A 142592-nucleotide genomic window follows, 5' to 3' on the forward strand; every position below is an offset into this window, starting at 1 on the left:
AAATAAGTTGCAAGAGTAATGCTGACACATGCAAACTCAAAGGAAATATCAATTTTGCTGCACTCAAATGAGGAAGTTTAGCCACAGTTTAAGCAAAGTATTAATTATGCAATCTAACTGAAAAAAATTGGCTCAATGCCAGAAGCAACTGAATGACTTTTAACAACTGAGGTGGGGGAATATCAACTGTGTTGAGGTGTTTGCACAGTGCTTCCCAGATCAAACTAGTCCTGCAAACTGACAGCATCCAACTACCAAGGGAGGCCTTGCCTGTTGAATGCTCGACTCACACTGCCCGGGACATGCAGCCCTGCAGTGTGTACTCTGGGGCCTCCCACCTGAGGGGGCAGATGTCTACATTCTCTGCTGGTGCATGGGCAGCCAGTTCAGATGGGGTGCGGGAACATTACAAAGGGTTGTCCCCGACTAAGTGTTGCAGACCAGCACATTCCAAGGCCCAGGTCTATGTGCTGAGGGATGCACTAAAGCTTGGAGCAGCCGCCAAAATGGGGGAAGGTCACTGTCTAAGACCTTTCAGCTACAGTGCACTGAGGAGCTGGGAATTGTATAGACACCTCGGGCTCTATGACTCAGATTGAATGTATGCAGTGACTACCGCATGTATCACAATTGTATGGAAGCAACTCAGAGTGCAACATCATCCATGTAGACAACTTGAACACCATTGCACTGTCTGTAACAGCCATTTTGAAATGTCCATCTCATCCCTTTAATTACATTGAAGCACCTCGGAGTGCAACGTGATCTATGTGGAAAGCCTGAATACGATTGTGCTCCCTGGGATGGCGATTTAGAAATTTTTTGGAATGCTCTTTCAGAGGTTCCCATGAATAAAGTACGTTTCTGCAGCAAAAAAATCAGGAACCTTGCTGTAAATGATTGTTGCAATAGCTGTGATAAGCAATCGGCTCTCAGCAGGAACTAATGCCGCAGGGCTGTATAGAGGGAGAGAGAAAATAAAAATTGCGCATGTATCATTTGTGACACATTTTGCTTCCTCTCTGATAAGTGCAACAGGGTGAGTTGCATTTGTCGAGTTGCTCGGCCAGCAACCCTTGGCTGTCAGCTGTCACTGGCTCCTGTAGAATTAGGAAAGGAAGACGGCTTTTCTCGCTTTAATATGACTTCGCTGGCATGGATTTCTATTGCGTGCATTGCTCTTCTCCTGTCTGGTAAGGTTCACATTTGCTATATGAATGTTGCATTTGATGCATTTTTCAAGGAACGTTCCCGCTTCCCTCTTGCTCCAAAGAGGGTAAAATGCAAAGCAAAAACAGAAACAGAAATACCTGGAAAAACTCAGCAGGTCTGGCAGCATCAGCGGAAAAGAGCAAAGTTGACGTTTCGAGTCCTCATGACCCTTCAACAGAACTAAGTAAAAATAGGAGAGGGGTGAAATATAAGCTTGTTTAAGAGGGGGGGGGGGAATTGTTGGGACAAGCAGACAGTGATAGATGGAGATAACCAAAAGCAGTCACAGACAAAAGAACAAAGAGGTGTTGAAGGTGGTGATATTATCTAAAGGAATGTGCTAATTCAGAGTAGAAGACAGGACAGATAAGGTACAGGTAGTTCTAGTGGGGGTGGGGGAATACTAAAAGGTAGAAATAAACAATAGGTGAAAATACATTTAAAAATAATGGAATTAGGTGGGAAAAGAAAAATCTATATAAATTATTGGAAAAAACAAAAAGGAGGGGGAAGAAACAGGAAGAGGGTGGGGATGGAGGAGACAGCTCATGATCTAAAATTGTTGAACTCAGTATTCAGTCCGGAAGGCTGTAAAGTACCTAGTCGGAAGATGAGGTGCTGTTCCTCCAGTTTGCGTTGAGCTTCACTGGAACAATGCAGCAGGCCAAGGACAGACATATGGGCAAGAGAGCAGGGTGGAGTGTTGAAATGGCAAGTGACAGGGAGGTCTGGGTCATGCTTGCGGACAGAACGAAGGTATTCTGCAAAGCGGTCACCCAGTATGCATTTGGTCTCTCCAATGTAGAGGAAACCGCATTGGGAGCAACTAATGCAGTAGACTAAGTTGAGGGAAGTGCAAGTGAAATGCTGCTTCACTTGAAAGGAGTGATTGGGCCCTTGGACCGTGAGGAGAGGGTAAGTGAAGGGGCAGGTGTTGCATCTTCTGCGTTTGCAATGGGAGGTGCCGTGGGAGGGGGTTGAGGAGTAGGGGGTGATGGAGGCGTGGACCAGGGTGTCCGGAGGGAATGATCCCTACGGAATGCTGCAGGGGGGGCGGTGAAGGGAAGATGTGTTTGGTGGTGGCATCATACTGGAGTTGGCGGAAGTGGTGGAGGATGATCCTTTGAATGCGGAGGCTGGTGGGGTGATAAGTGAGGACAAGGGGGACCCTATCATGTTTCTGGGAGGGAGGAGAAGGCGTGAGGGCGGATGTGCAGGAGATGGGCCGGACACGGTTGAGGGCCCTGTCAACTACCGTGGGTGGAAAACCTCGGTTAAGGAAGAAGGAGAACATGTCAGAGGAACTGTTTTTGAAGGTAGCATCATCAGAACAGATGCGACGGAGGCGAAGGAACTGAGAGAATGGGATGGAGTCCTTACAGGAAGAGGGGTGTGAGGAGCTGTAGTCGAGGTAGCTGTGGGAGTCGGTAGGCTTGTAATGGATATTGGTGGACAGTCTATCACCAGATATTGAGACAGAGAGGTCAAGGAATGGAAGGGAAGTGTCAGAGATGGACCATGTGAAAATGATGGAGGGGTGGAGATTGGAAGCAAAATTAATAAATTTTTCCAGGCCCAGACGAGAGCATGAAGCAACACCCCGAAGTAATCATCGATGTACCGGAGAAAGAGTCGTGGGAGGGGGCCGGAGTAGGACTGGAACAAGGAATGTTCCACATACCCCATAAAGAGACAGGCATAGCTGGGTCCCATGTGGGTACCCATAGCCACACCTTTTATTTGGAGGAAGTGAGAGGAGTTAAAGGAGAAATTGTTCAGTGTGAGAACAAGTTCAGATGGAGGAGAGTAGTGGTGGATGGGGATTGTTCGGGCCTCTGTTCCAGGAAGAAGCTAAGGGCCCTCAGACCATCCTGGTGGGGGATGGAGGTGTAGAGGGATTGGACATCCATTGTGAAGAGGAGACAGTTGGGGCCAGGGAACTGGAAATTGTTGATGTGACATGAGGTGTCAGAGGAATCACGAATGTAGGTGGGAAGGGACTGGACAAGGGGAGAGAGAAGGGAGTCAAGATAATGAGAAATGAGTTCCGTGGGGCAGAAACAGGCTGACATGATTGGTCTACCGGGACAGTTCTGTTTGTGGATTTTGGGTAGGAGGTAGAAGCGGGCCATCCGATGTTGGGCAACTGTCAGGTTGGAAACTGTGGGAGGAAGATCTCCAGAGGAGATGAGGTCAGAGACAGTCCTGGAAACAATGGCTTGATGTTCAGTGGTGGGGTCATGGTGCAGGGAGAGGTAGGAGGAAGTGTCTGCGAGTTGATGCTCAGCCTCCGCGAGGTAGAGGTCAGTGCGCCAGACAACACCACCCTTGTCAGCAGGTTTTATGACAATGTTAGGGTTGGACCTGAGAGAACAGAGTGCAGTAAGTTTAGGGAGGGACAAGTTAGAATGGGTGAGAGAAGCAGAGAAATTGAGATGACTACTGTCACGCCGACAGTTCTCAATGATAAGATCAATAGAAGATAAGAATCCAGAGGGAGGGGTCCAGGTGGAGGGAGAATATTGGAGCTGGGTAAAAGGATCCATTGAACGGGGAGAGGACTCCTGCCCAAAGAAGTGAGCCCGGAGACGAAGACGGCGGAAGAAGAGTTCAGCATCGTGCTGAGCCCGAAATTCATTGAGATGAGGGCATAAGGGTATGAAACTAAATCCTTTGCTGAGCACTGAATGTTCAGCGTCGGAGAGGGGAACATCAGGGGGTATGGTGAATACACAGCCGGGGCTGGGATTGAAAGATGGGGTGGGGACGGAGGGACAGGCAGGGGTGGAGGGTTTATTCCAATAATTTATATGGATTTTTCTTTTCCCACCTATTTCCATTATTTTTAAATGTATTTCCACCTGTTGTTTATTTCTACCTTTCAGTATTCCCCCACCCCCACTAGAGCTATCTGTACCTTATCTGTCCTGTCTTCTACTCTTAATTAGCATATTCCTTTAGATAATATCACCACCTTCAACACCTCTTTGTTCTTTTGTCTGTGACAGCTTTTGGTTAACTCCACCTATCACTGGCTGCTTGTCCCTACAAAACCCACCCCCCCTCCCTTAAACCAGCTTATATTTCACCCCTTTCCTATTTTTACTTAGTTCTGTTGAAGGGTCATGAGGACTCAAAATGTCAACTTTGCTCTCCTCCGCCGATGCAGCCAGACCTGCTGAGTTTTTCCAGGTATTTCTGTTTCTGTTTTTGTTTTGGATTTCCAGCATCTGCAGTTTTTTGTTTTTATCTCAGTGTAAAATGCAAGCGGACCTCTGCTGGGTGAGAAAATACAGACGCCGGCTCCTGCGAACTGGATGTATTGAATAGGTAGCGATCGTACAGAGGAACATACAAAATAGGAGCAGGGAAAGGCCATTCGGCCCTTTGAGTCTGCTCCACTATCCAACAAAATGCGGTGGTAATGGCGTGTGGTATTGTTGCTGGACTAGTCATCCAGAGACCCAGAGTAATGCTCTGGGGGCTTGGGATTTGAATCCTAGTATAGGAGATGGTGGAATTTGAATTCAATAGGGATCTGGAATTAAAATCCTAATGATGGCCATGACACCATTTGTTAAAAAAACAAAATTCCATTTAGGGAAGGAACATGCTTACCTGGTCTGGCCTTCATGTGATTCCAAACCCACAGCAATGTGGTTGACTCTTAAATGCCCCCCCTCAACTCAGGATGGCCAATAAATGCTGGCTTGGCCAACAATGCCTGCATTCCATGAACAAATAAAAAAAAGTCATGGCTGATCTGTTTGTGTTTTGAGTTCCACATTCCCACCTACCCCCAATAACCTTTGATGCCCTTGCCTAACAAGAAGCTATTTACCTCTGCCTTAAAAATATTCAGTGATGCTGCTTTCTGACGCACAATCCTCTGAGAGAAAAAAATTCTCCTCATCTCTGTCCTAAAAGGGCGCCCCCTAATTTTAAAATGGTGCCCCCTAGTTCTGGACTCACCCACAAGGGGAAACATCCTTTCTAAGTCCACCTTCTCAAGGCCCTTCAGGATCTTGTATACTTCAATCAAATCATCTCTCACTCTTCTAAACTCCAGTGGAAACATCATTCAACAACGTTTTGCACTGTCGAGGTCTACTTGTGACTCAGCAAATGTGGCCAATATCTTAGTGACTGGTAGCAACAATGTCCAGATCCCAAATAGAGAAATGTGATCACCAGGCAGTTAACCATCACCAACCATCTGGATGGAGGTGGTTGCAGAGGACACGTAGTGCAGAATGAGGCCATTCAGCCCATCATACCCGCACTGGTTCCTTTAAGAGTCTTCAGTTAGCCGTTCCTGGGATGAGGGTCTTGTTTCTCATTCATGGGATGTGGACATCACTGGCTAGGCCAGACTTTGTTGCCCATCCCTAATTGCCACTTGAGAAGGTGGTGGTGAGCTGCCTTTTTGAACCGCTGCAGCCCCTATGGTGTAGGTACACCCACAGTGCTGTTAGGGAGGGAGGTCCAGGATTTTGACCCAGCGACAGTGAAGGAATGATGATATATTTCCAAGTCAGGATGGTGAGTGGCTTGGAGGGGAACTTCCAGGTGGTGGAGCTCCCATGTGCCTGCTGCCCTTGTCCTTCTAGATGATAGTCGTCATGGGTTTGGAAGGTGCTGTCGAAAGAGGCTTGGTAAGTTCCTTAGCCTATGAAGAAATGTTGAGCAGGTTGGGCCTATATCCAATAGCGTTTAGGAGAATGAGAGGTGATCTTACTGAAACAGATAAAATCCTGATGGGGACTTTATAAGGTCGATACCAGGAGGATGTTTCATCTTGTGGAGATATTGTGTGGAATTTATCAGATAAATCATAGACGTGCTTGGCAGGCAATGCCCATAGATATTCTCTCCCCATATTGTTCGTGACCCCCTTCAACACCAATCAACCAGCTCAGTCAGGCCTAACCCACACCCACTCTCATTGAACTGTGTAACCTTGTTCAGCTGCTCCCCCACTCGGTCCCTAATAACAGATCCCAATCGCTTCCCGACAACCGAAATTCAACTGACAGATCCCTCGTTCCCTCGTGTGTTGCTCGCTGCTGCCTCTCCATTGCAATTACGATTGTAAGTATTCAATGGCTGGGAGGCCGGATTCCCAAAGCTTTGAAAAATTGTGAGAGAAGTCACCTTCAATTTCCCCCTAGGAACATGTCAGACCCTTGAGATTTTCCCACCTTATTGCCTGTGATTTGCCGCTGCCATTCCTTAAATGCAAATTGAATCCACTAATTCAAGTATTTTTGGTGGTGGCATAGTGGTATTTCACTGGACTAGTAACCCCAATACCCATAAAATCTGGGCTCAAATCCCACCACACAGCAACATTTATGTTCAATGAAAAGGAAAAATCTGGAATTAAAAGTCTATTGATTGTTAATCAGGTTCACTAATGGCCTGGCCTGATGAGTCTAATATAGTTACCCAATGAAATGACCTAACAAGCCACTCAGTTCTCAAGGGCAATAAATGATGCCCCAGCCAGTGATGCCATGAATAAATAAAAAAGACTTCATCTTTCCCCCACTGTGAAAACTTATTTAGCAAGTCTATTTAGTCTACTGTGTAGATGTTTAAAATGGGCCCAGATTCCCCCACTAGTCACTTAATATCCAACCTAGCTGTTCTTAGGCCCTTCCTGCACCTCTTATTAGGCTTTGTTATTTTAGTTATAATTGTCCCTATTTGTTGGATTTACATCTTTTTTAGTATTTGAGCACCTTTTATCAGTTGTACCACAATAGGAATTGGATACAATAAAGTGCAACTTAAGCTCTCTGTTCCTCACCAATAAAAGTCAATGAGAAAGAGTCTTAGTAATATAACCACTTCATAGAAATAAAACTGTAACCTAGAACTATACAGATACCAGATAAAAGTGCTGGAAAATGCCATTGGGGTAAGCTGAGAAAAATTACCTGATTTATGAAGAACTGTAAAATTAATCAGAACAATGACAGAGAAACATTTTGAAATAGGACCAAATGCTTTTTTTTAATTCATTCACAGGATGTGGGCTTCGCTGGCTGGGCCCAGCATTTTTTACTCGTCCCTAGTTGCCCTTAAGAAGTTGGTGGTGAGTTACCTCCTTGAACCGCTGCAGTCCATGTGGTGTAGGTACACCCACTGTGCTGTTAGGAGGGGAGCTCCAGGATTTTGACCCAGTGACAGTGAAGGAATGGCTGATATATTTCCAAGTCAGGATGGTGTGTGGCTGGGAAGGGAATTTCCAGGTGGTGGTCTTCCCATCTATCTGTTCTTCTAGGTGGTAGTGGTTGTGGGTTTAGAAGGTGCTGTCTAAGAAGACTTGATGCATTCCTGCGGTGCATCTTGTAGATGGTACACACTGCTGTTACTGTGCGTCGGTGGTGGAGGGAGTGAATGTTTGTGGATGGGGTGCCAATCAAGTGGGCTGCTTTGTCCTGGACAATGTCAAGCTTCTTGAGTGTTGTGGGAGCTGCACTCATCCAGGAAAGTGGGGAGTATTCCATCACACTCCTGACATGTGCCTTGTAGATGGTGGACAGGCTTTGGGGAGTCATGAAGTGAGTTAATCATCGCATGATTCTTAGCCTCTGGATTGCTCTTGTAGCCACAGTATTTTTATGTCCAGCTAGTCCAGTACAGTTTCTGGTCAATGGTAACCCCAAGGATGTTGACAGTGGGGGATTCAGTGATGGTAATGCCATTGAACATCAAGGGGAGATGGCTGGATTCTCTCTTGTTGGAGATGGTCATTGTCTGGCACTTGTGTGGCGTGAATGGTACTTGTCACTTCTCAGCCCAAGCCTGGATATTGTCCAGGTCTTGCTGCATTTGGACATGGGCGGCTTCAGTATCTGAAGAGTCTTATGCTAAAGCCAAAAATATTAATGAAAGCGAAATCGCCCAAGGAAAAATGAGTTCTTTATTTAGCATATGAAAAGCAACATCGGAACGGGGGAGGCCATTCAGCCCCTCGATCGTGCGCCGCCATTCAGTTGCTCTGCTTGACATTCAGTACTGCTGGTGCCAGTGCGGCTGAATATCGGGCCGAGCGGAGAATGGGCGAGTCACGGTATATCGCACGTTTAATGCGACCGCCAGGGACCAGATTTCCCCCGGGCGGAGCCTTGTGGGCAGGCTGTCGGACAGGTGTAGCTGCACTTTCTTACTCCTCACATATGCCTGTTGAGGATTTAATGTTCCTTGGGGGCCTCTGATTCGGATTGAGGAGAAATCAGTTACCAATGTGTTTCCTAACCCCGCCAATTATTGTTGTTCCTGCAGCTACAACCAGTAACCACGTTACAGCTGTGACCCTTACCGCTCTTGTTGGGACTGAGGTACTGCTTCCATGCCAGATAACACAAAGCAACTCAAATTTGACACAGATCCAATGGAAAAAGGTCACTGAGAATAAATCCTTCGCAGTGTATAATCCTAAATTCGGGATATCAGTCCCAGATGAAAGGTACTCCAGTCGGGTCGTTTTCAGAAACCATTCACCGCTGGACGGATCAATTCTATTGAAGGCTCTGGAGATGGAGGATCAGGGAATGTATATTTGCGTGATCAATCTATTCCCTCAGGGAATAGATAAGAAAGTAATGAATCTAACGATTTTAGGTGTGTATTCTACATGGAGCATTGTTCACGTGAAGATTCATCTGTGGGGAAATGTGATGTTCATGCAGAGAGGGGGAGGGCCAAAGACACCCACTTGCTCCCCCCCGCCCCCCGCCTAAAGATGGGGGCAGTGCCCAGAGCCAAGCCAGTTTCTCACACGTTGCTGCATTTCCACCCAACTACCCAACCCTCTCAAAACCCAGTACTCCGACCATTTCCTTTGGTCCTTCCGCACCCAGCAGCCCCCACAACACCCATCGCCAGTCCCAGACCCATCTAAGACCCATCCCTTTGGCACCATATGTAGGGCATAAGCACAAGTTGGATCTGACTGAGAGCAATAACGTGGCTGAACTGAGACCAATCGCTTTACTTCTTATATTCCTGCTCATTCCTTCCATTCCCCCATTGCCTTTGTCCCTCTCTCCTCACTTTCTTACCTCAGTCCCCTCTTTACCCGTAACATCATCCATGATGCATTTGGGACATTTGATGGAGACATGTAAATATTGACAGGATCTGGTTTCTGTATCTTTTTGCTCCGGATTAATTGTAAGCTCCTGACATGTTTGAAACAGACGTTGAGTTAATTTCTTGTTTATCTCCCCAAGCAATTCCCAATAACAGGGCGATCCCGGTTCCTGCACGGACTGCTGATTCAGAAGTGCCAGTGGCAAATTGTACTTCAGCCTACGGGAACCCAGCAGCCGAGATCACGTGGATTTCCGGTTCCCATGGAAACTATACAACAACCCTGATTGAAAACAACAATGGGACAGCAACTGTTATCAGCCTATACAAGATGGCACCCAATGACTATGATGATGGTCAAACAGTAACGTGTATTATCTCCCACCCAGCATCAAACAGCACAGATAATTACACGATAAAATTATCGATCCTCTGTAAGTTCCGTATACAAAGAAAATTAATTCCAATAGTCGCTTGGGAGGACAGAACTTGAGTATTGCAGAAAAAAAGAGGCACGTTGAAGCTTTTCACCTTTCACTCATCAGGACACCTAGCAATAATACCGATATAAGGTGAAAACAACAATTTATACTGCATGTGAAGAGAGTGCTGGTTGTTTGGCAAGCGGACTCTGATTGGGCTCTGTGTATTAATATATGTAGCTTCCTGTACACACAAGCACACACACGTTGTTTTCCCTTTATTTTGGTATTCTTGCAAAGACAAAAATCTTCCACATGTCTCTTTTTTCCAGCAATACACAAATAATGTAATCCAATTCAAAGTGCGCTGCCGTTGAGGAACAAGACAGCAAGCTCCTCCCCTAACTAGAGAAGTATTAAACTTCCCTCACTGGCTGAATTGACATTTTCTGGATATCCTCGATTCCAGGATTGCTGGGCCGGTTCAATGTGACCGGTTGTGGTTGATTCGCCAGCCGCCCATTTGTAAACCCCAGCCGCACATATTAAATAATTCAGGAGCGATCATTTTCTTCGGGAGGTTAGAGTTAAGGGAGCTTGCATCATTTTCTGGGCGTAAAGACTTGTTTGCAGCAATTTGGGGTCACTTCAACTTTGGACGGTTAGGCTGAGTGGGGTGTTTTCCAACGTGGAAGTTGCTCTATCAATGCAGCCGGATGTTGCAGTTCAGAATGAACCTCATGGCCTGAATCATGGGTAATCGGAGCAAGCAGCGACTTTCAAGCGACATGTTAAACTGCGGTGGTTTTCCTTTGAGGTTATCATTGCTGCACACAAGACATGTGATTCACTCAACATGAATGGCAAAGACTGTTTTAAATATGTGGACGGGCCAGAGCTACTGACCTGCCATTTCCTGCCACTCTGGCCTGTTGTACAAAAGCACCAATGTGAATTCTCTACTGTGTTGGATGTACTGACCACATGAACACAATAATTTCCTCTCTAGATCCACCAGAAGTGACCATAACAGGTTATGATGGCAACTGGAGTGAAAACACAAGGGATGTTACCCTCAATTGCGAGGCCAAAGCCAATCCCCCAGCAACAAATTACACTTGGTCACGGTAAATATGCGCTTCATTTATTAAGAATTGCATTGTGTATATTTTCAAAACTGTGTAGATCATGGATCGCTCAGATCCTTTCATACGGTTTGTGATGTGGTTATTGAACTGGAAATAGGCCTCTCCGCACGGGTTTTGTTTACATGTCTCTGCTTTAAGGGAAACATTTGTGAAAAAGCTGTGGTCATGCGAGGGAGTTTAACATGAGCCTTCACTGACTGACTCTGTACCTCAGTGGCCTTCAGAAAGGCCAAACTGAGGATCTGTGACCCGTGGGCAGGTAGATACAGATTGTTGGAGCAGCAAGAGGCCATTTGCTGAACTAGTGTGGTAATAAGTTTTGCATACTTGAGATGCAGAAAGGCCAACTGAATCGCAAAGGAACACCAACACACTTCCAATTTTATGCCTCGCTATTTGGGTTCCTGAAAAAAATAAATTGCGTTAAAAAACCTGGAGATCCATTTAAAATGTGTTTCCTACAAAATACAAGTGGACCGAAATAACCACTTGTATCTTGGGGGTAAATTTTTCCTTGGGTCAGTTAAGGACATGGTGGATAGAGTGAACATCGCGAGTGACCAGACACAGCATTAAGAATGAATCTGCCTCTGCTTGCCAAGGTAGCACAGATGGAGAAGGATAAAATGTAGTGTGTGTAAGATCATCATGTAGGCAATATTTATGAATGAGATGATGGGGGTAGTGGGGGGCGGTGGGATTGAATGGCTTTAATATGGGGGTAAATATTGACCACAATACAGGAGTGTGTGTAGAACGGGCCAAGCAGCCCAGGTGGAAAAGAGCTGATAAACCCAGCCCTGGGGAGAGGCCCCAAATGCAGGAGGACTTCAACAAACAGCGATGAGCGGTACTGTTGTATGATGTTCTGTACCAGAAAAATTTCAGATTATTTACATTATGGGCGACTTTGGGAAACAGCAAAATATAGGATTGGTCACCCATGATAAGTTGTTTGTTATCACCATCGCCTGAATGGGGTATTTGACATTGTCTAGTTTCTTCACTGGTTTTCTTCAATCCTCCACCATCCACATCTCAGTGCTATCCACCCATTCAGTTCTTCATCTTCCTCTTCACTTTTTACCTTCAATCCTCCTTCAGTTGAGGACAGGTCTTCGTTTCTGATCTCTGTACTTGCTCATCATTCTGTCTCTGCCTGTACTTGGCAACCCTTTTGATTCCTGAACTTCTGCTCTTGACCAAAGCCACTCTTTGACCTTCCTGTCCATCCAGCTGATTCTGAGCATCCTCCGCCAAACCCACATTTCAAAATCCCTAATCCCCCTCTCATCCTGTTTCCACAGAGTCCAAATCTCACATGCAATGGATGCAAAACTCTACTCTGTTGACCGTACCAGATATTTTCTTTTCCAGCTATACGCTGATGCTTTTGGATTTACAGGGGCTAGTTAAATCACTGTTCATGCCTCATGCTAATCTACCTGGATTGCATTCTTGGGTATAACTTTGGTGTTTATCATCAAGTCAATGTACTTGAAATTGTCCCTCTATCTCAGTACTTCCAATCTTGACTTTCCCATTGCTATTTAGAGCCAGAACATTGGTCTTTAACTCATTTATCTCATATATGTCATTCATGCCCTACTATACACCATGACCAACATCCCATACCATCCAGCGATACAATCTGGTGGAGCGTATATGCTTTTTGGAGGCCAGAGCTAATATTCATCACCTAGGCATTAATTACATGTGCATCGTTGGCTCTCCCAAGGTTACCAGAAGGAGTGGAGGCTAGAAATGCAAGTGTATTCATAAAGGAAGTGAGCAATTTGATGAATGGGACCTGGACCTGTGAAGCTACCAACTCATTTGGGACAGGGAAAGGCAAACTGGAAATAATATTAAAAGACACCACTAAAGGTAGGTACATGTAAATAAAGTGATAGAAAGGGCCAAATTCCCTTTCATTTTGTTAACGTAAGCGTAAGTGCTGGAATTTAATAAATGGCCACTCATGAAATTAGGTCATTGGGATGATGAGTTCACTTTGAGATCTGTGGAAATCATGGAGGGTGCTATAAAAATGCAACTTCTTTATTTCAACGAGCGATAGATCCTCAGACCCCAAATGCCAGCCATGTTTTCAGCACCCACCATTTGTCCATCTTTACCCTGAATCTTGTCGAGGTCCTGTTGCTTTATAAACCCTGATAACCAGTGGCCTTAGCCAACCTGAAGATTTTTTAAAAATTCTTTCATGATTTGTAGGTATCGCTGGCTGAGCCAGCATTTATTTCCCGCCTCTCATCACCCTTGAGAAGGTGGTGGTGAGCTGCCTTCTTGAACAGCTGCAGTCCCTGTGGTGTAGATACACCCACAGTGCTGTTAGGGAGGGAGTTCCAATATTTTGACCCAGAGACAGTGAAGGAACGGCCGACATATTTCCAAGTCAGGATGGTGAGTGACTCAGAGCGGAACTTGCAGGCGGTGGTGTCCCCACGTGGCTGCAATCCTTGTCCTTCTAGATGGTAGAGATGGTGAGTTTGGAAGGTGCTGTCTGAGGATCCTTGGCGAGTTGCTGCAGTGCATCTTGTAGATGGTACACACTGCTGTAACTGTGCGTCGGTGGTGGAGGGAGTGAATGTTTGTGGATGGGGTGCCAATCAAGCGGGGCTGCTTTGTCCTGGATGGTGTCGAGCTTCTTGAGTGTTGTGGGAGCTGCACTCATCCAGGCAAGTGGGGACTATCCATCACACTCCTGCATTGTGCCTTGTAGATGAAGTATATTAATTATATATGAAGGTACTTTTCAAATAGTCTCTTTCATTTCCATACGGCTAGAAAGGCAGATTTTTCTGCTCATTTGCCTGCAATTACAGGATTGCTTGGGCTCCTCGAGTACAGGGAATTTGGTTCATTTTGAGGACACATCTGAAGGATTTTATTGTATTCCCTCACACGAGACAATGGAATACCATGAGCTATTTCCTGTTGATCATCCTGGCCTAATTCTAAGGGCCATTGAAAAAATAATTAATCAGCACATGAATCGGGATGTAATTGCATTTCCCTTGTGTTTTCCCTTTAACTATATCCTCATTGAAGCTTCTTTCTTATTCTTCCACGGGATATGGGCATCGCTGGCTAGGCCAGCATTGATTTCCCAGTCCTAATTGCCCTTGAGAAGGTGATGCAAACAACATCCCCCACCAAACCTGGTAATCAAAGAGGCGCGAGGGAGAGCTGCAATAATTACTGTCCACAATCAGTGTACATGACTTACCACCGAGCCTATCCCGTCAGCTCCAATTCCCATTTTCAATGACATTGTCCTTATTTCTTTCAAATCCAATTCCATAGGCAAACCTGAATTTTTATACATGATCAAAATAGCGGCTCCTGTGGTGGGTGTTGTTCTCATTGTGTTGACCGTGGCATTAATTTGGAGGAAGCGACAAACTCAAGGTAAAGGGAATTTTTTTTTAAGCTTGCTTTAGTGCATTGATCACTTAGATATCTGTTGCAACCAGTGGAGTTGCATACCATGTGAGGAGTGCAATGCACGCACTATGCAATACCGCCCATTTTACATGCCCCTTTGTGATGAATCTCCGCAGTCCATCCATTGTTGATTTTGACAAGGAATGAATGGTATTCATTAGCATATGCAATAATTATTTTTTCTTTAATTTATTACTGGGATATGGGCGTCACTGCCTAGGCCAAAATTTATTGCCTATCCCGATTGCTCTTGCTCAGAGGGCATTTCAGAGTCAACCACATTGCTGTGGGTCTGGAGTCACATGTAGACCAGGCCAGGAAAGGACAGCAGATTTCCTTTCCTAAAGGGCGTTAGTGACCCAGATGGGGTTTTTTTACAACAATTGTAAAGTTATCATCAGACTTTTAATTCGGGTTTCCATTGAATTCAAATTTCTCCCACCTGCCGTGGGAGGATTCAAACCCGGGTGTCTCCAGAGCATTAGCCTGGGACTCTGGATTGCTAGCCCAGTGACAAATAACATGAAGTCATCGCGTCCCCCAACCGGAAATGCCGGAAATACCGAGCAGGTCATGCAGTGTCACTAGAGAGGGAAACAGAGTTGCCGTTTTGGGCCTCTGACCGTTCATCAGAACAAGGAAAAGTGCTCAGTTCCAATCAGGAAGACCGGAGCGAGCAAATGGCAACTGGTTTGCTGATGGACAGTTGTCATGGAAAGAGGAGGGGAGATTGGGAGAGGGAGGGTTCTTAAGTGAACTTCATTTAGCAAAAGAGGAAATAGGTAAAAGAGAGAGCCCACAGAAAGTACAACCATATGAAATGTGAACATTTTGACTATATATTTTGGTAAAGTTTAGATTAATCAGTGTAAATTATACTTTTCTTCCAATTGCATAGAAAGACGTGTCAACACCTCTCAAACTCAGGTATGTATTTGAATTAATTCGTTTATGTTAAATGCAGTGTTTGCATTAATTCGTGTATGTTAAATTCAGTGTTTCCTCTAACTCGGGTATGTTAAATGCAGTGTTTGCTCTAAATTGGGTATGTTAAATGCAGGGTTTGCACTAACTCGGGCATGTTAAATGCAGTGTTTGCACTAACTCGGGCACGTTAAATGCAGTGTTTGCACTAACTCGGGCATGTTAAATGCAGTGTTTGCACTAACTCGGGCATGTTAAATGCAGTGTTTGCACTGACTCGGGCATGTTAAATGCAGTGTTTGCACTGACTCGGGCATGTTAAATGCAGTGTTTGCACTGACTCGGGCATGTTAAATGCAGTGTTTGCACTGACTCGGGCATGTTAAATGCAGTGTTTGCACTGACTCGGGCATGTTAAATGCAGTGTTTGCACAGACTCGGGCATGTTAAATGCAGTGTTTGCAGTAACTCGGGCATGTTAAATGCAGTGTTTGCACTAACTCGGGTATGTTAAATGCAGAGTTTGCACTAACTCAGATATGTTAAATGCAGAGCTTGCACTAACTCGGGCATGTTAAATGCAGAGCTTGCACTAACTCGGGCATGTTAAATGCAGTGTTTGCACTAACTCGGGCATGTTAAATGCAGTGTTTGCATTAACTCGGGCATGTTAAATGCAGTGTTTGCATTAACTCAGGCATGTTAAATGCAGTGTTTGCATTAACTCGGGCATGTTAAATGCAGTGTTTGCATTAACTCGGGCATGTTAAATGCAGTGTTTGCATTAACTCGGGCATGTTAAATGCAGTGTTTGCATTAACTCGGGCATGTTAAATGCAGTGTTTGCATTAACTTGGGCATGTTAAATGCAGTGTTTGCACTAACTCGGGCACGTTAAATGCAGTGTTTGAACTAAGTCGGCCACGTTAAATGCAGTGTTTGCACTAAGTCGGCCATGTTAAATGCAGTGTTAGCACTGACTCGGGCATGTTAAATGCAGTGTTTGCACTGACTCGGGCATGTTAAATGCAGTGTTTGCACTGACTCGGGCATGTTAAATGCAGTGTTTGCACTGACTCGGGCATGTTAAATGCAGTGTTTGCACTGACTCGGGCATGTTAAATGCAGTGTTAGCACTGACTCGGGCATGTTAAATGCAGTGTTAGCACTGACTCGGGCATGTTAAATGCAGTGTTAGCACTGACTCGGGCATGGTAAAAGCAGTGTTTGCAATGACTCGGGCATGGTAAAAGCAGTGTTTGCAATGACTCGGGCATGTTAAATGCAGTGTTTGCTCTGACTCGGGCATGTTAAAAGCAGTGTTTGCAGTAGCTCGGGTATGTTAAATGCAGTAACTCAGGTATGTTAAATGCAGTGTTTGCACTAACTCTGGTATGTTAAATGCAGTGTTTGCATTAATTCGTGCATGTTAAATGCAGTGTTTGCATTAACACGGGTATGTTAAATGCAGTGCTTGCAGTAGCTCGGGTATGTTAAATGCAGTGTTTGCTCTGACTCGGGCATGTTAAAAGCAGTGTTTGCAGTAGCTCGGGTATGTTAAATGCAGTAACGCAGGTATGTTAAATGCAGTGTTTGCACTAACTCGGGCATGTTAAATGCAGTGTTTGCATTAATTCGTGCATGTTAAATGCAGTGTTTGCATTAACACGGGTATGTTAAATGCAGAGCTTGCAGTAGCTCGGGTATGTTAAATGCAGTGACTCGGGTATGTTAAATGCAGTGTTTGCTCTAACTCGGGTATGTTAAATGCAGTGCTTGCAAAAACTCAGATATGTTTAATGCAGTGTTTGCAGTAACTCGGGTATGTTAAATGCAGTATTTGCACTAACTTGGGTATGTTAAATGCAGTGTTTGCACTAACTCGGGCATGTTAAATGCAGTGTTTGCACTAACTCGGGTATGTTAAATGAAATGTTTGCACTAACTCGGGTGTATTAAATGCAGTGTTTGCACTAACTCGGGTGTGTTAAATGCAGTGTTTGCACTAACTCGAGCGTGTTAAATGCAGTGTTTGCACTAACTCGGGCGTGTTAAATGCAGTGTTTGCACTAACTCGGGCGTGTTGAATGCAGTGTTTGCATTAACTCGGGCATGTTGAATGCAGTGTTTGCATTAACTCGGGCATGTTGAATGCAGTGTTTGCATTAACTCGGGCATGTTGAATGCAGTGTTTGCATTAACTCGGGCATGTTGAATGCAGTGTTTGCATTAACTCGGGCATGTTGAATGCAGTGTTTGCATTAACTCAGGCATGTTGAATGCAGTGTTTGCATTAACTCGGGCATGTTGAATGCAGTGTTTGCATTAACTCGGGCATGTTGAATGCAGTGTTTGCATTAACTCGGGCATGTTGAATGCAGTGTTTGCATTAACTCGGGCATGTTGAATGCAGTGTTTGCATTAACTCGGGCATGTTGAATGCAGTGTTTGCATTAACTCAGGCATGTTGAATGCAGTGTTTGCATTAACTCGGGCAGTTTAAATGCAGTGTTTGCACTGACTTGGGCATGTTAAATGCAGTGTTTGCACTAACTCGGGCATGTTAAATGCAGTGTTTGCATTAGCTCAGGCATGTTAAATGCAGTAACTCGGGTATGTTAAATGCAGTGATTGCACTAACTTGGGTATGTTAAATGCAGTGTTTGCAATAGCTCGGTTATGTTAAATGCAGTTACTCCAGTATGTTAAATGCAGTGTTTGCACTAACTCGGGCATGTTAAATCCAGTGTTTGCACTAACTCGGGTATGTTAACTGCAGTGTTGCAGTAGCTCCGGTATGTTAAATGCAGTGTTTGCTCTAACTTGGGCATGTTAAATGCAGTGTTTGCACTAACTCGGGCATGTTAAATGCAGCGTTTGCATTAACTTGGTCATGCTAAATGCAACGTTTGCATTAACTTGGGCATGTTAAATGCAGCATTTGCATTAACTCGGCCATGTTAAATGCAGCGTTTGCATTAACTCGGCCATGTTAAATGCAGCGTTTGCACTAACTCGGGCATGTTAAATGCAGCGTTTGCACTAACTCGGGCATGTTAAATGCAGCGTTTGCACTAACTCGGGCATGTTAAATGCAGCGTTTGCACTAACTCGGGCATGTTAAATGCAGCGTTTGCATTTACACGGGTATGTTAAATGCAGTGCTTGCAGTAGCTCGGGTATGTTAAATGCAGTGTTTGCACTGACTCGGGCATGTTAAAAGCAGTGTTTGCAGTAGCTCGGGTATGTTAAATGCAGTAGCTCGGGTATGTTAAATGCAGTAACTCGGGCATGTTAAATGCAGTGTTTGCATTAATTCGTGCATGTTAAATGCAGTGTTTGCATTAACACGGGTATGTTAAATGCAGTGCTTGCAGTAGCTCGGGTATGTTAAATGCAGTGACTCGGGTATGTTAAATGCAGTGTTTGCTCTAACTCGGGTATGTTAAATGCAGTGTTTGCACTAACTCAGATATGTTTAATGCAGTGTTTGCAGTAACTCGGGTATGTTAAATGCAGTATTTGCACTGACTTGGGAATGTTAAATGCAGTGTTTGCACTAACTCGGGTATGTTAAATGAAGTGTTTGCACTAACTCGGGTGTGTTAAATGCAGTGTTTGCACTAACTCGGGTGTGTTAAATGCAGTGTTTGCACTAACTCGAGCGTGTTAAATGCAGTGTTTGCACGAACTCGGGCATGTGAAATGCAGTGTTTGCACTAACTCGGGCATGTTGAATGCAGTGTTTGCACTAACTCAGGCATGTTGAATGCAGTGTTTGCACTAACTCGGGCATGTTGAATGCAGTGTTTGCATTAACTCGGGCATGTTGAATGCAGTGTTTGCATTAACTCGGGCATGTTGAATGCAGTGTTTGCATTAACTCGGGCATGTTGAATGCAGTGTTTGCATTAACTCGGGCATGTTGAATGCAGTGTTTGCATTAACTCGGGCATGTTGAATGCAGTGTTTGCATTAACTCGGGCATGTTGAATGCAGTGTTTGCATTAACTCGGGCATGTTGAATGCAGTGTTTGCATTAACTCGGGCATGTTGAATGCAGTGTTTGCATTAACTCGGGCATGTTGAATGCAGTGTTTGCATTAACTCGGGCATGTTGAATGCAGTGTTTGCATTAACTCGGGCATGTTGAATGCAGTGTTTGCATTAACTCGGGCATGTTGAATGCAGTGTTTGCATTAACTCGGGCATGTTGAATGCAGTGTTTGCATTAACTCGGGCATGTTGAATGCAGTGTTTGCATTAACTCGGGCAGTTTAAATGCAGTGTTTGCACTGACTTGGGCATGTTAAATGCAGTGTTTGCACTAACTCGGGCATGTTAAATGCAGTGTTTGCATTAACTCGGGCATGTTAAATGCAGTAACTCGGGTATGTTAAATGCAGTGTTTGCACTAACTTGGGTATGTTAAATGCAGTGTTTGCAATAGCTGCGTTATGTTAAATGCAGTTACTCCAGTATGTTAAATGCAGTATTTGCACTAACTCGGGCATGTTAAATCCAGTGTTTGCACTAACTCGGGCATGTTAAATCCAGTGTTTGCACTAACTCGGGCATGTTAAATCCAGTGTTTGCACTAACTCGGGTATGTTAATTGCAGTGTTTGCAGTAGCTCCGGTATGTTAAATGCAGTGTTTGCTCTAACTTGGGCATGTTAAATGCAGTGTTTGCACTAACTCGGGCATGTTAAATGCAGCGTTTGCATTAACTTGGTCATGCTAAATGCAACGTTTGCATTAACTTGGGCATGTTAAATGCAGCATTTGCATTAACTCGGCCATGTTAAATGCAGCGTTTGCACTAACTCGGGCATGTTAAATGCAACGTTTGCACTAACTCAGGCATGTTAAATGCAGCATTTGCACTAACTCGGGCATGTTAAATGCAGCGTTTGCACTAACTCGGGCATGTTAAATGCAGCGTTTGCATTTACATGGGCATGTTAAATGCAGCGTTTGCATTTACATGGGTATGTTAAATGCAGTGTTTGCATTAACACGGGTATGTTAAATGCAGTGCTTGCAGTAGCTCGGGTATGTTAAATGCAGTGACTCGGGTATGTTAAATGCAGTGTTTGCTCTAACTCGGGTATGTTAAATGCAGTGCTTGCACTAACTCAGATATGTTTAATGCAGTGTTTGCAGTAACTCGGGTATGTTAAATGCAGTGTTTGCACTAACTCGGGTATGTTAAATGCAGTGTTTGCACTAACTCGGGCATGTTAAATGCAGTGTTTGCACTAACTCGGGTATGTTAAATGAAGTGTTTGCACTAACTCGGGTGTGTTCAATGCAGTGTTTGCACTAACTCGGGTGTGTTAAATGCAGTGTTTGCACTAACTCGAGCGTGTTAAATGCAGTGTTTGCACTAACTCGGGCGTGTTAAATGCAGTGTTTGCACTAACTCGGGCATGTTGAATGCAGTGTTTGCACTAACTCGGGCATGTTGAATGCAGTGTTTGCATTAACTCGGGCATGTTGAATGCAGTGTTTGCATTAACTCGGGCATGTTGAATGCAGTGTTTGCATTAACTCGGGCATGTTGAATGCAGTGTTTGCATTAACTCGGGCATGTTGAATGCAGTGTTTGCATTAACTCGGGCATGTTGAATGCAGTGTTTGCATTAACTCGGGCATGTTGAATGCAGTGTTTGCATTAACTCGGGCATGTTGAATGCAGTGTTTGCATTAACTCGGGCATGTTGAATGCAGTGTTTGCATTAACTCGGGCATGTTGAATGCAGTGTTTGCATTACCTCGGGCATGTTGAATGCAGTGTTTGCATTAACTCGGGCAGTTTAAATGCAGTGTTTGCACTGACTTGGGCATGTTAAATACAGTGTTTGCACTAACTCGGGCATGTTAAATGCAGTGTTTGCATTAGCTCGGACATGTTAAATGCAGTAACTCGGGTATGTTAAATGCAGTGTTTGCACTAACTTGGGTATGTTAAATGCAGTGTTTGCAATAGCTCGGTTATGTTAAATGCAGTTACTCCAGTATGTTAAATGCAGTGTTTGCACTAACTCGGGCATGTTAAATCCAGTGTTTGCACTAACTCGGGCATGTTAAATCCAGTGTTTGCACTAACTCGGGTATGTTAACTGCAGTGTTTGCAGTAGCTCCGGTATGTTAAATGCAGTGTTTGCTCTAACTTGGGCATGTTAAATGCAGTGTTTGCACTAACTCGGGCATGTTAAATGCAGCGTTTGCATTAACTTGGTCATGCTAAATGCAACGTTTGCATTAACTTGGGCATGTTAAATGCAGCATTTGCATTAACTGGGCCATGTTAAATGCAGCGTTTGCACTAACTCGGGCATGTTAAATGCAGCATTTGCACTAACTCGGGCATGTTAAATGCAGCATTTGCACTAACTCGGGCATGTTAAATGCAGCGTTTGCACTAACTCGGGCATGTTAAATGCAGCGTTTGCACTAACTCGGGCATGTTAAATGCAGCATTTGCACTAACTCGGGCATGTTAAATGCAGCGTTTGCATTTACACGGGTATGTTAAATGCAGTGCTTGCAGTAGCTCGGGTATGTTAAATGCAGTGTTTGCACTGACTCGGGCATGTTAAATGCAGTGTTTGCTCTGACTCGGGCATGTTAAAAGCAGTGTTTGCAGTAGCTCGGGTATGTTAAATGCAGTAACTCAGGTATGTTAAATGCAGTGTTTGCATTAATTCGTGCATGTTAAATGCAGTGTTTGCATTAATTCGTGCATGTTAAATGCAGTGTTTGCATTAAGACGGGTATGTTAAATGCAGTGCTTGCAGTAGCTCGGGTATGTTAAATGCAGTGACTCGGGTATGTTAAATGCAGTGTTTGCTCTAACTCGGTTATGTTAAATGCAGTGCTTGCACTAACTCAGATATGTTTAATGCAGTGTTTGCAGTAACTCGGGTATGTTAAATGCAATATTTGCACTAACTCGGGTATGTTAAATGCAGTGTTTGCACTAACTCGGGCATGTTAAATGCAGTGTTTGCACTAACTCGGGTATGTTAAATGCAGTGTTTGCACTAACTCGGGCATGTTAAATCCAGTGTTTGCACTAACTCGGGTATGTTAACTGCAGTGTTTGCAGTAGCTCCGGTATGTTAAATGCAGTGTTTGCACTAACTCGGGCATGTTAAATGCAGTGTTTGCACTAACTCGGGCATGTTGAATGCAGTGTTTGCATTAACTCGGGCATGTTGAATGCAGTGTTTGCATTAACTCGGGCATGTTGAATGCAGTGTTTGCATTAACTCGGGCATGTTGAATGCAGTGTTTGCATTAACTCGGGAATGTTGAATGCAGTGTTTGCATTAACTCGGGCATGTTGAATGCAGTGTTTGCATTAACTCGGGCATGTTGAATGCAGTGTTTGCATTAACTCGGGCATGTTGAATGCAGTGTTTGCATTAACTCGGGCATGTTGAATGCAGTGTTTGCATTAACTCGGGTATGTTGAATGCAGTGTTTGCATTAACTCGGGTATGTTGAATGCAGTGTTTGCATTAACTCGGGCAGTTTAAATGCAGTGTTTGCACTGACTTGGGCATGTTAAATGCAGTGTTTGCACTAACTCGGGCCTGTTAAATGCAGTCTTTGCATTAACTCGGGCCTGTTAAATGCAGTAACTCGGGTATGTTAAATGCAGTGTTTGCACTAACTTGGGTATGTTAAATGCAGTGTTTGCAATAGCTCGGTTATGTTAAATGCAGTTACTCCGGTATGTTAAATGCAGTGTTTGCACTAACTCGGGCATGTTAAATCCAGTGTTTGCACTAACTCGGGTATGTTAACTGCAGTGTTTGCAGTAGCTCCGGTATGTTAAATGCAGTGTTTGCTCTAACTTGGGCATGTTAAATGCAGTGTTTGCACTAACCCGGGCATGTTAAATGCAGCTTTTGCATTAACTTGGTCATGCTAAATGCAACGTTTGCATTAACTTGGGCATGTTAAATGCAGCATTTGCATTAACTCGGCCATGTTAAATGCAGCGTTTGCACTAACTCGGGCATGTTAAATGCAGCGTTTGCACTAACTCGGGCATGTTAAATGCAGCGTTTGCACTAACTAGGGCATGTTAAATGCAGCGTTTGCACTAACTCGGGCATGTTAAATGCAGTGTTTGCATTAACTCGGGCATGTTAAATGCAGTGTTTGCATTAACTCGGGCATGTTAAATGCAGTGTTTGCATTAATTCGTGCATGTTAAATGCAGTGTTTGCATTAACACGGGTATGTTAAATGCAGTGCTTGCAGTAGCTAGGGCATGTTAAATGCAGTGACTCGGGTATGTTAAATGCAGTGTTTGCTCTAACTCGGGTATGTTAAATGCAGTGCTTGCACTAACTCAGATATGTTTAATGCAGTGTTTGCAGTAACTCGGGTATGTTAAATGCAGTATTTGCACTAACTCGGGCATGTTAAATGCAGTGTTTGCACTAACTCGGGTGTGTTAAATGCAGTGTTTGCACTAACTCGGGTGTGTTAAATGCAGTGTTTGCACTAACTCGAGCGTGTTAAATGCAGTGTTTGCTCTAACTCGGGCGTGTTAAATGCAGTGTTTGCACTAACTCGGGCATGTTAAATGCAGTGTTTGCACTAACTCGGGCATGTTGAATGCAGTGTTTGCATTAACTCGGGCATGTTGAATGCAGTGTTTGCATTAACTCGGGCATGTTGAATGCAGTGTTTGCATTAACTCGGGCATGTTGAATGCAGTGTTTGCATTAACTCGGGCATGTTGAATGCAGTGTTTGCATTAACTCGGGCATGTTGAATGCAGTGTTTGCATTAACACGGGCATGTTGAATGCAGTGTTTGCATTAACTCGGGCAGTTTAAATGCAGTGTTTGCACTGACTTGGGCATGTTAAATGCAGTGTTTGCACTAACTCGGGCATGTTAAATGCAGTGTTTGCATTAGCTCGGGCATGTTAAATGCAGTAACTCGGGTATGTTAAATGCAGTGTTTGCACTAACTTGGGTATGTTAAATGCAGTGTTTGCAATAGCTCGGTTATGTTAAATGCAGTTACTCCAGTATGTTAAATGCAGTGTTTGCACTAACTCGGGCATGTTAAATCCAGTGTTTGCACTAACTCGGGTATGTTAACTGCAGTGTTTGCAGTAGCTCCGGTATGTTCAATGCAGTGTTTGCTCTAACTTGGGCATGTTAAATGCAGCGTTTGCACTAACCCGGGCATGTTAAATGCAGCTTTTGCATTAACTTGGTCATGCTACATGCAACGTTTGCATTAACTTGGGCATGTTAAATGCAGCATTTGCATTAACTCGGCCATGTTAAATGCAGCGTTTGCACTAACTCGGGCATGTTAAATGCAGCGTTTGCACTAACTCGGGCATGTTAAATGCAGCGTTTGCACTAACTAGGGCATGTTAAATGCAGCGTTTGCACTAACTCGGGCATGTTAAATGCAGTGTTTGCATTAACTCGGGCATGTTAAATGCAGTGTTTGCATTAACTCGGGCATGTTAAATGCAGTGTTTGCATTAATTCGTGCATGTTAAATGCAGTGTTTGCATTAACACGGGTATGTTAAATGCAGTGCTTGCAGTAGCTAGGGCATGTTAAATGCAGTGACTCGGGTATGTTAAATGCAGTGTTTGCTCTAACTCGGGTATGTTAAATGCAGTGCTTGCACTAACTCAGATATGTTTAATGCAGTGTTTGCAGTAACTCGGGTATGTTAAATGCAGTATTTGCACTAACTCGGGCATGTTAAATGCAGTGTTTGCACTAACTCGGGTGTGTTAAATGCAGTGTTTGCACTAACTCGAGCGTGTTAAATGCAGTGTTTGCTCTAACTCGGGCGTGTTAAATGCAGTGTTTGCACTAACTCGGGCATGTTAAATGCAGTGTTTGCACTAACTCGGGCATGTTGAATGCAGTGTTTGCATTAACTCGGGCATGTTGAATGCAGTGTTTGCATTAACTCGGGCATGTTGAATGCAGTGTTTGCATTAACTCGGGCATGTTGAATGCAGTGTTTGCATTAACTCGGGCATGTTGAATGCAGTGTTTGCATTAACACGGGCATGTTGAATGCAGTGTTTGCATTAACTCGGGCAGTTTAAATGCAGTGTTTGCACTGACTTGGGCATGTTAAATGCAGTGTTTGCACTAACTCGGGCATGTTAAATGCAGTGTTTGCATTAGCTCGGGCATGTTAAATGCAGTAACTCGGGTATGTTAAATGCAGTGTTTGCACTAACTTGGGTATGTTAAATGCAGTGTTTGCAATAGCTCGGTTATGTTAAATGCAGTTACTCCAGTATGTTAAATGCAGTGTTTGCACTAACTCGGGCATGTTAAATCCAGTGTTTGCACTAACTCGGGTATGTTAACTGCAGTGTTTGCAGTAGCTCCGGTATGTTCAATGCAGTGTTTGCTCTAACTTGGGCATGTTAAATGCAGCGTTTGCACTAACTCGGGCATGTTAAATGCAGCATTTGCACTAACTCGGGCATGTTAAATGCAGCGTTTGCACTAACTCGGGCATGTTAAATGCAGCGTTTGCACTAACTCGGGCATGTTAAATGCAGCATTTGCACTAACTCGGGCATGTTAAATGCAGCGTTTGCATTTACACGGGTATGTTAAATGCAGTGCTTGCAGTAGCTCGGGTATGTTAAATGCAGTGTTTGCACTGACTCGGGCATGTTAAATGCAGTGTTTGCTCTGACTCGGGCATGTTAAAAGCAGTGTTTGCAGTAGCTCGGGTATGTTAAATGCAGTAACTCAGGTATGTTAAATGCAGTGTTTGCACTAACTCGGGCATGTTAAATGCAGTGTTTGCATTAACACGGGTATGTTAAATGCAGTGCTTGCAGTAGCTCGGGTATGTTAATTGCAGTGACTCGGGTATGTTAAATGCAGTGTTTGCTCTAACTCGGGTATGTTAAATGCAGTGCTTGCACTAACTCAGATATGTTTAATGCAGTGTTTGCAGTAACTCGGGTATGTTAAATGCAGTATTTGCACTAACTCGGGCATGTTAAATCCAGTGTTTGCACTAACTCGGGTATGTTAACTGCAGTGTTTGCAGTAGCTCCGGTATGTTAAATGCAGTGTTTGCACTAACTCGGGCATGTTAAATGCAGTGTTTGCACTAACTCGGGCATGTTGAATGCAGTGTTTGCATTAACTCGGGCATGTTGAATGCAGTGTTTGCATTAACTCGGGCATGTTGAATGCAGTGTTTGCATTAACTCGGGCATGTTGAATGCAGTGTTTGCATTAACTCGGGAATGTTGAATGCAGTGTTTGCATTAACTCGGGCATGTTGAATGCAGTGTTTGCATTAACTCGGGCATGTTGAATGCAGTGTTTGCATTAACTCGGGCATGTTGAATGCAGTGTTTGCATTAACTCGGGCATGTTGAATGCAGTGTTTGCATTAACTCGGGCATGTTGAATGCAGTGTTTGCATTAACTCGGGCATGTTGAATGCAGTGTTTGCATTAACTCGGGCATGTTGAATGCAGTGTTTGCATTAACTCGGGTATGTTGAATGCAGTGTTTGCATTAACTCGGGCAGTTTAAATGCAGTGTTTGCACTGACTCGGGCATGTTAAATGCAGTGTTTGCACTAACTCGGGCCTGTTAAATGCAGTCTTTGCATTAACTCGGGCATGTTAAATGCAGTAACTCGGGTATGTTAAATGCAGTGTTTGCACTAACTTGGGTATGTTAAATGCAGTGTTTGCAATAGCTCGGTTATGTTAAATGCAGTTACTCCGGTATGTTAAATGCAGTGTTTGCACTAACTCGGGCATGTTAAATCCAGTGTTTGCACTAACTCGGGTCTGTTAACTGCAGTGTTTGCAGTAGCTCCGGTATGTTAAATGCAGTGTTTGCTCCAACTTGGGCATGTTAAATGCAGTGTTTGCACTAACCCGGGCATGTTAAATGCAGCTTTTGCATTAACTTGGTCATGCTAAATGCAACGTTTGCATTAACTTGGGCATGTTAAATGCAGCATTTGCATTAACTCGGCCATGTTAAATGCAGCGTTTGCACTAACTCGGGCATGTTAAATGCAGCGTTTGCACTAACTCGGGCATGTTAAATGCAGCGTTTGCACTAACTAGGGCATGTTAAATGCAGCGTTTGCACTAACTCGGGCATGTTAAATGCAGTGTTTGCATTAACTCGGGCATGTTAAATGCAGTGTTTGCATTAACTCGGGCATGTTAAATGCAGTGTTTGCATTAAATCGGGCATGTTAAATGCAGTGTTTGCATTAATTCGTGCATGTTAAATGCAGTGTTTGCATTAACACGGGTATGTTAAATGCAGTGCTTGCAGTAGCTCGGGCATGTTAAATGCGGTGACTCGGGTATGTTAAATGCAGTATTTGCTCTAACTCGGGTATGTTAAATGCAGTGCTTGCACTAACTCAGATATGTTTAATGCAGTGTTTGCAGTAACTCGGGTATGTTAAATGCAGTATTTGCACTAACTCGGGCGTGTTAAATGCAGTGTTTGCACTAACTCGGGCATGTTAAATGCAGTGTTTGCACTAACTCGGGCATGTTGAATGCAGTGTTTGCATTAACTCGGGCATGTTGAATGCAGTGTTTGCATTAACTCGGGCATGTTGAATGCAGTGTTTGCATTAACTCGGGCATGTTGAATGCAGTGTTTGCATTAACTCGGGCATGTTGAATGCAGTGTTTGCATTAACTCGGGCATGTTGAATGCAGTGTTTGCATTAACTCGGGCATGTTGAATGCAGTGTTTGCATTAACTCGGGCATGTTGAATGCAGTGTTTGCATTAACTCGGGCATGTTGAATGCAGTGTTTGCATTAACTCGGGCATGTTGAATGCAGTGTTTGCACTAACTCGGGCATGTTGAATGCAGTGTTTGCATTAACTCGGGCATGTTGAATGCAGTGTTTGCATTAACTCGGGCATGTTGAATGCAGTGTTTGCATTAACTCGGGCATGTTGAATGCAGTGTTTGCATTAACTCGGGCATGTTGAATGCAGTGTTTGCATTAACTCGGGTATGTTGAATGCAGTGTTTGCATTAACTCGGGCAGTTTAAATGCAGTGTTTGCACTGACTTGGGCATGTTAAATGCAGTGTTTGCACTAACTCGGGCATGTTAAATGCAGTGTTTGCATTAACTCAGGCATGTTAAATGCAGTAACTCGGGTATGTTAAATGCAGTGTTTGCACTAACTCGGGCATGTTAAATCCAGTTTTTGCACTAACTCGGGTATGTTAACTGCAGTGTTTGCAGTAGCTCCGGTATGTTAAATGCAGTGTTTGCTCTAACTTGGGCATGTTAAATGCAGTGTTTGCACTAACCCGGGCATGTTAAATGCAGCGTTTGCATTAACTTGGTCATGCTAAATGCAACTTTTGCATTAACTTGGGAATGTTAAATGCAGCATTTGCATTAACTCGGGCATGTTAAATGCAGCGTTTGCACTAACTCGGGCATGTTAAATGCAGCGTTTGCATTTACACGGGTATGTTAAATGCAGTGCTTGCAGTAGCTCGGGTATGTTAAATGCAGTGTTTGCACTGACTCGGGCATGTTAAATGCAGTGTTTGCTCTGACTCGGGCATGTTAAAAGCAGTGTTTGCAGTAGCTCGGGTATGTTAAATGCAGTAACTCAGGTATGTTAAATGCAGTGTTTGCACTAACTCGGGCATGTTAAATGCAGTGTTTGCATTAATTCGTGCATGTTAAATGCAATGTTTGCATTAACACGGGTATGTTAAATGCAGTGCTTGCAGTAGCTCGGGTATGTTAAATGCAGTGACTCGGGTATGTTAAATGCAGTGTTTGCTCTAACTCGGGTATGTTAAATGCAGTGCTTGCACTAACTCAGATATGTTTAATGCAGTGTTTGCAGTAACTCGGGTATGTTAAATGCAGTATTTGCACTAACTCGGGCATGTTAAATGCAGTGTTTGCACTAACTCGGGCATGTTAAATGCAGTGTTTGCACTAACTCGGGCATGTTAAATGCAGTGTTTGCACTAACTCGGGTATGTTAAATGCAGTGTTTGCACTAACTCGGGCATGTTAAATCCAGTGTTTGCACTAACTCGGGTATGTTAACTGCAGTGTTTGCAGTAGCTCCGGTATGTTAAATGCAGTGTTTGCACTAACTCGGGCATGTTAAATGCAGTGTTTGCACTAACTCGGGCATGTTGAATGCAGTGTTTGCATTAACTCGGGCATGTTGAATGCAGTGTTTGCATTAACTCGGGCATGTTGAATGCAGTGTTTGCATTAACTCGGGCATGTTGAATGCAGTGTTTGCATTAACTCGGGCATGTTGAATGCAGTGTTTGCATTAACTCGGGAATGTTGAATGCAGTGTTTGCATTAACTCGGGCATGTTGAATGCAGTGTTTGCATTAACTCGGGCATGTTGAATGCAGTGTTTGCATTAACTCGGGCATGTTGAATGCAGTGTTTGCATTAACTCGGGCATGTTGAATGCAGTGTTTGCATTAACTCGGGTATGTTGAATGCAGTGTTTGCATTAACTCGGGCAGTTTAAATGCAGTGTTTGCACTGACTTGGGCATGTTAAATGCAGTAACTCGGGTATGTTAAATGCAGTGTTTGCACTAACTTGGGTATGTTAAATGCAGTGTTTGCAATAGCTCGGTTATGTTAAATGCAGTTACTCCGGTATGTTAAATGCAGTGTTTGCACTAACTCGGGCATGTTAAATCCAGTGTTTGCACTAACTCGGGTATGTTAACTGCAGTGTTTGCAGTAGCTCCGGTATGTTAAATGCAGTGTTTGCTCTAACTCGGGCATGTTGAATGCAGTGTTTGCATTAACTCGGGTATGTTGAATGCAGTGTTTGCATTAACTCGGGCAGTTTAAATGCAGTCTTTGCATTAACTCGGGCATGTTAAATGCAGTAACTCGGGTATGTTTAATGCAGTGTTTGCACTAACTTGGGTATGTTAAATGCAGTGTTTGCAATAGCTCGGTTATGTTAAATGCAGTTATTCCGGTATGTTAAATGCAGTGTTTGCACTAACTCGGGCATGTTAAATCCAGTGTTTGCACTAACTCGGGTATGTTAACTGCAGTGTTTGCAGTAGCTCCGGTATGTTAAATGCAGTGTTTGCTCTAACTTGGGCATGTTAAATGCAGTGTTTGCACTAACCCGGGCATGTTAAATGCAGCGTTTGCATTAACTTGGTCATGCTAAATTCAACGTTTGCATTAACTTGGGCATGTTAAATGCAGCATTTGCATTAACTCGGCCATGTTAAATCCAGCGTTTGCACTAACTCGGGCATGTTAAATGCAGCGTTTGCACTAACTCGGGCATGTTAAATGCAGCGTTTGCACTAACTAGGGCATGTTAAATGCAGCGTTTGCACTAACTCGGGCATGTTAAATGCAGTGTTTGCATTAACTCGGGCATGTTAAATGCAGTGTTTGCATTAATTCGTGCATGTTAAATGCAGTGTTTGCATTAACACGGGTATGTTAAATGCAGTGCTTGCAGTAGCTCGGGCATGTTAAATGCAGTGACTCGGGTATGTTAAATGCAGCGTTTGCTCTAACTCGGGTATGTTAAATGCAGTATTTGCACTAACTCAGGTATGTTAAATGCAGTGTTTGCAGTAACTCGGGCATGTTAAATGCAGTGTTTGCACTAACTCGGGTGTGTTAAATGCAGTGTTTGCACTAACTCGGGTGTGTTAAATGCAGTGTTTGCACTAACTCGAGCGTGTTAAATGCAGTGTTTGCACTAACTCGGGCGTGTTAAATGCAGTGTTTGCACTAACTCGGGCATGTTAAATGCAGTGTTTGCACTAACTCGGGCATGTTGAATGCAGTGTTTGCATTAATTCGGGCATGTTGAATGCAGTGTTTGCATTAACTCGGGCATGTTGAATGCAGTGTTTGCATTAACTCGGGCATGTTGAATGCAGTGTTTGCATTAACTCGGGCATGTTGAATGCAGTGTTTGCATTAACTCGGGCATGTTGAATGCAGTGTTTGCATTAACTCGGGCATGTTGAATGCAGTGTTTGCATTAACTCGGGCATGTTGAATGCAGTGTTTGCATTAACTCGGGCATGTTGAATGCAGTGTTTGCATTAACTCGGGCATGTTGAATGCAGTGTTTGCATTAACTCGGGCATGTTGAATGCAGTGTTTGCATTAACTCGGGCATGTTGAATGCAGTGTTTGCATTAACTCGGGCATGTTGAATGCAGTGTTTGCATTAACTCGGGCATGTTGAATGCAGTGTTTGCATTAACTCGGGCATGTTGAATGCAGTGTTTGCATTAACTCGGGCATGTTGAATGCAGTGTTTGCATTAACTCGGGCATGTTGAATGCAGTGTTTGCATTAACTCGGGCATGTTGAATGCAGTGTTTGCATTAACTCGGGTATGTTGAATGCAGTGTTTGCATTAACTTGGGCAGTTTAAATGCAGTGTTTGCACTGACTCGGGCATGTTAAATGCAGTGTTTGCACTAACTCGGGCATGTTAAATGCAGTGTTTGCATTAACTCAGGCATGTTAAATGCAGTAACTCGGGTATGTTAAATGCAGTGTTTGCACTAACTTGGGTATGTTAAATGCAGTGTTTGCAATAGCTCGGTTATGTTAAATGCAGTTACTCCGGTATGTTAAATGCAGTGTTTGCACTAACTCGGGCATGTTAAATCCAGTGTTTGCACTAACTCGGGTATGTTAACTGCAGTGTTTGCAGTAGCTCCGGTATGTTAAATGCAGTGTTTGCTCTAACTTGGGCATGTTAAATGCAGTGTTTGCTCTAACTTGGGCATGTTAAATGCAGTGTTTGCACTAACCCGGGCATGTTAAATGCAGCATTTGCATTAACTCGGGCATGTTAAATGCAGCGTTTGCACTAACTCAGGCATGTTAAATGCAGCGTTTGCACTAACTCGGGCATGTTAAATGCAGCGTTTGCACTAACTTGGGCATGTTAAATGCAGTGTTTGCATTAACTCGGGCATGTTAAATGCAGTGTTTGCATTAACTCGGGCACGTTAAATGCAGTGTTTGCACTAACTCGGGCATGTTAAGTGCAGTGTTTGCACTAACTCTGGTATGTTAAATGCAGTGTTTGCACTAACTCGCGCATGTTAAATGCAGTGTTTGCATTAACTCGGGCATGTTAAATGCAGTAACTCGGGTATGTTAAATGCAGTGTTTGCACTAACTTGGGTATGTTAAATGCAGTGTTTGCAATAGCTCGGTTACGTTAAATGCAGTTACTCGGGTATGTTAAATGCAGTGTTTGCACTAACTCGGGCATGTTAAATGCAGTGTTTGCACTAACTCGGGTATGTTAAATGCAGTGTTTGCAGTTGCTCGGGTATGTTAAATGCAGTGTTTGCACTAACTTGGGCATGTTAAATGCAGTGTTTGCACTAATTCGGGTATGTTAAATGCAGTGTTTGCACTAACTCGGGTATGTTAAATGCAGTGTTTGCACTAACTTGGGCATGTTAAATGCAGTGTTAGCAGTAGCTCGGGTATGTTAAATGCAGTAACTCGGGTATGTTAAATGCAGTGTTTGCACTAACTCGGGCATGTTAAATGCAGTGTTTGCACTAACTCGGGCATGTTAAATCCAGTGTTTGCACTAACTCGCATATGTTAAATGCAGTGTTTGCAGTAGCTCGGGCATGTTAAATGCAGTGTTTGCACTAACTCGGGCATGTTAAATGCAGTGTTTGCACTAACTCGGGCATGTTAAATGCAGTGTTTGCACTAACTTGGGCATGTTAAATGCAGTGTTAGCAATAGCTCGGGTATGTTAAATGCAGTAACTCGGGTATGTTAAATGCAGTGTTTGCACTAACTCGGGCATGTTAATTGCAGTGTTTGCACTAACTCGGGCATGTTAAATGCAGTGTTTGCACTAACTTGGGTATGTTAAATGCAGTGTTTGCACTAGCTCGGGTATGTTAAATGCTGTAACTCGGGTATATTAAATGCAGTGTTTGCAGTAGCTCGGGTATGTTAAATGCAGTGTTTGCTCTAACTCGGGCATGTTAAATCCAGTGTTTGCATTAACTCGGGTGTGTTAAATGCACTGTTTGCATTAACTCGGGTGTGTTAAATGCAGTGTTTGCATTAACTCGAGCATGTTAAATGCAGTGTTTGCACTAACTCGGGCATGTTAAGTGTAGTCTTTGCACTAACTCGGGCATGTTAAATGCAGTGTTTGCACTAACTCGGGCATGTTAAATGCAGTGTTTGCACTAACTCGGGCATGTTAAATGCAGTGTTTGCACTAACTCGGGCATGTTAAATGCAGTGTTTGCTCTAACTCGGGCATGTTAAATGCAGTGTTTGCACTAACTCGGGCGTGTTAAATGCAGTGTTTGCAGTTGCTCGGGTATGTTAAATTCAGTGTTTGCACTAACTCGGGTATGTTCAATGCAGTGTTTGCAGTAGCTCGAGTATGTTAAATGCAGTGTTTGCACTAACTCGGGTATGTTAAATGCAGTGTTTGCACTAACTCGGGCATGTTAAATGCAGTGTTTGCACTAACTCGGGTATGTTAAATGCAGTGTTTGCAGTAGCTCGGGTATGTTAAATGCAGTGTTTGCACTAACTCGGGTATGTTAAATGCAGTGTTTGCACTAACTCGGGTATGTTAAATGCAGTGTTTGCATTAACTCGGGCATGTTAAATGCAGTGTTTGCACTAACTCGGGCATGTTAAATGCAGTGTTTGCACTTACTCGGGCATGTTAAATGCAGTGTTTGCACTAACTCGGGTATGTTAAATGCAGTGTTTGCAGTAGCTCGGGTATGTTAAATGCAGTGTTTGCACTAACTCGGGTATGTTAAATGCAGTGTTTGCAGTAGCTCGGGTATGTTAAATGCAGTAACTCGGGTATGTTAAATGCAGTGTTTGCACTAACTCAGGTATGTTAAATGCAGTGTTTGCACTAACTCGGGTATGTTAAATGCAGTGTTTGCATTAACTCGGGCATGTTAAATGCAGTGTTTGCACTAACTCGGGTATGTTAAATGCAGTGTTTGCAGTAGCTCGGGTATGTTAAATGCAGTGTTTGCAGTAGCTCGGGTATGTTAAATGCAGTGTTTGCACTAACTCGGGTATATTAAATGCAGTGTTTGCAGTAGCTCGGCTATGTTAAATGCAGTAACTCGGCTATGTTAAATGCAGTGTTTGCAGTAACTCGGGTATGGTTAATGCAGTGTTTGCACTAACTCGGGCTTGTTAAATGCAGTGTTTGCTCTAGCTTGTGATGAGGAATTTGTGGGATTTTCTTTAGCCCAATTTCAGTAGAACGAACTCCAGTAGTCACAGTCTTTTCATCAGCTGAGACAGAGTCCCCCCTGTGATGCTTTAGACTCATGGGCCTAAGTGTAAATATACCCTGTTAATGGAATAAAATCTCTCAGATGCACCTTGTGGGGTTAGAACTCGATTTTTAAAGTTACAAGCGATGAAAAATGCTTTATCATATTATTTAAAACTTGTACTAAGGGGAATTGTTTGGTTATGATATGAAAATTAACGTTGTTTCCCATTACAATAGGGGGATGGGATGGTAGCATAGTGTTATGTTCCTGGGCTAGTAATGCAGAAATCCAGAGCTATGTGTTCAAGTCCTATCAAAGCTGCAGGATGAGTTTCAAGCTCTCAAATAAAATGCTGATCTTATTCATAAACCTTGCGCCTGAAGGTGAAGTGCTCACATCCCACTCTAGTCAACTCCACTGAGTGCCTGCTAAATAGCGACGTGCTAATATAGGGGAAAGTTAATAACCCATTTTCAGGCTGTGGACCGACAAACTGCCATGTGCAGCCACCTCATTGTCCTAAACCCCTAACTTGTTTGCCAACGTCCTTTGGGGAAGATGATCTTCCGCTCCTCTCTGGTATGGCCTGAGCCTGACTGCAGACCCACAGCACCATGGGTGACCCTTAACAACCCTCTGAATTGTCCTACCAAGCCACTGAGCTGCACCAAAACATGACCAACTGAGGAAAAGGCACAGCGGGTTTACCGACATCACGTGGACTGCGGTGATTCAGGAAAGCAGCTTGCCACCACCTTTGCAGGGGCAGTGGGAGGGGGTAATAAAGGCTGGCCTCAGCAGTGATGTCTGCATTACATGGGCCAGTGAAAAGAAACAGATGCACCATTCGATTCCACGCATTTTGAACTCAAGCCAGGGTAAATTTCTAACGCTTATTTTTTCATTCATTCACAGGATGTGGGCTTCGCTGGCTGGGCCAGCATTTATTGCCCATCCCTAATTCCCCCTTGAGAAGGTGGTAGTGAGCTGCCTTCTTGAACCACAGCAGTCCGTGTTAGGGAGGGAGTTCCAGGGTTTTGACAGAGCGACAGTGAAGGAACGGCCCATATATTTCCAAATCAGGATAGTGAGTGGCTTGGAGGGGGATTTCCAGAAGGTGGTGTTCCCATGTGTTCGCTATTCTTGTCCTTCTCGATGGTAGTGGTCCTGGGTTTGGATGGCGCTGTCTAAAGAGCCTCGGTGGACTCCTGCAGTGCATCTTGTAGATGGTACGCACTGCTGCCACTGTGCGTTGGTGGTGGAGGGAATGAATGTTAGTGGATGGGGCGCCAATCAAGCTGGGCTGCTTTGTCTTGGGTGATGTCGAGCTTCCTGAGTGTTGTGGGAGCTGCACTCACCCAGGCAAGCGGAGAGTATTCCATCACACTCCTGACTTGTGCCTTGTAGATGGTGGACAGGCTTTGAGGAGTCAGGAGGTGAGTTACTCACCGCAGGATTCCTAGCCACTGACCTGCTCTTGTAGCCACAGTATTTATAAGGCTGGTCCAGTTCAGTTTCTGGTCAATGGTAACCCCCAGGATGTTTGTCCTTTTCTGGCTGTTGTTGCCCATGCATTTCTGACAACTTCTGTTGTTGTTATTACAAGTGGTTGTAAGTTATAGGCTGTGATCCTTACTGGGATGAAATGTGAGTTTGAAACTCTGCTTGTATTTCTGCACACTCTAGCAGGACGAACAAGGGATCGTTTATGCCGCTCTCGATCTTAACGTACTGGCGCGCACTGCTGCGCAAGGAGAGAAGGAGGAACCGACTTTGTATGCAGATGTCAAGTACACTCGCTAAGTAAAACAATTGGAGCAGAGCATTGCTAAAGGCGGGAGAGATTGGTCGGAAGTCTAAAACAGGCGCTGGTGAAGCTGCAGCGGTGGGCAACTTACCGAATATTGTTTCCAATGGAACTCGCCACCGCCCGAAAGAAGAATTTCACCTGAATGTCGTCTTCCACCCCCCCACCGCGTTGAAAATCAAAGCATGTTTTGCAACAGCCCAGCTTGGACAGTTGTCCTGTATCTCAGCTGACGTTGGGGTTGTTCTATTCCACATCGGCCGGTTTCATTTTGTGGACGTAGAAACGATGATATCTGAATAAACCTACCTTCAAAGATTTTCAGTAACCTCGCATCAGGTCCAATAAATGCAAACAGCTGCCATTGACTCGTGAGCCACCATGAGGCGCTATTCCACAGCTTATGTCCCCGCTTTATACACTACCATATCTTAAACCATATCTTTCACCCCGCATAAAACAGGCCGTATTCTTACAACCAGACAAGGCTTCGCTTTTGGGGGAAGCGGACGTGAGCCTCTCCGGATCCGGTACAAATGCTTGCCAATGAGCTCATATTTAATAGCAGTATTTGATCACTTCATCTTCCCAATTAAAAGAATTAAACACGACAAGAGGGGCTGTCGAAGGAATAACATTCCTCCACTCCCTACCGCCGGGCAGGAATGAAGGAACGAGTTGGCGATCGTGGGAACCCAGGAATGACCGTTTTTGATTGCGTTGAAGTTTATACGAAGTCTTGTGGCAACGTGGGTTGTGTCCCTACCCAGAAGCTCTGGGTTCGAGTCCCACTTCAGGTACTTGATAGCCACAGGAGGTGCATTCGTAATTTAACCCCAAACAACCTGCGAATCCTGCCAAAACACCTCTTGTTCCTGCTTAGCCATGCTGGCTGTGGAATAGTACCTCTGTAACTTCAGGGCAGCGGTCTATTCCAGGAAATGCGAGCAATGGAAACAGGTTTAAGACGTTAAGCCTCCTCCTGGACCATGACCCCACCACTGAACATCAAGCCATTGTTTCCAGGACTGTCACTGACCTCATTTCCTCTGGAGATCTTCCTTCCACAGTTTCCAACCTCATAGTCTCCCAACCTCGGACGGCCCGCTTCTACCTCCTACCCGAAATCCACAAACAGGATTGTCCCGGAAGACCGATCGTGTCAGCCTGTTCCTGCCCCACAGAACTCATTTCTTGCTACCTTGACTCCCTTCTCTCTTCCCTTGTCCAGTCCCTTCCCACCTACATCCGTGATTCCTCTGACACCCTACATCATATCAACAATTTCCAGTTCCCTGGCCCCAACCACCTCCTCTTCACCATGGATGTCCAATCCCTCTACACCTCCATCCCCCACTGGGATGGTCTGAGGGCCCTTAGCTTCTTCCTCGAACAGAGGCCCGAACAATCCCCATCCACCTCTACTCTCCTCCGTCTGGCTGAACTTGTTCTCACACTGAACAATTTCTCCTTCAACTCCTCTCACTTCCTCCAAATAAAAGGTGTGGCTATGGGTACCCGCATGGGCCCCAGCTATGCCTGTCTCTTTATGGGGTATGTGGAACATTCCTTGTTGCAGTCCTACTCCAGCCCCCTCCCACAACTCTTTCTCCGGTACATCGATGATTACTTCAGTGCCACTTCATGTTTTCATTTGGATCTGGAAAAAATTATTAATCTTGCTTCCAATTTCCACCGCTCCATCATTTTCACATGGTCCATCTCTGACACTTCTCTTCCCTTCCTTGACCTCTCTGTTTCAATCTCTGGTGATAGACTGTCCACCAATATCCATTACAAGCCTCCCAACTCCCACAGCTACCTCGACTACAGCTCCTCACACCCCGCTTCCTGTAAGGACTCCATCCCATTCTCTCAGTTCCTTCGCCTCTGTCGCATCTGTTCTGATGATGCTACCTTCAAAAACAGTTCCTCTGATGTGTCCTCCTTCTTCCTTAACCGAGGTTTCCACCCACGGTGGTTGACAGGGCCCTCAACCGTGTCCAGCCCATCTCCCACACCTCTGCCCTCACACCTTCCTCTCCCTCCCAGAAACATGATAGGGTCCCCCTTGTCCTCACTTATCACCCCACCAACCTCCGCATTCAAAGGATCATCCTCCGCCATTTCCGCCAACTCCAGCATGATGCCACCACCAAACACATCTTCCCTTTACACCCCCCTCCCCCCCACCCAGCAGCTTTCTGCAGGGATTGTTCCCTCCGGACACCCTGGTCCACTCCTCCATCATGCCCTACACCTCAACCCCCTCCCACAGCACCTTCCCATGCAACCACAGAAGGTGCAACACCTGCCCCTTTACTTCCTCCCTCCTCACCATCCAAGGGCCCAATCACTCTTTTCAAGTGAAGCAACATTTCACTTGCACTTCCCTCAATTTGGTCTACTGCATTCGCTGCTCCTAATGCAGTCTCCTCTACATTGGAGAGACCAAACGCAGACTGGGTGACCGCTTTGCAGAACACCTTCAGTCTGTGCACAAGCATGACCCAGACCTCCCTGTCACTTGCTACTTCAACACCCCACCCTGCTCTCATGCCCACATGTCCATCCTTGGCCTGCTGCATTGTTCCAGTGAAGCTGAACGCAAACTAGAGGAACAGCACCTCATCTTCCGACTAGGCACTTTACAGCCTTCCGGACTTAATATTGAGTTCAACAATTTCAGGCCATGAACTCTGCCCTCTATCCCCACCCCCTGTCTGATCCCCCTTTTTCCAATAATTTATCATTTTTAACAAAATATATTTTTCTTTTCCCACCTATTTTAAAATTTATTTTGATCTATTATTTTATCTCCACCTTTTAGCCCATTTCAGTCCATTCCCCCCACCCCACCCCCGTTAGGACCATCTGCCACTAGCTTGTCCTGCTTGTTACCCTTAATGTCCCCATTAGCACATTCCTTATATAATATCGCCACCGTCAACACTCCTTTTGTCTATGACATCTTTGGCAATCTCTTCTTGGCCTCTACCTAACACTGGCCCCCTAGCTAGCTCTACCTGTCCCACGCCCCTCTACCAGCTGAAATTTCACCTCATTTCTCGATTTGCTCAGTTCTTTTGAAGAGTCATACAGACTCGAAATGTCAACTGTATCCCTCTCCACAGATGCTGTCAGACCTGCTGAGTTTTTCCAGGTATTTTTGTTTTTGTTTCAGATTTCCAGCACCCGCAGTATTTTGCTTTTAGTTAAGTCGTTGCTTTGTGTGCCTCAGTGATCTCTAGATATGGCAAGTTAAGGTTCTGTGACCCACAAAAAATATTTTCTCACAACCCCTGCAATTTCCATCTATTGTCATATTTCCCTCAAAATATACCAGTCCCGCTTGTATTTTCCACTGTGTATAATGACTTCTGGGATTAGAGACACTGCTGCTTCATACCAAAACTGAGTATATTTGGGTACAGATGTGGTGTTAGTCCAGAATGGGCGGGGGTTTAGAGACGCCATTGTAAGGAGTAGTGAAGTGGTGTTAAATAAAGGATTCAGAGGGAACGCGACATTGCAAGTGAAAGATGTAGTGTTCATTTGTTCTGTGCCTGATTATGTGAGTCTGGTTAATCATCAATGCTCACTGTGATTCATTAAGTCTGGATGTGGACTCAGAATTAAGTAAAAAGACACCACAGAAGCGACTGTAAACACGAGTGCAGACATTTTGTGATTGCAGAGATATTTTCAAACTCTTGTAAGTAAACCTGTTGCACACTTGGAAGTGAGTGTCACCTCTGCATTGCTCCAAAATATATAAAATATGCAATTAATGAGAAACATTTGTTAAGTAGGGGTGGTATATTTTGGGGGAAAGATGGCAATAGATGGGAATTGCAGAGTGAAGGGTTGTGAGAAAATATTTTTCATGGATCACATACACTTAACTTGCTCCTTTAGTTTCCTCTCGACCAAGAATACCTGCAGAGGCCATTAAACATGTGCATGTCCAATTACAGTAACAGCCAATCAGAGCATAGTCGTATCTCAATGCTGTTATTGCCCAGAGTCCCTCTGGCCACTGTGCATACAGACATTGGTCTGGGTCCATATTGGGACTTACATAAAGGTCAGACCCTCAAGTTGCACAAGGAAGGAGGTGAAAGCCCTCATTAGGTGAGCCACCAGTGAACAGCCAAAGAGAATTGTCACCTGGGTCCATCTTAGGAATAGGCAACAATTGCTGCTCTTGCCAATCGCAGGGAGTGTTAAAAAGTATGAGGTACAGGGACCAATTCCGCAACTGAATGGCGCATATGTCTAAGAATTGGGAGGGAGCAGGTACCCTATGAAGAAAGCATAAGACCCTCCCCCAATCCTCATCTAGGATATCAACAGCACATGTCAACTTGAATGAAGTTTTACCTAAGAATAGAGGAAGAGCAGCTGCTGAACTACTCTTGTTCACGTTGCCAACTGAGAAAGTGGAAGTGACCTCTATGGATAATTGCTGTTCTTATTTGGAAATTGACAATTTTCCTAGCTCAGGGATCAAGTCCCCGGGGCAATATATATTTTTTTTAATTCCCGATGAAGGAATATATGTTATTTAAAACTATTTTTTTTTAGCCTTCAGCAGCAGTTGCATTTTTTAACCCGGGGACTTTATTATGCTTGGCGTTAAAACCACTTCTCTTTGTGGGAGACAGTGTCTGTTAGCTGCAAAGTTTCGTTCTTATTAAACTCATGCACAGTTTCAGACATAAGCTTCCCTTTCAATATTATATTTTTTTTCACTTCATGATATGCAGACAAACAACTTAAACGACGTTTAATGGCTGAATGGCCTCCTTCCACGCCCTAAATGGCTGAAGGCTGAATACAAACACCACTGGGCAACAAACAGAACTGGGTGGATCACTAGAGAGTTCAGAGGTCAGTTAACCATCAGCCATGTTGGCGTGGGGGCTGGTGTCGCATGTGGACCAGGCTGGGAAAAGAAATAGGTTTCATTCCGACAGAAAACATGGGGTGGTCAGTTGGGTTTTTAACCCAGTCACCGACACCAAAACTTTATTTTTTTTCCCCCACTGTTGTTGTAAAAGATGAACTCCAATTCTTGAGCTGCCACAGTAGGAGTTGAACTCACATTGTTTGTTCCCTCACACACTCCCTACCCAATGGCTACTTCTACTCATGGCATGTCAGAAAGTCTCAATGAATTTTCTTTCAACCTTTGGTGAGAGGCCAGTCAGAACCCAACAGTTTATATTTTGGACAGATTATATAATCTGCTGGTTATGATGGGAGCACTCACCCCAAGAGATTCCCGGCCTTGATTTTGAGGCTATCAATGAAACTTTTGCTTATTGATTAGATGTGGACATATTGCCCATCCCTCATAGGGGGGTAGTTAAGAGTCAACCACATTGCTGTGGGGTCTGGAGTCACATGTAGGCCAGAACATGGTAAGGATGACAGATCTCCTTCAAGGGGAATTAGTGAACCAGATGGGCTTTTACAACAATGGTTTAATGGTCATAGTCATGATTAGATTTTTAATGAATTCAAATTCTACCATCCGCTGTGGTGGGATTTGAACCCAGCTCCCCAGAGAATCAACACTAGATCTCTGGTCCAGTGAGATTACCACTACACCACCATCTCCCCAGCTCTGGCAGGGCCACAATGGGAGTACTGCGTCCCGTCCTGGTCACCACAATTTAGGAAGGATGTTGAGAGGGAGCTAAGGGCGATCTGTCAGAGTGGTTCCAGGGACGAGTAATTTTAGCTACAAGGTTAAATCGGAGGAAGTTATGGCACAGAAAGAGGCCATTCAGCCCTTTGTCTCTGCGCTGGCTGAAGAAGCAAAAAAATTAAAAAAGGACATAACCAGCCAAGTCTAATCCCTCCTTCCAGCCTCTGGTCCATGGCCTTGCAGGTTACAGTACTTCAGATGCCGATCTGGGTAGATTTTAAAAGAGTTGAGGGTTTCTGCCTCCACCAGCAAACCAAGCAGCAAATTCCAGACACTCACTTCCTCCTGGCTGAAGAGGTTTTTCCTCATATCCCTTCTAATCCTTCTACCAGTCGTCTTAAATCTGTGCCCACTGGCCCTTGACTTCTCCACTATTCTATATAGACCCCCTCATAATCTTGTACACCTCAATTAGGCCACACCTTCAACCCCATGATGATGATGAGACAATGACAGGTTTGGACAAGGTAGACGAGGAAATATTGTTCCCATTGACTGATGGTACAGGGACTGGGGTTGGGGTCGGGGGGTGGGGCGGTGGGGGGGTGGTGAGGTGGGGGGACATGGACTGAAGGTTAGGGTTAAGAGATGCAGTGGCGGGGGGGGGGGGGGAAATGTGAGGAAGGGGGACATCTGAGTGGTGACTTTCTGCCCATGAGGGTGTAAGTGGAAACAATCACTGAATCCAAAGCGGAAACTGGACAGGGGACTTTGAGGAACTAAACCCAAAGGGCTACATGATAGAGCGAGGGAATGGGACCGATTGGATTGCTCTACAGAGAGCTGGCATGGACTCAATGGGCCGAATTGCCTCCTTCTGTATCCTAAATACTCAAGACTGAATGGAAACAGGAGGGATTGTGTGGAGCCAACAAAATTAATTAGCTCGAGGTTGACATCATTCACCATTGATTGGTACCTATGCGGGCAGAGACACTATAATGTGGGACAAGCAATTCTGGAAACCTTTAACCAATTTCCAATGCACATGCCGGTGCCAATCAATATTAAACTTTCTAAATGCATTTATGGGATGTGGGCATCGCTGGTTGGGCCAGCATTTATTGCCCATTCCTAATTACCCTTGAGAAGATGATGGTGAGCTGCCTTCTAGAACTGCCGCAGCCCTTGTGGTGTAGGTACACCCACAGTGCTGTTAGAGAGGGAGTTCCAGGATTTTGACCCAGTGACAGTGAAGGAACGGTGATATATTTCCAAGTCAGGATGGTGAGTGACTTGGAGGGGAACTTCCAGGTGGTGATGTTCCCATGTGTCTGCTGCCCTCAGCCTTCTAGATGGTAGTGGTCATAGGGTTGGAAGGTGCTGTTGAAGGGGCCTTGGTGAATTCCTGCAGTGCATCTTGTAGATGGTACACACTGCTGCTACTGTGTGTCGGTGGTGGAGGGAGTGAAGGTTTGTGGATGGGGTGTCAATCAAGCGGGGCTGCTTTGTCCTGGACGGTGTCAAGCTTCTTGAATGTTGTGGGAGCTGCACTCATCCAGGCAAGTGGAAAGTATTCCATCACACTCCTGACTTGTGTCTTGTAGATGGTGGACAGGCTTTGGGGAGTCAGGAGGTGAGTTACTCATCGCAGGATTCCCAGCCTCTGACCTGCTCTGGTAGCCACAGTATTTATATGGCTGGTCCAGTTCAGTTTCTGGTCAATGGGAACCCCCAGGATGTTGATAGTGGGGGATTCAGTGATGGTAATGCCATTGAATGTCAAGAGGCGATAGTTAGATTCTCTCTTGTTGGAGATGGTCATTGCCTGACACTTGTGTGGTGTGAATGTTACTTGCCACTGGTCAGCCCAAGCCTGGGTATTGTCCAGGTCTTGCTGCATTTGGACGTGGACTGCTTCAGTCTCTGAGGATACTATAGCACTGGGCAGCCACCTTCTGAATGTTGACATTGTTTAGGCTTCTCCTGTGATGTTGCGACATCCAGCCAGTTGGTCTGAAACGTGAAATGCAGGGGCCCTGAAGTCATTTCCCTTTTCCTATCGAGGGGGCGGGGTGGGCGACATTCATGCGTGGATCCCCTGGATTCGTGCCCGCACACAAGGTCTGGATCCAGTGTCACTGGACCCACCCTGCTATCGCCAAATGCCAGCCAAACAGCACCAACCTGGCTCAGGGCGGAAGCAAAGGAGGCGACTGGAACATCTTGCAAGCCGTTAGGGCGGCCGTTCTCGCCGTGAGGAATGTCCGGCGTTAATTCGACACAGCCCCCCACCCACCCAATAATACCCGAAAGAAATAAAGTTTTTTTCGCTTCTGCTCTGGGTTTGCTGCGTTGAGCGCCTCCGCCAAGGTTAACGAAACCGGAGTGAAGAAATCAAAGGTCCTGGGCGAAATTTGGCTGTGAGATTCGATACTTCAACTCACCTGGTCTCTCTGGTTTTTTTTGTTTCACCTGCCAAAGGAATTCGGGATAAATTTCCAGGAGGACAGGCTGGAAACTGGAACCCTCTTTCACTTCTTTGCACAGAGGTTGCCTGGCCGGCTAAAGTGTTGCTTTGAGTCTTTATCGCGATGAATGACCGGACAATGCTGACCTTACATTCCACCTTCTGAGGAACAACATTTGTCTTAACAATTTGCAAAACCCGGGTACTGGCGATGAGTTCAGTTAATCTCGCCTGGTTTGTCCAGCTGGCTCTTTGCACAGGTAGGTTTGGTTCTGCCAAGTTCGCGCCCTTGCTCTCTCACTTCTGATCCAGTTCCTTCACATGTACAACCATGCGATTTAAAAAAAAATAAAGATCCTGTCCCGTAGAAAGGGAACCGTGAAAATGCCTGTTACTGACCATGTAACATTTTGGAGGATCGGAACGTTATTTCTTTCCGGGAAAATTATTACCCGTGTCCAGATACCATTTTCAAGGTGGGAGTGTATAGTAATGGTTCATTTATTGTGAGCGCCTTATTTGATGGAAGAAGTGTGACATTTAAATGCTGGCGAACGATCAATCTTAACGTATCTCCACTCTGTTGATGGCGGAAATGTGTTTGTGTGTACTTGTGTGTTTATATGTGTGTTTATGTATGTTTGTGTGTACTTACATGTGTGTATGTGTGTATTGATATGCGTGTATATATGTGTGTATATATGTGTGTATATGTTTGTGTTTATTTATGTGTGTTTGTGTGCGTGTATTTGTGTGTGTGTTTGCATTTGTGTATTTGTATGTGTATTTATGTGTGTATATTTGTGTGTGTATCTGTGTGTATTTGTTTGTGTGTTTGTACTTATGTGTGTATTTATCTGTATGTGTGTATTTATGTTTGTGTGTGTATCCTTGTATTTATATATGTATGTGTATGTGTACGTGTGTATATGTTTGTATTTGTGTGTGTGTATTTATATGTGTGTATCTATGTGTTTGTGTTTGTATTTATATGTGTCTGTGTGTATATTTATGTGTGTGTATAGGCGTCTGTGTGTACACATGTATTTGCAAATTGTGTAAAATGTTAGGGAACCCAGGCCTTGGTTGTTGAGAACTCTGTACGTTCTGCAGAAGTTGTATTACATTCAGTGATGAAGGACTTTTGTATTCGGCCCAGACTGGTCTTTAGAACGGCATTGGTATTTACCATAACAAAAACAGAAACAGAAGTACCTGGAAAAACTCAGCAGATATGGCAGCATCAGCGGCGAAGAGTACAGTTGAAGTTTCATGTCCTCATGACCCTTCAACGGAACTAAGTAAAATTAAGAAAGGGGTGAAATATAAGCTGGTTTAAGGGAGGTGGGGGGGTTTGTTGGGACAAGCAATCAGTGATAGGTGGAGATAACCAAAAGCTGTCACAGACAAAAGAACAAAGAGGTGTTGAAGGTGGTGATATTATCTAAAGGAATGTGCTAATTAGGTACAGATAGCTCTAGTGGGGGTGGGGGAATACTAAAAGGTAGAAATAAACAATGGTGGAAATACATTTAAAATAATGGAAATAGGTGGGGAAAGAAAAAAATCTATATAAATTATAGGAAAAAACAAAAAGGAAGGGGGAAGAAATGGGAAAGGGGTGGGGATGGAGGAGAGAGTTCAAGACCTAAAATTGTTGAACTCAATATTCCGTCCAGAAGGCTGTAAAGTGTTTAGTCAGAAGATGAGGTGCTGTTCCTCCAGTTTGCGTTGAGCTTCACTGGAACAATGCAGCAAGCCAAGGACAGACATGTGGGCAAGAGAGCAGGGTAGAGTGTTGAAATGGCAAGCGACAGGGAGGTCTGGGTCATGCTTGCGGACAGACCAATGGTGTTCTGCAAAGCGGTCACCCAGTCCACGTTTGGTCTCTCCAATGTAGAGGAAACCACATTGGGAGCAATGAATTCAGTAGACTAAGTTGAGGGAAATGCAAGTGAAATGCTGCTTCACTTGAAAGAAGTATTTGGGCCCTTGGATGGTGAGGAAAGAGGAATTGAAGGGGCAGGTGTTGCATCTTCTGCATTTGCATAGGAAGATGCTGTGGGAGGAGGGGTAGGGGGTGATAAAGGAATGGACCAGGGTATCCCGGAGGGAATGATCCCTACGGAATGCCACTAGGGGGGGTGAAGGGAAGATGTGTTTGGTGGTGGCATCATGCTGGAGTTGGCGAAAATGGCGGAGGATGATCCTTTGAATGCGGAGGCTGGTGGGGTGATAAGTGAGGACAAGGGGGACCCTATCATGTTTCTGGGAGGGAGGAGAAGGCATGAGGGCAGATGTGTGGGAGATGGGCCGAACACGGTTGAGGGCCCTGTCAACAACCGTGGGTGGAAAACCTCAGTTAAGGAAGAAGGAGGACATGTCAGAGGGACTGTTTTTGAAGGTAGCATCAGAACAGATGCGACGGAGGCGAAGGAACTGAGAGAATGGGATGGAGTCCTTACAGGAAGCGGGGTGTGAGGAGCTGTAGTCGAGATAGCTGTGGGAGTCACTAGGCTTGTAATGGATATTGGTGGACAGTCTATCAACAGAGATTGAGACAGAGAGGTCAAGGAAGGGAAGGGAAGTGTCAGAGATGGACCATGTGAAAATGATGGAGGGGTGGAGATTGGAAGCAAAATTAATACATTTTTCCAAGTCCCGACGAGAGCATGAAGCAGCACCGAAGTAATCATCGATGTACCGGAGAAAGAGTTGTGGGAGGGGGCCAGAGTAGGACTGGAACAAGGAATGTTCAACATACCTCATAAAGAGACAGGCATAGCTGGGGCCCATGCAGGTACCCATAGCCACATCTTTTATTTGGAGGAAGTGGGACGAGTTTAAGGAAGGTGTTCAATGAGAGAACAAGTTCAGCCAGACGGGGGAAATTGGTGGTGGATGGGGATTGTTCGGGCCTTTGTTCGAGGAAGAAGCCGAGAACCCTCAGACCATCCCGGTGGGGGATGGAGGTGTAGAGGGATTGGACGTCCATGGTGAAGAGAAGGCGGTTGGGGCCAGGGAACTGGAAATTGTTGATGTGACCTAAGGTGTCAGAGGAATCACGGATGTAGGTGGGAAGGGACTGGACAAGGGGAGAGAGAAGGGAGTCAAGATAACGAGAAATGAGTTCCGTGGGGTATTTACCATTCTACGCTGTAAGCGTCGGGGACGCATAAACCTTTTAGTTTCAATTCAGACATGGTTTGGTTCCCAGCTGCACGAAATCCGCGACATCATCATCATCATCCCGGGTCCCACAGAGACGCCGGAACTGGCTCGGTGGTTGTAGTCGCTGTTGTTGGGTCCGCTGTGCTTTCCAATAGCAGAGTTCCAGACCCATTGGCTGGTTATCCTTTGAGATTTGGGATATCGCCCAGTCATATCCCGTCAACTTAAAAACTTATAACTCAATAATGCCGGTTGTATAAATTTACACCCAGCGGTGCAAAAGTTGTGGAGTGAGTGAACATTATATTTGGGTGGAAAAAAAAGTTCAGCAGAAAGGGTTAACTTCTCTCTGCCGGCTTGCAGAAGGGGCGGAGCAACATGTTCCTGGATTCATGCAATGAAAAACAAACCCTTTCTGTTGTGGACGAACAAAACAGCATTTCCAACTTTTGGAGCATCTTTTTCTTCAGCTTTGCCCAGGGAAGACAACATCTTATATTAAACTTCAATTAAACTCGAATTCGAATATATTATTTTCCTTTGCTATGCTAAAGACCACGGACAAGTCCATAAGGGCGGGACTTGGGAGGGGAGACGTTTAAAAACACTCTCACTGTATGCTAGATTTTTCTTTTCTGTCTAATAATCTATGTTTTTAAGCTCAATTGGTTTCCAGTCTGGGATAATCAAGTTACAAAGACTAAACATTAACGAACTGACAATTTTACAATTCAGTTGGCAAAATATGAACATCTCCCCTCGTCTATTGAGTGAACTATTCTACCAAGGAAATATTTTGAATATAGTGCCATAAAGAAATTACGTATGAATTTATAAAAGTAATTTTGCACAGCAATTTTTTTTTAAAAGAATGTTTTAATAATGGGCGGCCCTAATGCTGGAACTAACCCACGTTCAGATATGGATGATCCATGGCAAAAAAAAGCAGCCTTTTTTTTACCCAAACACAGGGTGTGGGCTTCGCTGGCTGGGCCAGTATTTATTTCCCATCCTTCATTGCCCCTTGAGAATGCGGTGGTGAGCTGCCTTCTTGAGCCGCTGCAGTCCATGTGGTGTAGGTACACCCACAGTGCTGTTAGGAGGGGAATTCCAGGATTTTGACCCAGCAACAGTGAAGGAACAGCCGATATATTTCCAAGTCAGAATGGTGAGTGACTTGGAGGGGAACTTCCAGGTGGTGGTCATTCAGCCCTTGGAGCCTGTTCCACTATTCACATGGCTGATCCTCTATTTCAACACCACACTTCTGCAGACTCCCCACACCTCTTGACGCCTTTAGAGTATGAACAGCTATCTATTTCCTTCTTAAATATATTCAGTGACTTGGCCTCCACAGGTCTCTGTGGCAGAGAATTCCACAGGGTTCACCACCCTCTGAGTGAAGAAGTTTCTCCTCATCTCAGTCCGAAATGGCCTCCCCTGTATTCATTTTTAAATGAACTACCTTGGTCACATGTACTGAAGCTATTTAAAATAAACTGCAGAACTGTTCATACTTTTGGCCTTTGAAGTTTGAAAAATAAAGTTTCCCTCTTGAATAATGTAGAATCTGTCAGAGCAGCTGTCAGTGTAACAATTGCATTCACTAAGACATTTTTAGTGCCAGTATGCATGACACTAAGAATTTTGTTTTTTTTTAAATTGAACTTCTCAGGGCTATTCACATTTTTACATTGAATGGTTACATATACTGACAGTGTGTCAGTACTTTCTCAAAGAACCCTATGAATAAGTGAAAACCTGTCTTACGATAATCAATTTTGTTTTTTAGATTGTTTGCAAACTGAATTTTTCAATCTCTGATAATCTTTTAAATGAAAACCAAATCAACAAAATTGGGATAAATCAGGCACAGCCCCTAATTCAGGTCAGCTGTAAAACCAAGGACAAAGTTTAAAGGAAAATTACAAACTTTAAATCAAAATGTGACTAAAGGGGTCCAATCTCTGATGTTGGCTACTTAACCAAATTTGGGGACAGCAGTCCACCTGGGAGAGGTGTTGGAATAGTTGCATTGTCACTGGACTTGTCTTATCCCACAACCCAAGGTAATGCTCTGGGGACCCAGGTTCCAAATCCCACCACAGCCGATGTGGAATTCAATTAAAAAATCTAAGGTTAAAAGCCTGATTGTGACCACTAATCAATTGTTAAAAACCCATCTGGTTCAATTACGCCCCTTTAGGGAAGGGAATCTGCTGGTCTGCCCTACATGTGGATCCTAAATGCCCTCTGAGTAGGTGCAATTAGGGATGGGCAATAAATGCTGGCCTACCCTGTGATGTCCTTAAATAAATCTTTTAAAAATTAAAGCAGAGTGCTTGGAAAAAAAAAAAATCAAGTTGGGCTTCTGCCAAATACCTTAGCAAGGTTCATTGGCGTCTTGGCATTGCTGTATTTGCATTCAGAGATGGCTGCCAGAGAGTCACTTTCTCTTCTTATCCCACCCTACAGTCGCGGTAACACAGAACATTAAAGTCGATGATTTTATAATGGGGAATGCTGGTGAAGGCCTGAAACTCCCCTGCCATTTCATCAGCAATGACTCCAACGTTACAGTCGTGCAGGTGATGTGGCTGAGACAAGCTGGGCCAATGAGTGAGAACCTGGCCGTGTACAACCCGTTCTTGGGGACCAGTTACCCGACCCCATTGGGGAGAGTCACCTTCCACAACGCATCTTCCCGGAACTGCACCCTGACAATCAACCCTTTAGAATTGGCTGATGAAGGCTTGTACAGCTGTGAGGTGAACGTATTCCCCACTGGAAAGCACGAATCCCACATCAACTTAACAGTCCTGGGTAGGTAACTGCATAGCCACTGCTAAGCCTTTAGGTTCTTTTGCAAAAATGTGCTTTATTCATAAAATAGCTAAAAAGGACACTTCAAAATAGCCATTCCAGGAAGAGTGATGATATTCAAATTACCCACGTAGATGATGCTGCCCCAGTACAATGGGTAGTGCATGTACTATTTACTGCCAACATTCAATGTGAGTCATACAGCCCGAGGGGAGAGGGGAGGACTATAAGATTCCCAGCCCCTGCAACCCCTGTAGCTTGACAGCGGCACCAGTCCTGCCTCTGAGTCAGAAGTCGGTTCGAGCCCCACCCCCATCACTAATTGGATGTGTCATCGAGAATGTTCAGCGCAGCAATCCTTTGGCAAAGTGAAAAAAGTGGTTGACCCCGTGCGGCACCTCAGCATGCGCAGTATGGACGGTGCTGCACCTTTTGAAGGGTGGCCGCTTTTGCAAACACAGGCACCAAGGGTGGTCAATTCCAGCACAGCAAGATCCCACAAACAGCAATGTTACATGACCAGGTAATCTACTTCCGTAGTGTTGGTTGGGGGGGGGGGGCGGGGGGGGAGGGGGGATAAATATTGACCTGGGCATCATGGAAGAAATGCCACCCTAGATATGTGGTGCGCAGGTCATGCTCAGGAAAGGCTGGACAGGTTGGGCCTGTATCCACTGGAGTTTAGAAGAGTAAGAGGTGACTTGATTGAAACCTTTAAGATCCTGAGGGGCCTTGACAGGGTGGATGTGGAACAGGTTGTTTCCTCTTGTGGGAGAATCGAAAATGAGGGGGGTCACGGTTTAAAAATAAGCCAGCGCTCATTTGAGATGAGAGATGAGGAGAATTTTTTTTCTCTCTCAGTGGGCAGTGAGTCTTTGGAACTCTCTTCCTGAAAGGGCGGTGGAAGCAGAGGCTTTGAATATTTTTAAGGCAGAGCTAGATAGATTCTTGATTAACAAGGGAGTGAAAGGTTATGGAAGTAGGCGGGAGGTTACTATCAGATCAGCCATTATCCTGTCAAATGGCGGAGCAGGCTCGAGGGGCCGAATGGCCTACTCCTGCCCCTAATTTGTATTTTGTATTCTTATGACTGGATCCCGTGACATTGTGACTCAGAGATGAGGGTGCTACCAATTGAAGCTGACACCTAGCTTGTAGCCGATGACAGTCTTTGTCTCACCCCCATGTGCCCACTTTTAGGCTTGGCTACTAACTGTTGGTATTGTGGACGTTCCCTGAGATTGTTTTCTATTGAAGAAGCAAATGACTGTTATAAGTTGTCTGGCAGCTTTGCAATTTGCATTCACCCTGTTTGTTTCTTGTTGACCTCAGTGAAGCCCATCAATAGCATCATCACCTTCCCAACAGACACTGGGTTGTCAGAAGCCCTGGTCGCCACTTGCACAGCAGCCAATGGGAAGCCGGCAGCTGATATAACATGGGTGGCCAAAGTCCCAGGGGCAGTCACGTCGAGTCAGACCGAACATCCAGACCGGACAGTCACCATCACCAGCCAGTACAGAATATCGGCCACCAGGGAGGCCAATGGGGAGAAGTTGACATGCGTAGTATCCCACAAGGCATTGAGAGATCGGGTGAGCTTACCAGTGACAATATCAGTCCGATGTAAGTATCAGAGGAGGAAGTTATTCTGAGAAAAAAAAACCCAACTGAAACTGCCTGATTAATACATGAACTGCGTTGTTGAATCATTTATATAACCACAGTCCAACAATGAGTATGATAACATGGATTGGTGGGTAGGTGGATAGATGGGTGCATGGGTGGGAGGATGGATGGGTGGATGGGTTGGTGGGTGGGTGGATGGTGAGTGGGTGGATATTTGGGTGGGTGGGTATTTGAGTGGATGGATTGGTGAGTGGAGGGCGTGGGTATTTGGGTGGGTGGATTGCCGGATATTTGGGTGGGTGTGCGGATTAGTGGGTGGGTGGATTGGTGGGTGGCTGGGTGGGTAGATTGGTGGGTGGGTAAATTGGTGGGTGGGTGGGTGGGTGGATTGGTGGGTGGGTGGATTGGTGGGTGGGTGGATTGGTGGGTGGATTGGTGGGTGGGTGGATTGGTGGGTGAGTGGATTGGTGGGTGGATTGGTGGGTGGGTGGATTGGTGGGTGAGTGGGTATTTGGGTGGGTGGATTGGTGGGTGGGTGGATTGGTGGGTTGGTGGGTGAGTGGGTATTTGGGTGGGTGGATTGGTGGGTGGATTGGTGGCTGGGTGGATTGGTGGGTGGATTGGTTTGTGGGTGGGTGGGTGCATTGGTGGGTGGGTGGATTGGTGGGTTGGTGGGCAGGTGTTTGGGTGTTTGGGTGAGTGGATTGGTGGTTGGGTGGGTGAGTGGGTAGGTGGGTGGGTGGGTGAGTGGGTATTTGGGTGGGTAGGTGAGTGGGTATTTGGGTGGGTGGATTGGTGGTTGGGTGGGTGAATGGGTATTTGGGTGGGTTGGTGGGTGGGTGGGTGAGTGGGTATTTGGGTGGGTGGGTGAGTGGGTATTTGGGTGGGTGGATTGGTGGTTGGGTGGGTGAATGGGTATTTGGGTGGGTTGGTGGGTGGGTGGGTGAGTGGGTATTTGGGTGGGTGGGTGAGTGGGTATTTGGGTGGGTGGATTGGTGGATGGGGGTGAGTGGGTACTTGGGTGGGTGGGTGAGTGGGTATTTGGGTGGGTGGGTGAGTGGGTACTTGGGTGGGTGGGTTGGTGGGTGGGTGGGTGAGTGGGAATTTGGGTCGGTGAGTTAGTGGATTGGTGGGTGGGTGGATTGGTGGGTGGGTGGGTGAGTGGGAATTTGGGTCGGTGAGTTCGTGGATTGGTGGGTGGGTGGATTGGTGGGTGGGTGGATTGGTGGATGGGTGGGTGAGTGGGTATTTGAGTGGGTGGATTGGTGGGTATTTGGGTGGGTGGGTATTTGGGTGGGTGAATGGTGCGTGGACTCTGAAACTGCAGTTGTTTCTCTGAGAGACATGACAGTTGATTGCCTTCATATCTTTGTTTTAAAGAAAAATAACTAAGTGTCTCAATTATTGTTAATCCATGTGTTCTTTATTTTACCTAAAAAAACACATACAACAGAATGAAGGATTGTCTATTTCCGCCATTATAAACTGTGCAGCAACACAACAATAAAGGAGTTTAATTGACTAGAATTCTATTTATGGGTTGGGAAATATACTGGGGCAAATACCTATCATTTGCAGTTCTGCATTATTATATTTTATTCTAAATTAGCAGTATGGAAAAGAGCTCACTGATTGCTTTTTGACCTTTTGTTTTCTCTGGTTAGACCCTCCGGAGGTGTCGATTACAGGATATGACGCCAATTGGCATGTAAACAGACACAATGTCAGCCTCAGCTGCATTGCTGAGGCAAATCCTCCAGCAACAACCTACCACTGGACAATGTATGTGGGCTTACAATATAGTCAACATGCCTCTTTCTAGAACTTATATCACTCATGTACTGCAGAATTAAAATCCAGTAACTACTTCAAATAGTGGCCGCCTGTCACGTTACCTGTCGTATTCCAGAGAAATATTTAACCTTCTTGAATGCTTGGAAACAAACAGTATTTTTGAAGCTCTCGCTCTACCTATCCATCTCTCCATCTGTCTATTCATTGCTCTGCCTCTCTCTACCTCGATCTAACGCTGTCTCTCTATCGCTACCCCCTATCTGTCTCTCTCTGTGTTGGAAAAGGAAGGCTGAGGGATCCCCTAAGAGAGGCCTTGTGGGTTCAACCTCTGGATTCAAGTCCCACCTCAGGGCTTGACAACCACAGGTGCGTTCATAACATGGCCAAACAGGCCCAACTGGGGGAGGCAATGCTCTAGTGGCATTGTCGCTGGACTGGTAACCCGGGGACCTGGGTTCATAACCCTGCCACAGCCAATGGTGGAATTTGAATTCACTTAAAAAAAAGCATTTGGAAATAAAAGTCTAATGATGAACATGAAGCCATTGTTGTAAAAACCCAGGAAATCTGCTGCCCTTACCTGGTCTGGCCTACATGTGACTCCAGATCCACAAGCAACGTGGTTGACTCTTAAATGCCCTCTGAACTGGGGCAAGTAGGGATGAGTAATAAATGCTGGCCTGGCCAGTGATGCCCACACCCCATGAATTAAAAGCAAAGGTTACTTATCAGCCTGTAAATACTCCTAGTGGCAGATGGTAAGAGTGGGAGAGTTTCCTGGTTAGCCGTACTGCATGAGGTAATGGCAAACCAAGCATAATCATGGGCCAATCCAATGGAAGTCCATGGTCACCAATGCCTTCTCTTGGGTGGCGAGGAGTGATGTAACAGAGACCTTTAGAATGAAGAGAGGTTCTGATGGATTGGATAAAGCAAGAATGTTTCTTCATGTGAGGGGGGAACAGAAATAGAGGCCATCATTATAAGATAGTCACCAAGATAGAATTGGATGATAATATGAAGAGGAAGCTAGGCGAATAGCTCACAGGGAGCTGGCCCACACACAATGGTCTCCTTCTGTGCTGTGGTTGCTTGATTCCAAAATCCATCAGGGAATTCAGAATAAACTTCTTCATCCAAAGAGTGGTGAGAATGTGAAGCCCACGGCTAAAGGGAATGGCTGAAGTGAATGGGGTAGATGTTTCCTAAGGGGAAGCCAGGTGATGAGCGGATGAGGGAGAAGAGAATAGAAGGGGAAGGTGATCGACTTGGATGAGGATAGAAGGGAGGAGGCTAGCAGGGACTGACAGGGCTGAATGGCCTATCACTGTGCCATGTATGTTATGAAAGCTGCTATCTACCTTCCCTCTTTCTATCTTGTGCTCTATCTCTCTCTATCTTTTTCTCTATTACTCTCCCTCTATCTCGCTCTCTCTCTCTCTCTATTTCTCTCTATCTATCTCTCTCTCCCTATCTCTCTCCCTACCTATCTCTCTATCTATCTCTCTTCAGAAGCAGTTTTGCACTCATTTCAGGAAGGATTTAGATATCTACGTTTAAATGAACCCTCAGAAATGCATGATTCGAGAATAATTGTTGCTGGAGGCCATCCGAGAGTCTCTCTTCAGTGTAAGCAAGGTAATTGAGAGAAAGTTGTGTCTATTAATCCAGGACCACGGGACCAGTGCCTAAAAGTGCTCGAGGAGAAGGAAATCATCTATTTATAGATCAAGTGGATCGCTCGGTCAATGGAACCTGGGTCTGTGAAGCCACAAACGCCGTTGGGAAAGGGAAGGGAAGAATTGCAGTTGTAGTGAGAGAGGTGGACTCCAGTGCAGGTAAACTCCAAGAAAGTGTGCTGTTGCATTTTAATGCCAATGTCCCCATTGCGTGAAAACGAGGAGCTGCCTGGACGGGACAATGTGTACAGTGATCAAGGTGCTCAATGGGAAGATTTCATTCATCGCTTGCCCGTGCAAAAAATAGAATAACACCCCCTCTGCTTGGAATTTTACAGGCAAGTCAATTGGATCCACCTTGGTGTACATTGTCCTGGGGACGGTTGTTGGGACGTTGTTGATCGCTCTCTTTCTAGCCGTTGTGATAGCGAAGAAAAGACGGAAAATTGAGGGTGAGCGATATAGCGTGTTTGCAGATTCACCCCTCATGCTCCGCTTTGAGGGCGGGACACAGGGTTGAAGAACCAGTAGCGCTTTGGAGGTTCTTTGGCTCCAGTTGTGTCTGACAGGTCCCCGTGAAGCACCTCGGAGCTTCTCAGATATGTTAACGGCGCCACATAAGTGAAAGATCAGCCACGATCCTACTGAGTGGCGGGAGCAGCTCGAGGGGCCGAATGGTCTGCTCCTGTTCCCATTCCTTATGTTCTAGGTCCTTGATGCTCGGGGGCACCTAAAAGCCGACATGACTTGAGATTTGTTTGGCATTTCCTCGAGGAAAAGGCCTGGGCATAAATGATTTTAAAGTGTCCCTCGTGCATGTTAAGTTTTCAGGGCCAGTCTCTGCCAGCTTCTAGACAGGGGGTAAAAATTTACCTGTGGATACCGAATGGGTGCTTTTAGAGGCTAAAAACAAAAAAAAAAACCTGGCTTTTCTACGTTTTGCACCCTTCCCTTGGATAATGGCATGAAGTAATTTGAAGGATTATAGCACCGATTACAGTCTGATAAACCCGCAGTCACCTGAATGGTCTTCATACCTGCCTCATGGGATTGTTAGTCCTGAATGGTTGGGAGGGTGTCATGGGATCGCACAACCCACCGATTATGGATCTCTGCGGATTTCCGCTCCTACCATATTCCAATATCCCGCTGAATCGCAACCCAGAATTCAGGGACACTTGTAGTGTCCACTTGCCTGGACTGTCTGCTGTCGGAACCCAGTGCTGATTATTTGTTTCAGTGCCTGGTTCCATCGTTGTGCTGGTGGGTGCGGGGCAGCTTGACTCGACTTCCTCTAGAAGCAGGGTATCTGGCCACTTAAGGGGGTAAAAATCACGCAACTGAATGCACTGAGATACTGAGGGTAAATCTATCAGTGGTTTTACTCACCACACAAGTGCCAGGCAATGACCATCCCCAACAAGAGAGAATCCAACCATCGCCCCTTGATGTTCAATGGCATTACCATCACTGAATCCCCCAATATCAACATCCTTCAGGTTACCATTGACTAGAAACTGAACTGCACTCTCCATATAAATACTGCGGCTATGGCTGCAGGTCAGAGGCTGGGAATCCTGCAGTGAGTAACTCACCTCCTGACTCTCCAAAGCCTGTCCACCATCTACAAGGCACAAGTCAGGAGTGTGATGGAATACTCTCCACTTGCCTGGATGAGTGCAGTTCCCACAACACTCAAGAAGCTCAACACCAACCATGACAAAGCAGCCCCGCTTGATTGGCATCACATCCACTCCCTCCACCACCGACGCACAGTAGCAGCAGTATGTACCATCTATAAGATGCACTACAGGAATTCACCAAGGCTCCTTTGACAGCAGCTTCCAAACCCACAACCGCTACCATCTAGAAGGACAAGGGCAGCAGACACATGAGAACACCACTACCTGAAAGTTCCCCTCCAAGTCACTCACCATCCTGACTTAGAACCATAGAAATGTTGCAGCACAGAAGGGGGCCATTCGGCCCATCTTGTCCATGCCAGCCCGAGGACACCCAGGTGCCCTTTCTAATCCCAACTTCCTGCCCCTAGCCCATAGCCCTGTAGCTTACAGCACTTTTGGTGCAGCTCCTGGTACTTTTTAAAAGAGTTTAGAGTTTCTGCCTTGACCACCAACTTGGGCAGTGAATTCCAGACACCCACTATCCTCTGTGTAAAAGAATTCTTCCTCATGTCCCCCTTACATCTTGTGCCACTTATCTTGAATCTATGTCCCCTGGTTCTAGAATTCTCCATCAAGGGAAACAATTTTATCTTGTCCACTCTATCTATTCCCCTCATAATTTTGTACACCTGAATCAAGTCACCTCTCAGCCTTCTTTGTTCTAAGGAAAATAATCCCAACCTATCCAAACTCTCCTCGTAGCTACACTTTTCTAACCCTGGCAACATTCTTGCAAACCTCCTCTGCACTCTCTCCAGAGCTATTACATCCTTCCTGTAATCTGGTGACCAGAACTGCGCACAATACTCCAGTTGTGGCCTCACCAGTGTTTTATACAATTCCAACATTATATCCTTACTTTTATATTCTATACCTCTGCCAATGAAGGAGAGCATTCCATATGCCTTCTTTACATGAACTGCTGCCTTCAAGGACCTGTGTACTTGTATGCCAAGATCTCTCACTTCATATAACCCTCTTAGCATATTCCTATTTATTTTGTAATCCCTGTAACTGTTTGACCTCCCTAAATGTATGACCTCACACTTCTCTATGTTAAAATCCATCTGCCACTTTACTGCACACATCACCAACCTATCTATATCATTTCGGAGATTATGGCTACCCTTTACATGGGTAGATGGGTAGCTGTATGATGTGGGAGCTGGCAGATCCCAATGCGAGCTGCAGTGACCACTTCTGCAGCAAGTGTTGGTTGCTGGAGGAACTCCGGCTCAGAATTGATGAACTGGAGTCTGAGCTCCAGATGCTGTGGCACATCTGGGAGGGGGAGAGTTAGCTGCACGCTTTGTTTCAGGAGGCGGTCAAACCCAGTAGATTAAGTACCTCAAATTCGGTCAGTGGTCAGGGTCAAACATTGGGAATCTATGGAATTCATTGCCATGGAAGGCTGTGGAGGCCAGGACATTGAGTGTATTTAAGACCGAGATAGATAGGTTCTTGATGGGTAAGGGGATCAAAGGTTACGGGGAGAAGGTGGGAGAATGGGGTTGAGAAACTTATCAGCCATGATTGAATGGCAGAGCAGACTCGATGGGCTGAATGGCCTAATTTCTGCTCCTATGTCTTATGGTCTTATGGTCTTATCCACTACTTGGCCAATCTTTTTGTCATCTGCAAATTTCCCAACCATGCCCCCCACATTCATGTCCAAATCGTTAATATATAAAGGCAGATGGCAAGGGTCCCAACACTGAGCCCTGTGGGACACTACCTGAGATAACTTTCCATTTGCAAGGGCATCCATCGACCATTATCCTTTGTTTCCTGTTACAAAGCCAACCTTTTATCCAGTTTGCCGCATTACCCTGAATCCCATGGGCTTTTACTTTCCTGACCAATCTGCCATGTGGGACCTTGTCAAATGCCTTGCTAAAATCCATGTACACAACATCCACTGCACTACCTTCATCAACCCTGCTTGTCACTTCCTCAAAGAATTCAATCAAATTTGTGAGGCAAGATCTTCCTTTAACAAATCCATGCTGGAAATATATCAGCCGTTCCTTCACTGTCACTGGGTCAAAATCCTGGAACTCCCTCCCTATCAGCATTGTGGGTGCACCTACACCACATGGACTGCAGCGGTTCAAGAAGGCAGCTCACCACCGCCTTCTCAAGGGCAACTAGGGATGGGCAATAAATACTGGCCCAGCCAGCAATGCCCACATTCTGTAAATGAATAGAATAAAACTTACACAAAAAGTTAATATGCAGGTACAGTAAGTAATTAGGGAGGCAAATGGAATGTTGGCCTTTATTGCAAGAGAGATGGAGTATAAATGTAGGGATGCCTTATTGTAGTTGCACAGGGCATTGGGGAGACTGCCCCTGGAGTACTGGGTACAATTTTGATCTCCTTACTTAAGGAGGGATGGACTTGCGTTGGAGGCAGTTCAGAGAGGGTTCACTCAGCTGATTCCTGGGATGAAGGGTCTTATGAGGAGAGGTGGAGCATGTTGGGCCAATACCCATTGGAGTTCAGAAGAATGAGAGGTGATCTTATTGAAACATATCAGATTCAGAGGGGGGCTCGATAGGGTAGATGTTGAGAGGATGTTTCCCCTCATGGGGGAATCTAGAATGGGGGGGGGGGCACAATTTTAAAATAAGGGGGTCTCCCATTTAGGAAGGAGATGCGGTGGAATTTCATCTCCCATCAGTGTTTGGGATTCTCTACACCAGAGAGCAGTGGAGGCTGAGTCATTGAACATATTCAAGGCTGAGTTAGACAGATTTTTGATCGACAAGGGAGTCGAGGGTTGTGGGGGAGGGGTGGAGGTCAGAGGGGTGTCGGTGGGGGACAGGTGCATGTTGCTGTGGACAGGCAGGAAAGTCGAGTTCAAATCGGCCATGATCTTATTGAAAGGATGGAGCAGGCTCAAGGGGCCGAATGGCCTACTGCTGCTATTTCTAATGTAGATATGGAGCAATACATAATGGACTTACTGATAATTCACCAAATAATTAATATTAAGAGCGTTGGATCAATTATGGTACATTTAGCAAGAAAGCTGACTGAATGGTGAATAAGCACTTTAATAAATAATGGGACTCTGTGATGGGAAAAGAATCTCAACTAATTCTATTCTATTTCTTTATTCAACCAGGCACCAAATCAAAAGCTAAACATTCACCACAAAAGGTAAGTTGAAAGGATAATGTGTTGGCCTAGAGATGTTCATGGCTAGTTTAGTTTCATTTCAAAGCAGAGATTTTTTAAAAAGTATTCATTCATGGGATGTGGGCATCGCTGACTTGGCCAGCATTTATTGCCCATCCCGAATCACCCTTGTTCAGGGAGCATTTAAGAGTCAACCACATTGCTGTGGGTCTGGAGTTGCATGTAGGTCAGACCAGGTAAGGATTTCCTTCCCTAAAGGACATTAGTGAACCAGTATTGTGTATAAAAGCTGGGAAGTCATGCAGCTGTATAGAACCTTGGTTAGGCCACACTTGGAATATTGCGTGCAATTCTGGTCGCCACATTACCAGAAGGATATGGAGGCATTGGAGAGGGTGCAGAGGAGGTTTACCAGGACGCTGCCTGGTCTGGAGGTTATTAGCTATAAGGAGAGGTTGGAGAAACTCGGATTGTTCTCACTAGAGCGACGGAGATTGAGGGGCGACTTGATAGGAGTTTACAAAATTATGAGTGGAATGGACAGAGTAGATAGAAGCTTTTTCCCCAGGGTGGAAGAGTCAATTACTAGGGGACATAGATTTAAGGTGAGAGGCGAAAACTATAGAGATGTGCGGGATGAGTTTTTTTACGCAGAGAGTAGTGAGTGTCTGGAATTCGCTGCCAGAGGAGTTGGTGGAAGCAGGTACGATAGTGGTGTTTAAGAGGCAGCTTGACAAATAAATGAATAGGATGGGAATAGAGGGATACGGACCCCGGAAGTGCACAATGTCTTAGTTGACGGGCAATATGATCGGCGCAGGCTTGGAGGGCCGAAGGGCCTGTTCCTGTGTTGTACTTTTCTTTGTTCTTTGTTCTTTATTCAGATGGGTTTTTACAACAATCGGCAATAATTCCATGGCCATGTAAGTCTCCAGATTATAACTGAATTCCAACACCTCCTGCCATGAGGGTATTGGAGCCCAGAGTGACTGGACTACCAGCCCCAGTGACAATGCCGCAGGCCTCCCCTGCCCTCTCAACAGTGACTTCTTATTAACTGGGAACCGGGAGGAAATGGGGTTTAACCTATTGCTATGCCCAATTCTCCAAGGAACTGAGAAAGCCCTATTGTAAGAATTCCTCTTGTTACACAATGAACTCCAGCTGAAATAATAAAATGGGGAATAAAATGCAGGCCTCAGTACTCATGGGTCATGCAGGTAACAGATTGTCGTAAAAACCTATAAGATTCAGGGAGGGACTCCGTACCCATCTGGCCTACGTGTGACTCCAGATTCACAGGAATGTGGTTGGCTCTTAACTGTCAGTGCTCTTAATGTGTGAGTGCTAACAGGTTCAAGAAGGTTAAATGGTGGGTTGTTTTTTTTTTTAAAAAAAAATCCCTCCCCACTTGCAGAGGGGGAACTCATGGACTATGTTAAGACTAGAAAATAAATCACTCTTCAGACCATTCAAACTGTGCCATGTTTTGTCAATAGCGGAACCATATTATTGTTCACGCAACTCTCAACCTGAACGTAGTGGATGGTGATAACCCTGCAAGGAGAGAGAACCGGGAAGCAGAAGCAACGGTGAACGCGGATGTTAGTATTAACTAGAGACAGGCCGCATGGACGGGACAGTTCACTTGCTAATGATTCCAGGCAATGGGATGCGTGCGGAGCTCCAATGCGTCACAACAGCTCGGAGGCCCAGCGCAGCTACACCGTTAGAACAAGCTCTGAATTTACCATCTCGTCCGCAACAAATACACGTGCATTCTGCAACTTGGATCAAATTCGCCCCTTTGCTTTCGCAGACGCTTTCAACCCAAGCGCCTCACAGTGTGCGACTGCCTCTTTCCTAAGCTTGGGATGTCCATTGTCCGTTCTGTCGCCTCTCGCTTATTTATCAATCAGCCACGGGAGAGGCTTTCATTCCGGTAGCGCCCTTCACGTCCGCAGGACGCCCCAGAGCGCTTCGCAGCCAATGAGGTGGGGGTGGGGGTGGGGGTGGTGGTGGTGGGGAGGTCGGCGTGGGAATCGCGGCGGCCGATCTGCGCGCACAGTAAGATCCCAGAGACAGCAGCACCAGAGAATGACCACGTCCCCTGGCTCCAGCGATGTTGGTTGAGGAATAAACACTGGCCCGAACACTGGGAAGGACTCGCCCCGCGCCCCCACCACCCACCCCTCTTTGAAATGGTGCGATGATGCCATACACGTCAATATTTACATGTCATGTGACACAGCTATAGATGACAGAGCTTCAGTCATATGATTGTGATTATGCTGCTTCTCATTTTAGTAAGATTTTGCAGAATTTACGGTTTCGTTTTGACGGCGGAGCTATTACCCGGGCTTCCTCTTTCTGTCTGTCTTCAGGATCCCTTTTTTTTTTGCAAAAATATATTTTATTAATAAAATACCTGAAAGAACAGTACAAAATATTCCAGAACGGCCATCACAAAAAGTGCAATCAGATTCCAGTTTTCCACATAGATCATGAGGTGCTCCGATACAATCAGTGAACATTACAGTCAGACAGTTGCAATGGGATTCAAGTTATCGACATAGATCATGTTGCACTCTGAGGTGCTTTAATACAATTGTAATACAATTAGTATTCACTACTTACATTCATTGTGAGTCGTACAGCCCGAGGGGTCTATACAATTCCCAGCCCCTTGGTGCACTACGGCAGAAAGGTCTTAGAGAACAACCTTCCCCCATTGACCTCTGAGGCAGCTGCTCCAAGCTTTAGTGCGTCCCTCAGCACCTAGTCCTGGACCTTGGAATGTGCCAGTCTGCAACACTCGGTCAGGGACAACTCTTTGCGCTGGAAGACCAATAAGTTTCGGGCAGACCAAAGAGCGTCTTTCACCGAGTTGATGATCCTCCAGCTGCAGTTGATGTTTGTCTCGGTGTGTGTCCCTGGGAACAGCCCGTAGAGCACAGAGTCCTGTGTCACAGAACTGCTCGGGATGAACCTCGACAGAAACCACTGCATCTCTCTCCAGACCTTCTTTGCAAAGGCACATTCCACAAGGAGGTGAACAATGGTCTCTCCCCCACCACAGCCACCTCGAGGGCAGCGGTGGAGGGGGTGAGACTCCCAGGGTTTAGGAAGGATCTTACAGGGAGGGCCTTTCTCACCACCAGCCAAGCTACATCTTGGTGCTTGTTGGAAAGTTCTGGCGATGAGGCATTCTGCTTCAGAATCCTTCCCTCCAGTTTGCGAGTTGGCCAGTTCTCCAGTTTGTCTAATGAGTCTCCAGAATGCTGCTTGCTTCAGGCTTAACACACTACATTTTGGACACAATGAGAGTTTTTTTTTTTTATTTGAGTAACCAATCATTTGTAGCCAGGGTGTTAGCTTCAAGCTGGTAAATTCATAGGCTAAGATGAAAAAAAAAATGTCCACAGCATAAACACCATTGTGGGCTTATCGGAGAATGGCCTATTTGGGAGCTTGCCATACTTAGCAATAGAGTCATAGAGTCATACAGCACAGAAACAGGCCCTTCAGCCCATCATGTCTGTGCTGGTCATCAAGCACCTATCTATTCTAATCCCATTTTCCAGCACTTGGCCCATAGCCCTGGATGCTATAGAATTTCAAGCGCTCATCTAAATACTTCTTAAACATTGTGAGGATTCCTACCTCTCCCACTCCCTCAGGCTGTGTGTTCCAGACTCCAACCACTTCCTCATTTTTCTGTTCAAAAGTTAAACTTTTGAAATTCGGCTAATGGTTCACGTGGAGGGATCTTTGGATCTGAAATCCCCCTCTCGCCAATTTAGTCAACGTTGTGGGTGTTTCAGATGAGAAAAGGCGAAATAAGAATTTTGGGGGTGGGGGTTGACCCTAATTCTTACACCATATTGTTTAAGAAGATGTCACAGGGCGATTGAGAAAACTTAAGAAAGCAAACAAATCATAATATGTATTAATAATGTGTTAATATATAATTGTATGATTATCAGTAATAATAACACAAAATCAGTAAAACGATTGGATGACAGGAGCAGAAAATATCCTTTTCAAAAGGTGAGATTATTAAACAGCTGCTGGGTAGTCCAGAACTTGTAAATTGCTTGATAAAGCATATTTTCTTGGGGCAGAGGGGGTGGCGAGAAATTGCTTTCCTATGACATTTATCAAAACAACATGAAAGGGAATATGCCAAGTGTACATTTAATCCAAACGGTGACTGGACCTGTTAACAAATGAATCGTCGGGCTGCCTCAATTCATTAAAACCCTTCTCAAGCGTAGAGAGGAGAATTTGCCTGAGCCAAAGTTGCAACCTCTCATGTTAAAGCGATGCAAGTAATTTCATCCAACCAGTAAACAGAATGGATACCAAGGAGACAAGGACACAGAAATCATCATGATCATTAAACCAATAAAAACAAACAGAACAGAGGGGGCACTCATTCCACTTGCATTTGGTTCCCTTGCAATAAAAGTTTGAAGATTGAAACGGTTCGGTCACTCATTTAATTGGAGAGCAGCAAATTTGCAATTAAAACACTGGGTTCCTATCCATATTGAGATGGAAAACAGGTTGGCAAACAAAGAACAAAGAGTAGAAATAAACTGGTCTTTTTTCTGAATGGCAGGCAGTGACTAATGGGGTACTGCAGGGGTCGGTGCTGGGACCCCAGCTGTTCACAATGTCTATTAATGATTTAGATGAGGGAGCTAAATGTAGTATCTCCAAATTTGCAGATGACACAAAGCTGGATGGGAGGGTGAGCTGTGAGGAGGATGCAGAGATGGCTTCAGTGTGATTTGGACAAGCTGAGTGAGTGGACAAATGCATGGCAGATGCAGTATAAAATGGATAAATGTGAGGCTCTCCATTTTGGTAGCAAAAACAGGAAGGCAGATTATTATCTGAATGGCTATAAATTGAGAGAGGGGAATGTGCAATGAGACCTGGGTGTCCTTGTACACCAGTCGCTGAAGGTAAGCATGCAGGTGCAGCAGGTGGTAAAGAAAGCAAATGGTATGTTGGCCTTCATAGTGAGAGGATTCGAGTACAGAAGCAGGGATGTCTTGCTGCAATTATACAGGGCCTTGGTGAGACCACACTTGGAATATTATGTGCAGTTTTGATCTCCTTATCTGAGGAAGGATGTTCTTGCTATAGAGGGAGTGCAGCGAAGGTTTACCCAACTGATTCCTGGGATGGCGGGACTGACATATGAGGAGAGATTGAGTCGATTAGGATTATATTCAGTGGAGTTCAGAAGAATGAGGGGAGATCTCATAAAAACCTATAAAATTCTAACAGGACTAGACAGGGTAGACGTAGGAAGGATGTTCCCGATGGTGGGGGAGTCCAGAACCAGGGGTCACAGTCTGAAGATATGGGGTAGACCATTTAGGACTGAGATGAGGAGAAATTTCTTCACCCAGAGAGTGGTGAGCCTGTGGAATTTGTTACCACAGAAAGTAGTTGAGGCCAAAACATTGTATGTTTTCAAGAAGGAGTTAGATATAGCTCTTGGGGTGAAAGGGATCAAAGGGTATGGGGAGAAAGCGGGAGCAGGCTATTGAGTTGGATGATCAGCCATGATCATAATGAATGGTGGAGCAGGCTCGAAGGGCCGAATGGCCTTCTCCTGCTCCTAGTTTCTATGTTTCTATGATTACCAATAATCAGTGTGTGAAAGCTGCTGCTTTACAACTGTCAATAACTGGAGTTGTCCTGGTTCCCCCCTCCACCAGTGGGCAGATAAGTTTAATAAAATATTTTGTAACCTTTGCCTCTATCAAAGAAACGTGTCTGAACAGGAAGGGTTTCTGATTTCAAGGCATTATCCCGAGCTCATGAATGGCACACCCTATTAGGAGGGTGATAAGTATTTGTACCTGAGGTGTGCGGTTAATTTGAAGATTTGTTCTGTCTCCTTGACAAAGCACATTCCCTCCCCCTACACCTGCCGATATTTCATGTAGTCCCTGCAGTAATAGTTGATGACCACAATCTGGCAGCATTGTATCATTTCAAATATCGGGCTGCAGTGACAGGATAGTGCAGAGTGAGGGTGACTCTCTGTCTAACCCTGTCCTCTGAGTGTTTGATGGGGACGGTGTAGAGGGATGTTTACTCTGTATCTAACCCCGTGCTGTACCTGTCCTGGGAGTGTTTGATGGGGACAGTGTAAAGGGAGCTTTACTCTGTATCTAACCCCATGCCGTACCTGTCCTGGGAGTGTTTGATGGGGACAGTGTAGAGGGAGCTTTACTCTGTATCTAACCCCATGCTGTACCTGTCCTGGGAGTGTTTGGGACAGTGGAGAGGGAGCTTTACTCTGTATCTAACCACATGCTGTCCCTGTCCGGGGAGTGTTTGGGACAGTGTAGAGGGTGATCTACTCTGCAGTGAGTTACTAACAGAATGGGAAGGAACTGTTTTGGTTTGGCCCTTCTATAATGTCTGCTTTGAACGGTTATGTCATGCACTTTGGATAAATGTTCACTAATAAAGTAGATTTGAAGGAAATGAAGAATTCTCTTTACACCTGACCAAGCTTGTGGCCTGATCAAGGGTGGAGTAATTCAAATCATTGGAGTCATTGCACGTGTGTTTAAATTCAGTGGAACATTTCTGATCTCTCCCTCTCCATGCTGTAAGCAAGCTACCTGCTTTCTTGCAGTTGAAATGAGCAGTGGATGTGAAACCGGCCGTTCCCAGGATAATAGCAAAAGACTGCGGATGCTGGAAATCTGAAACAAAAACAAAAATAGCTGGAAAAACTCAGCAGGTCTGACAGCATCTGCGGAGAGGAATACAGTTAACGTTTCGAGTCCGTATGACTCTTCAGACAGGGTTAACATTCCGAGTCCGTATGACTCTCCAGACAGGGTTAACATTTCGAGTCCGTATGACTCTCCAGACAGGGTTAACGTTTCGAGTCCGTACGACTCTTCAGACAGGGTTAACGTTTCGAGTCCGTATGACTCTTCAGACAGGGTTAACGTTTCGAGTCCGTATGACTCTTCAGACAGGGTTAACATTTCGAGTCCGTATGACTCTCCAGACAGGGTTAACGTTTCGAGTCCGTATGACTCTTCAGACAGGGTTAACGTTTCGAGTCCGTATGACTCTTCAGACAGGGTTAACGTTTCGAGTCCTTATGACTCTTCAGACAGGGTTAACGTTTCGAGTCCGTATGACTCTTGAAGAATCATAAGGACTTGAAACATTAACTCTGTCTTCCTCTCCACAGATGCTGTCAGACCTGTTCCCAGGATATGCTGGCTGGCATCACGCTTTAAATTGGAGCCTTTGTGTATTCCATTGTTTCTGTGTCTTGGGGCAAGTGCAGACAAGGATAGAGACAGCTCTGGGCTAAACCATTTGCCTGGAGGTTACCCTCTCCATCCCCCTCTACCCCCACCCTCCCATTCCACCAAGATCAACCTTGATCTGCCCCATACCTGTGTGTGCGGTGGAGGTAGCTGGGACCTGATTGGATAAACTGTGATTTGGGAGGCCTGACCCACCTGGAGGTATGTCAGGGTGAGTTTGACAGCCATTCTTTCTCTCAGCATGTGGATTGCCTGAGTTTAGTACATCAGTGTGTGAAGTTTGCCTCTGGAAAGACTGGAATGTGATTGCCCTTTTTGTGATTGCCATTTTGAAGTGTTTTGTAATGATCTTACAGATATTTTATGAATAAAGTATATTTTTGCAAACACAAACATGTCAAGTTTGCCTCTGAGGTTTGTGTGAGGGTGAAGATATTGCCTGAATCGCAGCCCCAGCTGATTTTTTCTCTCCCTGTGTCTTTTTTTCTTTCTCTGTCTTTTTCCCTTTGTCTCTCTTTCTCTCTCTGTGCCTTTTCTCTCTCTCTGTCTGTTTTTCTCTCTGTGTCTTTTTCCCCCTGTCTCTTTTTTCTCTCTATGCTTTTTCTCTCTCTCTATCTGTTTTTCTCTCTCTGTCTGTTTTTCTCTCTTCCCGTCTTTTTTTTCTCTCCATCTCTTTTCTCTCTCTCTCTTTCCTTTTCTGTCTGTCTCTTTTTCTCTCCCTTTGTCTCTTTTTTCTCTCTCTTTTTTTTCTCTCTCTTTTTTCTGTCTCTTTTTTCTCTCTATCTCTTTTTCTCTCTCTGTCTTTGTTCTCTCTCACTTTTCTCTCTGTCTCGTTCTCTTTCCCTCTGTCTCTTTACTCTCTGTTTCTTTTTTCTCTTTCTCTCTCTCTTTCTCTCCCTCTCTCTTTTTCTCTCTCTCTCTTTTTATCTACCTTTCTTCCTTTTCTCTCTCTCTGTCTCGTTTTCTCTGAGTCTTTTTCTCTCTCTGTCTGTTTCTTTCTCTCTATCTCAATTTTCTCTCTTTTTCTCTCTCTGTCTCTTTCTCTCTCTGTGTCTGTTTTCATCTCTCTCTGCCTCTTTACTCTGTTCCCTTTTATCTCTCTCCCTATCTCTTTTTTTCTCTCTCTGCCTCTTTACTCTCTTTGTTTCTTTTTTCTCTCTCTGTCTCTTTTTCTCTCTCCCTCTGTCTCTTTTTCTCTCTCCCTCTCTCTCTTTTTCTCTCTCTGTCCGTCTCTTTCTCTCTCTGTCTCTCTCTGTCTCTTTTTTCTCTCTCCATCTGTCTCTTTTTTCTCTCTCCCTCTGTCTCTTTTTTCTCTCTCCCTCTGTCTCTTTTGTCTCTCTCCCTCTGTCTCTTTTGTCTCTCTCTGTCTGCCTCTTACTCTCTCTCTGTCTCTCTCTGTCTCTTTCTCTCTCTCTCTCCATCTCTTTTTTCTCTCTTTGTTTCTTTTCTCTCTCTCTCCCTCTGTCTCTTTTTTCTCTCTCCCTCTGTCTCTTTTTTCTCTCTCCCTCTGTCTCTTTTGTCTCTCTCCCTCTGTCTCTTTTGTCTCTCTCTGTCTGCCTCTTTCTCTCTGTCTCTTTCTCTCTTTCTCTCTCCATCTGTTTTTTCTCTCTTTGTTTCTTTTCTCTCTCTCTCTCTGTCTCTTTTTTTACTCTCTGTCCCTTTTCTCTCTCTTTCTCCTGAGGAGAGCAAGATGGGCATCCAGTGGACAGGAGGGGAAACAACAGCAGGCACAGCCTCTCTTCCCAGGGGCCCCAGTTCAGCTGTTAGAGGCACTGGGAACCTCTTCAAACATAAACTCCAGCTCCTAAATTCACCAACAACAAGAACCATTCATCCTATAGAGGAGCTTCACTCTCCATTACCTACGCTGTATTCCACCTTTTTCATATCAGCTGTGCTCTCAGATGCTTTATGCCCTGATATATTCACAGCTAACCGAGTAAAGAGTCAAATTTAATGTTCGTCCTGAAGTCAGTCAGCAGTCACATCATCAATGTGTGATGGGGATATACTTGCAGTGTCTAATCCAGAATGAAACTCAACGAGTTTCAATTTTGCTTGTGTTATTCTTCGAATTTATTCCCTGGTTGACTGGAGTGAGATTGACATTAACCCTCTGAGCTCTCAGTGCCTGTATGTGTGTGTGTCTGTGTGCATGAGAGAGAGAGAGAGAAAGTGTATGTATGTGTGTGTGTCTGTGTGCATGAGAGAGAGAGAGAGAGTATGTATGTGTGTGTGTATTGTGACATGGCAGGTGGCAATTGCCGGGCTGACCAAATCCCAAACAAAAACTTGGCCAAGCTATCACAACGATTTGTAATTTGTACTCTATTATGAGAAGATATGTTCACTGAGGTCAGAAATAAAGAGTTTACTACCACCTTTGAGATTTTAAAGATTAAATTCAAACATATATTAACAAAAAGAACTTAAGAACACAAGATTACAGATACACAGTTAAATTTAGTTTTATAACATTTCCCAAAAGATTTCTACCTAGCTAGACTCCCAATAAACACCCTTTACCAGGCAACAGTCCAAATAGATTCTTAATCTACAAAACACCCAGTAATATTACCACATGGCACCCACTGTTAGGGAGGTATTTCACAGCTTCTGTCTTCCTCTCACTCAGCAATGGAAACCGAAGACTTTTAACACCACCTGGCTTCCTAGAACAAGCAAGCGCTTCTCTGGGGTGGGGCTAGGAGCTGCTTTCCACAAATCTGCCCTCGCACAGCCCATGTTTCAAGATCTCACATGGCCAATCGACACACAGCTTTCAACCTTCCCTTAACTATATTTTCCTCTTTTATCTCTAAATCCATTGTTCTAAACTTTCTTTGAAACTCAAACTCTTCCAAATTTAAGATATTTCATGTTTCCATCTTATATTTGTTTTTGGGTCAATAAACTTGTTTACCTTTGAACTCCTGCAAGATGCAAACATTTTCCTTCACCTCCTAACTCCTCTTTGAAATTGAAACAACCTCTCAACTTATCTACAGCCTCTCTACACATGTAAATGTTAGCTCGCCCATCTCCATTTCAAAATGTCTGTTTTTATATCCAAGCCCTTTGATGATTTGAACCTTGCAGCCTGACTGTCTTCAGTTTAATTAAATTAGCCACACACTCTCAGCACCCACAGTAATATTAGGAAAAATTATATTCTGTTTATAGTGTGTGCATGTGTGTCTGTGTCTGTGTGTGTGTGTGTGTGTATGTGTGTGTGAGATTGACATTAATCCTCTGTGGTCTTTCATTAATTTAGTCAGTAATACATCTATTTAGCCTTTTTCCAGCTTTCCCTTTACCAGTATCCATCTTGTGGTAAATTGTTATTAACTGTTATTTCTCCTTACCTTTCAAATGCCTGAACTATAGATTCCACATAGTATAACCTCTAAGTTATTTTCCCCTGACTATGATCATCCTAAGATTCTTTTGAGTTCAGTTTCTCTATTGTCTTGATCGTTTATAATGTTTCCTTGCTCTTTAGGCCCTATTAACTATTCCACATCAACGAGGATCTCTGTCTCTAGATCCTTGCTTATCTCCCCCTGTGCTTTTCCAATGTCTCAGCCGATGGCCAGATTATCAAATTCACTTCCCTTAAAACAGTTTGTATATTGTATCCTCTTTCCCTAACTCTTTCTCCTCCTTGCCTCATACACATACACCAGCTACCATCTGATCTTGTTCAGGTGTCTGGAGAGACTTTAAAATAAGTAAAATATTCTCATAGCCATTTTAAAACAGAAATCAGGCATTGACATGTTTTGCTTCCTTATCTTCTTCTCAAAAAACACTTTATTGTCTCAAAAGTAACCCACTAAATTGTGTCTGACCCTTGGAATTATACCAGATTCATTAACTCAACCAAAAATTGGATTTCTGCCAAACTGTGTCAAGGTCTTGACCTTAGTTTCACATTTTGGGAACAGACTTTACAAATACAAAAGCTTGCAGCATTTGAATTAGTGCCAATTGTTGTCAAAAACCTTTTAAAATGAAAATTCCCTTTTGAGAAATTATCAGGAACCAAACCTCAATTTTTTAAACTTTGTAAGAACTGTAATTTACACTATCAAAATTAAAACAACCTCTTTTTTCATGTTTAATGATTTTTATCCAGATTAGAAGTCCCATATGTTTATCGACACATTCTTTATCTTAGATAGCATCCTCGTTATTCAAAGTAACCTGTTAAATTACACTGCACTTTACATCTCAAGATTGTCCCAAATTCAAATTACAGTGCTTTTGGAAAGCAGATTTCCTTTAATATTTTAATTCATCTCTTCAAAAGAAACCCCTTTTTATCCATTGGAACCACCTAGACCGTGTGTTTATGCCTTTTGATATTCCTAGAATCCTTTGAACTTCAGGTAACTTTTCCCTTAGAATTTTAGAATACTAACTCGTACGAGTTAATGCAACTCGTATATATCAATCCCAATCAGCTTGGAAGCTGGTGATACCAATCTGCAAGGGGGTGGTACAAAGGTTGGTTCATCTAAGCCTGTTTAGCTTTACTATAACTTCAAATTGTGATTTATTTTGCCAGAAATCTCAATTCAAACCTTATGCTCAAAACTTCGGAATGTTTGAGTATACTTTTCCTTTAATCTAACATGAGCTTTCAACTCTAAAATGCTGAACTACACACACAAATGACAATCTAAGGAAGGAAAACATTAAAGGTCACAGAGAAAGGCTTCCTTGCTCACAAACAAACATATATTTAGAGGCAAAAACAAAAAAACTGCGGATGCTGGAAATCCAAAACAAAAACAGAATTACCTGGAAAAACTCAGCAGGTCTGGCAGCATCGGCGGAGAAAAAAAGAGTTGATGTTTCGAGTCCTCATGACCCTTCAACAGAACTTGAGTTCGAGTCCAAGAAAGAGTTGAAATATAAGCTGGTTTAAGGTGTGTGCGGGGGGTGGGGGGGCGGAGAGAGAGAGAGAGAGAGAGAAGTGGAGGGGGTTGGTGTGGTTGTAGGGACAAACAAGCAGGGATAGAAGCAGATCATCAAAAGATGTCACCAACAATAGAACAAAGGAACACATAGATGTTAAAGTTGGTGACATTATCTAAGCGAATGTGCTAATTAAGAATGGATGGTAGGGCACTCAAGGTATAGCTCTAGTGGGGGTGGGGAGAGCATAAAAGATTTTAAAATATTTAAAAATAATGGAAATAGGTGGGAAAAGAAAAATCTATATAATTTATTGGAAAAAAAAAGGAAGGGGGAAGCAGAAAGGGGGTGGGGATGGGGGAGGGAGCTCAAGACCTAAAGTTGTTGAAAACAATATTCAGTCTGGAAGGCTGTAAAGTGTCTAGTCGGAAGATGAGGTGTTGTTCCTCCAGTTTGCGTCGGGCTTCACTGGAACAATGCAGCAAGCCAAGGATAGACATGTGGGCAAGAGAGCAGGGTGGAGTGTTAAAATGGCAAGCGACAGGGAGGTTTGGGTCATTCTTGCGGACAGACCGCAAGTGTTCTGCAAAGCGGTCACCCAATTTACGTTTGGTCTCTCCAATGTAGAGGAGACCACATTGGGAGCAACGAATGCAGTGGACTAAGTTGGGGGAAATGCAAGTGAAATGCTGCTTCACTTGAAAGGAGTGTTTGGGCCCTTGGACGGTGAGGAGAGAGGAAGTGAAGGGGCAGGTGTTGCATCTTTTGCGTGGGCATGGGGTGGTGCCATAGGAGGGGGTTGAGGAGTAGGGGGTGATGGAGGAGTGGACCAGGGTGTCCCAGAGGAAGCGATCCCTACGGAATGCCGACAGTGGGGGTGAAGGGAAGATGTGTTTGGTGGTGGCATCATGCTGGAGTTGGCGGAAATGGCGGAGGATGATCCTTTGAATGCGGAGGCTGGTGGGGTGATAAGTGAGGACAAGGGGGACCCTATCATGTTTCTGGGAGGGAGGAGAAGGCGTGAGGGCGGATGCGTGGGAGATGGGCCAGACACGGTTGAGGGCCCTGTCAATGACCGTGGGTGGAAAACCTCGGTTAAGGAAGAAGGAGGACATTTCAGAGGAACTGTTTTTGAAGGTAGCATCATCGGAACAGATGCGACGGAGGCGAAGGAACTGAGAGAATGGGATGGAGTCCTTACAGGAAGCGGGGTGTGAGCAGCTGTAGTCGAGGTAGCTGTGGGAGTCGGTGGTTTTGTAATGGATATTGGTGGACAGTATATCACCAGAGATTGAGACAGAGAGGTCAAGGAAGGGAAGGGAAGTGTCAGAGATGGACCACGTGAAAATGATGGAGGGATGGAGATTGGAAGCAAAATTAATAAATTTTTCCAAGTCCCGACAAGAGCATGAAGCAGCACCGAAGTAATCATCGATGTACCGGAGAAAGAGTTGTGGAAGGGGGCCGGAGTAGGACTGCAACAAGGAATGTTCCACATACCCCATAAAGAGACAGGCATAGCTGGGGCCCATGCGGGTACCCATAGCCACACCTTTTATTTGGAGGAAGTGAGAGGAGTTGAAGGAGAAATTGTTCAGTGTGAGAACAAGTTCAGCCAGACAGAGGAGAGTAGTGGTGGATGGGGATTGTTCGGGCCTCTGTTTGAGGAAGAAGCTAAGGGCCCTCAGACCATCCTGGTGGGGGATGGAGGTGTAGAGGGATTGGACGTCCATGGTGAAGAGGAAGCGGTTGGGGCCAGGGAACTGGAAATTGTTGATTTGAAGTAAGGTGTCAGAGGAATCACGGATGTAGGTGGGAAGGGACTGGACAAGGGGAGAGAGAAGGGAGTCAAGATAACGAGAAATGAGTTCTGTGGGGCAGGAGCAAGCTGAGACGATCGGTCTACCGGGGCAGTTCTGTTTGTGGATTTTGGGTAGGAGCTAGAAGCGGGCCGTCCGAGTTTGGGCGACTATCAGGTTGGAAGCTGTGGGAGGAAGATCCCCAGAGGAGATGAGGTCAGTGACAGTCCTGGAAACAATGGCTTGATGTTCAGTGGTGGGGTCATGGTCCAGGGAGAGGTAGGAGGAAGTGTCTGCGAGTTGACGAACAGAGGCCTGAACAATCCCCATCCACCACTACCCTCATCCGTCTGGCTGAACTTGTTCTCACGCTGAACAATTTCTCCTTCAACTCCTCTCACTTCCTCCAAATAAAAGGTGTGGCTATGGGTACCCACATGGGCCCCAGCTATGCCTGTCTCTTATGGGGTATGTGGAACATTCCTTGTTCCAGTCCTACTCCGGCCCCCTTCCACAACTCTTTCTCCGGTACATCGATGATTACTTCGGTGCTGCTTCATGCTCTTGTCAGGACTTGGAAAAGTTTATTAATTTTGCTTCCAATCTCCACCCCTTCAACATTTTCACGTGGTCCATCTCTGACACTTCTCTTCCCTTTCTTGACCTCTCTGTCTCAATCTCTGGTGATAGACTGTCCACCAATATCCATTACAAACCCACCGACTCCCACAGCTATCTCGACTACAGCTCCTCACACCCCGCTTCCTGTAAGGACTCCATCCCATTCTCTCAGTTCCTTCACCTCCGTCGCATCTGTTCCGATGATGCTACCTTCATAAACAGTTCCTCTGTCATGTCCTCCTTCTTCCTTAACCGAGGTTTTCCACCCACGGTCGTTGACAGGGCCCTCAACCGTGTCTGGCCCATCTCCCACGCATCCGCCCTCACGCCTTCTCCTCCCTCCCAGAAACGATAGGGTCCCCCTTGTCCTCACTTATCACCCCACCAGCCTCCGCATTCAAAGGATCATCCTCTGCCATTTCCACCAACTCCAACATGATGCCACCACCAAACACATCTTCCCTTCACCCCCGCTATCGGCATTCCATAGGGATCGCTCCCTCTGGGACACCCTGGTCCACTCCTCCATCACCCCCTACTCCTCAACCCCCTCCTATGGCACCACCCCATGCCCACGCAAAAGATGCAACACCTGCCCCTTCACTTCCTCTCTCCTCACCGTCCAAGGGCCCAATCACTCCTTTCAAGTGAAGCAGCATTTCACTTGCATTTCCCCAACTTAGTCTACTGCATTCGTTGCTCCCAATGTGGTCTCCTCTACATTGGAGAGACCAAACGTAAACTGGGCGACTGCTTTGCAGAACACCTGCGGTCTGTCCGCAAGAATGACCCAAACCTCCCTGTTGCTTGCCATTTTAACACTCCACCCTGCTCTCTTGCCCACATGTCTGTCCTTGGCTTGCTGCATTGTTCCAGTGAAGCCCAACGCAAACTGGAGGAACAACACCTCATCTTCCGACTAGGCACTTTACAGCCTTCCAGACTGAATATTGAATTCAACAACTTTAGGTCTTGAGCTCCCTCCCCCATCCCCACCCTCTTTCTGCTTCCCCCTTCCTTTTGTTTTTTTTCCAATAAATTATATAGATTTTTCTTTTCCCACCTATTTCCATTATTTTTAAATATTTTAAAATCTTTTATGCTCTCCCCACCCCCACCAGAGCTATACCTTGAGTGCCCTACCATCCATTCTTAATTAGCACATTCGTTTAGATAATGTCACCAACTTTAACACCTATGTGTTCTTTTGTTCTATTGTTGGTGACATCTTTTGATGATCTGCTTCTATCACTGCTTGTTTGTCCCTACAACCACACCCACCCCCTCCACTTCTCTCTCTCTCTCTCTCTCCGCCCCCCCACACACACACCTTAAACCAGCTTATATTTCAACTCTTTCTTGGACTCGAACTCAAGTTCTGTCGAAGGGTCATGAGGACTCGAAACGTCAACTCTTTTCTTCTCCGCCGATGCTGCCAGACCTGCTGAGTTTTTCCAGGTAATTCTGTTTTTGTTTTATATATTTAGAGGCATGTATTTATATTCCTGTATCCTTAACCTAACAGCTTAAAACTCTCATATTCTGAACAAAACTTCAAACAGCAGAGGGGGAAATAAAGGGACCTTGAAGGCTCCACCTATAGGGACCATCAAACTGACGAAAGATCCCATTTCCCCTGCTCCTGCCTGTCAGTGCTTATTAACTCCCCTAGGGGTACCCACCTTTTCTCTCTCTCTCTCTTTCTCTCTCTCTTCAGCACAAGCAGCTCTTGTAACTTAGAGCAATTCATTTTTTTAAGTTACAGAAAATTCAGTAAGCGGATCTTTCGGGTCCCACTCACCCTTCCCCATTTTCTTGATTAATTGTGACCGTTGTTCTGCTATGAATCTCCTGATGGAGTCCGCGGTTTCCCAGTCGAGTTCCATAGCTCTATTCTCTTTTCCTGACGGCTTTATGTTCTTATATTCCTGTTTGTCTCTGTGCAGTAGGTTTGCGCAGCCCTAACAACTTAGTTATTTGTGGTGTGTGTGTGCGGTCTACATATTTCTCTGGGGTCTGGCCTTCCTGCATGTCTTCAGCTATGGTTCTGTTTCAAACTGTAGCCCACCTACGCGGCTCCGCCTCCTAACCTGGCGCCTCCTGTCTCCTGTCCCATGTCCTCCTCCCGATTCTTTTGATACTCGACCAGACCACTCTCAGATAGGCTTACTGCACTAACTACGGGTGGTAAATAAAATATACTCACCCACTCTGCAGAGCCGTCCCGAGGATCCGGTCCGAGTATCCTGCCGACGATGCCAAACTGATGTGGTAGCTTTGACAAACGGACTGCAGGAGTCTCTGGTACAGGTCACGATTGTTTATTCAAGCAATTGCTAGGAGAGAACCATCTCAATACAGCTTGAGACAGCACTCTGCTAGATTACAAGTACTCAGCATTTTTATACATTATTGGTCACATACAAGAACAGTTTCCAGATTCCGATCTCGTCACAATATTGGTTTACATTAAACAGACGTCTCTGGTAACAGGTACATGCACCCAGGCAGAGACCTTCCCTCCTACCTAAACTAAGACCATCGGTTCTTTCAATATCTAATGTAAACAGGCTCAATCTTAGTTATTTTGTCCAACCAAAGTCTCCAGTCTGACTCCTAGGACACTTAATCTAGCGTATTTACATTCCACTTTATCCAGCCTGGTTCCCAGGACCTGGCTGATGATCACAGGCCCTGAGGGTGTATAAGGTTCATGTGGTGCTTTTTATCTGTTTATATACTTGCAGGAACTGGCTGCTTGGAGATTCCAATAGTATCATTCCCTTACAATAAATACTTACTTAACCCCTATATTCCCCATCACCCCATCCACCCCCCCCCCCCCCGCCCCACCCCTCCCACAACAGTGCATGTGTGTTATGACATGGCTGGTGGTCATTGCCGGGCTGCCCAAATCCCAAATGAAAACTTGGCCAAGCTATCACAACGATTTGTAATTTGTATTTATTATGAGAAAGTATGTGCACTGAGGTCAGAAGTAAAGATTTCGCTACCACCTTTGGAGATTTTAAAGATTAAATTCAAACATTTATTAACAAAAAGAACTTAAGCACAAAAGATTACAGTTGCACAGTTAAATTTAGTATTATATCACTTCCCAAAAGATTTCTACCTAGCTAGACTCCCAAATCAACACCTTTTTTCAGGCAACAGTCCAAATAGATTCTTAATCTATAAAACATCCAGTAATATTACCACATGGCACCCACCGTTAAGGAGGTATTTCACCGCTTCTCTCTTCCTCTCATTCAGCAATGGAAATCAAAGACTTTTAACACCACCTGGCTTCCTAGAACAAGCAAGCGCTTCTCTGGGGTGGGGCTAGGAGCTGCTTTCCACAAGTCTGCCTTTGCACAGTCCACCTTTCAAGATCTCACATGGCCACTCAACACACAGCTTTCAACCTTCCCTTAACTATATTTTCCTCTTTTATCTTTAAACCCATTGTTCTAAACTTTCTTTGAAACTCAAACTCTTCCAAATATATGATATTTCATGTTTCCATCTTATCTTTGCTTTTGGGTCAATAAAAATATGATATTTCCACTACATGTTTACCTTTGAACTCCTGCAAGATGCAAACATTTTCCTCTCACCTTCTAATTCCTCTTTGAAATTCAAACAGCCTCTCAACTTATCTACAACTTATCTACACATGTAAATTTTAACTCGTCCATCAAAATGTCTGTTTTTATATCAAACCCTTTGATGATTTGAACCTTGCAGCCTGACTGTCTTCAGTTTAATTAAATTAGCCACACACTCTCAAGCCCCCACAGTAATATTAGGAAAACTGGTATTCTGTTTACAGTGTGTGCATGTGTGTGTGTGTGAGAGAGAGTGTGTGTGTGTCTATGTCTGTGTGTGAGTGTGTGTGTATAGTGAGTGAATGTGTGTTTGTGTGTGCCAGTGTGTGCATGTGTGGGTGAGGGTGTGTGTATACCTCTGTGTGTGTCTGTCTGTTTGTGAGAGTGTGAATAGTGTGTGTGTTTGTGTGTGTACGCATGTGTGAGTGTGTGGTTAATTTAATTAAACTGAAGACAGTCAGACTGCAAGGTTCAAATCATCAAAGGGTTTGGATATAAAAACAGGCATTTTGAAATGGAGATGGACGAGCTAACATTTACATGTGTAGATATTTGTGAGGTTGTTTGAATTTCAAAGAGGATTTAGAAGGAACAAGAAGAGAGAGAGTGCAAGAGAGAGCGTGTGAGAGACAGTGTGCGTGTGTGAGAGAGTGTGTGTGTGTGACAGAGTGTGTGTGTGTGAGAGAGAGTGAGGGGGGGGGAGAGAGAGAGAGAGAGAGAGTGAGAGAGAGACTGTGTCAGTGTGTTGAGGTAGAAGATTAGCCATGATCGTATTGAATGGTGGACTGGATAAAAGGGCTGAATGTCCTCCTTGTGCTCCCATTTCTGTCATTCAGCACTCCCCCCTACAGGTGGTGAAGAGAGTATCCCTCCACAACTGTTTATATGATTCACAACCATAGTACTTTGAATTTGATTTGTGCAGCTAATTGTTTAAATATATCGAATCAGCAAACGTAAATGATATCCGGTCGGCAAAGAGAAGTGAATTCGAGAATAATCTCTGCTGGGCCACTGGTCACATTGACCTTCAAAGCAATAGCTTTTCACTGGGTCCACAGCGGCTCCTGCAAACATCTGTCAGCTGAAAAGTGGAATATTTGTGTTAATCGGATTGACTTGAGAAGCATAGATAAAACACAAAGCTTTGCAAAGGTAAACAGGCATGTACTGTAAACCCTACAGATTCTCAGAATGCTATTAAATGTTAACAAAACTAAGCAATTGGTAAAGCACATTAGACCACACCTAGAATATTGTGAACAGTTTTTGTCCCCTTATCTAAGGAAAGATATACTGGCCTTGGAGGCAGTCCAGAGAAAGTTCACTAGATTGATTCCGGGTAGGGAGGGATTTTCTTATGAGGAGAGATTGAGCAGGTTGAGCCTGTACTCATTGGAGTTTAGAAGAATGAGAGGCGACCCTTATTGAAACACATAAGATTCTTAGGTAGCTTGACAGGGTAGATGCTGAGAGGTTGTTTCCCCTTGTGGGAGAGTCTAGGACCAGAGGGCATAACCTCAGAGTAAGGGGTCGCCCACTTAAAACAAAGATGAGGAGGAATTTCTTCTCTCAGAGGGTAGTTAATCTGTGAAATTCTTTACCACAGAGGGCTGTAAAGGCTGGGTCGTTAAGTATATTCAAGGTTGAGATGGACAGATTTTTAATCGGTAAAGGAATTAAGAGTTATGGGGGAAAGGCAGGAAAGTGGAGTTGGGGATTATCAGGTCAGCCATGATCCCATTGAATGGCGGAGCAGACTCGATGGGCCAAATGGCCTACTTCTGCTGCTATGTCTTATGGCCTTATAGTAATGGGGTGTTCTGGGTTTTAAGCTCAGGCTGGAGGAGCTGGGCTCCTTCCCCTTGGAGCTGAGGGGAGGTTTGATGGAGCTGGACAAGGTTCTGACAGGTTTAGATGAGGTGGCAAAAAAAATTCATTCTCTTTACCCATTGGCACAGAGGCTAAGGGACACAGAAGTAAGGTTTCGGGGGCAAGAGAAATGGTGGGTGGGTGGGGGGCGGGGCGGTGGAATACGACAGAGAGCTTTTTCAATGTGGTGAGCATTGACCCAAAACCCGCTGCCCACGAGAGTGGTGGAAGGGGAGGCGGTGAATGATTTCAAAGGGAAATCAGATGGGCAAGTGGGGGGAGAATGAATTTGTGGGGGGGGGGTGCAGAGGGATAGAGTGGAAGGAGGGGACCGACTGGGCTGCTCGGCGGAGAGCTAGCAGGCCCTTGATAGGCCGAACGGCCTCCTTCAGTGCCATAATGACCCTGTGGCTATTTCAAATCGAGAAATCTGATCTTACCGTCCCAGATTGCTGTAAAGATGACGGTCACTCAAGTTCAGGCCCTTTGTAGAAAATTAGAAAAAGCATGAATGGACACTTAACCCGGCTGGATAACTCCGTCGTGTTAAAGAAAGAAACTGTGAGGTAGTAAATCTGCTCGCACGCTTACCATGTAAGTCGAATTTAAGTTTCTTCTTTGATTCTGTAATTAATGAACACAACAGAAAGTGACCTTTCTCTGGCTATTATTAACCATTACTAACTACTATTAACAAAGGCAACAGAGAACAGCTCACCGACGCTGGTATTATTACTATCGAATACATCTGGATATTATTGAAATCAACAGGGAGTAAAAATGAAGCCAGGTGTGAAATGGGTTGCTGACTCACTAGTGCCCATTTGAGGATCAGGGTCTACTCAGTGATGCAAAGGAGAAAGGCCTGATCTTACCCAGCCTGTTGAACAATTACTTCCACATCAGGGAGTTGTGATCAGCTGCAATATTTAAGATGTGTGGAAGATGGTGGGGAATTCTCAGCACTGAGCCGTCATCCAAACCCCCATTTTAAAACCAATCGTTGTGCCCTTAGTTTGATGCTATTGTACCGTCACTGTGGCTGGGTCAAAATCCTGGAACTCCCTCCCTAACAGCGCTGTGGGTGTACCTACACCACAGGGACTGGCAGCTGTTCAAGAAGGCAGCTCACCACCACTTTCTCAAGGGGCAATTAGGGATGGGCAATAAATATTGGCCCAGCCAGAGATGCCCACATACCATGAATAACTTTTTTTAAATTATTAGCCCCGCCTCCACAATGAAGCTAGTAATCCTGCAATAACACTTGCTCAGCAGATGGGGCAGTAAAGGTGAAGGCGGAGTAAAGGAGAAAGCAGAGTAAAGGAGAAAGCGGAGTAAAGGAGAAAGCAGAGTAAAGGAGGAGATGGAGTAAAGGAGGAGGCAGAGTAAAGGAGAAAGCAGAGTAAAGGAGGAGGTGGAGTAAAGGAGAGGCGGAGTAAAGGAGAAAGCAGAGTAAAGGAGGAGGTGGAGTAAAGGAGAGGCGAAGTGACGGAGGAGGTGGAGTAAAGGGAGAGGTGAAGTAAAGCCGAAGATGGAGTAAAGGAGAAGGTGGAGTAAAGGAAGAGGCGGAGTAAAGGAGGATGTGGAGTAAAGGAGGAGGCAGAGTAAAGGAGGAGGCAGATTAAAGGAGGAGGCAGAGTAAAGGAGGAGGCAGATTAAAGGAGGAGGCAGAGTAAAGGAGGAGGCGGAGTAAAGGAGGAGGCGGAGTAAAGGAGGAGGAGGAGTAACGGAGAAGGTGGAGTAAAGGAGGAGGCGGAGTAAATGAGGAGGCGTTGGGCTAGAGACAGTTGACACCAAATGCTAAATGTGTACATTTGCTACCAGAAGTGTCATTTCATGATCTTAACATCTTTTTTAGTTAAATTTTGAAATTTGGCCATTGGTTATCATGGAGGGATCTTTGAACCTGAAATTCTTCTCCTGCCATTTTAGGGGATGTTTAGAGTGGTCCACTGGAAAAAAAGGTAAACAATAATCCTGGAGATAAACATTAATGCTGGTTTGTGTGCCAAGCTGCTTAGAAAGGTGGTGTCACAGATGCGTACACACACAAACACACACACACAATTCACACTCTCACACATAGACAGACACACACAGAGGCACAAACACATCTTCACCAACACATGCACACACTGGCACACACGCACTCACTATACACACACACTCACACACAGACTCACACACAGACATAGACACACGCACTCTCTCGCGCACACACACACACACACACATACACACACTCACAGATACACACGCACACACTGTAAACAGAATACCAGTTTTCCTAATATTACTGTGGGCGCTGAGAGTGTGTGGCTAATTTAATTAAACTGAAGACAGTCAGACTGCAAGGTTCAAATCATCAAAGGGTTTGGATATAAAAACAGGCATTTTGAAATGGAAATGGGTGAGCTAACATTTACATGTGTAAATAAGTTGTGAGGTTGTTTGAATTTCAAAGAGGAATTAGAAGGAACAAGGAGAGTGGGAGTGCAAGAGAGAGCGTGTGAGAGACAGTGTGCATGTGTCAGACAGAGTTTGTGTGTGTGAGAGAGAGAGTGAGAGAGACTGTGTGTGTGTGAGAGAGAGTATGTGTGTGTGTGAGAGAGAGAGAGAGTGTGTGTGAGAGAGTATGTGAGAGAGAGTGCATGTGTGTGAGAGAGACAGTGTGCGAGAGAGTGTGTGTGTATGAGAGAGAATCCATGAGAGAGAGAGAGGGAGTGTGAGAGAGAGACTGTGCATGAGAGAGTGCATGTGTGTGAGAGAGAGTGTGTGAGAGACAGAGTATGTGTGTGAGAGAGAGTGTGTGTCTGTGTGAGAGAGATTGTGTGTGAGAGAGAGAGGGAGAGAGAGTGTGTGTGTGAGAGACAGAGTGTGTGTGTGAGGCAGTAAATCTGCTCGCACCCTTACCACGTATGTCGCATTTAAGTTTATGTTGTTTCCTCTGTGATTCTGTAATTAAAAAACACAATAGAAAGTGACCTTTCTCTGGCTATTATTAACCATTACTAACTACTATTAACAAAGGCAACAAAGAACAGCTCACCGACGCTGGTATTATTACTATCGAATACATCTGGATATTATTGAAATCAACAGGGAGTAAAAATGAAGCCAGGTGTGAAATGGGTTGCTGACCCACTAGTGCCCATTTGAGGATCAGGGTCTACTCAGTGATGCAAAGGAGAAAGGCCTGATCTTACCCAGCCTGTTGAACAATTACTTCCACATCAGGGAGTTGTGATCAGCTGCAATATTTAAGATGTGTGGAAGATGGTGGGGAATTCTCAGCACTGGGCCGTCATCCAAACCCCCATTTTAAAACCAATCGTTGTGCCCTTAGTTTGATGCTATTGTACCGTCACTGTGGCTGGGTCAAAATCCTGGAACTCCCTCCCTAACAGCGCTGTGGGTGTACCTACACCACAGGGACTGGCAGCTGTTCAAGAAGGCAGCTCACCACCACTTTCTCAAGGGGCAATTAGGGATGGGCAATAAATGTTGGCCCAGCCAGTGATGCCCACATCCCATAAATTTCAAAAAATTATTAGCTCCGCCTCCACAATGAAGCTAGTAATCCTGCAATAACACTTGCTCAGCAGATGGGGGAGTAAAGGAGAAGGTGGAGTAAAGGAGGAGGCAGAGTAAAGGATAGGTGGAGTAAAGGAGGAGGCAAAGTAAAGGAGGAGGTGGAGTAAAGGAGGAAGCATAGTAAAGAAGGAGGCGGAGTAAAGGAGGAGGTGGGGAAAAGCAGGAGGCGGAGTAAAGGAGGAGGCAGAGTAAAGGAGGAGGTGGAGTAAAGCAGGAGGCGGCTTAAAGGGGAAGGTGGAGTAAAGGAGGAGGTGGAGTAAAGGGGAAGGTGGAGTAAAGGAGGAGGTGGAGTAATGGGGAAGGTGGAGTAAAGGAGGAGGCGGAGTAAAGGAGGAGGCGGAGTAAAGCAGGAGGCAGAGTAAAGCAGGAGGCGGAGTAAAGGGGAAGGTGGAGTAAAGGAGGAGGCGGGGTAAAGGAGGAGGTGGAGTAAAGGAGGAGGCGGAGTAAAGGAGGAGGCGGCGTAAAGGAGGAGGCGGAGTAAATGAGGAGGTGGAGTAATGGACGAGGCGGAGGGCGGAGTAAGAGGAGGCGGAGTAAAGGCGGAGGTGGAGTAAATGAGGAGGCGTTGGGCTAGAGACAGTTGACACCAATTGCTAAATGTGTACATTTGCTACCAGAAGTGTCATTTCATGATCTTAACATCTTTTTTAGTTAAATTTTGAAATTAGGCCATTGGTTATCATGGAGGGATCTTTGAACCTGAAATTCTTCTCCTGCCATTTTAGGGGATGTTTAGAGTGGTCCACTTGAAAAAAGGTAAACAATAATCCTGGAGATAAACATTAATGCTGGTTTGTGTGCCAAGCTGCTTAAAAAGATGGTGTCACAGGGCGATTATGAATTAATCATCCATGGAGAGGCAAAACATTGAAAAATAAGCAAATCATATTTATTAATAATAAGTGTCATCATAATGATTGTATTATTGCAGCATGAACTGGTGTGATTGTTTGCAATTTGGTACTCTTGTGTTTGTCCTGGTGAAAGTTATCCAAAGTACACGGGCAATTATTTGCTACATTTTTAAAGCAATAGGATTGGGCTACAAGATAATGGTGATTGGGAACATTTACGTCAACGACTTTTATTAAATCATCGCCTACCTGGGATTCAGAGCTCTGAGCTGCAGTGGCATAAAGGAAAACAAAGCAAGATTAGACATGGGATATTCAAGGGAAAAACAAGCCACCCCCGATTCACATCCAAAATCGGTCCTCACTGTTCATAATGTTCTACCTGCGCTGGCAGAGCTAGCGAGGAGTAAAGGGGTCCAGCTTTCTATGGTGTTTGTTAATAAGCTCCTGCTCACTGTTGCCTGACTCGCACGACGCATGTGGTTGGTTGAAGGCGCTATGTCAACGCCAGTGGTCGCTGGCCAGCGGCCTAGGAAAGTGGCCGAAGTCTAATCGCCCGCCCAAAAACAGCCCACGCCTGATCTTTCCTCCGCGCTGCAGTGGATGTGGAAGGGGCGGGCACCTCGTTGTCGACTGTTTGAACGACAGCAGGGGGAAAGGGTGGGGGTTAAAATGCGGCCCGACGCAATGAGTCATGGAGTCACAGAGCCGTACAGCACAGAAACAGGCCCTTCGGCCCATCTTGCCCGTGCTGGCCATCAAGCACCTGTCCATTCCTAACCCCATCTCCCAGCACTCGGCACGTAGCCCTGACGCTTCAAGTCACCCAAGTACATCCAACTACTGGCTGCAGACTATCGGCCACATTATTCCCACATTGTTCTACTTACTAATTCCCATTCAGCTGCTTAACGGAGATGGGGGGTGGTGAAGTGCAATGGTTAACGCGAATGATGTTTCCCACAGGGACTTGCTAACTGAACCCACATCAAGCTGACAACATCTGGGGGTGGGGGGCGATTCGCGATGCGGAGCGGTAACAGCGGGCCACCAAGCGATACCCCGGATCGATTCCGGACCCTACCTCACCCAATGGCCTTTTGGCCCCTCACACTCACCCTGACCTCGGCCTTTTCGCCTGCAGATCCAAGCGAACCCGACGAGAGCCAGGAGAAGCAGCAAACCCCCGCAGACCCCCACAGCCACGTAGGTCGCTCGGAGAGCCTTGGGGCCCGCTGTGGAGGAACAGAAACCAAAGGGTCTTAGAAAACTGCTCCGAACCGCCCGGCAACCGAGGCACGTTGCAGTTGGTGGGCTGCTTACAGAGACGGGTGCTCAGAGGTTTTACATTGACCTCCAAACCCCAGCGTGATATCCTCGAGCGAGTATTTCTGATCACACTGGCAGCAGCAACATTTTGAGACACCTGAAGGGCCCTACTGCTTTAACCAGCTTTGGCTGTAACAATAGATTTGGACTGATATTGATTACAACAACTTTAGATCTTGAACTCCCTCCTCCATCCCCACCCTCTTTCCGTTTCTCCCCCCTTCCTTTTGCTTTTTCCAATAATTTATACAGATTTTTCTTTTCCCACCTATTATTTTTAAATCTATACCTTTTATGCCCTTTTAGTCTTATTTCACCCCACCCCCCCACTAGAGCTATACCTTGAGTGCCCTACCATCCATTCTTAATTAGCACATTCGTTTAGATAATATCACCAACTTCAGCACAAAAACAGAATTACCTGGAAAAACTCAGCAGGTCCGGCAGCATCGGCAGAGAAGAAAAGAGTTGACGTTTCGAGTCCTCATGACCCTTCCACAGAACCACCTTCAACACCTCTTTGTTCTTTTGTCTGTGACATCTTTTGATTATCTGCTCCTATCACTGCTTGCTTGTCCCTACAACCACCCCCACCACTTCTCTCCCCCCACGCCCCCCCCCCCCCAACCTTAAACCAGCTTATATTTCACCCCTCTCCTAATTTTACTCAGTTCTGTTGAAGGGTCATGAGGACTCGAAACGTCAACTCTTCTTCTCCGCCGATGCTGCCAGACCTGCTGAGTTTTTCCAGGTAATTCTGTTTTTGCTTTGGATTTCCAGCATCCGCAGTTTTTTGTTTTTATCTCTGATTTATAAATACAATTGTGTGCGGGTATGAGGCCTTTGCCTACTTCGTAAACACCCCTTGCTAGTAGCCGTGTGCCTTATTGACCCCACTTTGAATGCTCTTGAATTCTGACAAATTACATTTTGGCTGCCCTTTGTAAGTCTCAAGTTTGGCAAACCCATGATTCCATGTGGAATCACCATGCGCCGCTGATGCCTGTGCTTTCCACGCCTGTGCTTAGCTGCCCCTCAGTTGGCAGCAAGGTTCTGGGTTCAAGCCCCACTCCAGGGCTTGCGCGCCGAAATCAGGGCCTGTCACCCCGGTGGCGGCACTGGGGGAGTGCTGCACTGTCAGAGGCGCCAGCTTTTAGGAGAGGCTCGGGTGGGTGGCGAAGGACCCGCTGGTTCTATTTTGAAGGAGAACAGGGGAGTCCTCCCTTACGTGCACACACACACACACACACGCACACACACACACACACGCATGTGCACACACACAAACGTGCACGCACACACGCGCACGCACACACATGCGCACACACACACATATGCACACACATGCATGTGCACACACACACACACACACACACACGCATCTGCACACACACATGCACATACACATGCACGTGCACGCACACACACATACATGCACGTGCATGCACACACACACACACGCACACACACGCACGTGCATGCACACACATGCACACATACGCACGCACACACACACACACGCACACAAACACACACACGCATGTGCACACACACGTGCATGCACACACACGCGCACACACACACATATGCACACACATGCATGTACACACACACACACACGCATCTGCACGCACACATGCACATACACACGCACGTGCACGCACACACACACATACATGCACGTGCATGCACACACACACACACACACACGCACGTGCATGCACACACATGCACACACATGCAAGCACACACACACACACACACACACACGCAAAAAATACTTGCAATGGCACAGTGGTATTATCGCTGGAGTAGTAATCCAGAGACCCCAGGGCAATTCTTTGGGGACCAGGGTTTGAATCCCTCCACAGCAGATGGTGGAATTTGAATTCAATAAAAATCCGGAATTAAAAGTCTAATGATGACCACAAAACCACTGCCGATTGTTGTAAAGTCTGGTTCACCAATGCCATTTAGGGAAGGAAATCCTCTATCCTCACCTGGTCTGGCCTACATGTGACTCCAGACCCACACAGCAATGTGGTTTGACTCTTAAATGACCTCTGAACTAGGGCAATAAGGGATGGGTAATAAATGCTGGCCTGGCCCAGTGATGCCTGCATCCCCATGATTGAACAGAAACAGCACTGATGGGTGGGGCCCCCAACACATTGCTGTTGGTGGGAGCTTGCTGTGAGCAAATTGGCTGCTGCGTTTCCCGTCTGACAACAACAACAACAGTGACTACTTCACGAAGGATGTCAGGTGGCTGTGAAAGGAGCTATATAAATACAAGTCCTATTGTTGGGGAATTTACTGGTCTCAAGGGACAGATGCGTTTTCCAGTCCCTTCTCTACATGACTCAAGGGCCAAGCAATTGAAAGACCCCTCGGTCATTTCGGGATTCTCTTCCGAAGATACGTTCTGCGTATGGAATCTATCAGGATAAAACTCTAACCTTTATATGCCAGGAGGGACTGTTCTTCAGTAATCCGCGTGTTGGTCCACACAACGCAATGGTAGAGCCCAACATCATCTCCTGTAGGTGTCATAGTCAGTGAGCAGTCTCCACTTTCCATGCACCTCTCTCTGGAGAGGCCCAGGTTGGACCGGCCTGGGTGCTCCGTGACCTTCCCGTTCAGGACTTGTAGGAGAAGGTGCTCTTTCCAATTTCCCAGTGAGTCCGTCCAACGCCACTGGACGAGGGTTGCTCTTGCGTAGGATGGGTCAGAGCAATGTAGTGACACGGAGTGGGACCCATTAAAATTCACCTCCGGGCATTCACCCTTGCCGCCCCTAACGCCACCTGTAACAGCGATGTGATACAATTTCAGGAACCCGGTGGCGTAAAATCTCATGCGCAGTCCTGAACACTTGGGAAGTGACATGAGACTTTGCTCGAGTTTTTATTGAGCGTCACATGAGCAGCATCCAAGGGCTAAGAGGATGCCAATTATGGATGGCGTTCGAATCAAGTGAAAGAAATTCATAGCTGAAGTAACAGCTGCATGTATGTGAAGGACGGGTGAAGCAGCAACAATTCTGCTTGCCTGGTGTCCTGCCACCTTCACCAAGTGGACTCTGAATGGTAGAGGTGTTGCCATGGAGAATGCACCAGGGAACAGTTAACTGCCGAAGCTTTTGTTGAAACTCAAACCAGGCAGGCCGACTCTGATTGGTCAAGGCATTACCATGAGCCCGCTTACCAACCGATCAGCGCTCTCCTCTCATGCGGTATAAATTGTTGTTCTACCACCATTCGAATGGAATGTTAAACAAGCTAATTGAGAATACATAGCGGAATAATCGCTTCTCTAAAACTTACCCGTAACAACAGCAGTGGTTAAAAGCAAGGAGAGAACAATCGACATGGTAGACCAGCGCTGACACAATGGGCTGAATGGCCTCCTCCTGTGCTGTAACAATTTTGCAATTCCCTGCGATCCAGCCTACTGAATTTACTTCTGCTTTCAGACTTCCTGAAGCCACCTCCACACCTCGGTCAGACCATATGAATCATTTCTAATTCTGGTGAAAGAATTAATTCCAGTAACTCATGGATCTGAAGTTACACATTCTGTTACACAGCTGTGTCCAAGCAATAGCCTGTCATCACTTTGTCCTCTCTGGCTAGAATTCCTTTCTTTGTAAACTCATAGAGTAGGCTCACAGACGTTTACAGCACAGAAGGAGGCCATTCAGCCCATCATGTCCACACTGGTCAACAAAGATCTGACTACACTAATTCCATTTTCCAGAGTTTGGCCCATAGCCCTGGAGGCTCTGGCAATGCAAGGGGATATCTAAATACTTCTTAAATGTTACATGAGTTTCTGACTCAACCACCCTTTCAGGCAGTGAGTTCCAGACTCCCACCACCCTCTGGGTGAAAATATTTCTCCTCAACACCCCTCTTAGCCTTCTACCTCTTACCTTAAATCTGTGCCCCCTGGTTGTTGACCCTTCTACTGATGGAAAAAGTGCCTTCCTATTCACCCTATCTATGCCCCTCATAATCTTATACACCTCTATCAGGTCCCCTCTCAATCTTCACTGCTCCAAGGAAAACAACCCTAGCCTATCCAATCTCTCCTCATAGCTCAGACTCTCCAGCCCAGGCAACATCCTGGTGAATCTCCTCTGTACCCTATCCAGTGCAATCACACCCTTCCTACAATGTAGTGACCAGAACTGCACGCAGTACTCCAGCTGTGGTCTAACCAGCACTTTATGCAGTTCCAGCATAACCTCCCTGCTCTTGTATTCTATGCCCTGGCTATTAAAGGCAAGTAGCCCCATATGTCTTCTTAACCACTTCATCTACCTGCCCTGCAACCCTCAGGGATCTGTACATAGGCACACCAAGGTCTCTCTGATCTCCAGTACTTTCCAGAGTTCTACCATTCCTAGTGTAACCCCTTGCCTTGTTAGCCCTCCCCAAGTGCATTACCCCAAACTTTTCCGGGTTGAATTCCATTTGCCACTGATCTGCCCACCTGTCCAGTCCATTGATATCCTTCTGCAGCTTACTGTCTTTCTAACAAACTCTTCCTTTACAGATGACCTCTTTTACAACCACGAGACAAGAGTAAAAATTAACTCCCTCGATTTACTACTCCAGGTCTGGCTGTACTAGGAGTTTTGTTGTGAATTTAGCAAGAATGTGCTTTGTCAATACTGCAGGAGACCCATTATGTGCACCTTCAGATTATAAAGAATTGATCAGACACATTTTCTGAGCTTAAATCAAAGATCAAGATAAACTCATTGAAGATACTTCCTGAATTAAAAAAAACAGCTAGGTAAATCTTCCTCACCATTCATATGTCACACACACACACATACGCTCACACTCACAGACACAAACTCACACACTCACAGTTACACACACACACACACACACACACACTTTCACACATTCATTCTCACTTACACTCGCACACATACACACACACACACACACTCACACTCACAGACACAAACTCACACACTCACAGTCACACACACACACACCCACACACATACACTCACACTCACAGACACAAACTCACATACTCACAGTCACACCCACACACATACACTCACACTCACAGACACAAACCCACACACATACACTCACACACACACACACACCCCCACACACACTCACAATCTCACAATCACACTCACACACACAAAGGCACACACAATTACACACACACACACACACTCTCAGACAAACACTCACACTCACAATCTCCCAATCACACACACACACAAAGGCACACGCACTTATTCACACACACACACACACACACACATCCACACGCACACTCACACACTCACACACAGTCACACACACTAGTACAGATGGTGGAATAAGAGGATATATTTAAAACATTTGACAGTTTGTGAAGAAAAAAAACAATCAAAGGGATGTACAGTTAACTGTCCTTTAGCTGGTCTCCATGTGTTCAACGTTACAGCTGTTTGATTCAGTTTTCTCCCTCGGTGACGTTATATGGAGCAGATGTCCATGTTTCAATCCCAAAAGATCTTGGTTTGAAGTCGATTTCCCTTCTCCACGGGGATTCTCACTCACAGGAGTTTGGATTCAGTTTAATAACCTGCGGTGTTTCAGCAGAATGTGATTCCTCTGACTCTGAGTACTGATAAATGGTGCTTTATCTAATTGGTGGATTATATTGCAATACAGCTGCAGCACATTTACGCAACTAGGGGAGCACTGCTTTCTTGTGCTCTTCCGGTGGCTGGTGGTGGTGGAGCAGGAGGTTCAGGAGATCAGTCGAGAGTCATGGCCAAGTCCAAGAATCACACCAACCACAATCAGTCCAGCAAATGGCACAGGACAGGGATCAAAAAGCCCAAGTCTTATCGATTTGAACCCCTGAAAGGAGTTGATCCCAAGTTCCTGAGGAATATGCAGTTTGCCAAGAAACACAACAAAAAAGGAGCAAGGAAGGATGAAAGCAAAAAATAAAATGGCAATTACCAAGAAAAGGACTGACAGTCTTAACGATTTAACATCTACTGTCTTTGAGGATGGCAGTCATGTGATATATTGTATTCCAAATTGCTTATTTTGAATGAAACCCTAGTTGGGAAAAAACAAAAGCAGCTGGCATCTACAGACATCACATTTTGACAAAAACACTGAGGGGAATGGCTAATGTCTTATGGGATTAACTCAACTTCCAGATAACTTCACCAGGTATGACTAACATCTGCCCATCTCATCGATGGCCTGATATTTCATCCATCTATCTGTCTGTATGTCTGCAGGTCTTTTTGCCTTGTACCCACCCGCCTGCCTGTCTCTCTGCCTTGTACCCGTCTGCCTGTCTCTCTGCCTTGTACCCGCCTGCCTGCCTGTCTCTCTGCCATGTACCAGTCTGCCTGTCTCTCTGCCTTGTACCCGCCTGCCTGCCTGTCTCTCTGCCTTGTACCCACCGGGTTGACAGTCTCTCTGTCTTGTACCCACCCACCTGCCTGTCTCTCTGCCTTGTACCCACCTGCCTGCCTGTCTCTCTGCCTTGTACCCGTCTGCCTGTCTCTCTGCCTTGTACCCACCTACCTGCCTGTCTCTCTGCCTTGTACCCGTCTGCCTGTCTCTCTGCATTGTACCGGCCTGCCAGCCTGTCTCTCTGCCTTGTACCCGTCTGCCTGTCTCTCTGTCTTGTACCCACCCACCTGCCTGTATCTCTGCCTTGTACCCACCCGCCTGCCTGTCTCTCTGCCATTTACCCACCTGCCTGCCTGTATTTCTGCCATGTACCCAACCACCTGCCTGTCTCTCTGCCTTGTACACACCCGCCTGCCTATCTCTCTGCCTTGTACCCAACCGCCTGTCTCTTTGCCATGTACCCACACGCCTGCCTGTCTCTATGCCTTGTACCCACCTGCCTGCCTGTCTCGCTGCCTTGTACCTGCCCACCTGCCTGTCTCTCTGCCTTGTACCCACCTGCCTGCCTGTCTCAGCCCTGTTCACACCTGCCTGTCTCTCTTACTTGAACTCCCCTGCCTGCCTGTCTCTCTGCCTTGCACCCACCCGCCTGCATGTCTCGCTGCCTTGCACCCACCTGCCTGCCTGTCTCTCTACCTTATACCCGCCTACCTATCTCTCTGCCTTGTACCCACCTGCCTGCCTGTCTCGCTGCCTTGTACCTGCCCACCTGCCTGTCTCTCTGCCTTGTACCCACCTGCCTGCCTGTCTCAGCCCTGTTCACACCTGCCTGTCTCTCTTACTTGAACTCCCCTGCCTGCCTGTCTCTCTGCCTTGCACCCACCCGCCTGCATGTCTCGCTGCCTTGCACCCACCTGCCTGCCTGTCTCTCTACCTTATACCCGCCTACCTATCTCTCTGCCTTGTAACAACCTGTCTGCCTGTCTCTATGCCATGTACCCACCCTCCAGATGTCTCTCTGCCTTGTACCTACCTGCCTGTCTCTCTGCCTTGTACCCAACCACCTACCTGTCTCTCTGCCTTGTTCACACCTGCCTGTCTCTCTACGTTGTACCCAGCTGCCTGCCTGTCTCTCTTATTTGAACTCACCCGCCTGCCTGTCTCTCTGCCTTATACCCACCTGCCAGTCACTCTGCCTTATACCCGCCTGCCTGTCTCTCTTCCTTGTACACACCTGCCTGTCTCTCTGCCTTGTACCCACCCACCTACCTGTCTCTCTGCCTTGTACCCACCTGCCTGCCTGTCAGTCTGCCTTGACCCACCCACCTGCCTGCCTCTCTGCCTTGTACCCACCCGCCTGCCTGTCTCGCTGCCTTGACCCACCCACCTACCTGCCTCTCTGCCTTGTACCCACCCACCTGCCTGTCTCTCTGCCTTTTACACACCAACCTGCCTGTCACTCTGCCTTGTACCCACCTGCCTGCCCGTCTCTCTGCCTTGTACCCACCCGCCTGCCTGTCTCTCTTCCTTGTACCCAGCCGCCTGTCTATATCTCTTCCTTGTACCCACCTGCCTGCCTGTCTCTCTGCCTTGTACCCACCTGTCTGCCTGTCTCTCTGCCTTGACCCACCTGCCTGCCTGTCTCGCTGCCTTGACCCACCCACCTGCCTGCCTGTCTCGCTGCCTTGACCCACCCTCCAGATGTCTCTCTGCCTTGTACCCACCTGCCTGTCTCTCTGCCTTGTACCCAACCACCTACCTGTCTCTCTGCCTTGTTCACACCTGCCTGTTTCTCTACGTTGTACCCAGCTGCCTGCCTGTCTCTCTTATTTGAACTCACCCGCCTGCCTGAGTCTCTGCCTTATACCCACCTGCCAGTCACTCTGCCTTATACCCGCCTGCCTGTCTCTCTTCCTTGTACCCACCTGCCTGTCTCTCTGCCTTGTACCCACCCACCTACCTGTCTCTCTGCCTTGTACCCACCTGCCTGCCTGTCAGTCTGCCTTGACCCACCCACCTGCCTGCCTCTCTGCCTTGTACCCACCCGCCTGCCTGTCTCGCTGCCTTGACCCACCCACCTACCTGTCTCTCTGCCTTGTACCCACCCACCTGCCTGTCTCTCTGCCTTGTACCCACCCGCCTGCCTGTCTCCCTGCCTTGACCCACCCACCTACCTGTCTCTCTGCCTCTTACCCACCCACCTGCCTGTCTCTCTGCCTTGACCCACCTGCCTGCCTGTCTTGCTGCCTTATACCCACCTGCCAGTCTCTCTGCCTTGTACCCACCTGCCTGTCTATATCTCTGCCTTGTACCCACCCACCTGCCTGTCTCTCTGCCTTGTACCCACCCACCTGCCTGTCTCTCTGCCTTTTACACACCAACCTGCCTGTCACTCTGCCTTGTACCCACCTGCCTGCCCGTCTCTCTGCCTTGTACCCACCCGCCTGCCTGTCTCTCTTCCTTGTGCCCACCCGCCTGTCTATATCTCTTCCTTGTACCCACCTGCCTGCCTGTCTCTCTGCCTTGTACCCTCCTGTCTGCCTGTCTCTCTGCCTTGACCCACCTGCCTGCCTGTCTCGCTGCCTTGACCCACCCACCTGCCTGCCTGTCTCGCTGCCTTGACCCACCCTCCAGATGTCTCTCTGCCTTGTACCCACCTGCCTGTCTCTCTGCCTTGTACCCAACCACCTACCTGTCTCTCTGCCTTGTTCACACCTGCCTGTCTCTCTACGTTGTACCCAGCTGCCTGCCTGTCTCTCTTATTTGAACTCACCCGCCTGCCTGAGTCTCTGCCTTATACCCACCTGCCAGTCACTCTGCCTTATACCCGCCTGCCTGTCTCTCTTCCTTGTACCCACCTGCCTGTCTCTCTGCCTTGTACCCACCCACCTACCTGTCTCTCTGCCTTGTACCCACCTGCCTGCCTGTCAGTCTGCCTTGACCCACCCACCTGCCTGCCTCTCTGCCTTGTACCCACCCGCCTGCCTGTCTCGCTGCCTTGACCCACCCACCTACCTGTCTCTCTGCCTTGTACCCACCCACCTGCCTGTCTCTCTGCCTTGTACCCACCCACCTGCCTGTCTCCCTGCCTTGACCCACCCACCTACCTGTCTCTCTGCCTCTTACCCACCCACCTGCCTGTCTCTCTGCCTTGACCCACCTGCCTGCCTGTCTTGCTGCCTTATACCCACCTGCCAGTCTCTCTGCCTTGTACCCACCTGCCTGTCTATATCTCTGCCTTGTACCCACCCACCTGCCTGTCTCTCTGCCTTGTACCCACCCACCTGCCTGTCTCTCTGCCTTTTACCCACCAACCTGCCTGTCACTCTGCCTTGACCCACCCACCTGCCTGTCTCTCTGCCTTGACCCACCCACCTGCCTGTCTCTCTGCCTTGTACCCACGTGCTTGCCTGTGTCTCTGCCTTGTATCCACCCACCTGCCTGTCTCTCTGCCATGTACCCACCCACCTGCCTTTCTCTCTGCCCTGTACCCGCCTGCCTGTCTCTCTGCCTTGTACCCACCTGCCTGTCTCTCTGCCTTGTACCCACCTGCCTGTCTCTCTGCCTTGTTCCCTCCTGCTTGCCTGTCTCTCTGCCTTGTACCCACCCGCCTGCCTGTCTCTCTGCCTTGTACCCACCTGCCTGTCTCTCTGCCTTGACCCACCCACCCGCCTGTCTCTCTGCCTTGACCCACCTGCCTGCCTGTCTCTCTGCCTTGTACCTGTCTGCCTGTCTCTCTTCCTTGTACCCACCTGCCTGCCTGTCTCTCTTCCTTGTACCCACCTGCCTGTCTCTCTTCCTTGTACCCACCTGCCTGCCTGTCTCTCTGCCTTGTACCCACCTGCTTGTCTCTCTGCCTTGTACCCACCCACCTGCTTGTCTCTCTACGTTGTACCCAGCTGCCTGCCTTTCTCTCTTATTTGAACTCACCTGCCTGCCTGCCTCTCTGCCTTATACCCACCTGCCTGTCACTCTGCCTTATACCCGCCTGCCTGTCTCTCTTCCTTGTACCCACTTGCCTGTCTCTCTGCCTTGTACCCACCCACCTACCTGTCTCTCTGCCTTGTACCCACCTGCCTGCCTGTCTCACTGCCTTATACCCACCTGCCTGTCTCTGTGCCTTGTACCCACCTGCCTGTCTATAACTCTGCCTTGTACCCACCCACCTGCCTGTCTCTCTGCCTTGTACCCACCCACCTGCCTGTCTCTCTGCCTTGTACCCAACCACCTGCCTGTCTCTCTGCCTTGTACCCACACGCCTGCCTGTCTCTCTTCCTTGTACCCACCTGCCTGTCTATATCTCTACCTTGTACCCACCTGCTTGCCTGTCTCTCTGCCTTGTACCCACCTGCCTGCCTGTCTCTCTGCCTTGACCCACCTGCCTGCCTGTCTCGCTGCCTTGAACCACCCACCTGCCTGTCTCTCTGCCTTGTACCCACGTGCTTGCCTGTCTCTCTGCCTTGACCCACCCACCTGCCTGTCTCTCTGCCTTGACCCACCAACCTGCCTGTCTCTCTGCCTTGTACCCACCCACCTGCCTGTCTCTCTGCCTTGTACCCACCTGCCTGTCTCTCTGCCTTGTTCCCTCCTGCCTGTCTCTCTGCCTTGTACCCACCCACCTGCCTGTCTCTCTGCCTTGTACCCACCTGCCTGTCTCTCTGCCTTGTACCCACCCACCTGCCTGTCTCTCTGCCTTGTACCCACCTGCCTGCCTAAATCTCTGCCTTGTTCCCTCCTGCTTGCCTGTCTCTCTGCCTTGTACCCACCTGCCTGCCTGTCTCTCTGCCTTGTACCCGCCTGCCTGTCTCTCTGCCTTGTACCCACCTGCCTGCCTGTCTCTCTGCCTTGTATCCACCCACCTGCCTGTCTCTCTGCATTGTACCCACCCGCCTGCATGTCTCTCTGAATTTTAGCCACCTGCCTGCCTGTATCTCTGCCTTGTACCCACCCACCTGCCTGTCTCTCTGCCATTTACCCACCTGCCTGCCTGTATTTCTGCCATGTACCCACCCACCTGCCTGTCTCTCTGCCTTGTACCCACCCGCCTGCCTATCTCTCTGCCTTGTACCTGCCCACCAGACTGTCTCTCTGCCTTGTACCCACCTGCCTGCCTGTCTCTCTGCCTTGTACCCAATCGCCTGTCTCTCGGCCTTGTACCCACACACCTGCCTGTCTCTATGCCTTGTACCCACCTGCCTGCCTGTCTTGCTGCCTTGTACCTGCCCACCTGCCTGTCTCTCTGCCTTGTACCCACCCACCTGCCTTTCTCTCTGCCTTGTACCCACCTGCCTGCCTGTCTTGCTGCCTTGTACCTGCCCACCTGCCTGTCTCTCTGCCTTGTACCCACCCACCTGCCTTTCTCTCTGCCTTGTACCCACCTGCCTGTCTCTCTGCCTTGTACCTACCCACCTGCCTGTCTCTCCGCCCTGTACCCGCCTGCCTGTCTCTCTGCCTTGTACCCACCTGCCTGTCTCTCTGCCTTGTACCCACCTGCCTGTCTCTCTGCCTTGTTCCCTCCTGCTTGCCTGTCTCTCTGCCTTGTACCCACCCACCTGCCTGTCTCTCTGCCTTGACCCACCCACCCGCCTGTCTCTCTGCCTTGACCCACCTGCCTGCCTGTCTCTCTGCCTTGTACCTGTCTGCCTGTCTCTCTTCCTTGTACCCACCTGCCTGCCTGTCTCTCTTCCTTGTACCCACCTGCCTGTCTCTCTTCCTTGTACCCACCTGCCTGCCTGTCTCTCTGCCTTGTACCCACCTGCCTGTCTCTCTGCCTTGACCCGCCTGCCTGTCTCTCTGCCTTGTACCCACCTACCTGCCTGTCTCTCTGCCTTGTACCCACCTGCCTGCTTGTCTCTCTACGTTGTACCCAGCTGCCTGCCTGTCTCTCTTATTTGAACTCACCCGCCTGCCTGTCTCTCTGCCTTATACCCACCTGCCTGTCACTCTGCCTTATACCCGCCTGCCTGTCTCTCTTCCTTGTACCCACTTGCCTGTCTCTCTGCCTTGTACCCACCCACCTACCTGTCTCTCTGCCTTGTACCCACCTGCCTGCCTGTCTCACTGCCTTATACCCACCTGCCTGTCTCTGTGCCTTGTACCCACCTGCCTGTCTATATCTCTGCCTTGTACCCACCCACCTGCCTGTCTCTCTGCCTTGTACCCACCCACCTGCCTGTCTCTCTGCCTTGTACCCAACCACCTGCCTGTCTCTCTGCCTTGTACCCACACGCCTGCCTGTCTCTCTTCCTTGTACCCACCTGCCTGTCTATATCTCTACCTTGTACCCACCTGCTTGCCTGTCTCTCTGCCTTGTACCCACCTGCCTGCCTGTCTCTCTGCCTTGATCCACCTGCCTGCCTGTCTCGCTGCCTTGAACCACCCACCTGCCTGTCTCTCTGCCTTGTACCCACGTGCTTGCCTGTCTCTCTGCCTTGACCCACCCACCTGCCTGTCTCTCTGCCTTGTATCCACCCACCTGCCTGTCTCTCTGCCTTGTTCCCTCCTGCTTGCCTGTCTCTCTGCCTTGTACCCACCCGCCTGCCTGTCTCTCTGCCTTGACCCACCCACCCGCCTGTCTCTCTGCCTTGACCCACCTGCCTGCCTGTCTCTCTGCCTTGTACCTGTCTGCCTGTCTCTCTTCCTTGTACCCACCTGCCTGCCTGTCTCTCTTCCTTGTACCCACCTGCCTGTCTCTCTTCCTTGTACCCACCTGCCTGCCTGTCTCTCTGCCTTGTACCCACCTGCCTGTCTCTCTGCCTTGACCCGCCTGCCTGTCTCTCTGCCTTGTACCCACCTACCTGCCTGTCTCTCTGCCTTGTACCCACCCACCTGCTTGTCTCTCTACGTTGTACCCAGCTGCCTGCCTGTCTCTCTTATTTGAACTCACCCGCCTGCCTGTCTCTCTGCCTTATACCCATCTGCCTGTCACTCTGCCTTATACCCGCCTGCCTGTCTCTCTTCCTTGTACCCACTTGCCTGTCTCTCTGCCTTGTACCCACCCACCTACCTGTCTCTCTGCCTTGTACCCACCTGCCTGTCTATATCTCTGCCTTGTACCCACCCACCTGCCTGTCTCTCTGCCTTGTACCCACCCACCTGCCTGTCTCACTGCCTTGTACCCACCCACCTGCCTGTCTCTCTGCCTTGTACCCACCCGCCTGCCTGTCTCTCTTCCTTGTACCCACCTGCCTGTCTATATCTCTACCTTGTACCCACCTGCTTGCCTGTCTCTCTGCCTTGTACCCACCTACCTGCCTGTCTCTCTGCCTTGACCCACCTGCCTGCCTGTCTCGCTGCCTTGAACTACCCACCTGCCTGTCTCTCTGCCTTGTACCCACGTGCTTGCCTGTCTCTCTGCCTTGACCTACCCACCTGCCTGTCTCTCTGCCTTGACCCACCAACCTGCCTGTCTCTCTGCCCTGTACCCACGTGCTTGCCTGTCTCTCTGCCTTGTACCCACCCACCTGCCTGTCTCTCTGCCTTGTATCCACCCACCTGCCTGTCTCTCTGCCTTGTACCCGCCTGCCTGTCTCTCTGCCTTGTACCCGCCTGCCTGTCTCTCTGCTTTGTACCCACCTGCCTGCCTGTCTCTCTGAATTTTACCCACCTGCCTGCCTGTATCTCTGCCTTGTACCCACCCACCTGCCTGTCTCTCTGAATTTTACCCACCCGCCTGCCTGTCTCTCTGCCATTTACCCACCTGCCTGCCTGTATTTCTGCCATGTACCCACCCACCTGCCTGTCTCTCTGCCTTGTACCCACCCGCCTGCCTATCTCTCTGCCTTGTACCTGCCCACCAGTCTGTCTCTCTGCCTTGTACCCACCTGCCTGCCTGACTCTCTGCCTTGTACCCAACCACCTGTCTCTCGGCCTTGTACCCACACACCTGCCTGTCTCTATGCCTTGTACCCACCTGCCTGCCTGTCTTGCTGCCTTGTACCTGCCCACCTGCCTGTCTCTCTGCCTTGTACCCACCTGCCTGCCTGTCTCAGCCCTGTTCACACCTGCCTGTCTCTCTTACTTGAACTCCCCTGCCTGCCTGTCTCTCTGCCTTGCACCCACCTGCCTGCCTGTCTCTCTGCCTTGTAACAACCTGTCTGCCTGTCTCTCTGCCATGTACCCACACTCCAGACTGTCTCTCTGCCTTGTACCCACCTGCCTGTCTCTCTACCTTGTACCCACCCACCTACCTGTCTCTCTACCTTGTACCCACCCACCTACATGTCTCTCTGCCTTGTTCACACCTGCCTGTCTCTCTACCTTGTACCCAGCTGCCTGCCTGTCTCTCTTATTTGAACTCACCCGCCTGCCTGTCTCTCTGCCTTATACCCGCCTGCCTGCCTGTCTCTCTGCCTTATACCTGCCTGCCTGTCTCTCTTCCTTGTACCCACCTGCCTGCCTTTCTCTCTGCCTTGTACCCACCTACCTGCCTATATCTCTGCCTTGTTCCCTCCTGCTTGCCTGTCTCTCTGCCTTGTACCCACCTGCCTGTCTCTCTGCCTTGAATCCACCCACCTGCCTGTCTCTCTGCCTTGACCCACCCACCTGCCTGTCTCTCTGCCTTGTACCCACCCACCTGCCTGTCTCTCTGCCTTGTACCCACCTGCCTGCCTGTCTCTCTGCCTTGTACCCACCCACCTGCCTGTCTCTCTGCCTTGACCCACCTGTCTGTCTCTCTGCCTTGTACCTGTCTGCCTGTCTCTCTTCCTTGTACCCACCTGCCTGTCTCTCTGCCTTGTACCCAACCGCCTGCCTGTCTCTATGCCTTGTACCCACCTGCCTGCCTGTCTCGCTGCCTTGTACCTGCCCACCTGCCTGTCTCTCTGCCTTGTACCCACCTGCCTGCCTGTCTCAGCCCTGTTCACACCTGCCTGTCTCTCTTACTTGAACTCCCCTGCCTGCCTCTCTGCCTTGCACCCACCCGCCTGCATGTCTCGCTGCCTTGCACCCACCTGCCTGCCTGTCTCTCTACCTTATACCCGCCTACCTATCTCTCTGCCTTGTTACAACCTGTCTGCCTGTCTCGCTGCCATGTACCCACCCTCCAGACTGTCTCTCTGCCTTGTACCCACCTGCCTGTCTCTCTGCCTTGTACCCACCCACCTTCCTGTCTCCCTGCCTTGTTCACACCTGCCTGTCTCTCTACCTTGTACCCAGCTGCCTGCCTGTCTCTCTGATTTGAACTCACCCGCCTGCCTGTCTCTCTGCCTTATACCCGCCTGCCTGCCTGTCTCTCTGCCTTATAACCGCCTGCCTGTCTCTCTACCTTGCACCCAGCTGCCTGTCTCTCTACCTTATACCCACCCAGCTGCCTGTCTCTCTGCCTTATACCCGCCTGCCTGCCTGTCTCTCTGCCTTATACCCTCCTGCCTGTCTCTCTGCCTTATACCCGCCTGCCTGTCTCTCTTCCTTGTATCCACTTGCCTCTCTCTCTGCCTTGTACCCACCCACCTACCTGTCTCTCTGCCTTGTACCCACCTGCCTGCCTGTCTCACTGCCTTATACCCACCTGCCTGTCTCTGTGCCTTGTACCCACCTGCCTGTCTATATCTCTGCCTTGTACCCACCTGCCTGCCTATATCTCTGCCTTGTTCCCTCCTGCTTGCCTGTCTCTCTGCCTTGAATCCACCTGCCTGCCTGTCTCTCTGCCTTGACCCACCCACCTGCCTGTCTCTCTGCCTTGTACCCACCCACCTGCCTGTCTCTCTGCCTTGTACCCACCTGCCTGCCTGTCTCTCTGCCTTGTACCCACCCACCTGCCTGTCTCTCCGCCTTGACCCACCTGTCTGTCTCTCTGCCTTGTACCTGTCTGCCTGTCTCTCTTCCTTGTACCCACCTGCCTGTCTCTCTGCCTTGTACCCAACCGCCTGCCTGTCTCTATGCCTTGTACCCACCTGCCTGCCTGTCTCGCTGCCTTGTACCTGCCCACCTGCCTGTCTCTCTGCCTTGTACCCACCTGCCTGCCTGTCTCAGCCCTGTTCACACCTGCCTGACTCTCTTACTTGAACTCCCCTGCCTGCCTGTCTCTCTGCCTTGCACCCACCCGCCTGCATGTCTCGCTGCCTTGCACCCACCTGCCTGCCTGTCTCTCTACCTTATACCCGCCTACCTATCTCTCTGCCTTGTTACAACCTGTCTGCCTGTCTCGCTGCCATGTACCCACCCTCCAGACTGTCTCTCTGCCTTGTACCCACCCACCTTCCTGTCTCCCTGCCTTGTTCACACCTGCCTGTCTCTCTACCTTGTACCCAGCTGCCTGCCTGTCTCTCTGATTTGAACTCACCCGCCTGCCTGTCTCTCTGCCTTATACCCGCCTGCCTGCCTGTCTCTCTGCCTTATAACCGCCTGCCTGTCTCTCTACCTTGCACCCAGCTGCCTGTCTCTCTACCTTATACCCACCCAGCTGCCTGTCTCTCTGCCTTATACCCGCCTGCCTGCCTGTCTCTCTGCCTTATACCCTCCTGCCTGTCTCTCTGCCTTATACCCGCCTGCCTGTCTCTCTTCCTTGTACCCACCTGCCTCTCTCTCTGCCTTGTACCCACCCACCTACCTGTCTCTCTGCCTTGTACCCACCTGCCTGCCTGTCTCTCTGCCTTGACCCACCCACCTGCCTGTCTCTCTGCCTTGTACCCACCCACCTGCCTGTCTCTCTGCCTTGACCCACCTGCCTGCCTGTCTCGCTGCCTTATACCCACCTGCCTGTCTCTCTGCCTTGTACCCACCTGCCTGTCTCTCTGCCTTGTACCCAGCCACCTGCCTGTCTCTCTGCCTTGTACCCACCCACCTGCCTGTCTCTCTGCCTTGTACCCACCCTCCTGCCTGTCTCGCTGCTTTGACCCACCCACCAGCCTGTCTCCCTGCCTTGTACCCATGTGCTTGCCTGTCTCTCTGCCTTGTACCCACCTGCCTGTCTCTCTGCCTTGACCCACCTGCCTGTCTCTCTGCCTTGTACCCACCTGCCTGTCTCTCTGCCTTGTACCCACCCACCTGCCTGTCTCTCTGCCTTGTACCCACCTGCCTGCCTGTCTCGCTGCCTTGTACCCACCCACCTGCCTGTCTCTCTGCCTTGTACCCACCTGCCTGTCTGTCTGCCTTGTACCCACCTGCCTGTCTCTCTGCCTTGTATCCACCAGCCTGTCTGTCTGCCTTGTACCCACCTACCTGTCTCTCTGCCTTGTACCCACCCACCTGCCTGTCTCTCTGTCTTGTCCCCACCCGCCTGCCTGTCTCTCTGTCTTGTATCCACCCGCCTGCCTGTCTCTCTGCCTTGTACCCACCCGCCTGCCTGTCTCTCTGCCTTGTACCCACCTGCCTGCCTGTCTCTCTGCCTTGACCCACCCACCCGCCTGTCTCTCTTCCTTGTACCCACCTGCCTGCCTGTCTCTCTGCCTTGTACCCACCTGCCTGCCTGTCTCCCTGCCTTGTACCCACCTGCCTGTCTCTCTGCCTTGTACCCACCCGCCTGCCTGTCTCTCTGCCTTGTACCCAGCCACCTACCTGTCTCTCTGCCTTGTACCCACCTGCCTGCCTGTCTCTCTGCCTTGTACCCACCTGCCTGCCTGTCTCTCTGCCTTGACCTACCTGCCTGCCTGTCTCGCTGCTTTGACCCACCCACCAGCCTGTCTCCCTGCCTTGTACCCATGTGCTTGCCTGTCTCTCTGCCTTGTACCCACCCACCTGCCTGTCTCTCTGCCTTGTACCCACCTGCCTGCCTGTCTCTCTGCCTTGTATCCACCCACCTGCCTGTCTCTCTGCCTTGTACCCACCTGCCTGCCTGTCTCTCTGCCTTGTATCCACCCACCTGCCTGTCTCTCTGCCTTGTACCCACCCGCCTGCCTGTCTCTCTGCCTTGTACCCACCTGCCTGCCTGTCTGTCTGCCTTGTATCCACCCGCCTGCCTGTCTCTCTGCCATGTACCCATCTGCCTGTCTCTCTGCCTTGTACCCACCCGCCTGCCTGTCTGTCTGCCTTGTATCCACCCGCCTGCCTGTCTCTCTGCCTTGTACCCACCTGCCTGTCTCTCTGCCTTGTACCCACCTACCTACCTGCCTATACACCTACTCACCTGTCAATTTACAGCAGCTGACCAACCAGCAGTGAAAGATTCACTTTACCAGAATTGCCTATGAATGTCATCAGTAGTCATCGGGAGTAGAAATGAACGTGTCAGTAGCTGCTTTTGGATGCTTGGTAACTCTAGTAAAGCTCCCATGAAAGAAAGCAGTCTGTTCCACCCGAACTGATAAAGCTTGTTGTGCTTCAGTCATTGAGTCTCTCAGCTAATTGAAGTTCTCTGGGGACACTTATACCTCATGGGAAACTGGGCACAATAACATGCTCCCATTTGCTCTCAGTTGTGGTTCTAACTTCCACTTTCAGGATTAGGTGTAGTGGAAAGAGAAATCTTTCACATCGTTGTGCAAAGCCTCCGCTCGCATTGCGAAGTTCGAGAGGAGTGATTTCGACATTAGGATTGAGTAACCCTAACGGACAGATACGTGGGTAGGCAAAAGGCAGCCTGGCTGCAATGGTGGTTATATTAAGCTGGATTGATTTATCTAGGATCAGCTCATACACAAACACTTTTGCAAAGTTTGCAATTTCACTTCCTTTTTGACTTAATTCAATACAACAACAAACATTTGCATTTACTTAGTATCTCCCAAATGCGATAAAACATCCCAAGGTGCTTCACAAGAGCGTTATAAACCTATAGTTGTCACTGAGCATAAAGCAGCGTTAACTCAGGTGCCCAAAATCTCAGTCGAAGGACGAAGTTACAGGGAGGAAAGAGAGGGAGGGAGACAGAGAAGTTTAGGGAGACGCTCAGCCCAGCTGAAGGCACTGCCACCAATCGTGGTGTGATTCAAATTGTGGGATGTTCAAGAGGCCAGGATTGGATGAGCACAGAGATCTCAAATGGTTATGGGGGCTGGAGGAGGTTACAGAGATAGGGAGGGTTGTATGTGCTGGAGGAGGTTACAGAGATAGGGAGGATTGTAGGGGCTGGAGGAGGGTACAGAGATAGGGAGTGTTGTAGGAGCTGGAGGAGGTTACAGAGATAGGGAGGGTTGTAGGGGCTGGAGGAGGTTACAGAGATAGGGAGGGTTGTAGGGGCTGGAGGAGGTTACAGAGATAGGGAGAGTTGTAGGGGCTGGAGGAGGTTACAGCGACAGGGAGTGTTGTAAGGGCTGGAGGCGGTTACAGAGATAGGGAGTGTGTAAGGGCTGGAGGAGGTTACAGAGATAGGGAGGGTTGTAGGGGCTGGAGGAGGTTTCAGAGACAGGGAAGGTTGTAGGGTCTGGAGGAGGTTACAGAGATAGGGAGTGTTGTAGGGGCTGTGGGAGGTTACAGAGATAGGGAGGGTTGTAGGGACTGGAGGAGGTTTCAGAGACAGGGAAGGTTGTAGGGTCTGGAGGAGGTTACAGAGATAGGGAGTGTTGTAGGGGCTGGAGGAGGTTACCTATCTCTCTGCCTTGTAACAACCTGTCTGCTTGTCTCTCTGCCTTGTACCCACCCGCCTGCCTGTCTCTCTGCCTTGTATCCACCTGCCTGCCTGTCTCTCTGCCTTGTACCCACCCACCTGCCTGTCTCTCTGCCTTGTACCCACCCACCTGCCTGTCGCTCTGCCTTGACCCACCCACCCGCCTGTCTCTCTGCCTTGACCCACCTGCCTGTCTCTCTGCCTTGTACCTGTCTGCATGTCTCTCTGCCTTGTATCCACCTACCTGCCTGTCTCACTGCCTTGTATCCACCCACCTGCCTGTCTCTCTGCCTTGTACCCACCTGCCTGTCTCTCTGCCATGTACCCACCCACCTGCCTGTCTCTCTGCCTTGTACCCACCCACCTGCCTGTCTCTCTGCTTTGACCCACCCACCTGCCTGTCTCTCTGCCTTGTATCCACCTGCCTGCCTGTCTCTCTGCCTTGTACCCACCTGCCTGTCTCTCTGCCTTGTATCCACCCACCTGCCTGTGTCTCTGCCTTGTACCCACCTGCCTGTCTCTCTGCCTTGTATCCACCCACCTGCCTGTCTCTCTGCCTTGTACCCACCTGCCTGTCTCTCTGCCTTGTACCCACCTGCCTGTCTCTCTGCCTTATACCCACCCACCTGCCTGTCTCTCTGCCTTGTACCCACCTGCCTGTCTCTCTGCCTTGTACCCACCTGCCTGTCTCTCTGCCTTGTATCCACCCACCTTCCTGTCTGTCTGCCTTGTATCCACCCACCTGCCTGTCTGTTTGCCTTATACCCACCTGCCTGTCTCTCTGCCTTGTACCCACCTACCTACCTGCCTATACACCTACTCACCTGTCAATTTACAGCAGCTGACCAACCAGCAGTGAAAGATTCACTTTACCAGAATTGCCTATGAATGTCATCAGTAGACAGCGGGAGTAGAAATGAACGTGTCAGTAGCTGCTTTTGGATGCTTGGTAACTCTAGTAAAGCTCCCATGAAAGAAAGCAGTCTGTTCCACCCGAAATGATAAAGCTTGTTGTGCTTCAGTCATTGAGTCTCTCAGCTAATTGAAGTTCTCTGGGGACACTTATACCCCATGGGAAACTGGGCACAATAACATGCTCCCATTTGCTCTCAGTTGTGGTTCTAACTTCCACTTTCAGGATTAGGTGTAGTGGAAAGAGAAATCTTTCACATCGTTGTGCAAAGCCTCCGCTCGCATTGCGAAGTTCGAGAGGAGTGATTTCGACATTAGGATTGAGTAACCCTAACGGACAGATACGTGGGTAGGCAAAAGGCAGCCTGGCTGCAATGGTGGTTATATTAAGCTGGATTGATTTATCTAGGATCAGCTCATACACAAACACTTTTGCAAAGTTTGCAATTTCACTTCCTTTTTGACTTAATTCAATACAACAACAAACATTTGCATTTACTTAGTATCTCCCAAATGCGATAAAACATCCCAAGGTGCTTCACAAGAGCGTTATAAACCTATAGTTGTCACTGAGCATAAAGCAGCGTTAACTCAGGTGCCCAAAATCTCAGTCGAAGGACGAAGTTACAGGGAGGAAAGAGAGGGAGGGAGACAGAGAAGTTTAGGGAGACGCTCAGCCCAGCTGAAGGCACTGCCACCAATCGTGGTGTGATTCAAATTGTGGGATGTTCAAGAGGCCAGGATTGGATGAGCACAGAGATCTCAAATGGTTATGGGGGCTGGAGGAGGTTACAGAGATAGGGAGGGTTGTATGTGCTGGAGGAGGTTACAGAGATAGGGAGGATTGTAGGGGCTGGAGGAGGGTACAGAGATAGGGAGTGTTGTAGGAGCTGGAGGAGGTTACAGAGATAGGGAGGGTTGTAGGGGCTGGAGGAGGTTACAGAGATAGGGAGGGTTGTAAGGGCTGGAGGAGGTTACAGAGATAGGGAGAGTTGTAGGGGCTGGAGGAGGTTACAGCGACAGGGAGTGTTGTAAGGGCTGGAGGCGGTTACAGAGATAGGGAGTGTGTAAGGGCTGGAGGAGGTTACAGAGATAGGGAGGGTTGTAGGGGCTGGAGGAGGTTTCAGAGACAGGGAAGGTTGTAGGGTCTGGAGGAGGTTACAGAGATAGGGAGTGTTGTAGGGGCTGTGGGAGGTTACAGAGATAGGGAGGGTTGTAGGGACTGGAGGAGGTTTCAGAGACAGGGAAGGTTGTAGGGTCTGGAGGAGGTTACAGAGATAGGGAGTGTTGTAGGGGCTGGAGGAGGTTACCTATCTCTCTGCCTTGTAACAACCTGTCTGCTTGTCTCTCTGCCTTGTACCCACCCGCCTGCCTGTCTCTCTGCCTTGTATCCACCTGCCTGCCTGTCTCTCTGCCTTGTACCCACCCACCTGCCTGTCTCTCTGCCTTGTACCCACCCACCTGCCTGTCGCTCTGCCTTGACCCACCCACCCGCCTGTCTCTCTGCCTTGACCCACCTGCCTGTCTCTCTGCCTTGTACCTGTCTGCATGTCTCTCTGCCTTGTATCCACCTACCTGCCTGTCTCACTGCCTTGTATCCACCCACCTGCCTGTCTCTCTGCCTTGTACCCACCTGCCTGTCTCTCTGCCATGTACCCACCCACCTGCCTGTCTCTCTGCCTTGTACCCACCCACCTGCCTGTCTCTCTGCTTTGACCCACCCACCTGCCTGTCTCTCTGCCTTGTATCCACCTGCCTGCCTGTCTCTCTGCCTTGTACCCACCTGCCTGTCTCTCTGCCTTGTATCCACCCACCTGCCTGTGTCTCTGCCTTGTACCCACCTGCCTGTCTCTCTGCCTTGTATCCACCCACCTGCCTGTCTCTCTGCCTTGTACCCACCTGCCTGTCTCTCTGCCTTGTACCCACCTGCCTGTCTCTCTGCCTTATACCCACCCACCTGCCTGTCTCTCTGCCTTGTACCCACCTGCCTGTCTCTCTGCCTTGTACCCACCTGCCTGTCTCTCTGCCTTGTATCCACCCACCTTCCTGTCTGTCTGCCTTGTATCCACCCACCTGCCTGTCTGTTTGCCTTATACCCACCTGCCTGTCTCTCTGCCTTGTACCCACCTACCTACCTGCCTATACACCTACTCACCTGTCAATTTACAGCAGCTGACCAACCAGCAGTGAAAGATTCACTTTACCAGAATTGCCTATGAATGTCATCAGTAGACAGCGGGAGTAGAAATGAACGTGTCAGTAGCTGCTTTTGGATGCTTGGTAACTCTAGTAAAGCTCCCATGAAAGAAAGCAGTCTGTTCCACCCGAAATGATAAAGCTTGTTGTGCTTCAGTCATTGAGTCTCTCAGCTAATTGAAGTTCTCTGGGGACACTTATACCCCATGGGAAACTGGGCACAATAACATGCTCCCATTTGCTCTCAGTTGTGGTTCTAACTTCCACTTTCAGGATTAGGTGTAGTGGAAAGAGAAATCTTTCACATCGTTGTGCAAAGCCTCCGCTCGCATTGCGAAGTTCGAGAGGAGTGATTTCGACATTAGGATTGAGTAACCCTAACGGACAGATACGTGGGTAGGCAAAAGGCAGCCTGGCTGCAATGGTGGTTATATTAAGCTGGATTGATTTATCTAGGATCAGCTCATACACAAACACTTTTGCAAAGTTTGCAATTTCACTTCCTTTTTGACTTAATTCAATACAACAACAAACATTTGCATTTACTTAGTATCTCCCAAATGCGATAAAACATCCCAAGGTGCTTCACAAGAGCGTTATAAACCTATAGTTGTCACTGAGCATAAAGCAGCGTTAACTCAGGTGCCCAAAATCTCAGTCGAAGGACGAAGTTACAGGGAGGAAAGAGAGGGAGGGAGACAGAGAAGTTTAGGGAGACGCTCAGCCCAGCTGAAGGCACTGCCACCAATCGTGGTGTGATTCAAATTGTGGGATGTTCAAGAGGCCAGGATTGGATGAGCACAGAGATCTCAAATGGTTATGGGGGCTGGAGGAGGTTACAGAGATAGGGAGGGTTGTATGTGCTGGAGGAGGTTACAGAGATAGGGAGGATTGTAGGGGCTGGAGGAGGGTACAGAGATAGGGAGTGTTGTAGGAGCTGGAGGAGGTTACAGAGATAGGGAGGGTTGTAGGGGCTGGAGGAGGTTACAGAGATAGGGAGGGTTGTAAGGGCTGGAGGAGGTTACAGAGATAGGGAGAGTTGTAGGGGCTGGAGGAGGTTACAGCGACAGGGAGTGTTGTAAGGGCTGGAGGCGGTTACAGAGATAGGGAGTGTGTAAGGGCTGGAGGAGGTTACAGAGATAGGGAGGGTTGTAGGGGCTGGAGGAGGTTTCAGAGACAGGGAAGGTTGTAGGGTCTGGAGGAGGTTACAGAGATAGGGAGTGTTGTAGGGGCTGTGGGAGGTTACAGAGATAGGGAGGGTTGTAGGGACTGGAGGAGGTTTCAGAGACAGGGAAGGTTGTAGGGTCTGGAGGAGGTTACAGAGATAGGGAGTGTTGTAGGGGCTGGAGGAGGTTACCTATCTCTCTGCCTTGTAACAACCTGTCTGCCTGTCTCTCTGCCATGTACCCACTATCCTGACTGTCTCGCTGCCTTGTACCCACTTGCCTGTCTCTCTGCCTTGTACCCACCTGCCTGCCTGTCTCTCTGCCTTGTTCACACCTGCCTGTATCTCTACCTTGTACCCACCTGCCTGCCTGTCTCTCTGCCTTGTACCCACCTGCCTGCCTGTCTCTCTGCCTTGTTCACACCTGCCTGTCTCTCTACCTTGTACCCACCTGCTTGCCTGTCTCTCTACCTTGTACCCACCTGCCTGCCTGTCTCTCTGCCTTGACCCACCTGCCTGCCTGTCTCTCTGCCTTGACCCACCCACCTGCCTGTCTCTCTGCCTTGTACTCACCTGCTTGCCTGTCTCTCTGCCTTGTACCCACCCACCTGCCTGTCTCTCTGCCTTGTTCCCACCTGCCTGTCTCTCTGCCTTGTACCCACCCACCTGCCTGTCTCTCTGCCTTGTGCCCACCTGCCTGTCTCTCTGCCTTGTACCCACCTGCCTGCCTGTCTCTCTGCCTTGTACCCACCCACCTGCCTGTCTCTCTGTCTTGTGCCCACCTGCCTGCCTATATCTCTGCCTTGTACCCACCTGCCTGCCTGTCTCTCTTCCTTGTACCCACCCACCTGCCTGTCTCTCTGTCTTGTGCCCACCTGCCTGTCTCTCTGCCTTGTACCCACCTGCCTGCCTGTCTCTCTGCCTTGTACCCACCTGCCTGCCTGTCTCTCTGCCTTGTATCCACCTGCCTGTCTCTCTGCCTTGTATCCACCCACCTGCCTGTCTCTCTGCCTTGACCCACCCACCCGCCTGTCTCTCTGCCTTGTACCCACCTGCCTGCCTGTCTCTCTGCCTTGTACCCGCCTGCCTGTCTCTCTGCCTTGTACCCACCTGCCTGCCTGTCTCTCTGCCTTGTATCCACCTGCCTGTCTCTCTGCCTTGTACCCACCCACCCGCCTGTCTCTCTGCCTTGTACCCACCTGCCTGCCTGTCTCTCTGCCTTGTATCCACCTGCCTGTCTCTCTGCCTTGTAACCACCCACCTGCCTGTCTCTCTGCCTTGTACCCACCTGCCTGCCTGTCTCTCTGCCTTGTACCCACCTGCCTGCCTGTCTCTCTGCCTTGTGCCCACCTGCCTGCCTGTCTCTCTGCCTTGTGCCCACCTGCCTGTCTCTCTGTCTTGTACCCACCCGCTTGCCTGTCTGTCTGCCTTGTAGCCACCCACCTGCCTGTCTCTCTGCCTTGTACCCGCCCGCCTGCCTGTCTCTCTGCCTTGACCCACCCACCCGCCTGTCTCTCTGCCTTGACCCACCTGCCTGTCTCTCTGCCTTGTATCCACCTACCTGCCTGTCTCTCTGCCTTGTACCCACCTGCCTGTCTCTCTGCCTTGTACCCACCTGCTTGTCTCTCTGCCATGTACCCACCCACCTGCCTGTCTCTCTGCCTTGTACCCACCCACCTGCCTGTCTCTCTGCTTTGACCCACCCACCTGCCTGTCTCTCTGCATTGTACCCACCTGCCTGCCTGTCTCTCTGCCTTGTATCCACCTGCCTGCCTGTCTCTCTTCCTTGTACGCACCCACCTGCCTGTCTCTCTGCCTTGTATCCACCCACCTGCCTGTCTCTCTGCCTTGTACCCACCCACCTGCCTGTCTCTCTGCCTTGTACCCACACACCTGCCTGTCTCTCTGCCTTGTACCCACCTGCCTGTCTCTCTGCCTTGTACCTACCCACCTGCCAGTCTCTCTGCCTTGTACCCACCTGCCTGTCTCTCTGCCTTGTACCCACCTGCCTGTCTCTCTGCCTTGTACCCACCTGCCTGTCTCTCTGCCTTGTATCCACCCACCTGCCTGTCTCTCTGCCTTGTACCCACCTGTCTGTCTCTCTGCTTTGTAACCACCCACCTGCCTGTCTCTCTGCCTTGTACCCACCTGCCTGTCTCTCTGCCTTGTATCCACCCACCTGCCTGTCTCTCTGCCTTGTACCCACCTGCCTGTCTCTCTGCCTTGTACCCACCTGCCTGTCTCTCTGCCTTGTATCCACCTACCTGCCTGTCTCTCTGCCTTGTACCCACCTGCCTGTCTCTCTGCCTTGTACCCACCTGCCTGTCTCTCTGCCATGTACCCACCCACCTGCCTGTCTCTCTGCCTTGTACCCACCCACCTGCCTGTCTCTCTGCTTTGACCCACCCACCTGCCTGTCTCTCTGCATTGTACCCACCTGCCTGCCTGTCTCTCTGCCTTGTATCCACCTGCCTGCCTGTCTCTCTTCCTTGTACGCACCCACCTGCCTGTCTCTCTGCCTTGTATCCACCCACCTGCCTGTCTCTCTGCCTTGTACCCACCCACCTGCCTGTCTCTCTGCCTTGTACCCACACACCTGCCTGTCTCTCTGCCTTGTACCCACCTGCCTGTCTCTCTGCCTTGTACCTACCCACCTGCCAGTCTCTCTGCCTTGTACCCACCTGCCTGTCTCTCTGCCTTGTACCCACCTGCCTGTCTCTCTGCCTTGTACCCACCTGCCTGTCTCTCTGCCTTATATCCACCCACCTGCCTGTCTCTCTGCCTTGTACCCACCTGTCTGTCTCTCTGCTTTGTACCCACCCACCTGCCTGTCTCTCTGCCTTGTACCCACCTGCCTGTCTCTCTGCCTTGTATCCACCCACCTGCCTGTCTCTCTGCCTTGTACCCACCTGCCTGTCTCTCTGCCTTGTACCCACCTGCCTGTCTCTCTGCCTTGTACCCACCCACCTGCCTGTCTCTCTGCCTTGTACCCACCTGCCTGTCTCTCTGCCTTCTACCCACCCACCTGCCTGTCTCTCTACCTTGTACCCACCTGCCTGCCTGTCTCTCTGCCTTGACCCACCTGCCTGCCTGTCTCTCTGCCTTGACCCACCCACCTGCCTGTCTCTCTGCCTTGTACTCACCTGCTTGCCTGTCTCTCTGCCTTGTACCCACCCACCTGCCTGTCTCTCTGCCTTGTTCCCACCTGCCTGTCTCTCTGCCTTGTACCCACCCACCTGCCTGTCTCTCTGCCTTGTGCCCACCTGCCTGTCTCTCTGCCTTGTACCCACCTGCTTGCCTGTCTCTCTGCCTTGTACCCACCCACCTGCCTTTCTCTCTGTCTTGTGCCCACCTGCCTGCCTATATCTCTGCCTTGTACTCACCTGCCTGCCTGTCTCTCTTCCTTGTACCCAGCCACCTGCCTGTCTCTCTGTCTTGTGCCCACCTGCCTGTCTCTCTGCCTTGTACCCACCTGCCTGTCTCTCTGCCTTGTACCCACCTGCCTGTCTCTCTGCCTTGTATCCACCCACCTGCCTGTCTCTCTGTATTGTGCCCACCTGCCTGTCTCTCTGCCTTGTACCCACCCGCCTGCCTGTCTCTCTGCCTTGTATCCACCTGCCTGCCTGTCTCTCTGCCTTGTACCCACCCACCTGCCTGTCTCTCTGCCTTGTACCCACCCACCTGCCTGTCGCTCTGCCTTGACCCACCCACCCGCCTGTCTCTCTGCCTTGACCCACCTGCCTGTCTCTCTGCCTTGTACCTGTCTGCATGTCTCTCTGCCTTGTATCCACCTACCTGCCTGTCTCACTGCCTTGTATCCACCCACCTGCCTGTCTCTCTGCCTTGTACCCACCTGCCTGTCTCTCTGCCATGTACCCACCCACCTGCCTGTCTCTCTGCCTTGTACCCACCCACCTGCCTGTCTCTCTGCTTTGACCCACCCACCTGCCTGTCTCTCTGCCTTGTATCCACCTGCCTGCCTGTCTCTCTGCCTTGTACCCACCTGCCTGTCTCTCTGCCTTGTATCCACCCACCTGCCTGTGTCTCTGCCTTGTACCCACCTGCCTGTCTCTCTGCCTTGTATCCACCCACCTGCCTGTCTCTCTGCCTTGTACCCACCTGCCTGTCTCTCTGCCTTGTACCCACCTGCCTGTCTCTCTGCCTTATACCCACCCACCTGCCTGTCTCTCTGCCTTGTACCCACCTGCCTGTCTCTCTGCCTTGTACCCACCTGCCTGTCTCTCTGCCTTGTATCCACCCACCTTCCTGTCTGTCTGCCTTGTATCCACCCACCTGCCTGTCTGTTTGCCTTATACCCACCTGCCTGTCTCTCTGCCTTGTACCCACCTACCTACCTGCCTATACACCTACTCACCTGTCAATTTACAGCAGCTGACCAACCAGCAGTGAAAGATTCACTTTACCAGAATTGCCTATGAATGTCATCAGTAGACAGCGGGAGTAGAAATGAACGTGTCAGTAGCTGCTTTTGGATGCTTGGTAACTCTAGTAAAGCTCCCATGAAAGAAAGCAGTCTGTTCCACCCGAAATGATAAAGCTTGTTGTGCTTCAGTCATTGAGTCTCTCAGCTAATTGAAGTTCTCTGGGGACACTTATACCCCATGGGAAACTGGGCACAATAACATGCTCCCATTTGCTCTCAGTTGTGGTTCTAACTTCCACTTTCAGGATTAGGTGTAGTGGAAAGAGAAATCTTTCACATCGTTGTGCAAAGCCTCCGCTCGCATTGCGAAGTTCGAGAGGAGTGATTTCGACATTAGGATTGAGTAACCCTAACAGACAGATACGTGGGTAGGCAAAAGGCAGCCTGGCTGCAATGGTGGTTATATTAAGCTGGATTGATTTATCTAGGATCAGCTCATACACAAACACTTTTGCAAAGTTTGCAATTTCACTTCCTTTTTGACTTAATTCAATACAACAACAAACATTTGCATTTACTTAGTATCTCCCAAATGCGATAAAACATCCCAAGGTGCTTCACAAGAGCGTTATAAACCTATAGTTGTCACTGAGCATAAAGCAGCGTTAACTCAGGTGCCCAAAATCTCAGTCTAAGGACGAAGTTACAGGGAGGAAAGAGAGGGAGGGAGACAGAGAAGTTTAGGGAGACGCTCAGCCCAGCTGAAGGCACTGCCACCAATCGTGGTGTGATTCAAATTGTGGGATGTTCAAGAGGCCAGGATTGGAGGAGCACAGAGATCTCAAATGGTTATGGGGGCTGGAGGAGGTTACAGAGATAGGGAGTGTTGTAGGGGCTGGGAGAGGTTACAGAGATAGGGAGAGTTGTAGGGGCTGGAGGAGATTACAGAGATAGAGAGAGTTGTAGGTGCTGGAGGTGATTACAGAGATAGAGAGTGTTGTAATGACTGGAAGAGGTTACAGCGACAGGGAGTGTTGTAAGGGCTGGAGGAGGTTACAGAGATAGGGAGGGTTGTAGGGGCTGGAGGAGGTTACAGAGATAGGGAGGCGTGTAGGGGCTGGAGGAGGTTACAGAGATAGGGAGTGTTGTAGGGTCTGGAGGAGGTTACAGAGATAAGGAGGATTGTGGGGGCTGGAGGAGGTTACAGAGATAGGGAGCGTTGTAGGGATTGGAGAAGGTTACAGAGATAGGGAGTGTTGTAGGGGCTGGAGGAGGTTACAGAGATAGGGAAGATTGTGGGGGCTGGAGGAGGTTACAGAGATAGGGAGTGTTGTAGGGTCTGGAGGAGGTTACAGAGATAGGGAGGGTTGTAGGGGCTGGAGGAGGTTACAGAGATAGGGAGGCGTGTAGGGGCTTGAGGAGGTTACAGAGATAGGGAGTGTTGTAGGGTCTGGAGGAGGTTACAGAGATAAGGAGGATTGTGGGGGCTGGAGGAGGTTACAGAGATAGGGAGCGTTGTAGGGACTGGAGAAGGTTACAGAGATAAGGAGTGTTGTAGGGGCTGGAGGAGGTTACAGAGATAGGGAGGATTGTGGGGGCTGGAGGAGGTTACAGAGATAGGGAGTGTTGTAGGGTCTGGAGGAGGTTACAGAGATAAGGAGGATTGTGGGGGCTGGAGGAGGTTACAGAGATAGGGAGTGTTGTAGGGTCTGGAGGAGGTTACAGAGATAAGGAGGATTGTGGGGGCTGGAGGAGGTTACAGAGATAGGGAGTGTTGTAGGGTCTGGAGGAGGTTACAGAGATAAGGAGGATTGTGGGGGCTGGAGGAGGTTACAGAGATAGGGAGCGTTGTAGGGACTGGAGAAGGTTGCAGAGATAGGGAGTGTTGTAGGGGCTGGAGGAGGTTACAGAGATAGGGAGGATTGTGGGGGCTGGAGGAGGTTACAGAGATAGGGAGCGTTGTAGGGACTGGAGAAGGTTACAGAGATAGGGAGGCTTGTAGGGACTGGAGGAGGTTACAGAGATAGCGTGTTGTAGGGACGAGGAGGTTACAGAGATAGGGAGAATTGTAGGGAATGTAGGAGGTTAGAGAGATAGGGAGTGTTGTAGGGGCTGGAGGAGGTTACAGAGATAGAGTGTTGTAGGGGCTGGAGGAGGTTACAGAGATAGGGAGAATTGTAGGGAATGTAGGAGGTTAGAGAGCTAGGGAGTGTTGTAGTGGCTGGAGGAGGTTACAGAGATAGGGAAGGTTGTAGGGGCTGGAGGAGATTACAGAGATAGGGAGCGTTGTAGGGACTGGAGAAGGTTACAGAGATAGGGAGGCTTGTAGGGACTGGAGGAGGTTACAGAGATAGCGTGTTGTAGGGACGAGGAGGTTACAGAGATAGGGAGAATTGTAGGGAATGTAGGAGGTTAGAGAGATAGGGAGTGTTGTAGGGGCTGGAGGAGGTTACAGAGATAGAGTGCTGTAGGGGCTGGAGGAGGTTACAGAGATAGGGAGAATTGTAGGGAATGTAGGAGGTTAGAGAGCTAGGGAGTGTTGTAGTGGCTGGAGGAGGTTACAGAGATAGGGAAGGTTGTAGGGGCTGGAGGAGATTACAGAGATAGGGAGTGTTGTAGTGACTGGAGGAGGTTACAGAGATAGGGAGCGTTGTAGGGACTGGAGGAGGTTACAGAGATAGGGAGGGTTTTAGCAATTTCAAACATAGTATAAATGAAAAGCATAATGAATAATTGCATATGGTTGGATATGTCCACAATGTTGTGCCTTCAAATCCTGTTTCACCCTTAATTCTTTTGTTGTGGTTCTTCTTTGAACAGGCTTAATGTCATCACTTCCATGGATTCTGCTTCCCTATGACTCCCTTCTAACCAGCCTCGGGTTCCAAAAACTGCGAGGTGACATTGGAAACCTATTTCGAAAGACAGCAGGCATGAACAAGGCATGCTTAATGACTGCAACTGGCAGTGTGAGTCTAGCACATGCCCATGTATTGCCTTCAGTAAAGCTGACTGCTTTGTGCTGAGAGATTTCTCACCCTCATTCACACTGGCTCTGTACGATGGTGGATTCTATGCTTGTGGAGCTCTTGCACATGAAGGGGCCTCTCACATTCTAAGTTGACACTGAAGGTAATCGGTAAATCACTGAAGATAATCCCCTCAAAAGCCATCAATCCAATAGCTTCTGAAACACAACACTCTTTGGAACTGTTTTCCTGTTTGTGAATAATTCCCCTCTGTCGCCGGTGGTTTCTAGGGAAGACAGGGTAAAATGTTAATTCCTTTTTCTGATTTCTTTAGAAGAATGAGAGGTGATGTTGTTGAAACAGAACGAGGGGACCGGATATGGTGTAATAACTGTGGCTTTGAGGAATGTAGTGACTGTAGCTTTAAGACTTATTGTGTTGTATATGTCACGTGACAGTTTGAACAATTCAGCTCTAAACACAGGTTACCTGAGAGTGGGAGTTCTTCCTTCTAGTTGCGGAGCTTGATGGAAGCATGTAACTGCTGCTGTAGCCTGTAAATAAAGTTTGATGTTTCTAATGAGGTGGATATGGAGAGGATGTTTCCTCCTCTGGGAGAAACTAGACCCCAGGGACATAGTTTAAGAATAAGAGGTCTCCCTTTTAAGGTGAAGACGAGGAGAATGTTTTTTCTCTCTTACAGGGCCATTAGAGTGTGGAATTCTCTTCCCCAGAGGTAGTGGAGGTTAAGTCTTTGAATTAATTCAAAGCTGAGGTTTTTGATAGACAGGGAAGCCAAGGGTTATGGGGTGGGGTTGGGGGGTAGCAGACAGGAAAGTGGAGGTGAGACCACAACCTGATCAGCCTTGAGCCGCGATCTTATTGAATTGTGGAGCAGGCTCGAGGGGCCGAATGGCCTACTCCTGCTCCTATGTTTCTATATTCCTGTGGAAGGGATGGTCGGGGTGTAAAGAACAGTGGTAGCAGGAAGGAGAGAAGAGTGTAGAAATGAGAGGGATCAGAAAGAACAGAAAGAATGCAGAGCGGGAGAATGAAAGACTCACATTTTTATAGCGCCTTTCATGACCGCCAATTTTCCTCAGTCTCTTTACAGCCAATGAAATGCTTTCCAAAGGGCAGTCCCTGCTGTAATGTAGGAAATGCGGCAGCCAATCCGCACACAGCAAGCTCCCACAAAACGGCACTGTGACAATGGTCAGGTCATTTGGCTTTTTTTTTGTGGACGTTGGTTGTGGAATGAACATTGGCTAAGCCACCAGGGGTAACTCCCCCCGATCTTCGAAATGGCGGCCGTGGGATCATTTGCGCGCAACCCACACGGCCAAGCTGGACCTGGGCTCGTTCCCTCAGTGACAGCACCTCCGGCAGTGCAGGATCCCCTCGGTACTGCACTGGAGCAGCAGTCCTGAGCTTTAGCGCTCAAACCCCTGGAGCAGGTTTGGGTGCTAAAGGCAGGCCGGAGAGTGGGTGGGAAATAGACCCCCTGACCATGAATTCCCACCACCGGCTGGCCAATTAACGGCCCAACTGGTGTGAAACGCGCACTGAGGAGCGCTCAGCGCTGCCGGGGGTTGGGGGGCAGGGAGAGGGCGGGCACCGAACTAACTGAAGGCGTGGGTGAGACCCCCCCCAGAGACCCCCCCCCCCCCCGCCCCCCCCCCCCCCCCCCCCCCCCCCCCCCCCACCAAAGGCAGGGAGAGCTGCCGATCTCCACAGGATAAAAGACAGGCCAAAAGCACTGCACAATGTGTCCAAGCAGCACAATCGAGCACCTGAAAAGGTGCCCATGTTAAAAAAAAAAGGACTCCTCCCGGATATCTCTCTTTACCACTTGGAGGTCTCACCCCGCCCTGGATTGGGGCCTGAGCTGATTGGCCTGTCCGCCAACTGTAAACGTGGTTCAGGCGCACGCCTGCCCGGTGGGAGGGGGGGGGGGGGGGGCGGGGGAGCCGTAAAATTCTGCCCCTCCGAGACATGGATTCCAACCCTGCCACAGTGGCTGAGAAATTGAAATTAAATTATTCGCGAGCATCTGGAATTTTCAAACCGGCCTCAGTCACATGACACGAGCAGCCCGTTGTAAAAAAAAACCCATCTGGTTCACTCGCACCCTTTAGGGGAGGGAAATCTGCCCTCCTTACCCAGTCTGCCCTCACCCCCACCCCCCATCCAGACCACCACCCCGACACGGTTGCCTCCTCACTGCCCCCTGAAATGGCCCAGCAAGTTGCTCAGTTGCACTCCCCAGCTCCCCAAGGGGCAATAAGAGGTGGGCAATAAATGCAAGCCGGCAGAACCCACGCCCCCCATCCCTCCCACCCCCCCCCCACCCCACGGGGAAAGAGGGAAGCGTTACCCCTCTCCGCCCGGTGCTGGGCCCTGTCTCCATTGATGAGGCTGGAAGACAGATGCCCCATTCCATTCAGCGCTGCTCGAGCACCGGGTGTTAACCGAAGCCAAAGCGTCGGCCGTGCTTCACTGGCTCAGATTTGCTTCGGAGCGTTCTGCAAGGGCCGACAGGAATGCGCGGGATTTTTTAAAGAATTTCTTTGAGACGTGGGCATCGCTGGCTGGGCCAGCGCTCGTTGCCCATCCCCAGGTGCCCTTGAGGAAGCGGTGGTGAGCTGCCCACCTTTAATCCACGGCCCTCCCACCTGGTGGTGGGCCCATGGGCTTTCCTGGAGTGGAGTGGCACAACCGAGTGGCCTTTGCGGGGTGGGGCCGGGGGCAGTTAAGAAGCGACCCCTTTGCTGTGGGCCTAGAGTTGCCCGTAGGCCAGACTGGGTAAGGAGGGCAGATTTCCTTCCCCAAAGGGGCTTTAGTGAACCAGATGGGTTTTTATGACAGTTGATCATAACCGAGACGCCCTTTCTGTTCCAAGATTGATGAATTGATTGAATTTAAATTCCGCCAGCGTCCATTTAATCCCCAGAGCCTGAGCTCCTGGATTACTAGTCCCGTGTCATTACCTCTGACACCGCTGTCTCCCGCTATCAGCATGGCACTGCCAGTCCTGTTTCTTTGAGTTGCTGCGGGTCCCTTTGAGCTGTGGACTGGAGGTCTTTGCTAAACAGGGATTGAGCATCAGTGGCCGGTGGCCAGAGTTGCGGAAAGAGAAACGGAGGTCTTCTGGAGTGAAGTCAACTTCAATGGTTAAACGGTTGATTGGCCACAGAATTGCTGAATGGTTACGGCATGGGAGGAGGCCATTCAGCCCATCGTGCCTGTGTCTGCCCTCTGTGTGAGATCAGCTCAGCCAGTCCCACACCCCCCACCACTCTCGCATTCTCCCCGTAACCCTGCCATTTACTGCCCCCTTCAGGTAATGACCCAATTCCCTTTTGAAAGCCAACGATTGAACTCGCCTTCCCCGCTCTCTCAGGCAGCGCATTCCAGACCCTAACCACTTGCTGTGCCTAAACGGCTTTCCTCAAGTCGCCCTCACTTCCTTTGACAATCACCTTCGACCTGTGGCGCTCGACCCTTCTGCCAATGGGAACGATCTCCCCAACCCCCCACCTTACCTACTCCGTCCAGACCCCTCGTGAATTTGAACGCCTCTCTATCAAACCTCCCCCCCAACCTTCTCTCCTCCAAGGAGAGCAGACCCAAGCTTCTCCCATCCACCCGCATCACTGAAGTCCCTCGTGCCCAGAGCACTCCCCGGGGATCTTGTCTGCACTCTCTCTCAGACGCTGTCTCATCCTTCCTGAAAGTGCGGTGCCCAGAACTGGACTCAATCCTCCAGCTGGTGCTGAGGCAGCATTTTGCACAGGTTTAACGCAACTCCCTTGTTTTGGTAACCCTGGTTATAAAACCCAGGATCCTGTGTGCTTTATTAATCGATTTCTCCTGCCACCTTCAATGATTTGTGCGTCTATACACCCCAAGCCTTCTACTCCTGCACCCCCTTAAGGACGTTTAGAATCCATTGACAAGATGTGGGCTTTGCTGGCTGGGCCCAGCATTGATTTCCCATCCCTAATTGCCCCCTTGAGAAGGTGGCGGTGAGCTGCCTCCTTTAACCTGTGCTTGCTTGGCCTAAATAGCCAAGTGGTTATGGTACTGGGTTTGTAACCCCAAGATCAAGAGTTCAAATCTCATAATGGCAAACTATGAAACTATGTAACTTCATCTGAAACAGATGGAAACAGGTTTGTACTCAAAAGAGTTATATCTCCTTGACCCCTTTAATCACATTTTGATTTAAAGTTTGTAAGTTTCCTTTAAACTTTGTTCTTGATTTTATAGCTGACCTGAATTAGGGGCTGTGCCTGATTTATCCCAATTTTGTTGATTTGGTTTTCATTTAAAAGATTATCAAGAGTTCAAATCTCACAATGGCAAACTATGAAACTATGTAACTTCATCTGAAACAGATGGAAACAGGTTTGTACTCGAAAGAGTTACAGCTGTCTGAAATCAAGAGTTCAACCCGTGCTCCACCCCCTCTGACAGTGCAGTTAGGGAGGGAGTCCCAGGGTTTTGACCCAGCCACAGTGAACGAGCCCTATAACCCTTCATTTTACATATCCTGAAATTGATCCGTAGCAACTTGGATCTATTGAGAAAGGGACAGAGAAATAATGCCTTACGAATAGCGTTATGTAACATCGCTGCCACTTGCCGGTTATAATGTAAGGTAGCAGCAGGACTGTGACTTGCAGTGATCACCGAATCTGGAAGAACCAGTTGAGTGTCGCGTTGATCAAGATCCAAGTCAATGGCAATGGGGGGTAAATTTAAATTTGGACAATGGGATAAAGTGGACAAAGCGGAATTATCCTCCCATGATTTTTATTCCAAAAATATACTCTTCATAAAGTTTGTAAAAATACATCATAAGACATCCCGACTTGGAAGTTGCAGAAAGTGCAGTAAAACTCAACTCATCTCCATTCAGTATGTTCAACTCTCAGGCCCCTCTGTACATTGCAATGCCGTTAATAACTACAATGTCCACTCCATGTCAGGAAGGTACAGCCCACCCAAGGGCAAAAAAAAAATTTCAAATCGAAAATTTACAGAAAGTGCAACAGAATTCAACCCTCACTCATACATCACGTTCCCCTCTGAGGTGCCTCAATGCAAGTTCGATGCTTTTGTACTGTCTATGTCAGGATTGCAGCCCGAGCTGGGGGGGGTGGGGGGGGGGGGGGGCGGTATAAGACCCTCTACCTGAGCTCAGGTTGATTTCACGAGGAGCGAGTATCGAGCGACCAATTCCATCATCCCACGTCACACTCTATCGCCCGAAATAACCTTACCCCAGGCAAGTTATTGGCTACTTTCCGCTCGCCCAAGACCAGCCCCAACGCGCGGGAAGAAGAGCCCAAAATCAGGCGCTCAGTCAACAAAGATTAAAAAGCGCCCATTTCACGCCGATGTTCCGCTGATGGTGATCGGCGAGGTCCATGGCGCACCTCGATGGCCTTGACACTCTTCATTCTCAAGGCCTCCTCTACTATCCCGGGGAGAGCCTAAAACCATGAGGCTTAGAGGGTGGAGCATCCACCCGGTGTTGGGAACCATATAATCACACAGTTGATGATCCTCCAGCTGCAGTTGATGTTTGTCTCGGTGTGTGTCCCTGGGAACAGCCCGTAGAGCACAGAGTCCTGTGTCACAGAACTGCTCTGGGATGAACCTCGACAGAAACCACTGCGTCTCTCTCCAGGAAAAACAGAAAATGCTGGAAAAACTCAGCAGGTCTGACAGCATCTGCGCAGAGAGAAACAGAGTCAACGTTTTGAGTCCATGTGGCTCTTCCTCAGAGCTGAAGGGAAGTAAAAATGTGCAAAGGCCAGGAGGGAAATGGAAAGCAATGAAGGTGAACAGGGCAAAAATGACAAGCGGAAATCCTGCAGGGAGAGAAGAGCGGTACCTCTTCAAGGCGGTCATCCCTGGAAGAGAAGTGGCAGTGAGTTAAACACTAAGATAAAAGCAAAATACTGCGGGTGCTGGAGATCTGCCGAGCTTTTCCAGCATTTTCTGATTTTGTTTCAGGTGCCCAGCATCTGCAGGATTTTGCTTTTATCTCTCTCCGGGCCCATTTTGCAAAGGTGCATTCCGGAAGGAGTGGATGATTGTCCCTCTCCGCACCGCGGCCACCTCGAGAGCAGCGTGTCGACTGGGGGTGGTGGGGGTTGAGACTCTGAGTGTGTAGAAGGACCCCCCTCTCAGCAAGACATTACCTATCTAGTCAGCTACTTCAGCAGGCTTGAAAAGAACCACAGATCTAATCGAATAACCACCCAGGATGTCGATTCTCTCTGGCCGGAAACCACAAGGGGAATGAATGAAACCTGTGGTGTGCTGGTAAATATAATCTCAGCTTTGTTCTGTGCTGCATTCAGCAGAGGTCAGAACTCGACAAGTGTTTCTGGCAGGAAATGATTCAGACCGAGACTTGTTCTAATGATACAGCAAAGGTACGGGCATCAGCTATGCTGGGGACATGGGCCAATGCTAGTGCAGAGTAGGAACACATTCGGGTGACATGGGAAATGAGGGTGCATGCCAAACAGAGAGCGTGGCATTGCATGACCTGGTCAGCTACATGCCCAATGGTCAGTTCCAATGACCTCTTTTGGACCGGATATTGGGAATGTGACCTGACAGGCAGGAAAGCGACACCACCTGTTTTGTGCCCTCACCTATGTCCATTGTGTCAATGCAAAAGGATCCCTACTGAGTCCAAATGGGACTGAGTTAACAGGAAAATGAAGGAAATTGAACTGGAGGTTGGGGGGACAGGGGTGGTGATAGAGATGCTGTTTTCCACCTTCATAGCCCCATCCGCCTGTATGTGTGGAAAGATTTGAATTGTAGGATGGTTATGGCAGAGTGGGAGGCCATTCGGCCTATCATATCTGTCCTGGCCCTCTGCAACAGCAACTCAGTTAGTCCCACTCCCCCTACCTTTCTCCCCGAAGCCCTGCTTGCCGGACATGTCCTCTTCAGGCAATGGCCCAATCCTCTTTTGAAAGCCTCAGTTGAACTTGCCTCCCCCACGCTCTCGGGCAGCGCATTGCAGACCCTAACCACTGGCCGCGTGAAAAAGTTTCTCCTCGTGTCTCCGTTGCTTCTTTTGCCTTAAATCTGTGACCCCCCCCCGGTTCTCGAAACCTTCCACCAACGGGAACAGTTTCTCCCTGTCCACTCTGTCCAGACCCCTGGTGATTTTGAACACCATTGTCAAATCTCCTCTCAGCTTCCTCTTCTCCAAGGAGGACAGCCTCAGCTTCTCCAATCTATCCACCCCACTGAAGTTCCTCACCCCGGGAGGCGTTCCCGTGAATCTTTCCCACGCCCTCTCGAAGGTCTTCCTGAGGTGCGGTGCCCGGAACTGGACACGATACCCCAGCTGAGGCCGAAACTATGTTTTATAGAAAGGAAGACTGGGTGTTCTCGTATTGCAACATGACAGGCGATAACTTGGCAGCTTGGTTATCAACTTGCCAGCGTACATTGGTAGAGTGATTGCTTTCCCATTGTGAATCTTTATTATGGTAACTGATATTCTCTTGTTGTTAGCAAGAATGTATGTCAATGTTCCTCCTAAACTCTGGCATTCCAATCAGGTAAATTCAACTCATATAAACTCTCCTGGAGAGGGGGCAGGGGTGGTGCTTCCTCTGAAGGACATAAATGTAGCAAAGCCATGAGCTAATTCTTCAGAAGTGCATTGCACCCTGATGATCAGACCATCTCCAGCGGGGGCATTATGTTTAGCTAAGGTATCTGAGAATGCGCCTCAGCTAGAACTGACAACGCGGGCTGCAGTAATGCCCCACCCCCCCCCCCTCAATGAATGGCGGGGTGGGGGGTGGGGTGGGGCATTACGTTCCCATGAAGCCTCACAAGTGGCGAACAGGCAGATGCTGAATGTGCCATTCAACGGGACTCGGTGGGATAGGTTCCAGCCAGGCGAGGGCAGCATTGTTTGTGGAGCAGCTGCTCTCCAGCTAATTGAGGTGCAGTACCTGCACACGGCGGATGGAGGGAGCTCCTGAGCAACACACGAGCGAAGGTTTCAAAACTCTTCGGGGCTGCACTTCAGCTCCCGGAACAATAACCACTTGACCGACAGAAATAGCTCGACCGCCCCACTTGCTTTTTAAAAAAAATACGGCGCAGGCAGAAGAGCTGAGCCGCTGTGACACCTCCATTTTGGGAAGCTTCTTCCTGGACGGATCAACACACTAACACTCAGCGCTGGACAAATGCCCCCGGGGAAAGGGGGGAGAGGGAGGAAGAAAGCCGATGAACGAACATTGCTCGCGCGATGGGGGAGGCAGTGTCCAAAGTGCCAAGCACGGGTGAGTGAAAACGTGAGCGAGGAATGGCGGGACTTGGCTGTACCCCCACCATTTTGCCTCGGATGTGACCCGTGGTCCAACACTTGTGGTTGGGCAGAGAGGATTTTTGATATATTTTCCCAAAAAAGTACTTCATTTATAAAATTTGTAAAGGTACATTATATAACCGTTCAGATTTAACACCACGCAAAGCGCGATGTAGGTGAGTTCCTTTCAAGGCAGTGGCTGGCACTCTAAGGTGCCTCACTACACTTAGAGTTACTGGTTATATTTACGATATTAATTTCATACAGCCTCACAGGAGGGGTTTAATCTCCGGCTCCTCGGTGTACAATAGCAGGAGGGCCTTAGAGACCTTTCCTCATTCAGCCTCTTTTTTAATTCATTCATGGGATGCGAGCATCACTGGCTGGGCCCAGCATTTATTCCTCATCCCTAATTGCCCCTTGAGAAGGTGGGAGTGAGCTGCCTTCTTGAGCCGCTGCAGTTCATGCTGTGTAGGTACACCCACAGCGCTGTTAGGGAGGGTGTTCCAGGATTTTGAGCCAGCGACAGTGAAGGAATGGTGATATATTTCCAAGTCAGGATAGTGAGTGACTTGGAGGGGAACCTCCAGGTGGTGGTGTCCCCATGTATCTGCTGCCCTTGTCCTTCTAGATGGTAGTGGTGGTGGGTTTGGAAGGTGCTGTCTAAGGAGCCTTGGTGAATTCCTGCAGTGCATCTTGTAGATGGTACACACTGCTGCTACTGTGCGTTGGTGGTGGAGGGAGTGAATGTTTGTGGATGGGGTGCCAATCAAGTGGGGCTGCTTTGTCCTGGATGATGTCGAGCTTCTTGAGGGTTGTGGGAGCTGCACTCATCCAGGCAAGTGGAGAGTATTCCATCACACTCCTGACTTGTGCCTTGTAGATGGTGGACAAGGCTTTGGGGTGAGTTACTCACTGCAGAATTCCCAGCCTCTGGCCTGCTCTTGTAGCCTCAGTGTTCATAAGGCTTGTTTGGCCTCTGCGTCAGCTTCCCCAAGCTTGTGTATGTCCCTCAGCTCTGGACCTTGGAATGTGCCAGTCTGCAACACTTGGTCAAAGGCAACTCTTTGAACTGGAGAGCCAGCAAGTTTCAGGCAGATCGTAGAAAGCCTTTCACCGAGTTGATGATCCTCCAGCAGTGGTTGATGTTGTCTCCATGTGTCTCCCTGCGAACAATCCATAGAGCAGAGTCCTACATCACAGAACTGCTCGGGATGAAGGGTTACCTTGTAAGGAAACGTTGGACAGGTTAGGCTTGTATCTACTAGAGTTTAGAAGAGTCAGAGATGACTTGATTGAAACCTTTAAGATCCTGAGGGGTCTTGACAGGGTGGGTGTGGAGGGGATGTTTCCTCTTGTGGGAGAATCGAGAACTAGGGGTCACTCACTTAAGACAGATGATTTAGATTAAGACAGATTTTTCTCTCAGAGGGTTGTGAGCCTTTGGAACTCTCTTCCTCGAAAGACATTGGAAGTAGAGTCTTTGGCTAGTTTTAGGGCAGAGATGGATAGATTCTTGGTCAGCTAGGAGGGTGAAAGGGTATCGGGGGTAGGCAGGAATATGGCGTTAAGGTTACAATCAGATCAGCCACGGTCTTATTGAATGGCAGGGCAGGCTCGAGGGGCTGAATGGCCTCCTCCTCCTCCTAATTCGACCGTTGGTAACGAAGAAAGGAAATATATTAACAGCATTCCCTAATCCGGTATCTCTGGAGGTTCACGGCAGGCTATGGATTAAATAGGGACCTCAGAAAAATGCATTGTTATCACAGTTTAGGCATGTTTCTTGCGTGTTTTGTTCCTTAGCCGTTGCATCGCTCTCAAAGCAATTTGATTTCCCCGTAACCATGTTCACGTGGTATTCCAGAATTCCCCAGAATCGGACTCTGCTGACACACTGTGAGGAACGCAGGCTTGTCCTAACACAAATTCATCACAGATTGAAGCATCCGCATCTTTTTCTGAAGTTCTGGGCCCAACGATGGTGAATCTGAACGATCCTTAGACAGCCTGCTTCGCGGGTCGGGATTCATGAATGGACCGCACGTTTCTAGTCTTATCCTCCCGGCTCTTACTCAGTAACTCTGTCAGTGTGGGGTACGGTCAAAGAGCCCATGAAGAGTAGGGGGGTGTCCACCCCAGTGTCCGGGTCAATATTTCTCCCAGAACATCTCAAAAACGCCTCACCTGGTCTTTCCTGTTTGAGGGAGTTGCTGTGCACAATTTGGTTGCCGCACTTTCCTACGTTCCAACAGAGACTAGAATTCAAAAGTACCTGATCCGCTGTAAAATGCTTCGAGATATCTGGTGGATGTGAAAAGTGCTATATCAATGCAAGAAGTTCCTTATTCTTTCCTCATTCTTATCCTAGTCTTCAAATTCCTCCCCTACAAGTCTCCCTATCTAAGTAACCTCCTCCAGTGCTATAGCCCTCCCTATCTCTGTAACATCCTCCAGCCCCTACAACACTCCCTATCTCTGTAACCTCCTCCAACCACTACAGCCCTCCCTATCTCAGTAACCTCCTCCAGTGCCTACAGCCCTCCCTATCTCTGTAACCTCCTCCAGTTCCAGAAACCTCCCTATCTCTGTAACTTCCTCCAGCACCTACAACGGTCCCTATCTCTGTAACCTCCTCCAGCCCCTACAACCCTCCAAGATCTCTGCTCTCCTCCAATTCCGGCCTCTTGACCATCCCCCGATTCCCATCGCTCCACCATTGGCGGCTGTGCCTTCAGCTGCCTGGGGCCCTGAGCTCTGGAATTCCCTCCCTAAACCTCTCCACATCTCTCTCCATCTCTCTCTCTCTCTCTCTCCCTCTCACTCACTCTCTCTCTCTCCCTCTCTCTCTCTCACACCCTCTCTCTCTCTCTATCACCCTCTCTCACTCTCTCCCTGTCTCTCTCTCCCTCTCCCTCTTTCACTCTCTCTCTCCCCCTCTCTCTCACTCACTCTCCCTTGCTCACTCTCTCTCCCTCTCTCACTCTCTCACTCTCTCCCTCTCTCTCCCCCTCTCACTCTCTCACTCTCTCCCTCTCTCTCTCTATCTCCCTCTCCCACTCTCTCTGCCTCTCCCTCTCTCACTCTCTCTCTCTCTCCGTCTCTTTCGCTCTCTCTTTCACTCTCCTTCGCTCACTGTCTCTCCCCCTCTCTCCCTCATTCTCTCTCACTCTCTCTTCCTCTCTCACTCTCTCTTCCTCTCTCACTCTCCCTCTCTCTCACTCTTTCTCTCCCCCTCTCTCTTTCTAACCCTTTCTCTCTCTATCTCTCTCTCACTCACTCCCTCTCTCTCTCTCCCTCTCTCACTCTATCTCTCTCTCTCTCTCGCTCTCTCTCTCACTCTTTCTCTCCCCTCTCTCTCATGCTCCCTCTCTCTCTCCCTCTCTCACTCATGGTCTCACTCTCTCTCCTGCTCTGTGTCCCTTTCTCTCTCACTCTCACTCACTCAATCTCTCTCTCTCTCCCTCTCTCTCACTCTCTCTCTCCCTCACTCTCTCTATCTCCCTCTCTCTCTCCCTCTCTCACAATCTCTCACTCACTCTCCCTCTCTCACTCTCTCTCCCTCTCTCTCGCCCTCTCTCTCTATCTCTCCCTCTCACTCTCTCTCGCCCTCTCTCTCACTTTCTCTCTCACTCTCTCTCCGTTGTTCACTCTCTCTCTCTCACCCTCTCTATCTCCATCTCTCTCTCTATCTCCCTCTCTCCCTCTCGCTCTCCCTCTCTCACTCTCTCCCTCTCTCTCATTCTTTTTCTCCCTCTCTCTTGTGCTCCCTCTCTCTCTCCCTCTCCCTTGGTCCCACTCTCTCTCACTCTCTCTCTCACTCTGTCTCCCTCTCTCTCTGACTGACTCTCACTCTCCCTCTCACCCTCTCTCACTCACTCTCATTCTCTCTCACTCTCTCACCTTCTCTCCCTCTTTCTCTCTCTCTCTCTCTCACTGTCTCTAACTCCCTCTCTCTCTCCCTCTCTCACTCTCTCTCCCTTCCTCTTGCTCTCTCTCTTACTCTCTCTCCCTCTCTCACTCTCTCTATCTCCCTCTCTCTCTCTATCTCCCTCTCTCTCTGCCTCTCTCACTCTCTCTCTCCCTCCCTCTTGCTCTCTCTCTTACTCTCTCTCCCTCTCTCACTCTCACTCTATATCTCTCTCTCTCTCCCTTCCTCTTGCTCTCTCTCTTACTCTCTCTCCCTCTCTCACTCTCTCTCCTTCTCTCACTCTCTCTCCCTCCCTCTTGCTCTCTCTCTTACTCTCTCTCCCTCTCCCCCTCTCTCTCTCTCTCTTCTCCTTTAAGCTGCTGTTTAAAATCAGAATCCTTGACCCAGCCTCTGGTCACATCCTGAATATCTCCCCGTGCAGCTCGGGGTCCATTTTTATTGCTAACAGCTCCTGTGAGGGGCTTTGGATTGTTGTATTACATTAAAGGTGTTATATAAATGCAAGTTGTTGTCTTAACATCCAACAACCTTACCCAGTGAATTATTTCTCTTCTAGGTAACAACTCATGGGGCTGAGCGACTGTATTCGCTGAACAGTGAGACAACTGAGATTTAACCTCCAATCGCCGGACCTCTCTCGACCCAAAGACACAAGCAGTTCTGCGTATCTGATAAATTTCCATGGATTCCCCCTGCCCAACCGGCCCAGCCCCCGATCATTGCCATAGTGTGTTCAAAGCGATGGGACCTCGGACTATGTGGATATAAGTGAAGCTGTGAGGTAATGGGAGAGATGCAGGTAGCCCGTTCCTTTCCTCTTTAAGCCGTGTGCTGCTCCACACCTGGCATTGACGCAGCTAATCAAAGGCTTGGCGGGGAGTACAGCCATTCCCTGCCTCATTCCTCAGGGCAATGCCATCGCCAATCAGATTCGAACTGCCCGCTTTGCATTTGAACAAAGCTGGGCAGCTAACTGTTCGGTGCTGTGTTCCCAGTACTGAGGGAGTGCTGCACTGTCAGAGGGTCAGTACTGAGGGAGTGCTGCACTGTCAGAGGGTCAGTACTGAGGGAGTGCTGCACTGTCAGAGGGTCAGTACTGAGGGAGTGCTGCACCGTCAGAGGGTCAGTACTGAGGGAGTGCTGCACTGTCGGAGGGTCAGTACTGAGGGAGTGCTGCACTGTCGGAGGGTCAGTACTGAGGGAGTGCTGCACCGTCAGAGGGTCAGTACTGAGGGAGTGCTGCACTGTCAGAGGGTCAGTACTGAGGGAGTGCTGCACCGTCAGAGGGTCAGTACTGAGGGAGTGCTGCACTGTCAGAGGGTCAGTACTGAGGGAGTGCTGCACTGTCAGAGGGTCAGTACTGAGGGAGTGCTGCACCGTCAGAGGGTCAGTACTGAGGGAGTGCTGCACTGTCAGAGGGTCAGTAATGAGGGAGTGCTGCACTGTCAGAGGGTCAGTACTGAGGGAGTGCTGCACTGTTGGAGGGTCAGTACTAAGGGAGTGCTGCACTGTCAGAGGGTTAGTACTGAACGGGTGCTGCACCATCAGAGGGTTAGTACTGAGGGAGTGCTGCACCGTCAGAGGGTTAGTACTGAACGGGTGCTGCACCATCAGAGGGTTAGTACTGAGGGAGTGCTGCACTGTCAGAGGGTAAGTACTGAGGGAGTGCAGCACTGTCAGAGGGTCAGTACTTAGGGAGTGCTGCACTGTCAGAGGGTTAGTACTGAGGGAGTGCTGCACTGTCAGAGGGTCAGTACTGAGGGAGTGCAGCACTGTCAGAGGGTCAGTACTGAGGGAATGCTGCACTGTCAGTGGGTCAGTACTGAGGGAGTGCTGCACTCAGAGGGTCAGTACTGAGGGAATGCTGCACTGTCAGAGGGTCATTACTGAGGGTACTATGTTACTGTCCCAAGTGAATGTAATGATCCGTTGCCACTGTTTTGGAGTTCGCCCTCGGATTCCTGCAGCCAATGTTTATTCCTCCGACAAGCTCACTGAAAAACAAATGGGTTGGGTATTTATCACGTTGCTCTTCTTGGGAGCTTGCTGTGTGCAAAATGCCTGCTGCATTTCCCACATTACAACAGTGACTAGGCTTTAAATGCCCTTCTCTGCCAGATAGCTGCAAGTTTTCTTTCCTGACCAAGACATCAGTGGCTGACAGTGTGAATAATGGAGATAAAGGCTCACTCTTCACACGTTGTCACCGGTCAATGGCACAGCCCTGCTTCTCTGCTGACCCTCTGGCAACAAGGAACAACTATCAATCCATCCTGGCCGAACAACATTCTGATCCCATACACCTGCAGACACTGCAGTAGTCACTGCAATAACAGCAGATAACCACGATAGGGCAGCATTGTACTGTTGGAAATGTCAGGCCACACTGACAGGGTAGAGGGAGCTTTACTCTGTACCTAACCCCGTGCTGTACCTGTCCTGGGAGTGTTTGATGGGGACAGTGTAGAGGGAGCTTTACTCTGTATCTAACCCCGTGCTCTAGCTGTCCTGGGAGTGTTTGATGGGGACAGTGTAGAGGGAGATTTACTCTGTATCTAACCCTGTGCTGTCCCTGTCCTGGGAGTGTTTGATGGGGACAGTGTAGAGGGAGATTTACTCTGTATCTAACCCTGTGCTGTCCCTGTCCTGGGAGTGTTTGATGGGGACAGTGTAGAGGGAGATTTACTCTGTATCTAACCCCGTGTTGTAGCTGTCCTGGGAGTGTTTGATGGGGACAGTGTAGAGGGAGCTTTACTCTGTATCTAACCCCGTGCTGTACCTGTCCTGGGAGTGTTTGATGGGGACGGTGTAGAGGGAGCTTTACTCTGTATCTAACCCCGTGCTGTATCTGCCCTGTGAGTGTTTGATGGGGACAGTGTAGAGGGAGCTTTACTCTGTATCTAACCCCGTGCTGTACCTGTCCTGGGAGTGTTTGATTGGGACAGTGTAGAGGGAGCTTTACTCTGTATCTAACCCCGTGCTGTACCTGTCCTGGGAGTGTTTGATTGGGACAGTGTAGAGGGAGCTTTACTTTGTATCTAACCCCGTGCTGTACCTGTCCTGGGAGTGTTTGATGGGGACAGTGTAGAGGGAGCTTTACTCTGTATCTAACCCCGTGCTGTACCTGTCCTGAGAGTGTTTGATGGGGACAGTGTAGAGGGAGCTTTACTCTGTATCTAACCCTGTGCTGTAGCTGTCCTTGAAGTGTTTGATGGGGACAGAGTAGAGGACGATCTAGAATGACTAATCCTATTAGTAATGATGTAGCTTTCCTCACTTAGATGCTGACTCATTTGTCCAGGGATAAAGTTTCCCTGTCACAGGGGAAGTTGACAGGACAGCAAATTGAATTGGATCATTCTTTCCTGACAGTCTTCCATTATTTGAGAATTAACAAATCAGAATAAGGTTGATTGTGTTGCTGACACTGGGTCTCTCTCGGCCCACACTGCGACTGTGAGGGATGTACCGTGGAAGATGCGCTGTGGTTAAACCCCCACCACAACTCTCTGCTCTGCCAAGCTGACCATAGTGCGGGAGTGGAGGGGCAAAAAGGGGGGAGGCAAGGGGAGCGACAGAGAGGAATCGAAAAGGGATTGGAGGAGGGAGAGGACTCAGGTGAAGGGGAGGGGCGAGGAGGCTGTTTATGAGGGCTGGTGCCTTTGGAGTGGGAGGGGACTGGAGGAGGAGTAGTAGGCGGAAGAATTTGGAGAGAGGGAATTTTGCGAGGCGGATTGAGCTATCTCTCCCCAGGACAGTCTGACCCTTTGCGAGGGAATCATTCTTCAGGAGAAGGAGGAAAGTGTTTTCATCAAATAATTTCTCCTCATGAAACACACCCTGTTGCAACAGGTTATTAACACAGCACTCCCTCAGTACTGACCCTGTGACAGTGCAGCACTCCCTCAGTACTGACCCTCTGACAGTGCAGCACTCCCTCAGTACTGACCCACTGACAGTGCAGCACTCCCTCAGTACTGACCCTCTGACAGTGCAGCAATCCCTCAGTACTGACCCTCAGACAGTGCAGCACTCCCTCAGTACTGACCCTCTGACAGTGCAGCACTCCCTCAGTACTGACCCTCTGACAGTGCTGCACTCCCTCAGTTCTGACCCACTGACAATGCAGGACTCCCTCAGTACTGACCCTGTGACAGTGCAGCACTCCCTCAGTACTGATCCTCTGACATTGCAGCACTCCCTCAGTACTGACCCTGTGACAGTGCTGCACTCCCTCAGGACTGACCCACTGACAGTGCAGCACTCCCTCAGTACTGACCCTGTGACAGTGCAGCACTCCCTAAGTACTGACCCTCTGACAGTGCAGCAATCCCTCAGTACTGACCCTCAGACAGTGCAGCACTCCCTCAGTACTGACCCTCTGACAGTGCAGCACTCCCTCAGTACTGACCCTCTGACAGTGCAGCACTCCCTCAGTTCTGACCCGCTGACAATGCAGCACTCCCTCAGTACTGACCCTCAGACAGTGCAGCACTCCCTCAGTACTGACCCTGTGACAGTGCAGCACTCCCTCAGTATTGACCCTGTGACAGTGCAGCACTCCCTCAGTACTGACACTCTGACAGTGCAGCACTCCCTCAGTACTGACCCTCTGACAGTGCAGCACTCCCTCAGTACTGACCCTCTGACAATGCAGCGCTCCCTCAGTACTGACCCTCTGACAATGCCGCGCTCCCTCAGTGATGACCCTCTGACAGTGCAGCGCTCCCTCAGTACTGACCCTCTGACAGTGCAGTGCTCCCTCAGTGCTGACAACCTTACAGCGCAGCACTCGCTCAGTGCAGACACTCTGACAGTGCAGCACTCCCTCAGTACTGACCCTCTGACAGTGCAGCACCCTCTCAGTACTGGACTTCTGACGGTGCAGCACTCCCACTGTTCTGACCCTCTAACAGTACAGCACTCCCTCAGTACTGACCCCCTGACATTGCAGCACTCCCTCAGTACTGACCCTCTGACATTGCAGCACTCCCTCATTACTGATCCTCTGACAGTGCTGCACTCCCTCAGTACTGACCCTCCGACAGTGGTTTTCTCGCTCAGTGCTGCCCCTCCAACAGTGCAACACTCCCTCAGTAATGACCCTCCGACAGCGCAGCGCTCCCTCAGTACTGACCCTCCGACATAGCAGTGCTCCCACAGTGATGATCCTCAGACTGTGCAACAGTCCCTCAGTGCTGAGCCTCTGACAGTGCAGCACTCCCTCAGTACTGACCCTCTGACAGTTCAGCAATCCCTCAGTACTGACCCTCTGACAATGTAGCATGTCCCTCAGTACTGACCCTCTGACAGTGCAGCACGCCCTTAGTACTTACTCCCTGATAGTGCAGCAGCCCCTCAGTGCAAACCCTCTGGCAGAGCAGCGCTCTCTCAGTACTGGCCTTCTGACAATGCTGCAGTGTAGGAGTGTCGGTACTGAGGTAGTGCTGCACTGTCATAGAGTCAGTACTGAGGGAGTGCTGCACAGTCGGAGGGTCAGTACTGAGGGAGTGCTGCACTGTCATAGAGTCAGTACTGAGGGAGTGCTGCACAGTCGGAGGGTCAGTAATGAAGGAGTGCTGCATTGTCATAGTGTTAGTACTGAGCGAGTGCTGCACTGTCAGAGGGTTAGTACTGAGGGAGTGCTGCACTGTGAGAGGGTCAGTACTGAGCGAGTGCTGCACTGTGAGAGGGTCAGTACTGAGGGAGTGCTGCCCTGTCAGAGGGTTAGTACTGAGGGAGTGCTGCACTGTCAGAGGGTTAGTACTGAGGGAGTGCTGCACTGTCAGAGGGTTAGTACTGATGGTGTGCTGCACTGTCAGAGGGTCAGTACTGAGCGAGTGCTGCACTGTCAGAGGGTTAGTAATGAGGGAGTGCTGCACTGTCAGAGGGTCAGTACTGAGGGTGTGCTGCACTGTGAGAGGGTCAGTACTGAGCGAGTGCTGCACTGTCAGAGGGTTAGCAATGAGGGAGAGCTGCACTGTCAGAGGGTCAGTACTGAGCGAGTGCTGCACTGTCACAGGGTTAGTACAGAGGGAGTGCTGCACTGTCAGAGGGTCAGTACTGAGCGCGTGCTGCACTGTCAGAGGGTTAGTACTGAGGGAGTGCTGCACTGTCAGAGGGTCAGTACTGAGGGACTGCTGCACCGTCAGAGCGTAAGTACTGAGCGAGTGCTGCACTGTCTGACGGTCAGTACTGAGGGAGTGCTGCACTGTCAGAGGGTCAGTACTGAGGGAGTGCTGCACTGTCAGAGGGTCAGTACTGAGGGAATGCTGCACTGTCAGAGGGTCAGTACTGAGGGAGTGCTGCACTGTCTGACGGTCAGTACTGAGGGAGTGCTGCACTGTCGGACGGTCAGTACTGAGAGAGTGCTGCACTGTCGGAGAGTCAGTACTGAGGGAATGCTGCACCATCAGAGGGTCAGTACTGAGGGAGTGCTGCACTGTCAGAGGGTTAGTAAAGAGGGAGTGCTGCACCGTCGTAGGGTCAGTACTGAGGGAGTGCTGCACCATCAGAGGGTCAGTACTGTGGGAGTGCTGCACTGTCAGAGGGTTAGTAAAGAGGGAGTGCTGCACTGTCGGAGGGTCAATACTGAGGGAGTGCTGCACTGTCAGAGTGTCCGTACTGCGGGAGTGCTGCATTGTCAGAGGGTCAGTACTGAGGGAGTGCTGCACTGTCAGGTGCTTAGTACTGAGGGAGTGCTGCACTGTCAGAGGGTCAGTACTGAGGGAGTGTTGCACTGTCAGAGGGTCAGTACTGAGGGAGTGCTGCACTGTCTGAGGTTTAGTACTGAGGGAGTGCTGCACTGTCAGAGGGTCAGTACTGAGCGCGTGCTTCACTGTCAGAGGGTCAGTACTGAGGGAGTGCTGCACTGTCAGAGGGTCAGTACTGAGGGAATGCTGCACTGTCGGAGGGTTAGTACTGAGGGAGTGCTGCACTGTCACAGGGTCAGCACTGAGGAAGTGCTGCACTGTTTGAGGGTCAGTACTGAGGGAGTGCTGCACTGTCAGAGGGTCAGTACTGAGCGCGTGCTTCACTGTCAGAGGGTCAGTACTGAGGGAGTGCTGCACTGTCAGAGGGTCAGTACTGAGGGAGTGCTGCACTGTCAGAGGTTCAGTACTGAGGGAGTGCTGCACTATCGGAGCGTCAGTACTGAGGGAATGCTGCACTGTCGGAGGGTCTTTACTGAGGGAATGCTGCACTGTCAGAGGGTTAGTACTGAGGGAATGCTGCACTGTCGGAGGGTCAGTACTGAATGCGTGCTGCACTGTCAGAGGGTCAGTACTGAGGGAGTGCTGCACTGTCAGAGCGTCAGTACTGAGAGAATGCTGCACTGTCAGAGGGTCAGTACTGAGGGAGTGCTGCACTGTCAGAGGGTCAGTACTGAGGGAGTGCTGCACTGTCAGAGGTTCAGTAATGAGGGAGTGCTGCACTATCGGAGCGTCAGTACTGAGGGAATGCTGCACTGTCGGAGGGTCTTTACTGAGGGAATGCTGCACTGTCAGAGGGTTAGTACTGAGGGAATGCTGCACTGTCGGAGGGTCAGTACTGAATGCGTGCTGCACTGTCAGAGGGTCAGTACTGAGGGAGTGCTGCACTGTCAGAGCGTCAGTACTGAGAGAATGCTGCACTATCAGAGGGTAAGTACTGAGGGAGTGCTGCACTGTCAGAGGGCCAGTACTGAGGGAGTGCTGCACTCAGAGGGTCAGTACTGAGGGAGTGCTGCACTGTCAGAGGGTCATTACTGAGGGAGTGCAGCACTGTCAGAGGGTCATTACTGAGGGTACTATGTTACTGTCCCAAGTGAATGTAATGATCCGTTGCCACTGTTTTGGAGTTCGCCCTCGGATTCCTGCAGCCAATGTTTATTCCTCCGACAAGCTCACTGAAAAACAAATGGGTTGGGTATTTATCACGTTGCTCTTCTTGGGAGCTTGCTGTGTGCAAAATGCCTGCTGCATTTCCCACATTACAACAGTGACTAGGCTTTAAATGCCCTTCTCTGCCAGATAGCTGCAAGTTTTCTTTCCTGACCAAGACATCAGTGGCTGACAGTGTGAATAATGGAGATAAAGGCTCACTCTTCACACGTTGTCACCGGTCAATGGCACAGCCCTGCTTCTCTGCTGACCCTCTGGCAACAAGGAACAACTATCAATCCATCCTGGCCGAACAACATTCTGATCCCATACACCTGCAGACACTGCAGTAGTCACTGCAATAACAGCAGATAACCACGATAGGGCAGCATTGTACTGTTGGAAATGTCAGGCCACACTGACAGGGTAGAGGGAGCTTTACTCTGTACCTAACCCCGTGCTGTACCTGTCCTGGGTGTGTTTGATGGGGACAGTGTAGAGGGAGCTTTACTCTGTACCTAACCCCGTGCTGTACCTGTCCTGGGAGTGTTTGATGGGGACAGGGTAGAGGGAGCTTTACTCTGTACCTAACCCCGTGCTGTAACTGTCCTGGGTGTGTTTGATGGGGACAGTGTAGAGGGAACTTTACTCTGTATCTAACCCCGTGCTCTAGCTGTCCTGGGAGTGTTTGATGGGGACAGTGTAGAGGGAGATTTACTCTGTATCTAACCCCGTGCTGTACCTGTCCTGGGAGTGTTTGATGGGGACAGTGTAGAGGGAGATTTACTCTGTATCTAACCCCGTACTGTACCTGTCCTGGGAATGTTTGATGGGGACAGTGTAGAGGGAACTTTACTCTGTATCTAACCCCGTGCTCTAGCTGTCCTGGGAGTGTTTGATGGGGACAGTGTAGAGGGAGATTTACTCTGTATCTAACCCCGTGCTGTAGCTGTCCTGGGAGTGTTTGATGGGGACAGTGTAGAGGAAGCTTTACTCTGTATCTAACCCCGTGCTCTAGCTGTCCTGGGAGTGTTTGATGTGGACAGTGTAGAGAGAGCTTTACTCTGTATCTAACCCCGTGCTGTACCTGTCCTGGGAGTGTTTGATCGCGACAGTGTAGAGGGAGCTTTACTCTGTATCTAACCCTGTGCTGTAGCTGTCCTTGAAGTGTTTAATGGACAGTGTAGAGGACGATCTAGAATGACTAATCCTATTAGTAATGATGTAGCTTTCCTCACTTAGATGCTGATTCATTTGTCCAGGGATAAAGTTTCCCTGTCACAAGGGAAGTTGACAGGACAGGAAATTGAATTGGATCATTCTTTCCTGACAGTCTTCCATTAGTTTAGAATTAACAAATCAGAATAAAGTTGATTATGTTGCTGACACTGGGTCTCTCTCGGCCCACACTGCGGCTGTGAGGGATGTACCGTAGAAGATGCGCTGTGGTTAAACCCCCACCATAACTCTCTGCTCTGCCAAGCTGACCATAGTGCGGGAGTGGAGGGGCAAAAAGGGGGGAGGCAAGGGGAGTGACAGAGAGGAATCGAAAAGGGATTGGAGGAGGGAGAGGACTCAGGTGAAGGGGAGGGGCGAGGAGGCTGTTTATGAGGGCTGGTGCCTTTGGAGTGGGAGGGGACTGGAGGAGGAGTAGTAGGCGGAAGAATTTGGAGAGAGGGAATTTTGCGAGGCGGATTGAGCTATCTCTCCCCAGGACAGTCTGACCCTTTGCGAGGGAATCATTCTTCAGGAGAAGGAGGAAAGTGTTTTCATCAAATAATTTCTCCTCATGAAACACACCCTGTTGCAACAGGTTATTAGCACAGCACTCCCTCAGTACTGACCCTCTGACAGTGCAGCACTCCCTCAGTACTGACCCTCTGACAGTGCAGCACTCCCTCAGTACTGACCCTCTGACAGTGCAGCACTCCCTCAGTACTGATCCTCTGACAGTGCAGCACACCCTCAGTACTGACCCTCTGACAGTGCAGCACTCCCTCAGTACTGATCCTCTGAAAGTGCTGCACTCCCTCAGTGATGACTATCTGACAGTACAGCAATCCCTCAGTACTGACCCTCTGACAGTGCAGCACTCCCTCAGTACTGACCCTCTGACAGTGCAGCATTCCCTCAGCACTGACCCTGTGACAGTGCAGCACGCCCTCAGTACTGACCATCTGACAGTGCAGCATTCCCTCAGTACTGACCCTCTGACAATGCCGCGTTCCCTCAGTACTGACCCTCTGACAGTGCAGCACTCCCTCAGTACTGACCCTCTGACAGTGCAGCACTCCCTCAGTACTGATCCTCTGACAGTGCAGCACTCCCTCAGTACTGACCCTCTGACAGTGCAGCACTCCCTCAGTACTGATCCTCTGAAAGTGCTGCACTCCCTCAGTGATGACTATCTGACAGTACAGCAATCCCTCAGTACTGACCCTCTGACAGTGCAGCACTCCCTCAGTACTGACCCTCTGACAGTGCAGCATTCCCTCAGCACTGACCCTGTGACAGTGCAGCACGCCCTCAGTACTGACCAGCTGACAGTGCAGCATTCCCTCAGTACTGACCCTCTGACAATGCCGCGCTCCCTCAGTACTGACCCTCTGACAGTGCAGCACTCCCTCAGTACTGACCCTCTGACCGTGCAGCACTCCTTCCGTACTGACCATCTGTCAGTGCAGCACTCCCTCAGTACTGACCCTCTGACAGTGCAGCACTCCCTCAGTACTGACCCTCTGACAGTGCAGCAATCCCTCAGTACTGACCCTCCAACAGTCCCTCGGTACTGACCCTCTGACAGTGCAGCAATCCCTCAGTACTGACCCTCTGACAATGTAGCATGTCCCTCAGTACTGACCCTCTGACAATGTAGCATGTCCCTGAGTACTGACCCTCTGACAGTGCAGCACGCCCTCAGTACTTACTCCCTGATAGTGCAGCACCCCCTCAGTGCAAACCCTCTGGCAGAGCAGCGCTCTCTCAGTACTGGCCTTCTGACAATGCTGCACTGTCGGAGTGTCGGTACTGAGGGAGTGCTGCACTGTCATAGAGTCAGTACTGAGGGAGTGCTGCACAGTCGGAGGGTCAGTAATGAAGGAGTGCTGCATTGTCATAGTGTTAGTACTGAGCGAGTGCTGCACTGTCAGAGGGTTAGTACTGAGGGAGTGCTGCACTGTGAGAGGGTCAGTACTGAGCGAGTGCTGCACTGTCAGATGGTCAGTACTGAGGGTGTGCTGCACTGTCGGAGGGTCAGTACTGAGGGAGTGCTGCACCGTCAGAGGGTCATTACTGAGCGAGTGCTGCCCTGTCAGAGTGTTAGTACTTAGCGAGTGCTGCACTGTCAGAGGGTCAGTACTGAGGGAGTGCTTCACCATCAGAAGATCAGTCCTGAGGGAGTGCTGCACTGTCAGAGGGTCAGTACTGAGGGATTGCTTCACCATCAGAAGATCAGTACTGAGGGACTGCTGTACCGTCAGAGGGTCAGTACTGAGGGAGTGCTGCACCATCAGAGGGTCAGTACTGAGGGAGTGCTGCACTGTCAGAGGGTCAGTACTGAGGGAGTGCTGCACCATCAGAAGATCAGTCCTGAGGGAGTGCTGCAATGTCGGAGGGTCTGTACTGAGGGAGTGCTGCACTGTCAGATTGTCGGTGCTGAGGGAATGCTGCACTGTCAGAGGGTCAGTACTGAGGGAGTGCTGCATTTTCAGAGGGTCAGTACTGAGGGAGTGCTGCACTGTCGGAGGGTCAGTACTGAGGGAGTGCTGCACTGTCAGAGGGTCAGTACTCAGGGAATGCTGCACTGTCAGAGAGTCAGTACAGGGGGAGTGCTGCACTGTCACAGGGTCAGTACTGAGGGAGTGCTGCACCATCAGAAGATCAGTCCTGAGGGAGTGCTGCACTGTCGGAGAGTCTGTACTGAGGGAGTGCTGCACTGTCAGAGTGTCGGTGCTGAGGGAATGCTGCACTGTCAGAGGGTCAGTACTGAGGGATTGCTGCACTGTCTGACGGTCAGTACTGAGGCAGTGCTCCACTGTCAGATGGTCAGTACTGAGGGAGTGCTGCACTGTCTGAGGGTTAGTACTGAGGGACTGCTCCACTGTCAGATGGTCAGTACTGAGGGAGTGCTGCACTGTCAGAGGGTTAGTACTGAGGGAGTGCTGCACTTTCACAGGGTCAGCACTGAGGAAGTGGTGCACTGTCAGAGGGTCAGTACTGAGGGAGTGCTGCACTGTCAGAGGGTCAGTACTGAGCGCGTGCTGCACTGTCAGATGGTCAGTACTGAGGGAGTGCTGCACTGTCAGAGGGTCAGTACTGAGGGAATGCTGCACTGTCAGAGAGTCAGTACTGAGGGAGTGCTGCACTGTCGGACGGTCGGTACTTAGAGAGTGCTGCACTGTCAGAGGGTCAGTACTGAGGGAGTGCTGCACCATCAGAGGGTCAGTACTGAGGGCGTGCTGCACTTTCACAGGGTCAGTCCTGAGGGAGTGCTGCACTGT

The 142592-nt window shown here is 48.3% G+C and overlaps 4 protein-coding genes across 12 annotated transcripts; 3 read left to right on the forward strand and 1 right to left on the reverse strand.

Moving 5' to 3' along the window:
• The first annotated feature begins 1062 nt into the window (after window positions 1–1062).
• On the forward strand, window positions 1063–36746 carry LOC121271105 (nectin-1-like). 2 transcript variants are annotated; one of them, XM_041176859.1, is made up of 8 exons: window positions 1063–1193; window positions 8506–8844; window positions 9456–9749; window positions 10747–10864; window positions 12624–12772; window positions 14213–14317; window positions 15252–15280; window positions 36322–36746. In XM_041176859.1, the coding sequence occupies exons 1-8, from the start codon at window positions 1142–1144 to the stop codon at window positions 36436–36438; spliced, it is 1203 nt and encodes a 400-aa protein (XP_041032793.1). In that variant the 5' UTR covers window positions 1063–1141; the 3' UTR covers window positions 36439–36746. The 2 variants fall into 2 exon arrangements, with proteins under 2 accessions (XP_041032793.1, XP_041032794.1); XM_041176860.1 differs by lacking the exon at window positions 14213–14317.
• Window positions 36747–44092: 7346 nt separating this feature from the next.
• Window positions 44093–68212, forward strand: LOC121271112 (nectin-1-like). The gene is made up of 9 exons (XM_041176877.1): window positions 44093–44828; window positions 50215–50562; window positions 51895–52188; window positions 53856–53973; window positions 55657–55823; window positions 56003–56116; window positions 60481–60515; window positions 61994–62098; window positions 67738–68212. The coding sequence occupies exons 1-9, from the start codon at window positions 44780–44782 to the stop codon at window positions 67861–67863; spliced, it is 1356 nt and encodes a 451-aa protein (XP_041032811.1). The 5' UTR covers window positions 44093–44779; the 3' UTR covers window positions 67864–68212.
• Window positions 68213–79457: 11245 nt separating this feature from the next.
• Window positions 79458–105090, reverse strand: LOC121270983. 8 transcript variants are annotated; one of them, XM_041176660.1, is made up of 10 exons: window positions 104891–105090; window positions 91845–92029; window positions 89749–89951; window positions 88882–89229; window positions 86212–86328; window positions 85343–85362; window positions 83559–83600; window positions 81234–81266; window positions 81083–81126; window positions 79458–79854 (listed from the first exon to the last, which is right to left on the reverse strand). In XM_041176660.1, the coding sequence occupies exons 3-10, from the start codon at window positions 89792–89794 to the stop codon at window positions 79851–79853; spliced, it is 654 nt and encodes a 217-aa protein (XP_041032594.1). In that variant the 5' UTR covers window positions 89795–89951; window positions 91845–92029; window positions 104891–105090; the 3' UTR covers window positions 79458–79850. The 8 variants fall into 8 exon arrangements, with proteins under 8 accessions (XP_041032594.1, XP_041032596.1, XP_041032597.1 ...); XM_041176662.1 differs by having other exon boundaries at window positions 104940–104995; XM_041176663.1 differs by lacking the exon at window positions 91845–92029 and having other exon boundaries at window positions 104940–105090.
• On the forward strand, window positions 92159–92421 carry LOC121270984 (60S ribosomal protein L29-like). Its single transcript, XM_041176669.1, has one exon. It carries the CDS (start codon window positions 92218–92220, stop codon window positions 92401–92403), a length of 186 nt encoding a protein of 61 aa, XP_041032603.1. The 5' UTR covers window positions 92159–92217; the 3' UTR covers window positions 92404–92421.
• Window positions 105091–142592: the final 37502 nt, after the last annotated feature.

Source organism: Carcharodon carcharias, chromosome 29 (assembly GCF_017639515.1).
Source record: "Carcharodon carcharias isolate sCarCar2 chromosome 29, sCarCar2.pri, whole genome shotgun sequence".
Classification (NCBI taxonomy): Eukaryota; Metazoa; Chordata; class Chondrichthyes; order Lamniformes; family Lamnidae; genus Carcharodon; species Carcharodon carcharias.

Coding starts and splice junctions, on each gene's coding strand:
- LOC121270983 (XM_041176663.1), bottom strand. CDS start 89,794: ATGTCGATTGTTCTCTCCTTGCTTTTAACCACTGCTGTTGTTACGG. Junction 83,601..85,342: donor CTCAGAGCTCTGAATCCCAG/GTAGGCGATGAT, acceptor TTTTAATTACAG/AATCACAGAGGAAACAACAT. Junction 81,127..81,233: donor ACTTAAATTCGACTTACATG/GTAAGCGTGCGA, acceptor TTTTCTACAAAG/GGCCTGAACTTGAGTGACCG.
- LOC121271105 (XM_041176859.1), top strand. CDS start 1,142: ATGACTTCGCTGGCATGGATTTCTATTGCGTGCATTGCTCTTCTCCTG. Junction 10,865..12,623: donor ACAAATTACACTTGGTCACG/GTAAATATGCGC, acceptor GGCTCTCCCAAG/GTTACCAGAAGGAGTGGAGG. Junction 12,773..14,212: donor ATTAAAAGACACCACTAAAG/GTAGGTACATGT, acceptor CCAATTCCATAG/GCAAACCTGAATTTTTATAC.
- LOC121271112 (XM_041176877.1), top strand. CDS start 44,780: ATGAGTTCAGTTAATCTCGCCTGGTTTGTCCAGCTGGCTCTTTGCACA. Junction 44,829..50,214: donor CCAGCTGGCTCTTTGCACAG/GTAGGTTTGGTT, acceptor CCCACCCTACAG/TCGCGGTAACACAGAACATT. Junction 56,117..60,480: donor GAAAAGACGGAAAATTGAGG/GTGAGCGATATA, acceptor TTATTCAACCAG/GCACCAAATCAAAAGCTAAA.
- LOC121270984 (XM_041176669.1), top strand. CDS start 92,218: ATGGCCAAGTCCAAGAATCACACCAACCACAATCAGTCCAGCAAATGG.